Below are 144,179 nucleotides of genomic sequence, written 5' to 3'. Positions count from 1 at the left end.
GCTTTTACTGCCTGGCAACAATTTTGCAGTGGGTGCACTTGGTTTGAGCTTGGCGGCGCGCCGGTTGGTTCGCAATTTCTCCACATCCTATTTCGCTTTTACAAGGTTTGTGGACTTGGGGACATATTATGCACATTTGTCTGGCCACAAGAGCTTGTGGTGCTTTCAAAGTTGCTATTATTCAGCCTCTTAGTGGTCTCTGATCAATTTCCACAATGCCTGCTTGTCAAGGGACAACAATATAAAAATGTATTTTGTGTGCTGTAGATCTGTTACGTTTATGTTCCAGAGACACACATATTTTATAAAAAAAAAAAAAGGAATGACGTCCATAGGACAGCGAGAAAACTGCTGATGCATTTTTTTAAATTATGCAGCGAGTATGTGATTGATTGGTGACTGATTAACTGAGCAAGTATTTTGGATGCATTAAGAAAACACCACACACATTCCACTTCCATCTTCTCGCAACACCAGATCGGAGTTTGCAATCTCTTTGGCAAGATAGCCATACAGCTGACGTTCCAGTACAGTCTACCTAGCAGCCTGACTGACACGCGACCCACGTGACAACACAGCGATGCTGGTTTTATGCCGCCTTCACGCACTCGTCGGAAACTCTGAAGTGTCCGAATTGCTAACTGGTTGAACGCGGCACGTGTATAACTACAACCAGTTAGCAAGTTGGACATTTCATAGTTTTCTAGTTCCGACTAGCACTTGAATGCATCATTAGCAAGAGTACGGTCTACCCCGGTCTATCGACAGAATCCTGTGACGGGATCATCAACTGCGCAGCAGTGAGGGGATTCGATTAATGCCTAGGGCGAACCGGGTTAACGTTGACTGCATCCGGTTTGGAAACTTGCTGCCTCCCTGGCGCGAGCCAGGTGCCCGATTTTGGCCGACGGCGATGTCGGCTCAAAACAAAAGTGATGTAGGTTAAGCACGCATAATGAGTAACGAGTAGGATTCTGTTTTCACTTTTGTAAAACATATATATATCTGCCTTCCCAATGAAAACTAGTTTGAAAATTAGAGAATATATTTTTTGGAAACGAGATGTATATTTCTGAACGATGCATCAGTTAGTTACTTTAAGGAGTAGTTCTCTCTCTGTGGGTCTAACCCCAAGAAGTTCTGGAAAATGGTTAAAGACCTGGAGAATAAACCCTCCTCACAGCTGCCCATGTCCCTTAATGTTGATGATGTGGTTGTTACTGACAAGAAGCACATGGCTGAGCTCTTTAATCACCATCATGATGACAGGATTCCAACATTTCTTCATTTCCCACCCCTTCTAATGCGACTATCCCAGATGATTCTCTCTCTTTTTCCCATGCCCTGACCTGGTTTGCTAACTACCTCTCTCAAAGAGCGCAGTGAATAAAGTCAGAACATCTGCTGTCTCAGCCACTGCCTTTCACCAAGGGAGTACCCCAAAACTCGATCCTAGGCCCCACATTCTTCTCAATTTACATCAACAACATAGCTCAGGCAGTAGGAAGCTCACTCATCCATTTATATGCAGATGATACAGTCTTATACTAAGCTGGCCCCTCCCCAAATGTTGTGTTAAATGCTCTACAACAAAGCTTGCTTAGTGTCCAACAAGCTTTCTCTACCCTTAACCTTGTTCTGAACAATCCCAAAACAAAGGTAATGTGGTTTGGTAAGAAGAATGCCCCTCTCCCCATAGGTGTGATTACTACCTTTGAGGGTTTAGAGCTTGAGGTAGTCACCTCATACAAGTACTTGGGAGTATGGCTAGATGGTACACTGTCCTTCTCTCAGCACATATCAAAGCTTCCGGCTGAAGATAAATCTAGACTTGGTTTCCTCTATCTTAATCGCTCCTCTTTTTACTCCAGCTGCCAAACTAACCCTGATTCATTTATAGATCGGCGGGTAAGGGTGCTCTCGAGCGGCTAGATGTTCTTTACCATTCGGCCATCAGATTTGCCACCAATGCTCCTTATAGGACACATCACTGCACTCTATAATCCTCTGTAAACTGGTCGTCACTGTATACCCGTCACAAGACCCACTGGTTGATGCTTATTTATAAAACCCTCTTAGGCCTCAATCCCCCTTATCTGAGATATATACTGCAGCCGTCATCCTCCACATACAACACCTGTTCTGCCGGTCACATTCTGTTAACGGTCCCCAAAGCACACACATCTCTGGGTCACTGCAGCTAGCGACTGGAACGAGCTGCAACAAACACTCAAACTGGACAGTTTTATCTCAATGTCTTCATTCAAAGACTCAATCATGGACACTCTTACTGACAGTTGTGGCTGCTTTGCGTGATTTATTGTCGTCTCTACCTTCTTGCCCTTTGTGCTGTTGTCTGTAATGTTTGTAACATTTTTTGTGTTGCTACCATGCTGTGTTGTCATGTGTTACTGCCTTGCTATTTTGTTGTCTTAGGTCTCTCTTTATGTAGTGTTGTGTTATCTCTCTTGTCGTGATGTGTGTTTTGTCCTTATATTTATATTTTATTTATATTTTATTTTTAATCCCAGCCCTAGTCCCTGCAGGAGGCCTTTTGGTAGGCTGCCATTGGGCGTCATTGTAAATAAGAATTTGTTCTTAACTGACTTGCCTAGTTAAATAAAGGTTAAATAAAAAAATAAAAATGAAATCATGCTGCCTTTGAAAACGACCGAGCGGCGTAGAAGTTCGCTCCTCCCGTTCACTTCAGGTATGAACGGGTGTCACGGGCCATACTCCCTGTCTGTTTAGCCCGGTGCGGGTTCAATTAATCAAACTCCCTCAGGAACGAAGCGAAGTACATTTGACTCCGGCGAATCAGACCCCGAGTGTGAAAAACAGGGTGGGGGCAGAGATAGACCTTCGGGCGGACTGCACTGGTTCAGTGCGTATCCTAGGAACATGGCCGATGGTTAATGCTGGTGCTTAACCAGATGAGACATTCAAAACTGTTTTGTTACATGAGAAGGTACAAGAAAAGGAGTTCAAACTTGGCAAGGTGGTTAGCTAGCTACCGACCGTCGATCGAGCAGAGGGGGTGTTACTGTCTGGAGAAAAGGAAAACAACATGGCGGCCTTGGAGCTCGAATGGATCCCAGAGACACTGTACAACACTGCTATATCAGCAGTGGTGGACAATTACAGTCGATCGCGAAGAGATATTCGTTCCCTCCCTGAAAATATTCAATTTGATGTGTATTACAAGGTACGTTTTTAGTCTAGTTTGCTAACTAACGTTATACAATGTGATGTCCCCGAGGTTATTCGTTTTAGCTAGCCAGTTAACGTTACACCTAACGTTGTAAACTCTTTGCAAAGCAAATCAGCTGATTAACTTGCTTGCAAGCTATCCTGCTTAAAAGGTTAACAACAATATACTCCATTTAGCAGACGCTTTTATCCAGAGCGACTTGCAGTCATGCGTGTATACATTTTTACATGTGGGTGGTCCCAGGAATCGAACCCACTATCCTGGCGTTGCAAACACCAAAGTTGGGGAACGGTGGTATCTTAATAAGGGGGAGGAGGAAAAAACGTTTTTAAAATTGAGGCTTCGTCATAATGTAAGTGTTTTATTATTCATTTATTTATTATGGTAAGCTGAAAAACAATGAAAATGTAGTTTTTTCCCTCTGTTTAAGGAAGGGGAGGAGTGGACCAGGTCTCCAGTTCGAATCCTGCCTCGGCCAGAAATAACATTTCTAAACAACCACCAAAAGTGTTAATTTCTTTGTCACATTGGCCAATATAAGAGTTAATGGAAGGACTATGGTAGTACAATCGTTATGTATAAGTGTTCAAATGAGGTTGGTTTATTATGTACTGTACTCCCGCAACCTTGTTTATGCAATTAGTATCTTAAATGATCAGTTATCTGTTGCAGTTTCTTGTGGACTGCATATTACCTGATGTATTTATAAATACATTACATCTATGAACATTTACTCAGAGCCATGTATTTTAGTTATTTGAAGTGAATAACGATTGACCTACAATCAAAAGTAATTAAAATAATTGGTTGAAATATAGAAACATGTTTATTACTGACAAATGTGAGATGTCACACACACACACAGGCCCTAGGGACCCAAGGTAATGAGTGGGTATGGCACTGCCTGATTCTGAGTGAATGACACAACCGGATCCAAACAAAAGACAACATCCATGCAAACAGAGGGGGGAAAAAACTCAATCTAAAAGATCTAGGGCTCGATTTAATCAGATTAGCGTCAACACCCGCATAGTGGTTGTTTTGGCGGTATCGGAGGTGAAACTGTATTAGAGCTGTCACATTCACAAGCAGAACCTTGTTACCTTAATCACCTACACTGCCATTGAATGCAACAAATCCCATGCAGCCGCGTTAGAAACACTGAAATACGTGAAGTTCTATTGTAGGCTATAGGCCCTACTCCTGACTAGACTGATGGGCTTTAAATCCCCCCATCCAAATTAACATAAATTATGCAATAGCCTACACTTTCTACCGCTGTTTTGAACTTCTAATGCGGTAATGATAATAAAGAAGGGAGTAGTTTGTGACACATGAGCAACATTGGGTTAATTCTTGATCTGATTGAATCAAGCCCCTGGTTGTAGAAAGCCCCTGGTTGTAGAAATAAGATGTAAAAAATGTAAAAAAATATATAAAAAGGACTAGAGTACAGCAGAGTCTAATATGGAAACTATTGATGTGTTGCCACTTCTCAAACAATCAGGTTTTTTGGTGGAGTTGGTTGGCACCAGACTGGGCTGTGGGTGAAGCAGGCCAGGTACTGGTGGCAGCAGGCTTGGCGCCGGAGGAAGCAGGTTGGACTGTAGTGGGAGCAGCCTGGGTGGGGCAGGGAGCAGAGAAATCATCAGTGGTGGTGGTGGTGGTGTCATCCAGAAGACTACCAACTGTGCATAGTTCTCAAAATCAGTCTCCAAGTCGGGGAGGGTCCATGTCCAATCCCAGTTTGCCTGAGCAGGCAGTCCACACCAATCAGCTCTCCTGAAAATGAAAAAAGCAAGACAAGACAAATGTAATATTACTCACAATATCTTCATCATATCAATACACTGATGCACAGTTTTGTTTCTGCCATGTTTTAATGTACAGTGAGGAGAACAAGTATTTCATAACCTGCAAAATCGGCAGTGTTTCTTACTTACAAAGCATGTAGAGGTCTAATTTTTATGATAGGTACACTTCAACTGTGAGAGACGGAATCTAAAACAAAAATCCAGAAAATCACCTTGTATGGTTTAAGTAATTAATTTGCATTTTATTGCATGACATAAGTATTTGATACATCAGAAAAGCAGAACTTAATATTTGGTACAGAAACCTTTGTTTGCAATTACAGAGATCATACGTTTCCTGTAGTTCTTGACCAGGTTTGCACACACTGCAGCAGGGATTTTGGCCCGCTCCTCCATACAGACCTTCTCTAGATCCTTCAGGTTTCGGGGCTGTCGCTGGGCAATACGGACTTTCAGCTCCCTCCAAAGATTTTTTATTGGGTTCAGGTCTGGAGACTGGCTTGGCCACGCCAGGACCTTGAGATGCTTCTTACGGAGCCACTCCTTAGTTGCCCTGGCTGTGTGTTTCGGGTCGTTGTCATGCTGGAAAACCCAGCCATGACCCATCTTCAATGCTCTTACTTAGGGAAGGAGGTTGTTGGCCAAGATCTCGCGATACATGGCCCCATCCATCCTCCCCTCAATACGGTGCAGTCGTCCTGTCCCCTTTGCAGAAAAGCATCCCCAAAGAATGATGTTTCCACCTCCATGCTTCACGGTTGGAATGGTGTTCTTGGGGTTGTACTCATCCTTCTTCTTCCTCCAAACACGGTGAGTGGAGTTTAGACCAAAAGCTCTATTTTTGTCTCATCAGACCACATGACCTTCTCCCATTCCTCCTCTGGATCATCCAGATGGTCATTGGCAAACTTCAGACGGGCCTGGACATGCGCTGGCTTGAGCAGGGGGACCTTGCGTGCGCTGCAGGATTTTAATCCATGACGGCGTAGTGTGTTACTAATGTTTTTTTTTTATACTGTGGTCCCAGCTCTCTTCAGGTCATTGACCAGGTCCTGCCGTGTAGTTCTGGGCTGATCCCTCACCTTCCTCATGATCATTGATGCCCCACGAGGTGAGATCTTGCATGGAGCCCCAGACCGAGGGTGATTGACCGTCATCTTGAACTTCTTCCATTTTCTAATAATTGCATCAACAGTTGTTGCCTTCTCACCAAGCTGCTTGCCTATTGTCCTGTAGCCCATCCCAGCCTTGTGCAGGTCTACAATTTTATCCCTGATGTCCTTACACAGCTCTCTGGTCTTGGCCATTGTGGAGAGGTTGGAGTCTGTTTGATTGAGTGTGTGGACAGGTGTCTTTTATACAGGTAACGAGTTAAAACAGGTGCAGTTAATACAGGTAATGAGTGGAGAACAGGAGGGCTTCTTAGCCTGTTAGGGACAGACGTTCCGCTAGCGGAACGCCTCACCAAAATACAATGGTATAGCGTGGCGCGAAATACAAATACCTCAAATATGCTATAACTTCAATTTCTCAAACATATGACTATTTTACACCATTTTAAAGACAAGACTCTCCTTTATCTAACCACATTGTCCGATTTCAAAAAGGCTTTACAGCGAAAGCAAAACATTAGATTATGTCAGGAGAGTACCCTCCCAAAAATAATCACAGCCATTTTCAAAGCAAGCATATATGTCACAAAAACCAAAACCACAGCTAAATGCAGCACTAACCTTTGATGATCTTCATCAGATGACACTCCTAGGACATTATGTTATACAATACATGCATGTTTTGTTCAATCAAGTTCATATTTGTATCAAAAACTAGCTTTTTACATTAGCATGTGATGTTCAGAACTAGCATACCCACCGCAAACTTCCGGTGAATTTACTAAATTACTCACGATAAACGTTGACAAAAAAATATAACAATTATTTTAAGAATTATAGATACAGAACTCCTTTATGCAATCGCGGTGTCAGATTTTAAAATAGCTTTTCGGTGAAAGCACATTTTGCAATATTCTGAGTAGATGGCCCGGCCATCACGGCTAGCTAATTTGACACCCACCAAGTTTGGCCCTCACCAAACTCAGATTTACTATAAGAAAAATTGGATTACCTTTGCTGTTCTTCGTCAGAATGCACTCCCAGGACTTCTACTTCAACAACAAATGTTGTTTTGGTTCAAAATAATCCATAGTTATATCCAAATAGCTCCATTTTGTTCGTGCGTTCAGGTCAGTATCCGAAGGGTGACGCGTGGGCGCATTTCGTGACAAAAAATGTCAAAATATTCAATTACCGTACTTCGAAGCATGTCAAACGCTGTTTAAAATCAATTTTTATGCTATTTTTCTCGTAAAATAGCGATAATATTCCAACCGGGCGACTTTATACTCATTCATATACTGAAAGAAAAACATGGAGTCGTCTCGTGCACGCGCACTCCATTGTCATTGTTCCCTGCCTAACCACTCACAAAAACTCCTGCTTTTTTTCGCCCAGAGACTGCAGAGACGTCATTCCGCTTTCTGGCGCCTTCCTAGAGCCAATGGAAGCCTTAGAAAATGTCACGTTACAGCAGAGATGCTGTATTTTCGATAGAGATGCCACAGAAGGAGAACAACTTGTCAGACAGGGCACTTCCTGTATAGAATCTTCTCAGGTTTTGGCCTGCCATATGAGTTTTGTTATACTCATAGACATCATTCAAACAGTTTTAGAAACTTTAGAGTGTTTTCTATCCAAATCTACTAATTATGTGCATATTCTAGTTTCTGGGCAGGAGTAGTAACCAGATTAAATCGGGTATGTTTTTTTATCCGGCCGTGAAAATACTGCCCCCTATCCCAAACAGGTTCAAGAAAAACTAACAGGTCTGTGAGAGCTGGAATTCTTACTGGTTGGTAGGTGATCAAATACTTATTGGATTCCGTCTCTCACAGTTGAAGTGTACCTATGATAAAAATTACAGACCTCTACATGCTTTGTAAGTAGGAAACACTGCCGATTTTGCAGGTTATCAAATACTTGTTCTCCCCACTGTATGTCATGATATTTGTTAAGAAATTACAGTTTGGTATGTCTTAGAGGCTATAGCAGAGGAGAGCACTTAAGGCGTCGGCATGCTTCAGTTCGGCTGGCGGCTAGCCTAACCGACCAAGTATGCTTGCGTACTCCCTTAAAAGACCTTCGCTTGAAAAAGTGGTACTGTTTGTCCATTTTGAGATGCTGTAGCCAATATACACTTCCTCAAAATAGTCATTTAATTTGGACTTTTTGGACAAGGAGACCTTAGTCGTGCAATTTTACATCTAACTAAAATGTTTGGTGCAGTATTTCTCAATGAAATAATGTGCATGAAAACGAGTCGTCTCTTGTTGAATGACAGACTACTGAAGAATCCCTACAGTTGGCCTCGGCTACCAACTTCGGCTTGCCTCAAGAAAAATAGTGTGCTCGACCAACCTTAAAAATTGAAAAATGAATGGCACAATCTTGTCATAATATATGCACAATCTATTCAAAATGCATGAGGGCGCCTTTTACAGAGGCTCTAGCAGAGAGCTCAGTGCCCTGAGAGACAGCAGAGGCAGTGGTGGTCTTCACACAGGCTGTAGCAGGGCTGGGGAGAAAGAGGAAAAAGTATAAGATTTATGAAAATGATTTGAGCGTAAACTGTTAAAAACAAATATGTAATCAAACAAGCTCTTGACAGGTTAAGCTATAGCTGGCACGATACACTGAAAATGATCACCGACATACCGATCACTTATCGCAGGCATTTGGCTGATATCGTTCATTATGTGAATTGGCCTACATTATAGAAATGTGAAGCTTGAAATTATATAAGTTTGCTAATATGGGTGATTTTGTTATTGGGACAATTTTGTCTTTATCGCCCAGCTCAAGATTAAGCTACACTGAGTGGACAAAACATTAAGAACACCTTCATAATATTGAGTTGCACCACCTTTTGCCCTAAGAACAGCCTCAAAAGTCAGGGCATGGACTACAAGGTGTTAAGTGTTCCACAGGGATGCTGGCCCGTGTTTCTCATGATCTTTTCAAATTGGCTGGATGTCAAGAATGGTGGACCATTCTTGATACATACCGGAAACTGTTGAGCGTAAAAAACCCAGCAGCGTTTTACTTCTTGACAAACTCAAACAGGTGCGCCTCACCTACTACCATACCCTGTTCAAAGGTACTTCAATCTTTTGTCTGCCCATTCACACTCTGAGTGGCACACACACACAATCTGTCTCAATGCTTAAAAATCCTTCCTTAACCTGTCTCCTTCCCTTCATCTACACTGATTTGAATTGGATTTAATAGGTTACATCAATACGGGATCATAGCTTTCACCTGGTCAGTCTGTCATGGAAAGAGCAGGTGTTCTTAATGTTTGTACACTCAGTGTATATCATTTTTACCCAAACAGGCTTCTTAGGCACATCATGCTGAAATTATAAAGGAAATAAATGTATATGAATACTGACAATACGGTCATGTGAGATTTAAAACATGACAATAGTTTTTCTCCATGTTTTGATGAATGTTAGTTCTAGGTGTTAGTTCTTGAAGGACCACGGTACATGATGTAGTACGTACAAGGCCACTCGCAGACAGCGGTTTGGGGCACTTGCAGACGTTGTGTATGGGCGGGGACACTCAAAGGCTGGTCCAAGGGTGGGGGCACTCACAGAGGCCGTAGACAACTTGGCTAGGCTACAGACGTTAGTGTCTGTTTAAATAAAATATATATATTTTAGTTACATATCAAGGTTATTGAAGGTTGTACTGTTATAAAAACCAATCAAATTTTATTGGTCACACGCACGTATTTAGCAGATGTTATTGCGGGTGTAGCGAAATGCTTGTACTTCTAGTTCCAACAGTGCAGTAGTATCTAACAAGTAATATCTAATAAATTCACAATGTATACCCAATACACACAAATCTACATAAAGGAATGGAATAAGAATATATAAATATGTGGACGAGCAATGTCAGTAGCATAGACTAAGATACAGTGGAATAGAGTACAGTATATACATATGAGATGAGTAATACAAAATATGTAAACATTATTAAAGTGGCCAATGATTTCAAGTCGGTGTATGTAGGCAGCAGCCTCTCTGTGCTAGTGATGGCTATTTAACAGTCCGATGGCCTTGAGATAGAAGCTGTTTTTCAGTCTCTCGGTCCCAGCTTTGATGCACCTGTACTGACCTCTCCTTCTGGATGATAGCAGGATGAACAGGCAGTGGCTCAGGTGGTTGTTGTCCTTAATGATCTGTTTTGCTTTCCTGTGACATTGGGTGCTGTAGGTGTCCTGGAAGGCAGGTAGTTTCAATACTAACTAAGAGTTTGACAGGTTAGCCTGCATATTTTTTTATTTACCTCAGCAGCCTTCCTTGCAGAGTTAATGTTTGGTCTTGCTGCAGACACATGCGAGCCCCCAAACCTTTGCTTATTGAACTGCAAAAGAGAGAGAGAAACCTAATGGACACAATGATCAAAGAAGGAAACCAAGTCACCTGTCAAAAGGATGTTCTGTCATGGCAGCAGAGCCATAGTAGTTGGGAAAAAATATGACAAAAAATGTAATATTTACCATTGACAACAAGTTCAATGCGGTCCTCAATGGAGGAGTCTGAACAGCTGATACAGACGCTGGGGGTGCTGTAGGTGTTGGCCCAGCAGGTTCACTGGAGAGACCTGTTTAAAATATAGGCGGGACATTACTAGAGTATGGTACCTCATTTCAATTAATCAGGAAAGTGAATACATGTTTTAGCCTGTAAGCTTTATTAATTCCCCCCCGGGCTGCTGGTGACTACACCATCTCACAGCACTCTCAAGCAGCACACCCCACAACCCATCCCCCAAACAACGGAAACCGTGAGTCAAGGGGTGATGAACTCTGGGTCTCTCTGGAACTTTCATTAACCTGTTGTGATTGGTTGATAAGATCACAGCTTGGGGCTTTGACACTGTGCGTACTCTTTGTTAGAGTATGCAAGGACAATTTGATGGCCAAATATTATAATAAATTTGCTGTTCATTAGTAGTAAAGGCTTACATTTAATGACCGGTATTTCTAGTACTGTATATACAAAAGTATGTCAACACCCCTTCAAATGAGTGGATTTAGCTATTTCAGCCATACCCATCACTGACAGGTATTTCTAGTACTGTATATACAAAAGTATGTCAACACCCCTTCAAATGAGTGGATTTAGCTATTTCAGCCATACCCATCACTGACAGGTGTATAAAATCAAACACCCAGCCATGCAATCTCCATAGACAAACATTGGCAGTAGAATGGCCTTACTGAAGATGTGTCAACGTCATAGGATGCCACCTTTCCAACAAGTCAGTTCATCAAATTTCTGCCTTGCTAGAGCTGCTCCGGTCAACTGTAAGTGCTGTCATTGTGAAGTGGAAACATCTAGCAGCATCAACAGCTCAGCAGCGAAGTGGTAGGCCACACAAGCTCACAGAATGGGACCGCTGAAGTGCGTAGCACGTAAAAATCCCCTGTCCTCGGTTGCAGCACTCATGACCGAGTTCCAAACTGTCTCTGGATGCAACATCGGCACAAGAACTGTTCGTCGGGAGCTGCATGAAATTGGTTTCAGTGGCCAAGCAGCCGCACACAAGCCGAAGATCACCATGCGCAATGCCAAGTGTCTGCTGGAGTGGTGTAAAGCTCGCCGACATTGAACTCTGGAGCAGACGAAACGCATTTTCTGGAGTGATGAGACACGCTGCACCATCTGGCATTCTGACAGACCAATCTGGGTTTGGCAGATGCCAGTAGAACGCTACCTGCCCCATTGCGTAGTGCCAACTGTAAAGTTTGAAGGAGGAATAATGGTCTGGGGCTGTTTTTCATGGTTCGGGCTAAGCCCCTTAGTTCCAGTGAAGGGAAATCTTAACGCTACAGCATACAATGACATTCTAGATGAGTCTGTGCTTCCAACTTTGTGGCAACAGTTTGGGGAAGGCCCTTTCCGGTTTCAGCATGCACCTGTGCACAAAGCGAGGTCCATACAGAAATGGTTTGTCGATCGGTGTGGAGGAACTTGACTAGCCTGCGCAGAGCCCTGTCCTCAACCCCATCAAACACCTTTGGGATGAATTGGAATGCCAACTGTGAGCCAGGCCTAATCGCCCAACATCAGCGGCCAACCTCACTAATGCTATTGTGGCTGATGGAAGCAAGTCCCCAACATCTAGTGGAAAGCCTTCTCAGAAGAGTGGAGGCTGTTATAGCAGCAAAGAGGGGACAACTCCGTATTAATGCCCATGAATTTGGAATGAGATGTTCAACGAGCAGGTGTCCACATACTTTTGGTCATGGAGTGTAAAACAGTATGTTTTCTAGATGAACACACAGTTCAAATGTCACAGGCCTATGCATGTTTTGCCATTTAACTCTTGTCATAATACATACCTTCTGGAAGAGGTCATACCACTTCTGCCTCGGAGCTGGCCTGTTGCCTGCATTGGCAGGCCAAACCCCTGTGGTGGCAAATGTCCGCAAGCAGGACATTCACTTATAGGGCTTATGGGTCTTTTTAGGCATCTGAAACCAACAGGATGAATGTATCACACTACCACAAGAACAATTAGCAAGACATAGCAAACCTAATGTGAACTAGGCTAATGCAGTCAGCCTAAAATAATACTGTGTTATTGGAAAACAAGTCCGTATTCAAGCAAGTAGGCTCATCATTGCAAATTTGTAAGCTAGGCTATATCATGGACTGACTGATTTTAACATTTTTTTTAATAAACCATTACATAGATGTGGAAGTTACATTCGCTAAAGCTGTTTATAACTAGAGGTTTGTCCCCTGGATATCAAAGCATTATCTAACTTAGCTGGCATAATATAGCTAGCTAGTCAAAAGAAAGTCAGGTGACACTGACAGCTCCCCCCATTGAAAGTGAATGCTACTGTAACGTTACCAAATGATATGTGACCATACTGTAAGCTGTTTGTTGGCTAACTAGCCATGTATAAACTTAGCTAGCTGAAAATAATTTACCGGAATGGGCAATAACCTTGTTAACGTTAGCAGATCGCATGATATTTTAGCTCTCACTAACTTTGACAGTTCTCTTACCTATGAAAACAAATGTTAGAGCTACTGTAATGTTACTGTACTGTTATCATGCTAGCTAGCCAGGCAGCTAAGCTAACCACTTTCCACAGGGTGATGAAAGTGCACTGTGATCTTGATGCTCCTTTACGATAAATATTGAATGTCTTATTCTGGTGACATGATGCTCGATACTTGACTGCTGTTTTGACAAATAAATAAAAAATATTCTCGCTCTTATCCATAATAATGTCATGTAATCTAGCCTACCCACACAGCCTAACTGCACTGTATCTGTGAGCTGTTGGCTAGAGCGTATTTGCCAAGACCAGAGTAGGGACATTTGCTATTTAACGCAACTTTTTTTGTGACTAAACTATCGGTTGAGTTGAAAATGTAAGTGTACACAAAAATGTGTTTCCATATTTCGGAAACGCCACTGCTGTGAAAATGCGCACATTTTCTTTATGCAGATTTTAGAATATTTGCATGAAAATCTTTGACCAGTTGGATGGAAACCTAGCTTCTGACACTCCTGTCCCTTTTTTGCTATCCTAACTTTGTCTTAATTTTTCCCCAGCTGTACCAGCAGGGTCGGCTCTGCCAGTTGGGAGGGGAGTTCTGTGAGCTGGAGGTGTTTGCCAAAGTTCTAAGGGCATCTGACAAAAGGTACTTTGCGTGTGTGTGTGTGTGTGTGTGTGTGTGTGTGTGTGTGTTATATAGTAATCTGACTTCATGTGAAGCAAAAGGGATCTGATGAGTCTCGAGCCAACTTTGAATGTCATTGTCACACATTTTGACAAATAAGCCTTTATGCTGTGGATCTCGTATGTTTGTATCATGTCGTCATGCCCAGTCTTTGTGTGTGTGTGCCTCCAGACATCTCCTGCACCATTGCTTCCAGGCCCTGATGGATCATGGGGTGAAAGTGGCTTCTGTCCTGGCCAACTCCTTCAGCCGCCGCTGCTCCTACATTGCAGAGTCTGATGCCCATGTGAAGGAGAAGGCCATTCAGTTTGGCTTTGTTTTAGGTAGGCACCCACACAACTTTCCTACCCTTTCTTTTAGAGGTCGACCGATTATGATTTTTCAACGCCGATGCCGATTATTGGAGGGCCAAAAAAAGCCGATGCCGATTTGTATTTATTTATTTGTAATAATGACAATTACAACAATACTGAATGAACACTTATTTTAACTTAATATAATACATCAATAAAATCAATTTAGCCTCAAATAAATAATGAAATATGTTCAATTTGGTTTAAATAATGCCAAAACAAAGTGTTGGAAAAGAAAGTAAAAGTGCAATATGTGCCATGTAAAAAAGCTAACATTTAAGTTCCTTGCTCAGAACATGAGAACATATGAAAGCTGGTGGTTCCTTTTAACTATGAGTCTTCAATATTCCCAGGTAAGAAGTTTTAGGTTGTAGTTATAGGAATTATAGGACTATTTCTCTCTATACGATTTGTATTTCATATACCTTTGACTATTGGATGTTCTTATAGGCACTTTAGTATTGCCAGTGTAACAGTATAGCTTCCGTCCCTCTCCTCGCTCCTACCTGGGCTCAAACCAGGAACACATCGACAACAGCCACCCTCGAAGCAGCGTTACCATGCAGAGCAAGGGGAACAACTTCTCCAAGTCTCAGAGCGAGTGACGTTTGAAACGCTATTAGCGCGCACCCCGCTAACTAGCTAGCCATTTCACATCGGTTACACCAGCCTAATCTCGGGAGTTGATAGGCTTGAAGTCATAAACAGCTCAATGCTTGAAGCATTGCGAAGAGCTGCTGGAAAACGCACGAAAGTGCTGTTTGAATGAATGCTTGCGAGCCTGCTGGTGCCTACCATCGCTCAGTCAGACTGCTCTATCAAATCATAGATTTAATTATAACATAATAACACACAGAAATACGAGCCTTTGGTCATTAAAATGGTCGAATCCGGAAACTATCATTTCGAAAAAAAACGTTTATTCTTTCAGTGAAATACGGAACCGTTCCGTATTTTATCTAACGGATGGCATTGCTGTTACATTGTACAACCTTCAATGTTATGTCATAATTAATTACGGCCTTTGTTAGAAATAAATGGACTTCACACAGTTCGCAATGAGCCAGGCGGCCCAAACTGCTGCATATACCCTGACTGCTTGCACGGAACGCAAGAGAAGTGACACAGTTTCCCTAGTTATAAGAAATTCATGATAGCAGGCAATATTAACTAAATATGCAGGTTTAAAAATATATACTTGTCTATTGATTTTAAGAAAGGCATTAGGTACATTGGTGCAACGACAGTGCTTTTGTTCGCAAATGCGCTTGTTAAATCATCACCCGTTTCTCGAAGTAGGCTGTGATTCAATGAGAAATTAACAGGTACCGCATCGATTATATGTAATCAGGACACGCTAGATAAACTAGTAATATCATCAACCATGTGTAGTTAACTAGTGATTATGTTAAGATTGATTGTTTTTTATAAGATAAGTTTAATGCTAGCTAGCAACTTACCTTGGCTTCTTGCTGCCCTCGCGTAACAGGTAGTTAGCCTGCCACACAGGCTCCTCGTGGAGTGCAATCTAAGGCAGGTGGTTAGAGCATTGGACTAGTAACCGGAAGGTTGCAAAAACGAATCCCCGAGCTGACATGGTAAAAATCTGTCGTTCTGCCCCTGAACAAGGCAGTTAACCCACCGTTCCTAGGCCGTCATTGAAATTAAGAATGTGTTCTTAACTGACTTGCCTAGTTAAATAAAGGTGTGTATATATATATATATATATATATAAATAAATAAATCGGTGTCCAAAAATACCGATTTCCGATTGTTATGAAAATTTGAAATCGGCCCTAATTAATCGGCCATTCCAATTAATCAGTCGACCTCTACTTTCTTTACCATTTTGTGTCTGATTGTACTAATGTTGACCCTGTCCTGTAGGTGGCTTTCTGTCTGATGCAGGCTGGTATGGTGATGCAGAGAAGGTGTTTCTGTCGTGTCTGCAGCTGTGCACACTGCATGACGAGGTGCTTCACTGGTACCGTGCTGTGGAGTGCTGTGTCAGGTCAGTGGGTCACAGAGCGTTAGTATATTCGGCTCCAATTCTAGTTCTATGGCTGGTTACTCTTAGTCTGTATTTTTCCACAAAAGCTTACCAGACTCACTTATTTCTCTTAGGTTGCTTCATGTCCGGAATGGCAACTGCAAGTACCATCTTGGTGAAGAGACTGTCAAGTTGGCCCAGTTGTATATGGACAAATTGGCCAAACATGGTCATCAGGCCAACAAAGCTGCGCTCTATGGAGAGCTGTGTGCGCTGCTCTTTGCTAAGAGCCACTATGATGAGGTATGTTGCCTGGTAAAGATATATCAATTGGTTCTGTCAGATTTTTTTGATGTTCTGTTTTTTTATGTAGATTTTATCACTGATATTGTCTTTTGCAGGCCTACAGGTGGTGCATAGAGGCAATGAAAGAAATCACTGTGGGTTTGCCTGTTAAAGTTGTGGTAGATGTCCTGAGGCAGGCCTCCAAGGTACGAGTGTTCCATTTTCCTGTGTAATAGACATGTCTATGAATGTATAAATAAATACTTTTTGAGATGTCCCCATACTATTGTCACATGAGTCACTGCAGTACTCTGTTAGTCATAGATGCTGCTTCGGACTGTAGTTAGTAGGGATGTAACGATTCACCGATACGCATTGGTCCCAGATACAAGTGCTTTGGTCTGTGGACCCCGAACCGATCCAAATTTAGCATACATTGGTCAGAAAATCGATTCAAACGTTACGAATTGCGTTCACAAGTTTTTTTTTTTTTTTTGCTGGTTCACTAACATTTATTACATGAATTCTACCTTCTGAAAAATACAGTGCTTTCAGAAAGTATTCAGACCCCTTGACTTTTTCCAAATGTTGTTGTTAGATCCTGATTTTTAAAATTGATTTAAATTCACACAAATAAATTGACTGGCCTACACACAATACCCCATAAAGTCAAAGTGGAATTATGTTTATTTATTTTTTTACAAATTAATTAAAAATGAAAAGCTGAAATGTCTTTAGTAAATAAGTATTCAATCCCTTTGTTATGGCAACCTCACACAACCCCACACATATACAGTGAGGGGAAAAAAGTATTTGACCCCCTGCTGATTTTTGTACGTTTGCCCACTGACAAAGAAATGATCGGTCTATAATTTTAATGGTAGGTTTATTTGAACAGTGAGAGACAGAATAACAACAACAAAAAATCCAGAAAAACGCATGTCAAAAATGTTATAAATTGATTTGCATTTTAATGAGGGAAATAAGTATTTGACCCCCTCTCAATCAAAGATTTCTGGCTCCCAGGTGTCCTTTATACAGGTAACGAACTGAGATTAGGAGCACACTCTTAAAGGGAGTGCTCCTAATATCAGCTTGTTACCTGTATAAAAGACACCTGTCCACAGAAGCAATCAATCAATCAGATTCCAAACTCTCCACCATGGCCAAGACCAAAGAGCTCTCCAAGGATGTCAGGGACAAGATTGTAGACCTACACAAGGCTGGAATGGGCTACAAGACCATCGCCAAGCAGCTTGGTGAGAAGGTGACAACAGTTGGTGCGATTATTCGCAAATGGAAGAAACACAAAAGAACTCAATCTCCCTCGGCCTGGGGCTCCATGCAAGATCTCACCTCGTGGAGTTGCAATGATCATGAAAACGGTGAGGAATCAGCCCAGAACTACACGGGAGGATCTTGTCAATGATCTCAAGGCAGCTGGGACCATAGTCACCAAGAAAACAATTGGTAACACACTACGCCGTGAAGGACTGAAATCCTGCAGCGCCTGCTCAAGAAAGCACATATACATGCCCGTCTGAAGTTTGCCAATGAACATCTGAATGATTCAGAGGACAACTGGGTGAAAGTGTTGTGGTCAGATGAGACCAAAATGGAGCTCTTTGGCATCAACTCAACTCGTCGTGTTTGGAGGAGGAGGAATGCTGCCTATGACCCCAACACCACCATCCCCACCGTCAACCATGGAGGTGGAAACATTATGCTTTGGGGGTGTTTTTCTGCTAAGGGGACAGGACAACTTCACCGCATCAAAGGGACGATGGACGGGGCCATGTACCGTGAAATCTTGGGTGAGAACCTCCTTCCCTCAGCCAGGGCATTGAAAAATGGGTCGTGGATGGGTATTCCAGCATGACAATGACCCAAAACACACGGTCAAGGCAACAAAGGAGTGGCTCAAGAAGAAGCACATTAGAGAGATTGAAATAAGGTCCTGGAGTGGCCTAGCCAATCTCCAGACCTTAATCCCATAGAACATCTGTGGAGGGAGCTGAAGGTTCGAGTTGCCAAACGTCAGCCTCAACCTTAATAACTTGGAGAAGATCTGCAAAAAGGAGTGGGACAAAATCCTTCCTGAGATGTGTGCAAACCTGGTGGCCAACTACAAGAAACGTCTGACCTCTGTGATTGCCAACAAGGGTTTTGCCACCAAGTACTAAGTCATGTTTTGCAGAGGGGTCAAATACTTATTTCCCTCATTAAAATGCTAATCAATTTATAACATTTTTGACATGTGTTTTTCTGGATTTTTTTGTTGTTGTTATTCTGTCTCTCACTGTTCAAATAAACCTACTATTAAAGTGATAGACTGATCATTTCTTTGTCAGTGGGCAAACGTACAAAATCAGCAGGGGATCAAATACTTTTTTCCCTCACTGTACAATTATATGTAAGGCCCGTCATTCGAGCACTGAATGTCAACCACAAAGACCAGGGAGCTTTTCCAATGCCTCGCAAAGAAGGGTACCTATAGGTAGAAGTGTAAAAAAATATATATATAAAATACATTTCAGACATTGAGTATCCCTTTGAGCATGGTCGAGTTTTTCATTATGGATGGTGTGTCAATACACCCAGTCACTACAAAGATACAGGCATCCTTCTTAACTCAGTTGACGGAGAGGAACGAAACCACTCAGGGATTTCACCATGAGGCCAATGGTGACTTTTTTTAATGGTTGTGATAGGAGAAAATTGAGGATGAATCAACAACATTGTAGTTCCTCCACAATACTAACCTAAATGAGAGAGTGAAAAGAAGGAAGCCTGTACAAAATAAAAATATTCCAAAACATGTATCCAGTTTGCAACAAGGCACTAAAGTAATACTGCAACTGTGGCAAATTTGTCCTTAATACAAAGTATTATGTTTTTGTGGCTAATACAACACATTGCTAAGTACCGCTCTCCATATTTTCAAGCATAGTGGTGGCTGCATCTCATGTTATGGGTATGCTTGTCATTGTTAAGGGCTAGGGAGTTTTTCAGGATAAAAAATAAAACGACTGGCGCTAAGCACATGCAAAATCCTAGAGGAAATCCTGGTTGTCTGCTTTCCACCAGACACAGGGAGGTTAAAACACCTTTCAGCAGGACAATGACCTAAAACACAAGGCCAAATCTAATCAAGTTACTTATCAAGAAGAAAGTGAATTTTGTGGCCAAGTTATAGTTTTGATTTAAATCTACTTAAATGGTTGTCTAGCAATGATCAACAACAAATTTGATGGAGCTTGAAGATTTTTTTTAAATAATAATGGACAAATGTTGCACCATCCATGTGTGGAACGCTCTGAGAGACTTAACCAGAAAGACTCGCAGCTGTAATCACTGATAAAGGTGCTTCTACAAAGTATCAACTCGAGGGCGTGAATACTTATGTAAATGAGATTTATGTATTTCATTTAAAATTTGCCATGATTTCTAAAAACATGTTTTCACTTTCATTATGCGGTATTGTGTGTAGATGGGCAAGAATCTATTTAATCCATTTTGAATTCAGGCTGTAAAGCAACCAAATGTGTAACAAGTCAAGGGGTATGAATACTTTCTAAAAGGCACTGTACCTCATCTTCTGTGACAACCGATGCGTCCTCTCCTTCAGTGTCGAACTGCATGTAACTGTGTTGACAGTCATTGATCTACATGTCATTTTGCATGCAGAACAACCCCAGGCAATAACCGTAGACTAGTCAAACTGCGCACTGTACCCAGCTTGGCGTGCTGACCTTGCACATCTGCGCAGCACCTTCAGTATTCCAATGCTAAAATGGCATTCGTGATATTAAGCTTTATTTGTTGAGTGCATTCGGAAAGTATTCGGACCCCTTCACTTTTTCCACATTTTGTTACATTACAGTCTTATTCTAAAATGGATTACGTTCATTATTTTCCTCGTCAATCTACACACAGTACCCCATAATGACAAGGCAAAAACAGGTTTTTAGTCATTTTTTTATTATTATTATAAAAATAAAAAACACTTCATTTACATAAGTATTCACACCCCTTTCTATGCGACTTGAAATTGAGCTCGGGTGCATCCTGTTTTCATTGATCATCCTTGAGATGTTTCTAGAACTTGATTGGAGTCCACCTGTGGTAAATTCAATTGATTGGACATGATTTGGAAAGGCACACACCTGTCTATTGTCCGTAGGATTCCGAAACAGGATTGTGTCGGTACAGATCTGAGGAAGGATACCAAAACATTTCTGCAGCATTGAAGGTCCCCAAGAACACAGTGGCCTCCAACCTTCTTAAATGGAAGAAGTTTGGAACCACCAAGACTCTACCTAGAGCTGGCTGCCCGGCCAAACTGAGCAATCGGGGGAGTAGGGCCTTGGTCAGGGAGGTAACCAAGAACCCAATGGTCAAAGCTCCAGAGTTCCTCTGTGGAGATGGGAGATCCTTCCAGAAGGACAACCATCTCTGAAGCACTCCACCAATCAGGCCTTTATGGTAGAGTGGCCAGACAGAAGCCACTTCTCAGTAAAAGGCACATGACAGCCCGCTTGGAGTTATCCAAAAGGCTCCTAAAGGACTCTCAGACCATGAGAAACAAGATTCTCTGGTCTGATGTAACCAAGATTGAACTCTTTGGCCTGAATGTCAAGCATCACCTCTGGAGGAAACCAGGCATGAATGTTTATGCAACAAATGTTAGTGTATCGCATCTATTCATTTTCTAATTAAACCAAATCTTACCGAATCAGTTCAAACTAAAATGTATGGTTCCTGTAGCGTATCAGAGCCCATGTACTGTATCTCGATACGTATCGAATCGTCTGGGAAAGATGCACATCCCTAGTAGTTGGATCTTAGTGTGGTTTCATGCCTTTGTGTTTGGACCAACAGGCCTGTGTGGTAAAGAGGGAGTTCAGTAAGGCAGAGCAGCTGATAAAGCATGCTGTTTTCCTGGCACGGTAAGTTAGGTTCACCACACTTTTTGTTTGTGTGTTGTAGTCCTTGTCCCTGTCTCCTTCAGTAATTTCTGTTTCCTTATCGTTTCTGCAGTGAGCATTTTGGACACAAGCATCCCAAATATTCAGACACTCTCCTTGATTATGGGTTTTATTTGCTGAATGTGGATAACATCTGCCAATCAGTTGCAATATACCAGGTGAGTGAGTCAGTCTGTGATGTTGATAGACAGCAGAGAGGGTGTATCAGATGTGTGATATTGAAACTGTGTTAATATTCCAGACGGCTCTAGATATCCGGCAGTCAGTTTTCGGGGGAAAGAATATCCATGTGGCCACAGCACACGAGGACCTGGCATACTCCTCCTATGTCCATCTGTACAGCTCTGGAAAATTTGACAACGCGCTGTGAGTAATCAACCAGGGGTACTAGGACCCCTGGGGGTACTTGGCCTATCCACAGGGGGTATTTGAAGACTCATGAGACCATAGCTGGTAAAATGGACGTGAGGGGTTACTTCTAGTGAACTCCAGGCAGAGCAAAATTCAGTTGGTGGTACAGTAACCGAGAAAGGTTGAGAACCACTGCTGTAAGGTACTTGTTGTCCATTTGATGTTATGTATGTACTTTTAGTCTCTCTTGTATTTGGAAGTTCATGCAGGGCCATTGCAGTTTCCCTCCCAAAAGTGATGTTCCTGCCTTATTCTGTTTCCTAGGAAATGTTTGTGCTTTAGCTACTGTGTCACAGAGTTAAATCTGTTTCTCTGCTGTGCCCCATGGGTATGTTGTGTAAAGATTCCACGCAGAGAGGGCCATAGACATCATCACTCACATTCTTCCAGAGGATCATCTGCTGCTGGCCTCCTCCAAAAGAGTCAAAGGTAAAACGGCTTTCACAACCATCTGTTTATTCCTGTCCCACGTTGTCCGTGATGGGCACGATGATGTCTGTGATTCTCAACTGCTGCCGAGTCAATTACTGAAGAGGAGTTGTTTTTATTTTGGAGGAGAGGTCCGTGTTATTTGGATTAGATCAGTTGACACCTTTTTCATTTTTAATTTCCTGACTAACTTGAGGTGTACGTCTGACTCTGTACCTCTTCTGACTGCTGTGCTGCTCACTCAGCTCTGATCCTGGAGGAGATTGCTATTGACTGCCACAACAAGGAAACAGAGGAGAGGCTGCTCCAGGATGCCCATGACCTCCACCTCTCCTCCCTCCAGCTGGCCAAGAAAGCCTTCGGGGAGTTTAATGTTCAGACAGCGAAACACTATGGCAACCTGGGCCGCCTCTACCAATCCATGAGGAAGTTCAAGGTCAGAATCAGATCATCCCTCCCTTCCAACCCCTGAGACAAGTGTCTGTAGAAAGCATGCAGAAGGTGACCTGTGACACACTTTCATCATAAACAGCCATCCAAATGTTCACCAGAGTGTTTACGAACCCTGTGACCCACTTTTGGAGCAGGAATTTGCTCTCTAAGTAGGCTAAAATGTCATAGGCTCTGGGGTTAAATGGTAGCTGAAAAGCTGTATACAGACCCCAAGGCTGTGGATGACGGAGGTCTCATCTGTTTTTGTTTTTCAGGAGGCAGAGGAGATGCACATCAAGGCCATCCAGATCAAGGAGCAGCTTCTGGGTCAGGAGGACTATGAGGTGGCTCTGTCTGTGGGCCACCTAGCCTCTCTCTACAACTACGACATGAACCAGTATGAAGATGCTGAGAGGCTCTACCTGCGCTCCATCGCTATCGGTCAGTCACTAGGCTAGATGGGGTCTATTTTACCGTTGTACTCTTCTTTTGTAATCTATTCTATATTCTTACCAGTATGTGTGTTTTTTCCCCTGCAGGTAAGAAGCTGTTTGGCGAGGGCTACAGTGGACTGGAATACGACTACAGGGGCCTAATTAAACTGTACAACTCTGTGGGGAACTATGAGAAAGTCTTTGAGTACCACAATATTTTATCCAATTGGAACCGGCTGAGGGACCGGCAGTTTGCTGTGGCTGATGCCCTGGAGGACGTCAACACCAGCCCCCAGGCCACAGAGGAGGTGGTGCAGTCCTTCCTACTGTCACAGAACCATGGGGCCGGCCCACCTGCTTAGGCTTCCTACACAGACACATGCACACACATGCCCACACGCAGATAGAAACGCTAAGGTGTTCACAGCTCGCTTAAATCTATTGAACACACCCTCTCTCCACATCAAGTTACAGGGTTGGCCTTGCAATGGGCCACCTGGCTTTAGGGAAATGCACTATGGCCTGTGGAATGCATCTGATCAAGTCTTTTTGTTGTTCTCCTGTGATCAACCCTGCAGAGAACATTTGATGGGAGGAATCACTTGCTATACACTTTGCATTACCTAACACCGCTTTCATCACTGTCAGTCTTCTGTTAGAGGAATTGAGATCAGGGGGGGGGAAGAAAACAATGAGAGCATAGTGTTTTATAGAATAGTACATGGGTTTTGTTTTCTGCTTCATTTTTGGTCAGAGCTTGCCCTTTATTGACCATTGATGTCCCCTGTAAGCATGGATTCAGCACCTCTTGGCTTTTTGCTTTGGTCAATTATAAAGAGCCAGAGGGACTTTTTCTGGGTGCAATCCTTCTGTTATTGTGCTAATGTCATAAGGGAGTTTACAACACCTTTCATCCATGGACCAAATCTTTAGTTCTATTTCTTTTTGGAACACCTGTTTCTGCCTCACTCTAAAGACATTGGTGCAGTCCTTCATGCATGCGCTTAAAGGTTGTCTGTGATTTGATGAATTTGAAATGCACCAGCATGTGTTTTGAATTGGACCACAATTGTGCTCAATAGATTCGTTGGACCACTGACTAACGGAATATTTGAAAGTGTACGTTAGAGTACCTTTGCGGAATTAAAATGCCAAGTATTTATAGGGAATTTCATGAAGCTAAACCAAAAACAAGTCAGCTAAAACCTGCTGTTGAGATGACTCCCTCCCTGTCTTCCAGTGCAAATGCTCAGACTGAGACCTTCAAAACACACCGTTAACAATAGAATAGGTCTCGTGTTTTCATTTTAGAATGAAGATAGTAAAGGTAGTAGTGCTAGTGAAGGATTACCTAGTGTGAAGTAATAATGTACCCTATTTTGTATGGACTAGGTAAATAGAAATTATTGCCTTGCTTTTGAACATGCACGTCTGTCTCGTGGCTGTTAATTTTACATGTGCTGTTATAGTCCAACTGAAGTCCAAGCCTTAGCCTTAAAGGACGATCAGCCCAAGGTGCTCTTGCTCTGGTTATTAGCATGCTTGCTTTCCATATGCCGACACAGGACAGAGACAGGAAGGTCACGTTTGACCTGACATACACTACATGGCCAAAATGATGTGGACATCCCTTCAAATTAGTGGATTTGGCTATTTCAGCTACACCCGTGCTGACAGGTGTAAAAAAATCAAGGACACAGCCATGCAATCTCTAAGGACAAACAATGGCAGTAGAATGGCTCATATTGAAAAGCTCTGTGACTTTCAATGTGGCATCATCGTAGGATGCCACCTTTCCAACAAGTCAGTTTGTCAAATGTATGCCCTTGCTATAGCTGCTATGGTCAACTGTAAGTGCTATTATTGTGAAGTGGAAACGTCTAGGGGCAACAATGGCTCAGCTGCGAAGTGGTTGGCCACACAAGCTCACAGAACAGGAGTGTAGGGTGTAGCGCATAAAAATCCTCTCCTTGGTTGCAACGCTCTCTACTGAGTTCCAAACTGCCTCTGGAAGCAACGTCCGCACAAGAGCTGTTTGTCGGGAGCTTCATCAAATGACGCTTCATGAAATGGGTTTCCATGGCCGAGCAGCTGCACATAAGCCTAAGATCACCATGCGCAAATGCCAAGCGTCGGCTGGCATGGTGTAAAGCTCGCCGCCATTGGATTCTGGAGCAGTGGAAACGCGTTCTCTGGATTGATGAATCATGCTTCAGCATCTGGCAGTCCGACGGACAAATCTGTGTTTGGGGGATGCCAGGAGAACACTACCTGCACCCAATGAATAGTGCCAACTGTAAAGTTTGGTGGAGGAGGAATAATGAACTGGGGCTGTTTTTTATGGTTCGTGCTAGGCCCCTTAGTTCCAGTGAAGGGAAATCTTAACGCTACAGAATACAATGACATTCTAGATGATTATGTGCTTCCAACTTTGTGGCAACAGTTTGGGGAAGGCCCTTTCTTGTTTCAGCATGCCCCTGTCCACAAAGCGAGGACTTTACAGAAATGGTTTGTCGATCGGTGTGGAAGAACTTGACTGGCCTGCGCAGAGCCCTGACCGCAACCCCATCGAACACCTTTTGGGATTAATTGGAACGTCAACTGCTAGCCAGGCCTAATCGCCCAACATCAGTGCCCGACCTCACTAATGCTCTTGTGGCTGCTGGAAGTAAGTCCCCGCAGCAATGTTCCAACATCTAGTGGAAAGCCTTCCCAGAAGAGTGGAGGCTGTGATGGCAGCAAAGGGGGACCAACTCCATATTAATGCCCATGAATTTGGAACGAGATGTTCGAACAGATGTCTACATACTTTTGGTCATGTATTGTCTCTTCAAGCGAAGACTGATCATGTTGTCCTCAAATCAAGGACACCCAGTCCTTCTGAGGGAAGACCGCCAGCACTGTTTGTCAGCCAGCTTTACTCAACAGCTTTGTTGTGAAAAGTATTGCACCATGGGTGATGAATTAGGATGAACCGAGTTGAAGCTTTGAGACAGAAGGTGACAGGGAAGGCTGTTCTGAGGCAGATCAAGGGAGAGACATAGTATTTTAAAATCTGAACAGGTGAAGCAAATGGACATACTCAAATTTCAACCCTTTTACCCCCCAAGTGCTTTGCCTGTGTACATCTGAAAATAAAACATTTTAGATTTAGGAAATTGGATGTTCAAAAAAGTGATCCACCTCCTTGTAAACTGGGGTGGCTGGTATATGGTTGTCTTTATGTCCCTAGTTTTGTTTACAAGGCTTTAATTGTTTCTGGTGAATGTTACTGTTTGGGTCTGAATATCTAATGGTATTTGTGATTGCTGCAGACATGAATTTGGGGCTGAGCCCCCCTGTCCTTTACATCTGTCAGTGTCAGCAAGACTGCTATAAGATTCATTGAAGACGTCTCTGGAACAAGGCATAGCCCTCAATCAGGAGTTTCATCTTTGTATGTTATAGGTGGAACATCTATTGAGAGTTGATCACTTCTAGACACGTTTTCCACTGAAACTGGAGCAAATGCAGCCCATGTAGCTTTTTTATTTAATTTTTATTACGTGCTGTCTATATCCTCACATGCATTGCAAGGCGCCAGCCTTTTGTAAAGCACATTTATTTCCACACTAACATTTTAACCGTTGCTCACTCTGAAACTCCCATGTAAATAGAAGATTGTCTAATTCTAGAAGTATAACTATGGGCAAGTTTCACAGACCTACATTGAGCCCACTCTTGGACTAAATTGTACTTTTAACCAAGACTATGACGACTGTTAAGGCTAAACTTCATTTTAAAAGGTTTGCATCAGAAACTACCCTGTATTTCATCCATAGTTAAACAATGTTCTTGAAATTTTAAGGTCTTTATTATCGAAAGGTAATTTGGCCAACTCCTGGAATCATTTAATCTTGGTCTGTGAAACTGGCCCTAAATGTGTTTAAGAGGTTACACACACACAAACACATTTTGAGTTTAGGTATGACTCTGAGAGAAGTATTTGCAGAAATAGATTGCAGATATTCCATACATGCTGTATCAGAGTTTTTAAAGAACTGTGGTGTGCATTAATCTTTTGAGATATTGTATTTATTGTATACTGCGTGAAGTGCTGCCTGCTGCATAGGTGTGGATACAGTCCTCTAGTAAGAGTGGGCTTTAGTGGTTGTTCATCATGACATCCATGGCTACCCAGAAAGGTAAGAGGAAATTGGTGGAATGTGTGTACTGAGAAAATGTAAATCATTTTCATTTTATGTACTGCCTTTTGCAGTACCCCTAAATTTGAACAGATGGCAACAGTGACAGACAGATGGCAACAGGTCAGCCCATTATTCTGTCATAGGATGGGATCTTTAAATGAAATTGCACAAACAATATGAAATGAAAGGACTTTAAGTAATCTCCTTTTGTTTCATATCAACACTACTGTGTTTTTGTACATTTTTTCATTAACATTTTACAAAGCTCTGAAAAGATGAAGGAATATTGACATGTCTGAATTAAAAAGACACATGTAAACGTCGACATCATTAGTGCCACAGTGCGCTTTTTTATGGATAGATGAACGTTATTTGGCTTGTGTAACGCAATGCACCACCATTAAATGATATTAAACTTGTTTGTACATTATGAATCTGTGTCGGTTATTCTTTGGCAATAACACAAACTTACTAAAGTCCGTAAGTCTTGAATATGTTAACTTGCTGAAATAATTCAAGGGCTTTGATGAACTGCATCCAGATGCAGCCCCGTAGCAGCCTGTAACAAAAACTAGCCTGTCACTAAACCAATACTATCGCCATCTACTGGCCGTGGTTAATCCCTACCACGTGAACTTTTTTTTCGGTCCTTGTTTTCCGGGATCCTTGGGACATCCCCACCCCATTTAAATTGAAAGGTAAAATGGTAATTTTCCTTTATAATAATCCTTTCCTAGCTTCCTTTCCTACTTTATTAGCATCCTTTCATCCTTTCCTAACTTAGGGAAGGAAACTATGTCCCTTTACTTAGCTCCTTTCCTTCTTACCTAGCTCCCTTCTTCCTTTCCTAACTACTGGCCGTGGCACTAATAGAACAATGAGCCAGATGTTTAATCGGATTTATAGATCTGAAGTATCCTGCTGGCGTTTCCACTCACCACCAAATATGGTGATGAGAGGAAGCCCAGTGGTCGGCAGTGAGAGAAGATGGAGCGAGATGGATTTTGGCTGAATTTCTGCTCATTTTCTCATCGATGAAACATTTGATTTAAACACAGTTTTCTGTTCCCAAAACGAACATTTGCTGCCAACAGAGTTGACTAAGTTTTGTACACCTTACAATATGCAAAAGTAAAAAATTATATATATATATATATATATATATATATAAAAGGATGTTCAGAATCAGTGCAAGGGCGAATTGAGTTATTGCACATGCGCACTTCACAGAGTAGGCGCTCCCTAATGGAAATATAAAAATACTTGCTAGATTTGGAACTGTCCAGACCTGTAAGAACGAGCCAATAGCCTCTCACCAGCTGCTCGTTTTGCCAACTATGAAAGACAGAAAGGAAAGGGACGAGGAAGAGAGGAAAGGGTTCTAGGAAAGAAAATGAGGAAATTAAAGGAAAGAGAAAAGGAAGCAAGCAAAGGGAGCTAGGAAAGGAGGAAAGGAGCTAGGAAAATAAAGGAGATAAAGAAAGGGAGATTGGGAAGGAAGCGAGGAAATGGGGGTAGGGGAGAATAGGAAGCCAGGGAAGGAGGAAAGGAAGCTAGGAAAAGAAAGGAGATAGGAAAGGAGGTAGGGAAAGAAAGGAATCTAGGAAAGAAGCTAGGAAAGGAGGAAAAGAAGGGAGCTAGGAAAGGACAAAAGGAAAGGGAGAGTGGAAAGGACAAAAGGAAAGGGAGCAAGGAAAGGAATCTAGGAAAGAAAATGATGGCAGAAAGGGAAGAAAGAAAAGGAACAAGGAAAGGGAGCTAGGAAAGGTGGAAATTAGCTAGGAAAAGAGATAAGGAAAGGGAACTAGGGATGGAGTTGAGGAAAGGAAGCTAGGAAAGGAGGAAAGGAAGCTAGGAAAGAAAAGGAAGCTAGGAAAGGAGGAAAAGAAAGGGAACCAGGAAAGGAAATGGAGCGAGGAAAGGAATCTAAGAAATAAAAGGAGGAAAGAAAATGAACAAGGAAATGAAGCAAGCAAAGGTAAAAAGGAACTAGGAAAGGAGGAAAGGAAGCTAGGAAATGAAAGTAATTTAGGAAAGGAGGAAAAGAAAAGGAGCTAGGAAAGGAGGAAAGGACAGGGAGAGAGAAAATGAGGAAAGGAAAGGAAGAAGGAAAGGAAGCTAGGACAAGGGAGCTAGGAAAGTAAAAAATGAACTAGGAAAGATAAGGAAAGGGAGATTTGGAAGGAGGAGAAGAAGCTAGGAAAGGAAAGGAAGAAAGGAATTTCAAGAACGAAAAGGAGGCGTTTACATGTATGTGGTTGAGATTAACTATGACCAGTAGAGAGGAAAGGAAGAAGAAAATTAAGTTAGGAAAGGAAGCTAAGAAATGAGGAAAGGAATCTAGGAAAGAAAAGTTCACATCTATCTGGTAGGGATTAACCACGGCCAGTAGATGGGTATTGGTTTAGTGACAGGCTTGTTTTATGGTGTTTTCAAGACAAATGGGAACTCGAAAATAACCGAGGTCAAATCATGAAGTCGGTGATCTTCAGGTCGGAGCTTTAGAAATATCGTTTTTTCCCCGAGTACCTAGCGGTCTTGAAAGCACTGATTTGGTTATCCGAGGTCCCAGTTGTTTTGAACACCGCAATAGTCACTGCCTGCTGCGGGGCTGCAGCTGGATACTATTGGCCTTGACAGATGATCACGTGACTTAGTCGAAGAGGCATCGGCAAAGCTTCGGTATACGCAAGGCTAGCTAGACATTATTAGATAGTTTTGACCGCAGTGTACAAGCTAGTTAAACGAACAAAGCAGTTGCTAGCTGCCTTTTATATTTGTAAGGCTGCTGCTATGAAATGAGGAAAACATGGGAGCCAAAGAGTCAAGGATAGGTTTCCTTTCGTATGATGAGGCTATCAACAGAGGTAAACATAATTGACAATTTGCTAACCTTGGCTAGCTAGCTGTCAACATTAGCGTTAGATTCATTAGCTAGCAGGCTAACTTAGCTTAGGCTAGCTCTGTTGGATGGGTAATACGTTGCTAACCTTACTAGCTAGCTAACGTTAGGGCAGGCAATTAACTAGCTAACGTTAGTGGACTAAGGTTTAATTCAAATGGGTAGCTAGTACTGCTAGCTCCAGGCTAGCATTAACGGTAATAAGACGCAGTACTGCGGTTAGCTAGTTTATATACTATTCTTTTTTTTTGTACCCTAAAAATGTACGTTACAGTACTGCCTTCGGGATCAGGATGGGTTGATGATGACATAGGTATTGGGGAGAGGCCAACGACCGGAAAATAAGGCCTAGAGCTACTAGTAGTTAGCAATCTACAGTAACTGTCAGTGCCCTGTCATCTAGAAGTGCATGAATGACACCACCAAGTAGCAGCTGCACTGAGAGGCTAACGCTAGCTGTTTGTTGACATTGTCAATTTTACCCGTTTTCTCTCCAATTTCGTGGTATCCAATTGGTAGTTAAAGTCTTGTCTCGTCGCTGCAACTCCAGTATGGACTCGGGAGAGGCGAAGGTCGAGAGCCGTGCGTCCCCAGAAACGCAACCAAACCGATGGTACTGGGCCAATTGGGTCTCCCGGTCGCGGCCGGCTACGACAGAGCCTGGACTCGAACCCAGAATCTCTAGTGGCACAGCTAGCACTGCGATACATGGTCAATTTAATAACGTTTTTTTGCATACGTTTACTGGCAAGAGTCATATTCAACTGGTGTTGGGCGTTAATTATTAAGTCTGTTATTCTGCGCTCTGGCACACTCGGACAAAAGTGCTTTTAAATCGGAATATTTGTATTTATTAGGGATCCCCGACTCTTCCTGGGGTCCAAGGCACTTACATATAAAACAGTACATCATATAACATAATTACACCACTACATATCTATAATACCACCATGCAACAATATTACAATGTACGTGTGTGTAGAGTGCATAGATAGCCAGAGTGAATTTATCAACAAACCCTGTGTCTTTATGGTGCTCTTAAGTTTTCAATTTATCATATTCATGGTATGGTATGTTATGATATTCAGGCCTAGCCTAAAGCTGGAACAGCAACTGTGCAATCAGGGACCTGTAAGGCCATCTTTTAAATGTTTTTATTTGTATTTAGTCAGTTAAGAAATAATTCTTATTTACAATGATGGCCTACCCCTGCCAAACCCTACCCCGGACGACACTGGGTCAATTGTGCGCCGCCCTATGGGACTCCCAATCAGTTGTGATACAACCCAGGATCAAACCAGGGTCTGTAGTGATGCCTCTAGCACTGAGATGCATGCCTTAGACCGAGGCGCCACTCTAGAGCCCTATCGGTAGTTAGAGCTGACAGAGCTAACTAGTAGTAGCTAAACTGACGATGATGGTGTATGTGTGTGTCTGACAGTATTGTATCGTTGACATTGTCTGTCTGGTGCTGTGCCAATGTTTAATTTTATCGTATTCATGATGATAAAAAAAAAAGTTTTAAGTAAGAATAGGCATTGGTCTGAAGATGAAAAAGAAAGGAAATTCACATGAGCACCACAATGTCTATTCCACCCATGTTTTCCAGCACACTGCTTTGACCTACTACAATAGCTATGTTGGTATTGTGCTTCAAATTACGTATGAGTAGGCAGGTTGCTTAGAATTCAAACCTTCTCAAACAGCCTAATTCGAACTCTTAGAGGAGGTGCTTCCACAATAATGTGATTTGTACTGCATACAAGGTAAAGTATTGGATTCTTCACACACCACAGTATGACATTATCCCGTTACGCTACTTTTTCATACTTTTAAAATTAAATGAATGCAAGCTTTGGTTTTATACTTACAATACCATCAGGCTTGATTGAGCTGTTTTTTCTTGTAGTAATGTGGTGCCAGCCTGTATTTCCTTAAACCTTTATTTTAGCAAAACATGTAATCATAATAACATCCTTTTTTTGGTCAGTAGTTGCCCATCATAACAGAAAGTGGTGGTGTGTTGGACACAGTAGCTCAGATAGATAGAGCCTGTCTGCATTCCTGATTTCTGTAACTGTTAGCTTACCTCGGCAATATTGAATTAAGCTCAGAATCACTTATGTTTCTTTCAAACATGGTTCTGTTTTATCAATTGCTGTGCTGATCAATGGAAAGTTCATTACCTCTGTCAAATAATATGTAGCTTCAAGTTATGTACTTCTTTTTGCAATAAATATGGTGAAGCATCAACAATACGCATTTATAGTAGGCCTACATCTAAAAATACATACAGACAAATTTATTTAGATTAACAAGGCAGTTAACCCACTGTTCCCCAGTAGGCTGTCATTGTAAATAGGAATTTGTTTTTAAATGACTTGCCTAGTTAAATAACAAAAAAATATATATACAGTACCAGTCAAAAGTCTGGACACCTACTCATTCCAGGGTTTTTCTTTATTTATACTATTTTCTACATTGTAGAATAATAGTGAAGACATCAAAATTCTGAAATAACACAGATTCTTCAAAGGAGACCCCCTTTGCCTTGATGACAGCGTTGCACACTCTTGGTATTCTCTCAACTAGCTTCATGCGGTAGTTTTCTAGAATGCATTTCAATTTACAGGTATACCTTGTTAAGTTAATTTTTGGAATTTCTTTCCTTCTTATTGTGTTAGAGTCAATCAGTGGTGTTGTGACAAGGTCGGGGTGGTATACAGAAGATAGCCCTATTTGGTGAAAGACCAAGTCCATATTATGGCAAGAACAGTACAAATAAGCAAAGAGAAAAAACTGTCCATCATTACTATAAGACATGAAGGTCAGTCAATCTGGAAAATTTCAAGGACTTTGAAGGTTTCTTCAAGTGCAGTCGCAAAAACCATCAAGCGCTATGATGAAACTGTCTCTCACCACAGGAAAGGAAGACCCAGAGTTACCTCTGCTGCAGAGCCTCAGAAATTGCAGCCCAAATAAATGCTCACAGAATTCAAATAACAGATACATGTCAACATGTAAACATCAACTGTTCAGGGGAGACTGTGTGACTCAGGCCTTCATGGTCGAATTGCTGCAAAGAAACCCACGATTAAAGGACACCAATAATAAGAAGAGACTTGCTTGGGCCAAGAAACACGTGCAATGGACATTAGACTGGTGGAAATATGTCCTTTGGTCTGATGAGTCCAAATTTGAGATTTTTGGTTCCAACCGCCGTGTCTTTGTGAGACGATGAGTAGGTGAAAGGATGATCTCCGCATGTGTGGTTCCCACCGTGAAGCATGGAGGAGGTGTGATGGTGTGGGTGTGCCTTCCTGGTGCCACTGTCTAACTTATTTAGAATTCAAGGCACACTTAACCAGCATGACTACCACAGCATTCTGCATCGATACGCCATCCCATCTGGTTTGCGCTTAGTGGGACTATGATTTGTTTTTCAACAGGACAATGACCCAACACACCTCCAGGCTGTGTAAGGGCTATTTGACCAAGAAGGAGAGCGATGGAGTGTTGCATCAGATGACCTGGCCTCCTCAATCACATGACCTCAACCCAATTGAGAGGGTTTGGGATGAGTTGGGCCCACAGAGTGAAGGAAAAGCAGCCAACAAGTGCTCAGCATATGTTGGAACTCCTTCAAGTGTTATTTCATAGTTTTGATGCCTTTACTATTATTTTACAATTTGGAAAATAGTACAAATAAAAACCCTTGAATGAGTACGTGTGTAAACCTTTGACTCGTACTGTGTGTATGTATATATTTTTTTACGGTTATGTTATTTTCATGACAGTCTTCGTCCATAACCATCGGTTATTAGTAATTTTGCCATTTCCTTTGGGTCGCAGAGATGCATCTTCCTACAATTATTGATAAGTTACTGTGCCTAAAATTAACACCTGCCAAATGCGAGTAGATTTTGGCATTGATGGGTCAGATGTCTATTTCACCAGCCACGTTGACGGGTGGTCAGGGCTTCACCTGCAGTCAATAAGTCAAGTATGAGCACATTTTATAGCTAAATTAATGCAGCAGTAGCTGTTTTCAAAGTGTTTGTCATTTTGTTTCGTAGCTGGTAGCAAATCTCACACAAATGCTAATCCTATGATATATATCCCACCTTGTGCAACGTGCAGCAACACTGCCTGGCTGGGGAGCTGTGCGCACTGATTGATGGGCTGAAGGTTCATTTTTAGAAGCGCTGTGCACATGCATAAAAGTGGGTCTAATTTACTCAAGTACTAAAGTGAGACTTTGTTAATGTGTTTCTTGGTTATTTACCTTTGTTTTGTTCACAAGAAAGATTGTTTTTCAATGTTTGCTTCAAGTGCTAGCGAAGACGCACCGGCTACTATTTTATTTAACCTTACTAGGCAAGTAAGTTATGAAATTGTTATTTACAGTGACGACCTACTCCTTGTTCAGTGGCAGAAAGGCAGATTTTTATCTTGTCAGCTTGGGGATGTGATCTAAAAACCTTTCGGTTACTGGCCGAAACGCTCTAACCACTAGGCTACCTGCCACCCCTAGTCAGATTGTTTATATAATAGGCACACTGTCACTGAGGGCTTGAGTGACCTGCCCTTGTTGCCATGGGAACCTCTCAAAAAATGAAATAAAATATATCAATATACCACATCACTTTTTACTAGTAATACATTTATTGTGTAAGAAACATTACAAAGCATGCTCATCTTTTTTTGGGTGGGGTTGTGTGTAATTATGTCCCCAAAAATATTTTGGCTGATGAAAAATCTGTTTGTTTTAGGCCCTGATTTTAGTTATGATGGTTGCTATTGTAATACAATTTAACAGCCATGGTGGTTGTGGGTTGGGGTAAAGGAGTTAAGCAGATAGCCTTTGCTTGTATTGGTGACCATGGTTTGATGCTCTGCCATAACCATAGTCCGTGTTTCATTTACAGAAAAGCGATAAAAATGTCTAAACACTTACGGTTTCTCTATCCCTCCCAGTCACTGATGTGGAGCTCCAGCGTCTGAAGGATGCCTTCCGCAGGACCAGTGGCCTGTCCTGTTATATGAGCCAGCAGTGCTTCCTCAGGGAGGTGCTGGGAGACGTCGTACCACCCAGGGTTGCTGAGGTGAGCCTATTTCAACCGATAGATGGCCCCAGTCTGATGGGAGGGATTGTAGCCTATTGTGCTCTTCCGATGTTAGTTCACATTAGCAGCAAACGGGCTTTACTCTTCCTAACAGCTTTTGGAATGTGGTCCTGCAAGTCAGAGCATGTGATGATTGGGATTCGCCCTTTTTCTTCATAATTTCACTTATGCTTGACAGTGAAATTATGTCGAGCATAACTTTTGCCCTCAGAACAGCTTCATTTCATCGGGGCATGGACTCTACAAGGTGTCAAGCGTTCCACAGGGATGCTGGCCCATGTTGACTCCAATGCTTCCCACAGGTGTCAAGTTGGCTGCATGTCCTTTGGGTGGTGGACCATTCTTGATACACATGGGAAACTGTTGACCAGGAAAACTCCAGCATCGTTGCAGTTCTTGAAACAAACCAGTGCACCTGGCACCTATTTACAGACCCCCTTCAAAGGCACTTAAATCAGGCTCTGAATGGCACACATACACAATCCATGTCTCAATTGTCTTAAGGCTTAAAAATCCTTTACCCTATATCCTCCCCTTCATCTGTACTTATTTAAGTGGATTTAATGTGACATCAATAAGGGATCATAGTTTTCACCTGGATTCACCTTGTCAGTCTGTTATGCAAAGAGCAGGTGTTCTTAATGTTTTGTACACTCAGTGTATGTCTAATCAGTAGTCAAATTTTGGTTACCCAAGTGACTAACAGGTTTTTTTTTTATGTAAATGGTATGTTATAGAAGGGTCCAGACACATTTTGTTGTTGCAATTTCCCTTGTTTTTGAGAAACTTACCCCAACCAGTAATTCAATTCCAAATTCTCGTTGTGCAGTATGGGGGCTCAAAAAACAAATGCTCCAAAGACACACAAATACATCCTTTTAAAAACTGAAACGCTCTCAGTATAGTGACACAGGTCTTTAGATGTTGTACACATGGAAATGGTCAATCCGAACTTTATCCGTATCATTTTATTCCATTTTGTGCACATCGAGCTGTTTCCCCTATCTAACATTATCCGTGTAGTCTACTGTTAGGATAGATGGCGAGGTATTGCTCTTGTCACAACAACATTGACTATAACGTTGCAGATAAAATTCTGAATGACTCTTTCACGTGTGCAACATCTAAAGACCTGCATCACTATACTGAGAGCTTTTTCGTTTCTAAAAGGACATATTTGGGTGTTTTTGGAGCCTTTGTTCATGTTTTTTTTCTGAACCCCTGTACTGCACAACAAGGATGAGGAAGTGAATCGCTGGTTGGAGTAAGTTTCTCAAACAAGGGAAGCTGCAAAAGAAGTGTCTGTACCCTTCTATAACATGCCATTTACATAAAATAATTGCATTTTGGTTGTGAAAAAACTACATTCTCCTTTTTAAAGCTCTAATTAATCTTCACCTTTTGCATTTGCAATGGAGAAAATGTTAAAAAGAAAATAGATTTCTACAACAGCGCTCACTCTCCAAAAAACAACAACCTGTCAAAGAAAGTAGGTCAGGACTGGGCATGAATGAGTTGACATGTTTACCTGAACTCAACCCAGCTCCCTTCCCCTGTCTCTAGGTGATATACAGCTCATTCGGCGGGACCCCTAAAGGCCTGCACTTCAACAACCTCATTGTTGGGCTGGTTCTCTTGACTAGAGGACGTGATGAGGAAAAAGCTAAATGTGAGTGTTGTAAGGCAGACTTATGAAACCACTACAGATGTTTGTGTTGACCATGTAATTTCAAGAATAATCATAGAATAATATAAATAATTTAATAGGATCTCTGTTAGAATAATATTTAAACTAAGTTTAAACAAATGGACCATCTTCACACTTTGTTTTTAGAGTGGAATGCAATTTATTTTCTTAAAAATATCTTCTGTGATTCATCCCTTTGTAAATATCACGTGACTGAGTTGCATAACAGGCTAAGCTTCTTTTGTGGCTCTCCTTCAGACATTTTCAGTCTGTTTGCCAGCGATTCGGGCAATCATGCAACGCGAGAGGACATGGAAGGCATGCTGCAGACCATGGATGGAGAGATCCCACTTTCTCTCAGGAAGTGTTTCTCAGAGGTCCGCTCGTATGCCTTAGTTGATTGAATATGTACTTTACTGTTTTAAACAACTTTTGACAGCCATGTTTTCACATATGACCTCCAGGGTGGGTGCAAATCTGTTATTACCATTCAGTGGCCCGTTACTTATTAGGCTACATTTTTGTTCTGTTACCAGGTCTATTTTTATCTGCAACATCTGTTCACTACAATAATGCCACATCCTAATCTATCCTCATGCCTTATCTAATTGTAAACTGCTGACAGGACTTAGCACCCCTAGGCTTTCTTACCTGTTTAACCAAGAGCACAGGGCTGCTAATGCTACTAAACACAGAAAGATAATTGCACCTTTTGTTATTTTCTCAGGGTGAGAAGGTAAATTATGAGAAATTTAAGAGCTGGCTCCTGCAGAACAAGGATGCTTTCACCTTCTCCCGCTGGCTCCTGTCCAGTGGAGTGTGTGTCACACTGACAGACGATAGTGACACACCCACCTTCTACCAGACCTTGGCTGGAGTAACACACTGTGAGTGACGCTCATCCTGATCCTTTGGGAGATATACTAAACAATAGCCTAGGCTAAGGGTCCGATATGATCACTAGTTTTGTCATGCCACTTATTGATTTTTCTCTTGCAGTAGAGGAATCGGATATCATTGACCTGGAGAAGAGATACTGGCTGCTGAAAGCTCAGTCTCGGACCGGCCGATTTGACCTGGAAACCTTTGTCCCGTTAGTTTCTCCCCCTATTCATGCATCCCTAAGTGAAGGTAAGAGCATACATAGGATTGATTTATTGGATACTTATTTTGAAGGCAGTCGTTACTACTTCCATCTTCAACGTTTCTCTTTGTGTCCAGGTTTGTTTCATGCCTTTGATGAAAACAGGGACAATCACATAGATTTCAAGGAAATCTCGTGTGGCCTATCTGCTTGCTGCAGAGGGCCTTTGGCAGAGAGACAGAAGTGTAAGTGGATACACAAGCATTAAGCTGTTTGTCATTTCTTCATTACGTTAGCTATGTTTCTATTAACTTGTCCAGTGTTTTTTTTTACAGTTAGAAAATAGATACGAGAATTGCCTGCTACAGTGCGTTTCTATTACACTATCTTGTGTCGATTCGAAACAGCTGGACGTAGTGACGTCACACCTAGGGCTGTTATGGTGATGTGACTTATGGGGACACCGGTAGTCACGTAATTAGGCTTCTCCAAGCTCTGATGCTGCCGATGGTCATTAGTAGCCTACTAAACTTGCTAACTGCCTGGTACTCAGCACTCTATTGTTCCTGTAATCACTCGCGCAAATGTAATCGAAAATCAAATCAATTTTATTTGTCACATACACATGGTTAGCAGATGTTAATGCGAGTGTAGCGAAATGCTTGTACTTCTAGTTCTGAACATGCAGTAATATCTAACAAGTAATCTAACCTAACAATTTCACAACAACTACCTTATACACACAAGTGTAAAGGAATGAATAAGAATATGTACATAAAAATATATGAATGAGTGATGGCCGAACGGCATAGGCAAGATGCAGTAGATGGTATAGAGTACAGTATATACATATGAGATGAGTAATGTAGGGTATGTAAACATTATATAAAGTGGCATTGTTTAAAGTGGCTAGTAATACATTTATTACATTATTAAAATGGCTACATTTGAGTCAGTATGTTGGCAGCAGCCACTCAATGTTAGTGATGGCTGTTTAATCAAACACTTCATGAGTGCCTATGAGCTCATGTTGGGCAACATTTCTATAGGCTATGCAATTGCGTGAGAAAACAGAGGATCCCATCATATTTCTATAGGCTAGACCTACTATATTTATTTCTCAACTATTAAGCACATTGCTTCGCTACAGCAGGAGTAGAGCCTACCTGCTGGCATGAAAATTAATATATGTAAAGACAACATTAAATTAAGAATAGTTTGATAGGCTAATATTGTCACCCATCACTTGTGATTGATGCCCAGCTTGTGCAAGAAACAGTGCATATCTTTTTTTTGCGACTTTTTCAAATCATAGTCCCACACCTCATGTATCCTAACCTATAGGCCTATATGTTTTGAGAAGGTTTGTATCACAGCTAAAGAGGCCAAATAACATCTTTAAAATGAACCACATTAATCTGCTTTATAACCGGTGTAGAGCCTAACTGGCATACAGTGCATTCGGAATGTATTCAGACCCTCTGACTTTTTCCACATTTTGTTATGTTACAGCCTTATTCTAAAATTGATTAAATTGTATTTTATCCTCACCAATCTACACACAATACCTCATAATGACAAAGCAAAAACTGTTTTTTAGAAAATATGACATTTACATAAGTATTCAGACCCTTTGCTCAGTACTTTGTTGAAACACATTTGGGAACGATTACAGCCTCTAGTCTTGGGTATGACGCCACATGCTTGGCACATATGCATTTGGGGAGTTTCTTCCTCTCAAGTTCTGTCAGTTTGGCTGGGGAGTGTCGCTGCACAGCTATATTCAGGTCTTTCCAGAGAGGTTCGATCGGATTCAAGTCCGGGCTCTGGCTGGGCCACTCAAGGACATTCAGAGACTTGTCCCAAAGCCACTCCTGCGTTGTCTTGGCTGTGTGCTTAGGGTTGTTGTCCTGTTAGAAGGTGAACCTTCTGAGGTCCTGAGCACTTTGGAGTAGGTTTTCATCAAAGATCTCTCTGTACTTTGCTCTGTTCATCTTCCCCTCGATCCTGACTAGTCTCCCAGTCCCTGCCGCTGAAAAACATCCCCACAGCATGATACTGGCACCACCATGCTTCACCGTAGGGATTGTGCCAGGTTTCCTCCAGACGTGACGCTTGGCATTAAGGCCAAAGAGTTCAATCTTGGTTTCATCAGACCAGAGAATCTTGTTTCTCATGGTCTGAGAGTCTTTAGGTGCCTTTTAGCAAACTCCAAGCAGGCTGTTATGTGCTTTTTACTGAGAAGTGGCTTCCGTCTGGCCACTGTACTATAAAGGTCTGATTGGTGGAGTGCTGCAGAGATGGTTGTCCATCTGGATGGTTCTCCCATCTCCACAGAGGAACTCTGGAGCTCTGTCAGAGTGACCATCAGGTTCTTGGTCCTGACCAAGGCCCTTCTCCCCCGATTGCTCAGTTTGGCTGAGCGGCCAGCTCTAGGCAGATGAGTCTTGGTTCTTCCGTTTAAGAATGATGGAGGCCACTGTGTTCTTGGGGACCTTCAATGCAGCAGAAATGTTTTGGTACCATTCTCCAGATCTGTGCCTTGACACAATCCTGTTTCGGAGCTCTACGGACGTCTCCTTCGACCTCATGGTATGTTTTTTTTTGCTTAGAAATGCACTGTCAACTGTGGGACCTTACCTAGACAGGTGTGTGACTTTCCAAATCATGTCCAATCAAGTGAATTTACCACAGGTGGACTCCAATCAAGTTGTAAAAACATCTCAAGGATAATCAATGAAAACAGGATGCACCTGAGCTCAATTTCAGGTCTCATAGCAAAGGGTCTGAACACTTATGTAAATTAGGTATTTATGTTTCTTTTTAATACATTTGCAACAATTTCTAAAAACCTGTTTTCGCTTTGTCATTATGGAGTATTGTGTGTAGATTGCTGAGGAAAAATAATATTGAATCAGTTTTAGAATAAGGCTGTAGCGTAACAAAATGTAGAAAAAGTCAAGGGGTCTGAATACTTTCCAAATGCTTGTGAGATTCAAGTTTGGGCAAGATAATTTTCACCATAAAAATGCCCTGTTATAATAAAGCATTACATGAATAATCGCATTTGCCATCACTTGTTTACATTCATGCTTATAGCCTACTGCGGGTGTGCGCATTGCTGTGCTTATGTGAAGGAATAGCCTAATAGTTGATCAACATTTTAAGCTAAACGGTCAGCCTCATTGTTTTTTGATACTAGTGGTTGTATTAATTTGGGGAGCTGTCGCATCCCACTACTGTCGCAGAGATATGTTTGGAATATTTATTTATTGCACAGAAGGACAAGTTGACCAATAGAATAGGTCAGCTTTTGTACTTTGGGGGATAGCAGATTGACATAGGCTTGTGCTTTTGCTATCCGTTAGGGCTACTCATATTATTGGCTGATGAAAAGTAGTGAACAGTTCTAACATCTTCAATATGCGACACAGTTGCGTCCCAGATGTGTCTGTCTTCATTCATTTGTAGCCTACTTCTTAGGTAAAATTCCTGTCAGAAGGACACAATCACGTGATGGCATTGGCTACATCTGAGAGAGCCATGTGACTGAGTGGTGCTTCAGAGCACGGCAGTCGGCAGAAGGGAATTATAATTAGCCTATTATACTCAGCCCAAGGGCACAATGGCTGTACAATGATTGGATTTTTTTAAGGGGCATGAAGGCCACACAAGGGGGATGCTGCCGGGACATTCGAGGCCTGGAGAGAATATTATCAAGTGCTTGTCAAATTGTGAATGAGAGACTGAAGTGTGTGCAGCGTAGAACTTTTTTCAAATCATCATTAGTCCCATCATGTAGCCTTACAATGTATTAAACATCAAAACATATAGCCCAACATTTGTATAATAACTAAAGTTGCATAAATAACTCTAAATTAAGCATATAGGAGGACCAGTTTCTTTAACTGCTCAACACAGAATAGCCACATGCACTTCCTATGAAATATCCTTTATTTTATTAAGCTATGTTCAATTGTATTCTTCATACTGTCAAATATATATATATTTTAATTATGCCATGGAATTCTAAGCAAATATTGCCTGCTAAATGAACTAGTGTTGCCTACAGCCATATGGCATAGTTTTATCAAGGCCTAACATAAGGACAACGCAAAGTATATGCTATTCTGTTCTTCTGAAATAGACTATGATGGTGGAGGCTATATTAAATGGATTTATTAGACTTTTTAAAATGTAGATGTGACAAAGGTCCGCATCAGTGTCTTGTTGGTTATGCTTAGAAGTCAGGACATGCTAAACGTGTTTATGCTAATTAATTGTCAATTACCGTGAGACCGGCAGTTATTTGCTTGACAATCACCAGCTGACAAAATTTAATGACTGCCACAGCCCTAGTCACACCTAAAATAAAAACTTTGTTTCTCAAAAAACTACAGTATTGAATAAAAATTAAGTGTTTCCATTACCCATTTAGGCAAATTGCGCATTAATAAATTGTTGACTGCCTGCCTGTATACCCTCCCACCTGTCTGTATGTCTCAGGTAGCCTGCGAAAGCCAGCATGGATAGAATGCGCTAATTGATGAGTATTTGCCATATTGTAATAATTCCCACGTGACAACATATAGCCACGGTCCGTAACATGGTGACACTTGCATTCCTGTAGATCTGAAATAATTCAGCCAACAAGAAAAGCAAGGCGAAGGAATTCAGGCATTATTGAAAGTCAGGACAATCCTTGTCCTGCAATGAAACATAATTTTTATAGATGTTGCAAGCAGTAGGCATTAGAATTAATTGTGGAGCGGCGTTTTATAGTTGTGTGATTTAAATTATGTGTCCCGCATACCTTAAATTATTCAGCAATCGTAATTTATTCTAAAAACACAGTTTTCATCATTTGTCGCAAATAAAGTTTGACAAAATCGAACTTCTAAAAATGTTGAAATTTCTCATATCGGTCAGTTCCATTACATATGGCGTAAGGATTTTGTTTACGACATTGCTTTTGTCGAATAAACCTGGGTTAATGGAAACCTGCCTATTGACAGTTTCAATGTGGGACTTTCGCCTTGTTTCTTCTCCCCAGTCTGTTTCAAAGTGTTTGATGTTGACCACGATGGGCTTCTGTCTCGGGAGGAAATCACAGAAATGGTTGGGGCATTACTGGAGGTGTGGAAAGACAATCGCACAGACCCTCTACCTGTAAGTAACATTTGGCCATACTGGACATATGATGGACATAATGTAGAAAATGATAACTGTTGTAGTGTTTGTAGTTTGTTTGTTTTAACCTGTCCCATAACTACTGAGTTCTTACCTTACACTGCCTCTGTCCCCTTAGGAAACGCACAGTAATGTCCATGCCATTGTGGAAGACATCCTGAAGGAGCATGACACCACTAAGGTATTACCTTACTGCCTGCATTGCTTTGAATTCTTACATATTTCTTCAATTTTGTCAGAAGATGTTGAAACTGGAATTTTGTTTTGTTTTTAAGAAAGGGCATTTGACCCTGGAGGATTACCAAATATGGAGTGTGATGAGTGCACTTGCCAATGAGTTCCTCAACCTGTTGTTTCAGGTAAGAGCCAGCCATTGTGTTTCTACTTTGGTCATTATTATGTGCTGTGTGTGCATTTCTGCTGGATCACCAGTCTTCTGCTCTCCTGTTGGTCCCTAGGTGTGCCATATTGTCCTGGGGCTGCGGCCTGCCTCGTGTGAAGAGGAGGGAAAGATAATCAGGTGTGTGTGTCACCATGTCATTGTCCTCTCCTGCTGTCATACACATGCCCCTCATCAATCAATCTACCACTCACAAACTCATTGACTTGTGTCTGCAGGGGCTGGTTGGAGAGAGAGAGCAGACACGGCCTCCAGCCAGGAGACTACTGGTTCCTCATAGCAGTGCCGTGGTGGCAGCAGTGGAGGGACTATGTCAAATATGTAAGCAAGGCTTTTTCGCTGCTTGACACCATGATCATCTGTTTCTCATAATGTGCCCACTCTACAGTATAATTTCTTTGCTGTTGTGGTTGTTGGCGCCTCGTCCAGGACAACACGCATATCGTGGTGGAACAGCCGTCAGTGTTTGGCACTGGGAGGAGTGGTGTAGGGGCCCAGACGCAGGCCAGGGCAGAGCAGGGCCCAGAGGGGGAGAGCATGGCCAGCTCCCACAGCTCCCCAGAGGAGAAGTTCTCAGACAACATCTCCAGTGCATCAGAGGCCTCTGAGACAACCAGTGGCAGTGAGTGGCTAAGAATTCTCAGCATTGCATTTAGCAAAACAGTTGGATACTAGTATAGCTTAAGGAAATATTCCATTTAGTTAACTATTGCATACCTGAGAGTGAGTCTTCCATTGAATGTCACTGAAAACAATTAATTTGCTCTCTTTAGGTCTTCTACCCCTGGGCTCGACTCCTACGGATATTTGCTTTGCCCGGCAGCATGAGACCCCAGATGCAGACAACCAGTGCTTCCTGGGAGCTGATGTGAACATGGCGGTTCTAAGACCTGGGGCCATCGACAACCAGCCCCTGGTCATGTCGGAGCCCTTAAAGGTATGGTAGACACCACCACCACCAACAACACTGGAAGTATGTTCTTATTCCTCAAACTGACATTGCCATATTGTTTCAGTTTTAAACCTGTCCCTCTTGAACTGTTCACCCAGGCTCCCACATTGACCATGGAGGGGGGCCTACTGAGGCGCTCCCCATCCCTGATTCTAAGCAGGGACTTTGAGGTTGTGCCAGAGCCGGTGTGGAGGGCACTCTACCATTGGTACGGAGCCAACCTGAGTCTCCCCAGGCCGGTATGTACAGTTTAACTTGTGGATTTTCCATTTACTGTTATTAATCCTGATATTGTGTTAACCTCACATTCCTGTCCCCTCTCCTCTTCTCCTGTGGGCATTCCCAGGTGATCAGAAACACCAAGACAGACTGTGCTGAGTTAGAGCTGTTCCCCCGACACCTGCTCTTCCTGAGGCAGCAGCAGCCCCCCGCCCGCACCCCCCAGAACAACGTCTGGGTCAATATGGGTAAGAGCTCCCTGCATGTGTCTCCAGCACCTCTCCAAAGGAGGGACAAGAGTAGCACAACGGCCTAGTGACTTTCTGCTCCAAGAGTGTGGCAGGGTCAGTGCCACACTGTGTCTATTTTTACATACATGTTGTAATCTGATTATCTGACAGTCAGACTGTTTGTCTGAAGCGTGTCTGATTAGATCATACTCTACATTCAACTCATTTCAAAAAGTTGTACTATTTTTGCATTTCTTTAATTCTAGAATAGTTTGTCCTATTGAATAATAGTTCCCGCGTGTGCAGCTTGTGAGATCAGCTCTCTATTCTCTCTCCACACAACCAATACATCTTTTTTTTTGTGTGTCCTTTACGTAGACGTCACAAGACTGGTGGCAGCACCGGGTCACATTAATCTCAGTCATGTGAGATCACTTCTGTGTGGGGAAGTGGGTGCTCACTATGCATACACCCTTTTTTTCTGTGACACTCAGGGCAATATCCTAAGATGTGCACAATCCACTGACGTCATTCATGATCTCAAGTTGGGCCTCAATGAATGGCAGAGCCTTTGGCCACAGCAAAATATTCTGGAAATGAGCTACCACAAGCGTTTAGTTTTCCATCTATGAACAGTAATCAATGGTGTCTCCCGGTCCATCCCCAGGTAATGTCCCCTCTCCTAGTGCCCCCTTAAAACGTGTGCTGGTCTACACGGGCTGTTTTAGTAGGGTGGGCACCATCAAAGACATCCATGAGTACCTGGCCCAGAGACTCCGCATCAAGGAGGAAGACATGCGCCTGTGGCTCTTTAACAATGAGGTGGGGACACAGAAGGTTGACCCATCATCAACATACACTACACACGCACAGTGAACACTCAAGCTCCGATACACACACAAATGCACTCCACATTTTATTCATATTTTTACAGTTCAATCTCCGATATCTTTCAAAACAATGTATTCCACAGAATTATCTGACCCTTCTTGATGATGAAGACCATTCCCTGGAGGGGTTGAAGATCCCAGATGAGCAGTACATGGTTATAGAAGGTATGTATCATAATGAATCTCTGTGTTAAATGGATTCATCATGTATTGTCAGGATGAGTAGATGAAGATTTCTTTGTGTTCATTAGTAAGGAGCAAGGACATGAGCTGGCCTGAGGAGATGTCCTTCATCGCTAACAACAACAGGATGAACAGACACAATGGTAAGACCATTACTGCATACAGCTACACCAATTGTACTATTATTGTGTAATCGTTATTGGGTCAGTCCACCTCAAAAAGCACAAGAAAGAGGATTTTGACCCCCACCATCTCAATTTCTATAGTTGGAAAAGGATAAGATTAGCATTCCTGAAACATTATTTTGTTGAAATATAATTTGATCTCTGAGAAATTAAGCTAATTGATTGCACCCAAATTGGCCATTTTTAATTTATAGTATTCATATACCGAACATCTGATTTTGGACCATAATTCTTCCTAACAATGAGTAAGACATGAGGAATTCAATACAATGATCAACAGCCACCTACAAGCAACATAGGGATAGCCCTCAGAGAACTTCCATTTGTTGGACTATTCAAAGAGAATTGGGTTGAAGCATTTGGTTGCTACGAGAAGGACAAACTGAATTGCTTTCACTGGCTTAATGATTTATTTTCACCATGAGCAAAAGCTATTGATTTTCTACCCAAAATTGCAAAGAACATTTTGTGATCCATTTAATAAACACAAGACACCAGAAAATGTGTTGTTGGGTACTATATTAATTGAATATATTATGTATATCCTATACATTTAAAATGGCCAATTTAGGTGCAATCAATTTCTCAGAGATGAAATTATATGTTAACAAAAATAATGTTGCAGGAATGCTAATCTTAGCTCCCGAGTGTTGCAGCGGTCTTAGGCACTGCATCTCAGTGCTAGAGGCGTCACTACAGACCTTGGTTCGATTCCAGGCTGTATCACAACCGGCCGTGATTGGGAGTCCCATAGGGCGGCGCACAATTGGCCCAGCGTCGTCCGGGTTTGGCCGGGGTACGCCGTCATTGTAAATAACAATTTGTTCTTAACTGACTTGCCTAGTTAAATGAAAATACAAATAAAAATCTGTTTCTAACTTTAGAAACAATTTCAGAATAGTCTGTGATGGTGGGTGTCATGGCTTGCTGAATTGACATGGAATGAATCTATTAAGAATTTAACACAAACTGAGCTGATAAGTACTTTGATATATTATAGATAAGCCTGTCAGACAATACTCGTTTTGCTTTCACTCAACATTAAAGGGGTCGTACTGACTGTTGTAGAAGCTTTTGATGGTTAAATAGCCTCTTCAGACTGTTGCCTCCTCCTGTTCACAGTCCCTACTGAGAAAGGTGCGACTGGACTGAGCAACCTTGGCAACACGTGCTTCATGAACTCCAGTATCCAGTGTGTGAGCAACACTAAGCCTCTCACAGACTACTTCACCTCAGGAAACCACCTCTATGAGCTCAACAGGTATGTGTGCATTATCTTAGATTTACACGAATGCATTCTTATTATAAAATTATGTATTTTTATTATACATGCTTATCATATACTTTGGGCAAAATGTTGGTTAAATAAACTCACAGCAAGCAGAGATGAGTGTGAAAGTTAATTTTTTATTTTTACTGTTTCTCTTCATAACAGGACCAATCCCATTGGGATGCGCGGTCACATGGCCAAATGCTATGGCGATCTGGTACAGGAGTTGTGGAGCGGAACACAAAAGAACTTGGCCCCTCTGAAACTCAGAGTACGTCCACAAACAAGGCTTCAACTGACCCCCCCCCCCCCCCCAATAACACTAGAGTTTACCAACCTAAAAAGTACAGTCTTTAAACCTAAAAAAAACAGTCAAATGGTTGTCTTTTTCCCTTCTGTTCTTGTCTCTCCCCTGTCTCTTCCGTCAGTGGACGATAGCGAAGTACGCCCCGCGCTTCAATGGCTTCCAGCAGCAGGACTCCCAGGAGCTGCTGGCATTCCTGCTGGACGGCCTTCACGAGGACCTGAACCGCGTTCACGAGAAACCCTATGTAGAGCTGAAGGACAGCGACGGGCGGCCAGACTGGGAGGTGGCTTCTGAGGTCAGAGTTCATAGACACTTTTCTTATTTTCATAGTGGAGCAATGGGTGAATTACCTTGTGTAACTGTAGAGTGTAAATTTGTGGGTGTAATATTAGCTTTCTGTGCCATCTTGAACTGCTAGAAGTTGTCTGGTGTGAGGATGTGGTGTTGTGTTCCCCCAGGCGTGGGAGAATCACTTGAGGAGGAACCGCTCCATCGTGGTGGATCTGTTCCATGGCCAGCTCAGGTCACAGGTCAAGTGCAAGACCTGTGGCCATGTCAGTGCACGCTTCGACCCCTTCAACTTCCTCTCTCTCCCCCTACCCATGGATAACTCCATGCACTTAGAGATCATAGGTGAGCCTTATAATGCAGTGTATACATGACTACAGTTCAACATCCAGAAAATATTTCCCGAAACATCATAGATTACCATCATATTGGAGATATTTGTCTCAGCAAGTCTGTCGCCTGTCCACCCTTTCCTGTGCAAGCCTCAGAGCTTTACAATAACAGTGTGGTTTTGAATAGAAAGCTCCTTTTGTTCCTGTTTTCTTGTGAGAGAAAGTATATTGGATCCCATGCCTCTGCAACACTTTTCTCTTTGTTTCCTCTGTCTAGTCATTAAGCTGGATGGGTCATGCCCAGTGCGGTATGGGCTCCGGCTCAATGCGGATGAGAAGTACACAGGCCTGAAGAGACTCCTGAGTGAACTCTGCTGCCTTAACCCTGAGCAGATCCTCCTGGCTGAAGTCCATGCCTCTAACATCAAGGTAGAGCCATCACCAGCCATCATCTGTCCTCATCACTGTCCATCCAACCATCACTCTGTTCATATGCACATAGACTAGTGAATGTCTGTCTACCCAATTTTTAGAATTTTCCACTGGACAACCAGAAAGTGCGTCGGGCGGTGAGCGGCTTTCTATGTGCGTTTGAGATCCCGGTGTCAGGCGTATCCACGTCTGTGGTGTCCTCCCCCACGCAAACAGATGGTGATGGTATACCGATTTGGTTCTTCTGTTTATCAGTGGTTTCTTCTCTTTTCAAAGACACTTTTTCGAAAAGTTATTCAATCATAGCCTTTGTTATATAAGGCTCTTTTTAAAAGCAATCATTGAGAAGTGATGAAAGGGATTTAGAATGCAAAGTAGCAACCAAGAACGTTTTAGAATTTCAAGAAATGCAAAGGTTTTAGATAACAGATGGAAAGGTAGATACTTTGACACTGAACAATAAAACAAAGCTAAATGACCATCACAGTAGCTGTCAACTTTTCAAGCTGTTTGTTCTTCATGTCATCTCCAGAAGCTCCAGCGCTAGCGAATGGGAATGCTGCCAAGGTAACTGAGAGTAACTCTCTGAAACTAGGAATGATCCCCAAGGGCATGCCCAGCACTGTAGTGCCCTGTGTCACAGAGGGCAGCCTTGCCAATGGTCTCCCCAACGGCCATGTGATGCCCCCTCTGGACAGCCCCTTCGCTGGGTACATCATCGCCATCCATAGGAAGATGGTGAGAACTGCAGGATGGGCTAAAGATGGAGACAAGATTATCAGTGCATCAAGATTAGTCAAAGTCTATATAATGCTCACTTCTAAACTGTTGTTTTTGTTTGTTTTGTAGATGCGGGCAGAGTTATACTTCCTGTCCAGTCAGAAAAACCGACCCAGTCTGTTTGGGATGCCGTTGATCGTGCCGTGTACAGTCCACACCAGGACCAGGGACCTGTATGACGCTGTTTGGACCCAGGTGTCCCGCTTGGCCAGTCCCTTACCCCCTCAGGAGGCCAGCAACCACGCCCAGGACTGGTCAGTCTCTCCAGACCCAGGTGGCTTTGCAATGCAGTTTTATCTTAATGGCACAGGTGTGTGATGCTGTGTGTTTTTGTTTGTTGTGAACACACAGTGATGACAGCATGGGCTACCAGTATCCCTTCACCCTACGCGTGGTGCAGAGAGATGGCAACTCCTGCGCCTGGTGTCCGTGGTACAGGTAATTGTCTGCCCTCACAGTACAACATATCACAATATGGTTGAAGATGGAGAAGGTGTTAATTGATACCCTCTGTTGGTGTCCCCCACAGGTTCTGCAGAGGCTGCACAGTGGAGTGTAACGATGACAGGGCTGCTGTGGGGAATGCCTTCATGGCTGTGGACTGGGACCCCACTGCTCTACACCTCCGTTACCAGACCTCTCAGGAGAGGGTAAGAGAGACATGAGGCTGGGGATAAACACAGCAGTGGGACCCTAGAGGTCATATCAATATATATATTCTAGGGATGTAATGATTTTCTTTTTTTATGTTTACCTTTATTTAACTAGGCAAGTCAGTTAAGGACAAATTCTTATTTTCAATGACGGCCTAGGGGCAGAATGACAGATTTTTACCTTGTCAGCTCGGGGATTTGATCTTGCAACCTTCCGGTTACTAGTCCAACGCTCTAACCACTAGGCTACCTGATTCACCAATATGCGTCGGTCCCCAGTCCAAATGTTTAAGATATGAGTGCATCGGTCCGCAGGACCATAAACTGATCCAATGTAGCATGCATCGGTCAGAAAATCTATTCAAATGTTACGAATCACAGGTCAAATAACATTTTCTTTTTCTTACCTTCTGAAAATACCCAATCTTTTGTGACAACTGATGCGTCCTCTCTCCTTCAGTATTGAACTAAGCATGTAACTGTGTTAAGTCATTGATCTACAAGTCATTTTGCATGCAGAACAACCCCAGGCAATAACTGTAGGCTAGTCAAAATGCGCACTGTGCCCAGCTTCACTCGTAGACCAACAAGAGGAAGACCTATTCCTGATCTGGCACATCTGCGTGTCACCTTCAGCATTTATATGTTTGTAAAATGGCTTGTGCAATATTAGGCTTTATTAGTTGAGCGACAACCAATGTAATTTGCTAGGTTATTCTTATCAAATGCGCTGTTGAAAATTGTTTTTCCCGGAGTAAAAGTAGCCTAAGCTACTGCCAGGGAGACTATGCTCATCTGGCTATAGGAAGGCTACATGCTGATCGGGACTTACATTAGATTTTATTTCAGTTGTTCAGGTTCACCATCAGCAGTAGTTTTGCTTGAAGCAATCAGTATGTATTGGGAGTCCCATAGGGTGGCGCACAATTGGCCCAGGTTTGGCCGGGGTAGGCCGTCATTGTAAATAACAATTTGTTCTTAACTGGCTTGCCTAGTTAAATAAAGGTTGAATAAAAATAAATGTATTGTCATTTTTAGATATTCAGGGTAAAGTTGATAATTTCATAACGAGGACAGCAATCACTTTTGCTACCCGCATGGTCGAAGCGGGAGAAGAGAAGTTCACTCCGAGTCTGTCAACTTCCAAACAGTCTAAACCATTCGATTATGAGATAGAGGTGAAATCCAAAGTTGTACTATATATTAATTGGTTATGTCATAGAAAATGTAAGATAAATATTGATACATTACTAGCTCTATAACACTTTTATTCTGCAAAAATGACCTTAATTAGTGGTTGATGCTGATTTCAGATCATAAGTGGGGGGGAACAATAAGCATTGCTCCCCGTAACTGATAGTGGGGTAGCAGATGCCCAGTTTCCCTTACGGCTCAGGTCAGGTGCCTATATACACCATAGACCAGCTGTATTCAAACTTTTTCAGCGGGGAACACATTCTTTTCTGGCACAACCTTAAAATCTGTATAATTGTTTTTATTTTCACAACAACAAATAACCTTCAGTTCATTTTAAGAGAACCAATACATACATTTACTATAAAATTACATTTTTCAAATGATCTTTCTCACTAACGTTTGTATATTGTCCCATAAAATAACCTGTACTTTTAATTTTTGTCCCTCCCCCCACCCCCAAATTTTTTTTTTAATTTGCCGACCCAATGGCAATTCCACCGATCGCAACCCCAACATTAAATACCATTGCCATAGACACATACATTTATATATATACACACACAGAGACACACACACAGAGACAGACAGACGTCAGCTCAGAGAGGCCCATCAGCAGCAGATTTTAATGAATGTGAATGTGTTTATGCAACAAATGTTAGTGTATCGCATCGATTCGTTGCTCTAATCAAACCGAATTGTTTCAAACTAAAATGCATCGTTTCTGTATTGGGAGCCCATGCATCGAACCGTCCTGAAAAGGAAAGATGCACATGCCTAATTTATTCCGTATCTAATGGAAAAACGACATAGACTAAGTAATGTGTGTGTCCTGTAGATCGTGGAGGAGCACCCCAGTGTGGAACAGAGTCGCAGGGCCCAGGCAGAGCCCATCAGTCTGGACAGCTGTCTGCAGGCCTTTACCAGTGAGGAAGAGCTGGGAGAGGATGAGCTCTACTACTGCTCCAAGTGCAAGACCCACCGCCTGGCCACCAAGAAACTTGACCTGTGGAGGCTGCCGCCCATCCTGGTCAGATATACAGCTCATTCCATCTGCATTAACTCCCCAGTCCTCTCCCTATTCATCTTAGTGTCTATTGGCAACAGTTGAAACCTATGCAAAGAGAAAGAAAGAAACCCCCAATCCAACAGTTTGAATGCCATGTCTGAATTACAAGACTGCACAGGACATCACCCACTCTAAAACGCTTATATTCTGTCCATTTGAATTACAGATTATTCATTTAAAACGTTTCCAGTTTATGAATGGGCGGTGGATCAAATCACAGAAGATTGTAAGGTTTCCCAGGGAGACATTTGATCCCAGTGCTTTCCTGACCCCGAGAGATGCAGACCAAAGCCAACAGAGCTGGAGGGACGGGCTAGGGGAGGAGCTACACGACACAGAGGGAGGAGTACCAAAATCTGGGGGTGGAGACACTGTCTGTAACCCCACCCTGACTCTCAACAATGGGAAAGGTTTGTAAAGAGTCTTGACTGGGGTTTCAGATGTAGCTGTCACATCCCACTTATTCCTTTAGAGGCTGGTGTTCATCTATGAATGTATGTTCTATTTTCAGAGTCTCTGTGCTCAGGGAGGATGGCCAGCACTCCCCTCAGCAGAGATGTCAGCCCCAACTGCAGCCCACAGAGTGAGGGCAGGAGGCAGGGCCGTGGACGGGTGTTGCCCCTGGAAAGCAGGTACCAGCTATCCCTCAGTAAAGAGAGTCTGGACAGTGGCAGGGAGAGCCCCATGGAGCTCGAGGCCAGCGGGGTGGGGATGGGGAGCAGGGGAGAGGGCCTCAGCGACTCTACCTCTGGAGAGGACACGGCCAGGGACTGTGACAACACAACGTCTGTGTCTGAGCTGGAGAGCAATGGCTACACCGAGGACAGCATAGATCTGGAGGCCTCCCAGGACCAAAGAGACAAAATCTGCTTGGACCCAATGTACAACTTGTATGCAATTTCAGTAAGTATTAAATATTAGTTTTTCTCTGTAAGGATATTGCTTTTATAACCTGAAGACACAGGAGTGCAAAGTGACTATCTACCACCTGAAATATCCTCTTAACCACCAATCACTTTTGTGTCTGCAGTGCCATTCAGGGATCCTCGGAGGAGGCCACTATGTGACATATGCCAAAAACCCAAATGAAAAGTGGTACTGTTACAACGACAGTAGCTGTAAAGTAAGTGAAGTCATGAGTTTGAAATGCTGTTTTTGGAATACAATCTCTGGAATGTGATGCATTGTCCATTTGTCATCTATAACTCAGTTATTTGAAGTTCACAAGTATAAACCAAGCCGCCCTGTGTTTTCTGTGTTCAGGAGTTGCGGTCAGAGGAGATTGATGCAGACTCTGCCTATATCCTGTTCTACGAGCAGCAGGGAGTGGATTATTCTCTGTTCATGCCCAAAACTGACGGCAAAAAGATGGCAGACACAACTAGCATGGACGAGGACTTTGAGTCTGATTATAAGAAGTACTGTGTTCTTCAGTAATGAACTGTTGATGTGTCAATGTGCTGCTGGTCCATCGACATGCTTGTGCTAGAAAACCACCTTACTATTTGAATCTGAAATCTCTCAGGTTGAGATGAGCTGAACCTTAGAAATCATCCCTGGTGGTTAGAAGTGGACCACAAACCATTTTTACACCACCTCTTCTTAGTGGATAGACATTTTTTTTCAAGCAATGGTACTCAAGTTATTTCGCGCTAGCGATGTCAAACAAAATGGAGGGCTGTGTATTGGTTTGTTTCAGCATCAACACCTTGTCGGAGGGTGACCATGCTTAGGCCCATGGTGCTGGTCCTAGGCCAGATGTGACAAGTGTGTGTGTGTGTGTTTGTTTGTAAACCAATGCCAGTGGCAATATGTGTAGACACTAGACACATTTGATTGGTATTCTCTGTAGTTAAAGATGTTATAATACAATTGATCTAGTGAAATGTAACTGAAACACCCCCCCCCCCTCATTGAAATCTACAAAAAATTATTGCAGTAGAAGCAAGTGTTCACTACCTCATCAAACCCTGCTTTGGACAGTAGTCAAATCCATAGTCACAATTCTAAAATGTCTCTTTAGAAAATACCCTTTTTTGTTGTCCTCAAATGTAAAGGAGTCAGATTCCAGACCGATAGGCCTGGATTAAATTCAGTGTTGCTGAACTACATTCATGTATTTGCATTGCAATGTATCTCTGTCTTTGGTGTTCATTATGCCAGGTCTGCTAAGAACAAAGCCTCAGACCCCTTACCTATCTGAGACAATCTTCCTGTAGCGTCTGCTTGTCCCATTCTGTGTGCAGGTCCATTCCAACAACATATCAGTCTGTGCCATTACAACATTGTGATGTTATCACATCAACAGTTGACTTTCATTATAGTAACTACCAGTAGGCCATGTCATGCTTTATTATTGTGCCCAATTTAACACAATTCTTTATGCAAGTAATGAGATCACAACTTCAAAGAGCATAAGTTGTGGATAATGTTGTATCTTTCTGAATGCCATAGGTATGATGTATTTGATTTAGGCAGAGGGACATTTCTTACAGTTTTGAGTGGTTGCACCTTACCGTTATGCGACAAGTGAATAGGTAGCTTTTCCCCTAGGCGCTTCGGAAAACATGTATTTATTGTAGCTATGTTGACATGCACTATGTGAAACATTGTCACAAGGAGTTCAATGAATCTAATCATATGAAGACACAAAAATCTAACTGTTTAGGCCCTGAGCTATATCTGTTACAATCCACAGCTCTCATTTCTGCTCTGTCTTTAAAGGCTTGTTGAGGTGTATGCTTTTATTTGGTTAATCAATTACTGATTATAACATCTGCACAGAAACCCACCCACTCTACCTGATGTATGATGGTAGTACGGTAAGCATTCTGATGTCTTTCATTTTTTTACATTTTTAACCTTAGCTAACTGCTGCGGTGGTCATTTTCAGTATTGTCCCTCTGAAAACCTTGATACAGTGATTACTACTGAATGTTTTTTATTTGTCTATTTAGTTGTAATGTTTTCTTTTGATTTATTATTAATTTAATGTACTTTTCTAAAATGTTTAGTCTAAATTTACTTTGCACTGACCCTTGTTGAAAAATGAACATGTACTGTACATAAATACTTTTGGAAAAAGGATGTATTGGAATATGAACTGTAAAGATCTGTCTTGTATATGGAGTGACTAGTTTATCTAACTATTAAAGCAGGCAGCCAATAAAATACACAGCTTTTGTGTCCCTTTTCATGTACAGTCTTATTAGGATGGTTAACATGAGCAATTGGATGGAATGTACATTTTTATATTGGTCATAACTTAATAACAATGTCCAGCAGCCTAGGTAAAGCTAGACAAAATATTCTCTGGGCCACATACTTTCGATAATCACAGCTCAAATAACTGTCGGGAGAAAATACATTTTAGTACTATTTCTGAAAACAAAGGAAACCACAAAGAGGCCATGTCACTTCCACCTCCCTTACAGCCTAGAACTGAGGGCTTTGTCAATCTATGCTCAAACCTTTTTACTGTTAGAGAAAGTAAGCTTTGTGCATCAGAACACAGCATGAAAATGCCTCCCACCCATAGCACTATCTTACACACACTTCCCTTAATAACCATTAATCATATTGGGGTCCAATATGGTCATGTTTCATTTGAAATGGTTAGTGGTCAGTCGTAAAATGTTAACCAACTGCTGTTGTCACCCAAAAACTCATACGAGTACATGAATATAGAATGAATTGAAAGCTTAATTGATCAAGCGAGACATAGTGACACTGATGACAAAGCCGCTCCTTCCTGTGAGTGAGGGACTACAGGAAGCCACATAAAGTGAGGTGAAGAACGTAAGTGGTCATCTCAGTGGTTGCAATAGAAAATATTTCACATGAATTTGGACAGAAGTTGCTTGAATATCTTACCAGCTTGGGCACTGTGGGCGAGGTGTTCTCTCTTTCTCCATACAATTTAAATGTGTTTAACTTTGAAAAAAGGCATAGCTCTTTGCCTACTTTAGAAACCTTTCAATGTAATTTGTTTCATACCATTTCATATTTTTGCTCTTAAGTCCTCAGAAGAAGGCAACATACACACTCAACAGAAAAATGTCATATCGGAATGCAACAAGTAATCACACAGAAACATCCCTCATCAGGAATGCAAATATAACAAATGATCTTGGTAATAAATTCTCAGATCCTATTGTAGGTGAGTCGTGTAATCATATGTAATGTGAGATGGAAAGCTTACTGTTGACAGTTTCTCAAGCTCTGATGTAACTGGTGAATATGTATTTTCTCAGGAGGTGGCAGATTAAACGGGATGTTCTACATTCTAATCAGTATTTCTGGGTTTACTGTCACCATTGTCATTTTAATGGCAATTCTGTGGATGAGGAAGTAAGCTTACACCACTTGTAAAGCTATCAAACATTTGTACCTTTCCTAAATACAGTATCGGCAGTAGATGTGACTGTTCCATACTGGATGCAAGTTTACTACACCAAATACAGCTGATAACATACAGTACCAGTCGAAAGTTTGGACACGCCTACTCATTCCAGGGTTTTTCATAATTTTTTTACTATTTTCTACATTGTAGAATAATAGTGAAGACATAAAAACTATGAAATAACACATATGGAATCATGTAACCAAAAAAGTGTTAAATCAATCAATATTTTGTATTTTAGATTCTTCAAAGTAGCCACCCTTTGCCTTGATGACAGCTTTGCACACGCTTGGCATTCTCTTAACCAGCTTCATCTGGAATGCTTTTCCAACAGTCTTGAAGGAGTTCCCACATATGCTGAGCACTTGTTGACTGCTTTTCCTTCACTGTGGTCCAACTCATCCCAAACCATCTCAATTGGGTTGAGGTCGAGTGATTGTGGATGTCAGGTCATCTGATGCAACACTTCATCACTCTCCTTCTTGAAATGTTCCTGATTGACTGACCTTCATGCCTTAAAGTAATGATGGAGTGTTGTTTCTCTTTGCTTATTTGAGCTGTTCTTGCCATAATATGGACTTGGTATTTTACCAAATAGGGCTATCTTCTGTATACCACCCCTACCTTGTCACAACACAACTGATTGGCTCAAACACATTAAAAAGGAAAGAAATTCCACAAATTAACTTTTAACAAGGCACACCTGTTAATTGAAATGCATTCCAGGTGACTAACTCATGAACCTGGTTGAGAGAATGCCAAGAGTGTGCAACGCTGTCATCAAGGCAAAGGGTGGCTACTTTGAAGAATCTCAAATATTTTTGTGGTTTGTTTAACCTAAATGTATTTTCACCAAAAATGACAGACCCAAATCTAACTGCCTGTAGCTCAGGCCCTGAAGCAAGGATATGCATATTCTTGGTACCATTTGAAAGGAAACACTTTGAAGTTTGTGGAAATGTGAAAGGAATGTAGGAGAATATAACACAATAGATCTGGTAAAAGATAATACAAAGAAAAAAAACAATAGTTATTATGTATTTTTTTTGTACCATCATCTTTGAAATGCAAGAGAAAGGCCATAATGTATTATTCCAGCCCAGGTGCAATTTGGATTTTGTCCACCAGATGGCAGCAGTGTATGTGCAACGTTTTAGACTGATCCAATGAACCAATGTATTTCTGTTCAAGATTTTGTATCAAGACTTCCAAAATGTGCCCAATTTGTTTATTAATAACTTTTCATGTTCAAAATTGTGCACTCTCCTCCAACAATAGCATGGTATTCTTTCACTGTAATAGCTACTCTAAATTGGACTGTGCATTTAGACTAACAAGAATTTAAGTTTTCTGCCCATATCAGATATGTCTATGTCCTGGGAAATTTTCTTGTCACTTACAACCTCATGCTAAGCGCATCAGCCTATGTTAGCTCAACCGTCCCGTGGACGGAACATCGATCCCGAAAAAGTAAACTTTTTTGGTTACTACGTGATTCCATGTGTTATTTCATAGTTTTGATGTCTTCACTATTATTCTACAATGTAGAAAATAGTAAAAATAAAGAAAAACTCTGGAACGAGTATGTGTGTCCACACTTTTGACTGGTAATGTATAATACTACTAACATGCTTCATATCCTTTCCAGGTATCGCACTTTGATTCACACCATTCGAGAGCTGCAGGGTGTTGAGGGTCTATTGGGCAGAGCTCCTCCATCTAACCCCACAGATAGAAGTCCCCTAACCTTGAGGAAGTGTTTGGGGGGTGAGACTAGAAGCCATCCCACACGAGAGCTTGTCTCTGTCACTCTGGGACAGGAGTCACAGGACACCAGCTTAACCACTCCCCTTGAAAGGCAGACAACCAACTCTGCTTCTAGGACTCTCTGGAGACCACGGCAAACTGTAAACTTACTGTGGAGAAAAAGCAACAGTGTAAAAAAAACATTCTCATATTTGAATTTAGCTGTGAAATGGTGTAACAGTGTGGACTTCATTTCCCAGGGTTCCTGCTTCAACACGTCTTTGCTAGGTCTACAGCATATCATCAAAGCAGGGCGGGAAGGGGTGTACTACAAGGCTAAGATGATACGTGGCACCTGCAAGGGCCACTTCATTGTCACCTGCAAGACTATCAAAGAGGGTTAGGACACATCCATCAAGCTCACTAACACATTCATCATCAATACCAAAAAGACAATGCACTTTAATCATTACAATAATATCAATCACAGAATAATGCCCTCCAACCCTCACCATCTGTAGGGGCTACTCACAGGAGAGTAGCCAGAGAGGTGAGCATCATGAGGAAGCTGGGTACCCACAAGAACGTGCTGCAGCTGCTAGACTGGAACATCACACAGGGTAAGAGTCACATACTACACGCTTCAAAAATATAAACGCAACATGTAAAGTGTTGGTCCCATGTTTCATGAGCTGAAATAAAAGATCCTAGACATCTTCCGTACTCACAAAACCCTTATTTCTCTCAAATGTTGGGCACAAATTGGGCACAAATTTTGAATATGTGGACAACTACAAATACCTAGGTGTCTGGTTAGACTGTAAACTCTCCTTCCAGACTCACATCAAACATCTCCAATCCAAAGTTAAATCTAGAATTGGCTTCCTATTTCGCAACAAAGCATTCACTCATGCTGCCAAACATACCCTCGTAAAACTGACCATCCTACCGATCCTTGACTTCGGCGATGTCATTTACAAAATAGCCTCCAATACCCTACTTAATAAACTGGATGCAGTCTATCACAGTGCCATCCTTTTTGTCACCAAAGCTCCATATACTACCCACCACTGCAACCTGTACGCTCTCGTTGGCTGGCCCTCGCTTCATACACGTCGCCAAACCCACTGGCTCCAGGTCATCTACAAGACCCTGCTAGGTAAAGTCCCCCCTTACCTCCGCTCACTCACCCCCAAAGCCAATTCCTCCTTTGGCCGTCTCTCTTTCCAGTTCTCTGCTGCCAATGACTGGAACGAACTACAAAAATCTCTGAAACTGGAAACACTTATCTCCCTCACTAGCTTTAAGCACCAGCTGTCAGAGCAGCTCACAGATCACTGCACCTGTACATAGCCCATCTATAATTTAGCCCAAACAACTACTCCTTCCCCTACTGTAATTATTTATTTTGCTCCTTTGCACCCCATTATTTCTATTTCTACTTTGCACTTTCTTCCACTACAAATCTACCATTCCAGTGTCTTACTTGCTATATTGTATTTACTTTGCCACCATGACATTTTTTGCCTTTACCTCCCTTATCTCACCTCATTTGCTCACATTGTATATAGACTTATTTTTCTACTGTATGTTTGTTTTACTCCATGTGTAACTCTGTGTTGTTGTATGTGTCGAACTGCTTTGCTTTATCTTGGCCAGGTCACAATTGTAAATGAGAACTTGTTCTCAACTTGCCTACCTGGTTAAATAAAGGTAAAATAAAAAATAAAATAAAAATTAGTTTACATCCCTGTTAGTGAGCATTTCTACTTTGCCGAGATAATCCATCCACCTGACAGGTGTAGCATATCAAGAAGCTGATTAAAAAGCATGATCATTACACAGGTGCACCTTGTGCTGGGGACAATAAATGGCCACTCTAAAATGTGACTTCTGAAGGTAATTGGTTGCACCAAATCTTATTTAGGGGCTTCAATTCTTTTCACTTTTTTTTAAACAAGTTATTTTTTTCCTTTCACTTCACCAATTTGGACTATTTTGTGTAGGTCTATTACATGAAATCCAAATAAAAACCATTTAAATTACAGGTTGTAAAGCAACAAAATAGTAAAAACGCCAAGGGGGCTGAATGAATACTTTTGCAAGGCACTGTATGAACTGCAACTCAGTAAAATCTTAGAAATTGTTGCATGTTGAGTTTATATTTTTGTTCAGTATTGTTTATTTAGCATTGATTGTTTCTGCATCTTGTCCCATGGTAAAAAGTGGAAAGGTGGTTTTGTGTGTATTTTATTTCCCTTTCCTCCAGCTCCTTACATGCTGATCCTAGAGTCGGTGAGCAGTGGGACACTGCGCAGTTTCCTTCAAGTGAATCAAGACCAACTGAGCAGGGACAGTCAACTGCAAAATCTCTTCACCACAGCAGCATATCACATTGCCCATGCCATGAGACACCTGTGCTCTAAAATGGTACATTAAAATAATTCTAAATATCCATCAACAATGTCATATATTAAAAAACAATTCCTGTGGTCACCACACATACATATTTGACTACAGTCCCCATCAATTCTGTTCCACAATTGTTCATACTACAGGTGGTGCACTGTGACCTAGCCCTGAGGAACATTATGGTGAACCATTTTCCCAAAGAGGTGAAGCTGGCAGAGTTTGGACTGGCCCAAGACCTGACTCACAAAAGGAGCCATCGCAGCAGCTGCAAAGGGAACCACATGGTGAGGAGGACTGTACTGAAGTCACCCAGACATTGTGACCAGAGCATAAAGCTACCTCTAACTTGGCTGTTCTTTGTGCTTCGGTTCACAGCAAAGTGTGCCCCTGCGTTGGTATCCCCCAGAGTACTTCAGAAACAACTACTACAGCTTCAAAGGGGATGTCTGGGCATTTGGCATTGTGCTGTGGGAGATGCAAACATTTGGTAAGATGGAAAGAGCACCTGAGATGAACTGAATAAAATGTATTCACTAATGTATTAATAATGAGTCATTAATGATTCATCTTAATCTTAGGGACCTTACCATATCCTAACCTGGAAGCTCCAGAGTTGGTGGTGCGCTACGTCTGCTCTGGACAAAGGAACTCAGTACCAGAGACATGTAGGCCAGAGATGTGAGAAATGGTCCCCTTTCTGGTTAATTTTTAATGTAATATTTCCAGGAATATCGACTGCTCTTGTCTATTTGCATGATACTGGTGTGCTAGTAAATTGACCCCTTTACTTCTAGACTGCAGATGATTAGGGACTGTTGGCTGGAGCCCAACACCCAAAGGCCCTCCTTCAACGACATAGTCAGAGACCTGGAGAACATCCTGGAGGATGATGAAGTAAGTGTGGCTTCTTCAGTTAGCATTCCTTCTGCATCTCATATCCTTCTCTGTGGATTCAAATTATTTAAGAGGCAATCTGGGCATGCAACATTTTACCTTTTCAGGCAGTTCCTTGTTTTTGTATATTGTCTGCACTGCAGGATTACGTCAAAATGGACAACGGAGTCCTAATGGCCAATATTGAATTTGGCGACCAAGGTCAAATCTAACCCACTCACCTTCACGAAGACTAAATATGTGTAAGTTACTTCAAGTAGCATAACATGTTTGGATGTGCATGTTTGCAAAACCTGTTTTTTTCCTTTACTTAAGGTAGTAGGCAGTGGTGTAAAGTACTTAAGTAAAAATACTTTAAGTGCTACTTAAGTCGTTTTTTGGGGTATCTGTACTTTACTTGACTATTTATATTTTTGACAACTTTTACTTTTATTCCACAACATGCCTAAAGAAAATAATGTACTTTTTACTCCTTACATTTTCCCTGTAACCCAAAAGTACTCATTACATGAGGAAAATTGTCTAATTCACGCACTTATCAAGAGAACATCCCTGGTCATCCCTACATCCCTGGTCCCTACTCACTAAACACAAATACTTTGTTTCGAAATTATGAGTGTTGGAGTGTGCCCATGGCTTCCGTAAATTTTAAAAACAAGAAAATCATGTTGTCTGGTTTGCTTAATATAAGACATTTTAAATTATTTATACTTCTACTTTTGATACTTAAGTACATTTAATACCAAATACTTTTAGACTTTTACTCAAGTAGTATTTTACTGGGTGACTTTCACATTTACTTGAGTCATTTTCTTTTAAGATATCTTTACTTTTACTCAAGTATGAAAATTGGGTACTTTTTCCACCACTGGTAGTAGGTCTACCACAATGAAACGATATAGAATAATGCATCCTAAAAGGCCTACAGATCCCCTCAGGTACAAATAATAAGAACATTATTCACGTGATACAGTATCTAACTGGTGCACAGGATTTGGTTCCAATGCAACATTTTCATTGTGTGTGTTAGAAAAGCTGTACATGTCATTAAATAGGCTACAATTGTTACTGATTTTGATATTCTTTAAGTCAATTTATGTGTAGTGTAGGCCAGGACTCAGGTTTTTGTCCAGGGGTTCATGAAAGAATTAGGGTTAGGCCTACTAAGATTTATGGATTTGAAATAAAGGGGAGTAGCAAGTTAGCCAGCTAAGTTCTTGAAAAAAGACACCACAAACACTGCTAGACAGTCTAGAGACACAGTCCCATGCCTATCTTTGGCAGCAGTGGGTAGTAACGCTCTACAAGTAACATGTACTTAATTAAAGCTGCAACATGTACCTTTTTGGGTGACCCAACAAAAAATCACATAGAAATGTGAGTTATAGATCTGTCATTCTATTTGAAAGCAAGTCTAAGAATGATATGTCTAAGAAGCGGTAGATCTGTTCTTTGTGAGCTATTTCTATGCTTCCCATTTTTTACTTTAGTTTTTATGTCTTTTATTTTTGGTTTTGTACACCAGTTTCAAACAGTTGAAAATACAATATTTTTGGTTATGGGAAAAAATATTTCACACTGGTTCAGATGATACAATGATTCTCTAAACTAAACTTGTTTGTTTTGTCACATAAAATTCAATTAGGCAAACTATTAGAATTTTAGCAACCAGTAAATGGGAGAGCGATTTCTGCATAGTGCATCTTTAAGCACATTTTCCCCTTACAAAAAACACTGCAGTTTTGAAATTGCAGTAAAAGTGCAGCAACTGCAGTCGACTTGTGGTTTTTTGGACGCAGTAATTTCAGAATAACTGCAGTGTACTGCAGTTGAACTGCTGTTAAACTGCACTGAGACTGCAATCTTTTTATGTAAGGGTTGGTGTCACTAGTACTTTTCTAGTTACTCTGTGGGCTGTACTTGAAGTAGCATGTTCCCGGGAGGGACGTTATGTTCACTGTCAACAACTGGTGCTGGTCATAGTGCTGGCAGGCTGAAATAATAAATGAATGTCAAATCAATTACACTAAGTTGTTGTTCTTTCTGTTTGCTGTTACAGTTTACCATATGGTATAACAATTACCAAACAAAATTTGTTAGTAGGCAATTCTGCCACTTTATAACCAGTTATTATGCTGTTATTAGCACTGCTGATTTGCAAAAAAATTGTTGCCCTTTTTTTGTTAGTCTTACTGCACGATTTCTTGTTTTTGTCATTTTTAAGCTTCTGTATTGCCCTCTAGAGCATACTACGATTCCTATGGGTGCATTTCGTCTCCCATGATGCAATGCTCCGCCTAGTTAGCCTGCAGTTAGCTTAGCTAGCTGGCTATCAAGCCCAGATTAAGCTTAGTCTAAATATATTGCTTACAGTATGTCATAAATTATGAGTACATTTCACATTACTTTCGGGTTGTAAAGATATGATAGTGCTTGCATTATGCTGCAATACACTCAAAAATAATTTACATTTAGAGTCTAACTAGCTACGCTAACCATAACACAGAGTTATTGTATCTAGTTAGTATGCTAGCTAGCCCGACTGCTACATCAGAAACAATAGTGTTTGCAACAATAACAGGAGAGTTTCATCTATAGAACTAATAAAAAGTGTGAAGTTTACAAGTAATCCAATACAACAAGGCACTACAAATTCGGTTGAGAATGCTGTTCATTGACTACAACTCAGCGTTCAACACCATAGTGCCCACAAAGCTCACCACTAAACTAAGGACCCCGGGACTAAACACCTCCCTCTGCAACTAGACCCTGGACTTCCTGAAGGGCCGCCCCCAGGTGGTAAGTGTAGGCAACTACACATTTGCCACGCTTATCCCAACACTGGGGCCCCTCAGGGGTGCATGCTTAGTTTCCTCCTGTACTCCCTGTTCACCCATGACTGCGTGCCAAGCACAACTCCAACACCATCATTAAGTTTGCTGACGACACAACAGTGGTAGGCCTGATCACCGACAATGATGAGACAGCCTATAGGGAGGAGGTCAGAGACCTGGCAGTGTGATGCCAGGACAACATCTCTCTCAATGTGAGTAAGACAAAGGAGCTGATCGTGGACTACAGGAAAAGGAGGGTTGAAAAGGCCCCCATTAACATCAACGGGACTGAAGTGGAGCGGGTCGAGAGTTTCAAGTTCCTTGGTGTCCACTTCACCAACAAGCTATCATTGTCCAAACACCCCAAGACAGTTGTGAAGAGGGCACGACAACACCTTTTTCCCCCTCAGGAGACTGAAAAGATTTGGCATGGGTCCCCAGATCCTCAAAAAGTTCTACAGCTGCACCATCGAGAGCATCCTGACCGGTTGCATCACCACCTGGTATGGCAACTGCTCGGCATTGCACCGTAAGGCACTACAGAGGGTAGTGTCTACGTTCCAGTACATCACTGGGGCCAAACTTCCTGCCATCCAGGACCTCTATACCAGGCAGGGTCAGAGGAAGGCCCAAAAAATTGTCAAAGACTTCAGTCACCCAGTTTACAGATATTATTAGACAAAGACAGCCTGAGCAACAAATTGCAGGTAGTTCCATTATAATCACAACTACAGACAGGTTATTATAAATCACTGAAAATGACTGTCCATAATTTAAAGTCACCTCATGGATCGTAATTCAAAAACGTCACAGAGAAGCAATTTCCGGTTTTGTTCATCACTAAACAGTTAATAGACATGAAATCATAAAATTACACTAAAACAGTGTTGGACATCACTAAATGCTTCCTAATAACCAACCAAATGTTAAAAGGGGCTGACTTGTCCTTTAAGTAGTTTTCTGACCAGATACTTCTTTACGCTTACGAGTAGTTTCTTAAGAGGGCTACTTTTACTTGAGTAAATTACAATCTAAATAACAGATTTTCAGTTCTCTACCCACCTCTGATCTTTGGCTTGTCTGACTATGTTATAAGATCAGCTTTAAAATGGTTTCCATATCAGCAAAGGTTTAAATGTAGGAGGGTAACGCTGATCCTAGGTCTGCATTGTCAGTGGCCTGCAGCTGCGCTACGGATAATTTCGAATCTACGGAATGACGTTCATGAGTGACGTGGTTTGCTGCTACGGTTCACAAAATTGGTTTCGTTCCACGACGTCTTCAATGTTGCAAACCATTACATGTATCTATTTACCACTGAAATAAAGGTGTGGAAAATACAATTTAGGGTAAGTTACCATGTCGCTGGCACCCAAGACAAGGGTGTATTTATAATTGGAGAATGATAGTGCTACGAGAGTCACAACTAACGTACTAGCTACTGTAGCTAGCTAACAAACAGCTCGCTAGTAACTCGAGCTAACTAGGTAATGTGATGCATTTGACGGCTTCTAGGCTATTATACAAAATATAATTATATAGCTAGCTAATATGTGTGCCATACGTGGTTTAATTTAAGTATTGATAGCCTTTTTCCCTTCAATTTTGGCAGCTTTAGCTAGCTAGCAAACTAGGCAGCTAAGTTAGGTTAGTTAGCTAACAAACAAACATTCCAAACATTGTTTGTTATGTAGGGCAAACTAGCTCGCAAGATGACATGTCCTCTGTCCCTCATTTGTTTTGTGCATAGTAGCATCTAACTTACTTACAGGCTTGCAACGAGCTAGACATGCAGTGGGCCTTTACGAGCTAACGTCAACTAGCTTAACATGTAACGTTAGTGTGGGCTTTTACCTAACTTTAGCTAATCTATAGTTTGTGTTGCTTGCACAGCCTTGGAGTCCAAATGGGAGGAGCTGAAATCACTGCATGCCAAGCTTTGCTAGTAGTTAACGGGTTGCAATCATATTCATGCTACATTTTAGAAATCAGATGAGACTCAAATTAGATCTATTTAATGCAGACCATTTAAACACTGATAAATGAACTCTCTCCATACAGTTGTGTATGCTGTCGTAGACAAACACCCTTGTTAATCTTTTGGCCTGATTTTCTGTTTCCTCCACGTCCCAACAGTGGCTCTAAGCTCTCTGCCATGTCTTTGGAGAAGACCTCCGACCTGGCCAATGAGAACACATGCTTGCCGTCCTCGCTGACCCTTGACCTCCGCTCCCCACATAGTGCTCTGCTTGATTCTGACCTGAGCAAGAAGGCCAAAGGCACCACCACCTCCACCAAGAAGCGCCACAACTATGCCACATCCACACCTTTGGACCTGCTGAATGGCACCATGGGTAGCAATTGCATCGATGAGGAAGAGTCCAGTCAACAGAGAGAGGAGGAGAGGGTCCGGAACCAGGAGAACGAGCAGGGACAGCACTGCACCGGGACCAATGCCAAGTGGCTCAAGGAGGGTCAGAATCAACTTCGCAAAGTGGCAGAGAGGCAGCAGGACCAGAATATAAATTCTGACCAGGATTTGAATCACAACGAGAGCCCAGATGGAAACCCCAACCATAACTCTTTAGTGATGGACCAGCAGGAGGAAGACAGTGAGCAGAACCCCTCTTCTAAGACCCTGAGGTCCCTCTGCTCTGACCTGAATGAGCCTCTGCTGATTGACACCTTAGAGACCCCTCATGGGAAGGAGGAAGAGAAAGAAGAGAAAGAGGACAGGGATGAGGAAGAGTCTCTACTACTTCCAACAGGTGGAGAGGGGGACACAGACTCGTCTGAGGCGCAAAGTAGCAGTGAGTCTCAGAGATATGACAGTGGAGAAGTGAAGGACACATGCCTGCTGTTTCAGGGCAGAAACGCAGCACCCAGTGATGAGGACTCCAGTTGCATGTCACTGTCTCAGGGCAGCACAGCCAACAGCACGCCAGACAGTGACCCAGGTAAGAGGGGCAACAAAATGTCTTAACGATGGATGCGCTTTGAATGTAGGTTTGTGTTTAAGATTCGCATTTTGTTTTTGTAATAAACAGGAAGTGGGACACAATCCAATTGTTTTCTGGGTTATCTTCTTATATTTATCTCACCGTTCCTCCTTGTTGTATAGAGTCTTACTGGGACCGCAGTGCGTTTGAGACGGACACAGACCTGCCTGCGGGGTGGATGCGGGTCAGAGACGAGTCGGGTACCTACTACTGGCACATTCCCACAGGCACCACCCAGTGGGAGCCCCCCTCTCCCCTAGAGGAGGGAGAAGCCCCAGAAAGACCCTCCAGTACCTCCCCTGCCATCACACCCAACGTGGAGCCACAGGTGAGAGCTAGAGGATAGAGCAATGGGCCTTGTTGCCTTTTGTTGAGGACATTGTTCTTGCCATTTGATAGAAGACTACATTGTTCCACATACTGCATCAGGACTGAAGAAAAAATTGTCTGAGCAAGTGGATTGTACGTGCATTGACTCATCTGCCGGTACTCAATGCCTGCCTGTGCCGCACAGTCATTGTATTTCCATTAAGCACCCACTGCTAGTGCAAACTGATTTAGTTTTCTAATTGGTCCTTGTCTTTTTTTAAATATATTTTCAGTTGATGTGGAATAGTCTCACCCAGTCCCGCCCCAACAGGTTTAATGATGAGGAGTTCTGGAAGGTAAGGGCCAACTACTTGAAACAAGCCCAACATCAATGCAGTTTGAAATCCTTTACCTAAACATTGAACATTAAGATGTTCAATGTTTAAGTATCAACTGCTTACTATTTACTATATCAAATGTAGAAATATGATTGATGATTATTGACTACTTACTGTTGTTTTAAATTCAGGAGGAAGATGCCATGGCTGATCAGACCCTAAAGGATTTTGAAGGAGCCACATTGCGTTATGCCTCTATCAACCTCAAGTGAGTCTCCCACACCCCCACCCCCACCATGTATGGTGTCTGTTATCATTAGACGCTCCTGACTTGTGTAGATGACAACTAACTGATAGTCTGATTCCTTTCACCTCCTAGCTGCTCACAATCTGAAGAAAAGGAAAAGATGAACTCACTCATCAATGACCCGGAGGCTAAGGTATGTACTCTCACACATGGACATAACCATTATTCCACTCCAATCCCACACATATTTTTCTCTCTGTCAACATTCAACCTAAGGTCAGTCGCTCTTTCTCTGTCCTCATGTCTTTGTGTGGCTTTATTAATAAGTGCATCGACAACATCGTCCCCAAAGTCACTGTACAGTGCATTCGGAAAGTATTCAGACCCCTTGAACTTTTCCATATTTTGTTACGTTACAGCTTTATTCTAAAATGTATAAAATAAAAATCCTAATCAATCTACACACTACCCCATAATAACAAAGCAAATACAGGTTTCTAGAAACATTTGCAAATACCTTATAATACCTCAAAAAATACCTTACGTACATAAGTATTCAGACCCTTTGCTATGAAACTCGAAATTGAGCTCAGGTGCATCCTGTTCCCATTGATCATCCTTGAGATGTTTATACAACTTTATTGGAGTCAACTGTGGTAAATTCAATTGATTGGACATTATTTGGAAAGGCACACACCTGTCTATATAAGGTCCCACAGTTGACGGTGCATGAGCAAAAACCAAGCCATGAGGTTGAAGGACTTGTCCGTTGAGTGCCGAGACAGGATTGTGTCGAGGCACAGATCTGGGGAAGGGTACCAAAACATTCTGTCAGCATTGAAAGTCCCCAAGAACACAGTGGCCTCCATCATTCTTAAATGGAAGACATTTGGAACCACCAAGACTCTTCCTAGAGCTGTCAGCCCGGCCAAACTGAGCAATCGGGGGAGAAGGGCCTTGTTCAGTGAGGTGACCCAAGAACCCGATGGTCAGAGTTCCTATGTGGAGATGGGAGAACCTTCCAGAAGGACAACCATCTCTGCAGCAATCAGGCCTTTATGGTAGAGTGGCCAGACAAAAGACACTCCTAAGTAAAAGGTACATGACAGCCCGCTTGGAATTTGCCAAAAGGCAAAGACTCTCAGACCATGAGAAACAAGATAATCTGGTCTGATGAAACTAAGATTGAACTCTTTGGCCTGAGTGTCAAGCGTCATGTCTGGAGGAAACCTGGCACCATCCCTACGGTGAATCATGCTGTGGGGACTAGGAGACTAGTCAGGATCGAAGGAAAGATGAACGGAGCAAAGTACAGAGAGATCCTTGATGAAAACCTGCTCCAGAGCACTCAGGACCTCCAACTGAGGCAAAGGTTCACCTTCCAACAGGACAACGACCCTAAGCACACAGCCAAGACCACGCAGGAGTGGCTTCGGGACAAGTCTCTGAATGTCCATTAGTCGCCCAGCCAGAGCCCGGACTTGAACCCGATCGAACATCTCTGGAGAGACCTGAAAATAGCTGTGCAGCGACGCTGCCCATCCAACCTGACAGAGCTTGAGAGGATCTGCAGAGAAGAATGGGATAAACTCCCCAAATACAGGTGTGCCAAGCTTGTAGTGTCATACCCAAGAAGACTTGAGGCTGTAATTGCTGCCAAGGGTGCTTCAACAATGTACTGAGTAAAGGGTCTGAATACTTATGTAAATGCCATATTTCAGTTTTAATTTTTAATAAATGTGCAAGCATTTCTAAAAAAACGTTTTTTTCTTTGTCATTATGGGGTATTGTGTGTAGATTTAGAATAGTGCTGTAACGTAACAAAATGTTGAAAAAGTAAAGGGGTCTGAATTCTTTCCAAATTCACCTCATCCCAACCAGAAGCCATGGATTACAGGCAACATCTGCACTGAGCTAAAGGCTAGAACTGCCACTTTCAAGGAGCTGGACACTAATCGGGACACTTAAAAGAAATCCCACTACGCCCTCCGATGAGCCATCAAACAGGAAAAGCATCAATACAGGGCAAAGAATGAATCCTGCTACGCCGGCTTTGACGCTTGTCAGATGTGGCAGGGCTTGCTAACTATCACGAATTACAATGGGAAACCCAGCCATGAGCTGCCCAGTGATGTGACCCTACCAGGAGAGCTAAATGCCTTCTATTCTTGCTTCGAGGCAAGCCACACTGAACCATGCATGAGAGCACCAGCTGTTCCGGGCGACTGTGTGATCTCGTTCTCCAAAGCCGACGTGAGTAAGACCTTTAAACAGGTCAACATTCACAAGGCCGCAGGGCCAGACGGATTACCAGGATGCGTACTCGGAGCATGCACTGACCAGCTGGCAAGTGTCTTCACTGACATTTTCAACCTCTCCCTGAACCAGTCTGTAATACCTACATGTTTCAAGCAGAGCACCATAGTTTTTGTGCCTAAGAAAGCCAAGGTAATTTGTCTCAATGACTATCGCCCCGTAGCACTCAAATCTAGCCATGAAATGTTTTGAAAGGCTGGTCATGGCTCACATCAATGCCTTCACCCCAGACACCCTGAACCCACTCCAGTTCGCATACCGCCCCAACAGGGTCACAGATGACATAATCGCTATTGCACTCCACACTGCCCTCTCCCACCTGGACAAGGGGAACACCTATGTGAGAATGCTGCTCATTGACTATTGCTCGGCGTTAAACACCATAGTGCCGTCCAAGGTCATCACTAAGCTCAGTACCCTGGGACTGAACACCTCCCTCTGCAACTGGATCCTGGACTTCCTGACAGGCCGCACCCCCGGTGGTGTAGATGGGCAACAACACATTAGCCACGCTGACCCACAACATGGTGTGGGCCCTCGGGTGCGTGCATCGTCCCCTCCTGTACTCCTTTTTCACCCACGACTCTGCCCGCGAACGACTCCAACACCATCATTAAGTTTGCTGACGACATGACTGTCGTAGGCCTGATCACCAACGACGATGAGACGGCCTATAAGGAGGTCAGTGACTTGGCAGTGTGGTGCCAGGATAACAACCTCTCCTTTTAACGTCAGCAAGACACAGGAGCTGATCATGGACTACAGGAAACGGCGGGCCGAGCTCGCCCCCATCCACATCGATGGGGCTGTAGTGGAGCGGGTCGAGGGCTTCAAGTTCCTTGGTGTCCACGTCATTAAGGAATTCACATGGTCCACACACCACCACAGTTGTGAAGAAGGCACGATAATGCCTCTTTTCCTTCAGGAGACTGAAAACCAACAGGACCCTGAAAAGCTTCTACCTCCAAGCAATAAGACTGCTACGTAGTTAGTTCAGGAAACGATTTGGTTATCTGCATTGACCCTTTTTGCACTAACTCTTTTGACTCATGCACACACACTGGACTCTACCCACACACTCACCTACACTGACACTCCTACATACACTCACACATAACACATACACACAGGCATAGTGTCGCGAAACACACACAATCCTCACAGAAGCTGCTACTACTGTTTATATGTCATGTTGCCTAGTCACTTTACCCCTACCTATATGTACATATCTACCTCAATTACCTCGTACCCCTGCACATCGACTCTGTACTGGTACCCTGTGTATGTAGCCAAGTTACCGTTACACATTATGTATTTATTCCACGTGTTTTTATTTTTGCATTGTTGGTAAGCATTTCACTGTTAGTCTTCACCTGTTTGTGAAGCATGTGACAAATAAACATTTATTTGAATAGGTTTTTGCAGTCCGGTCACTGGGCTGGGTGGAGATATCAGAGGAGGAGATGGCTCCAGGGAAGAGCAGTGTGGCTGTCAACAACTGCATCAGACAGCTCTCCTACCACAAACACAACCTGCACGACACGGCTGGGATCTGGGGAGAGGTCAGAGAATGGCTTGTGTGTGGGAATATAACCTCATAATGTCGGTAGAACAATGTTTAGAGAAATGTTGTGTAATGTTTCCACACAGGGAAAAGACATGCTCCTTGTTCTGGAGAATGAAATCTTGAACCTGATAGATCCGTTGGGCCAGACTCTGCTGCACACCCAGCCTATCGTCAGCATCCGAGTGTGGGGAGTGGGCCGGGACAACGGCAGGCCAGTCCCCTGCTACTCTAACTATTCATTTTTATTTTATTAATATAATCTACAAATATCAGTTTTTGCCAGTTTGCTATAGGAAATGTTTCTTATTTTAGTTTTATTTTCCTGGCTTTTAACTGAATCTCGAGTTGCCTTTTTGTGAATCCTGCTTTGTTTTCTGTTGAAATGATTTGGTGTTTTCTCTCTAACCTGCTGCGCTTGGGCACACAGGGAGAGGTAGTGTATTGTTGTAACCACCATCTTCCGTCACGTAGGTTGTGGTTGTCATAGTTACAACATTGGCTTGTCAGTTGATTCCACACCCCCATCCCATAATGCTTGATGTTTCTCACTCACACCCATGACTTTCGATTAGTTTCTCTGTGAAAGTAGCACCTATACACTGTACAAAACATTAAGAACGCCTTCCTAATATTGTCCAGCAGCATTGCAGTTCTTGACACAAATCGGTGCGCCTGGCACATACTAATATATCATGTTCAAAGGCACTTTAAATCTTTGGTCTTGCCCATTCACCCTCTGAATGGCACACATACACAATCCATATCTCAAGGCTTTAAAAATCATTTTTTAACCTGTCTCCTCCCCTTCATGTACACTTACTGAAGTGGATTGAACAAGTGAAATCAGTAAGCGATCATAGCATTCACCTGGTCAGTCTATCATGGAAAGAGCAGGTGTTCTTAATGTTTGTACACTCAAGTGTAGACTAGCCATCAATAATAGTCAGACTATGTTAAGTGTTCTCTGTCATAATTGTGGTTACATTTGTTCATTGTATTTTTGAAAACTTACACTGTTAGGTTGATAGTTCTCTTGAGTAGAGACTGAACAATATTCGTCAAAGATCCTGATCAGTATTGACTGATTTCAGCATTGTCCATTGCATCAGCTTCATTTGTCATGATCAGCCTTTATAACAGCCTCTTTCTCTGGTGATACCTCTTTGTGTTTGTGCTAACTTTAGGGACTTTGCCTACGTGGCGAGAGACAAACTGACTCATGTTCTGAAGTGCCATGTGTTCAGGTGTGACACACCTGCTAAGAACATTGCCACGAGCATGCATGACATCTGCTCTAAGGTAAGCCCATCTGCTTTGGTGCACTGCCCCATACTCTGGTCTCCACATTTAACTTTTTTCACATGACTTTGAAACTGTGGTTCAGGGGTGGATGTTTGTCCTCATTTTTTCAAATGTTGAATTTAAGGCTAAACTGTCTTTCCTTATCTGTAGATAATGGCCCAGAGAAAGTCATCCAAGTCCTCTCTGAACAGACTCAACATAGACCCCTCTAAACTGGCAGACATTCCTTTCCAGGGTAAAACACTGGCACTTTTACTATGACTATTAGGGATGCAACGGTACAGTGAGCCCACGGTTCGGTATGTATCACGGTTTGTGGGCCACGGTTTCAGTGTCTTTATATTTAAGAAAAGTGTGTGCTTGTATGACTCTCATACAGAGGATGAGTTTACAACACGTAGCTCTTCATCTCCCAATCCAGTACATAGTCAACTGTCACAGTGAGGTAGCTTTGAGTTGCTCTGGAGGTCCAACTATCAGTGGAGAGAGCTAGATGGGGTATCTGTGTCAATATGATGTTTCATCGAGTTTGGGAATTACTTTGCTGTTGAAATGTGTGCAGGAGGGGACATTGTAACGCAGTGAATTTTTTTCCATCAGGTGACAAAGTACTGAGTCAGCAACCACCGAATAGGGCTGCAAATCTTTGGCTATGAATACTCCCACTGCTTTCGTTATTTCTTTGTTTTTCTGAATTTGTCGCAAATTGTTGTTAGAAGGCAGCAGCGGGAGAATGTGGTGTTTTCGCTAACGGGTGGACTCCTTGCTCCACCTGCAAGGGATACTGCAGGGTGATGGCCACGTAAATTACACATCATGTTAGAAGTGTTTCCACACGAGTCGCCGAGTGGCAAAGCAATGCTTGCAGACTGTACTTTGTTTACGGTCTTCTTACCCTCGTCATCGTATTGAACGCTGCATCCAAAATGTTCCCACACAGCGGATTTGAAAGACAGCGGTGCTTATTCAAATTTGCATCTCTCTGTCTCCCTGGCGCTCGCCATTGTCACGTTGGAGCTGAGAGAATATTTATTTTTAGTTTCCCCTCTCTTCATGGGGCCCCTTTAGGGAGGTTTTCTACTGAGATGTCATTGCAAATTGTCCATTGGTTGTTTAATTAAGGGGAGGGGGTTGCGGTCACTGCGGTTGCCACATTTTGAGACATTGCTGTGGAGTAAAGTTTGTCAGCCCTCGGGAGCCCCCTACAGGCCACAAGCTGCGCGTTTGGTTCTGTGGATTTGAATGTACCACGTGCGTGTAGTCTGCAGCGCAATAAGCACGTTTTGGAAATTATAGGAAAATGACAGGCATACCATAATTCCGTGGTTCACGTGTGCGTATTGAATTTTAGGGGGCATACCGAACGGTTCGATAACGTACTGTTGCAATCCTAATGACTATATACTTTATGTATAATCTGAAACCAAATGCATCTATGGGCTCCTTCAGGTCCTTTGTATGGTTTTTAGCATGAGGTATTCTGTCTCTCTCACTCTGCTCTATTCTCCCTTCAGAATTCCCTGCACCAAAGAATGAGCTAGTCCAGCGCTTCCAGGTATGTTACCTGGGTAACGTGCCAGTGGCCAAACCCGTAGGTAAGGAACGCTTTGGTAAGGAATGCTTTTTCTTCTCTTTCCTAGCTGTTGTGTATCTTGTGGTGTTTTGATCTATGTTTCAGGGAAACTTCTCGGCCACTGCCTGTATTTAACATTCCACTTGTCCTCCTGTATGTTGGTACTGTGTTTAAATGAATGCTAACTTTCTACTAAGTTCGGTTTCACTCAATGAAATGCATTCAATACACATTTACTTAGTTGAATGTCTCAAATTATTGCACGTATTCTACTAATTCCTCCTACAGATTGTGATACTGATTTCTTACTGTGTGAAGTCTCAACTTAAATGAGCTATCCTCTTGTTATGGATATTGAGCTTTTAACTCTTGGTTTTCAGTGAATTATGAACAAACACATTTCTTGTAATTCTTTTCTTCCATTTTTCTAATATTCTCAGGTATTGAGTGTACTCAGACAGATGTACAGTGCATTTGGAAAGTATTCAGACCCCTTGACTTTTTCCATGTTTTGTTACGTTAGTCTTATTCAAAAATGTATTCGTTTTTTCCCCCTCATTAATATACACACAGTACCCCATAATGAGAAGGCAAACACATGTTTTTAGAAATGTTAGCAAATGTATATATAAAAAAAAAAAAACATTTACATAAATATTCAGACCCTTTACTCAGTACTTTGTTGAAGCACATTTGGCAGCGATTACAGCCTCGAGTCTTCTTTGGTATGATGCTACAAGCTTGGCACACCTGTATTTGGGGAGTTTCTTCCATTCTTCTCAGCAGATCCTCTCAAGCTCTGTCAGGTTGGATGGGGAGCGTCGCTGCACAGCTATCAGTTCAAGTATAGGCTCTGGTTGGGCCACTCAAGGACATTCAGATACTTGTCCCGAAGCCACTCATGTGTTGTCTTGGCTGTGTTCTTTGGGTCGTTGTCCTGTTGGAAGGTGAACCTGCTTCCCAGTCTGAGGTTCTTAATCCCTTGGAGCAGGTTTATATCAAGGATCTTTCTGTACTTTGCTCCGTTCATCTTTCCCTCGATCCTGACGAGTCTCCCAGTCCCTGCCGCTGAAAAACATCCCTACAGCATAATGCTGCCTCAGCCATCCTTCATTGTAAGGATGGTGCCAGGTTTCCTCCAGATGTGGCGTTTGGCATTCAGGCCAAAGAGTTAAATCTTGGTTTCATCAGACCAGAGAATCTTGTTTCTCCTGGTCTGAGAGTCCTTTAGGTGTCTTTTGGCAAAATCTAAGCTGGCTGTCATGTGCCTTTTACTTAAGAGTGGCTTCCTGGGGCGGCAGTGGTTAGCGTTGGGCCAGTAACCGAAAGGTTGCTGGATCGAATCATCGACCTGACAAGGTAAAAATCTGTCATTCTGCCTCTGAGCAAGGCAGTTAACCCACAGTTCCCTGGGCGCCAAAGACGTGGATTCCAATTAAGGCAGCCCCCCACACCTCTCTGATTCAGAGGGGTTGGGTTAAATGCGGAAGACACATTTCAGTTGAAGGCATTCAGTTGTACAACTGACTAGGTATCCCCTTTTCCCTTTCCCCGTCTGAACACTGTACCATAAAGGCCTGATTGGTGGAATGTAGCAGAGATGGTTGTCCTTCTGGAAGGTTCTCCCATCTCCACAGAGGAACTCTGGAGCTTTGACCATCGGGTTCTTGGTCACCTCCCTGAACAAGGCCGCCCTCCCCCCGATTGCTCAGTTTGGCCGTGGGGCCAGCTCTAGGAAGATTCTTGGTGGTTCCAAACTTCTTCCATTTAAGAATGATGGAGGCCACTGTGTTCTTGGGGACCTTCAATGCGGCAAAACATTTTTGGTACCCTTTCCTCAGATCTGTGCCTCGATACAATCCTGTCTCGGAGCTTTACGGACAATTCCTTCGACCTCATGGCTTGATTTTTGCTCTGACATGCACTGCCAACTGTGGGACTTTATATAGACAGATGTGTGCCTTTCCAAATCATGTCCAATCAATTGAATTTACCGCAGGTGGACTCCCAAGTTGTAGAAACATCTCAAGGATGATCAATGAAAACATGATGCACCTGAAATCAAATTAGTCTCATATCGAAGGGTCTGAATACTTATGCAAATAAGGTATTTCTGTTTTATTTATATTTATATATTTGCACAAAAATCTAAAAACCTGTTTTCGCTTTGTCATTATTGGGTATTGTGTGTAGAGTGATGAGGATTCAATCCATTTTAGAAAAAGGCTCTAATGTAACAATGTTGAAAAAGGGAATGGGTCTGGATACTTTCCGAATGCACTGGTTGTTATTCCTATCCAGGTATGGACCTAGTTAACGTTGCCCTCGACACAGCAATGAATTCCAAAGACAAGGAAGAGTGGACGTCAGTTACTGTGAACGTGGCTTCAGCCACACTTACCATAATCACTGCTGAGGTGAGCACACACATAGATGGTCGCACTCAAATGTACACGCACAATCTCTCTATATATATTTTTTAATGTCTTTCGAATTTGAAGGTCTGAGGTTGTTTAAGTTTCTGTGGGAATAGAACCGAAGGTGTCCTGTTGTGTTTCAGACAGAGGAGGTTCTGTCAGAGTGCCGGGTGCGGTTCCTGTCCTTCATGGGCGTGGGGAAGGACGTCCACACCTTTGCCTTCATCATGGCCGAAGGCCCCGGGGACTTCATCTGCCACATGTTCTGGTGTGAGCCCAACGCAGCCAGCCTCAGTGAGGCCGTGCAGGCCGCCTGCATGGTGAGTGCAATGTTTCCATCAGCCAGTAATTGCTGGCTTTTGTCCGATACAAATGAATTGTCCGGCAGAAAATATCTTGTTGAAAATCAATATCCTCTATAAATCACACAGGCTGTTCATGGAGCTTGGTTCAGGTTGTCTTTCGATTGCATCATCTCTCTACTCTGCCTGTCTGTTTTGAGCTCACACTCTCGCTAGTAAACTTTCAACATTGTATCAGCTGAGCTCTGCCCGCAAAGATTCAAGCGCCATTGAGTTTGTGACAGCTGTGTGCAGACAGGAGAGAAGTGTTCCGCTATTTTATGTTTTGCTAGATATCCCTATAAGAAAACGTACGGAAATGTCATAGAAGTGCAGCATGGAGGAGTATTTAGATGAAGTCATTTTGCTTCCCTCTAATCTAATGCTTGGTTGTGTAGTTAGCTTAAAAATGTCCCAAACAAAGTCAACTAGCTAGCTTGATTTGCAAACTAGCTACTGTACCAAGGATGGAGGCACAGACAAGTGGAAAAATAGATTGACACTGAAACAGAGAATATTTACAAGCCAGGTGGACAGAAACGTGCATTGTGCAAGTAGCCAATGTTGACTTGGTAGGCTATCATTCCTCCTTGCATAATTATTGTAGTCACTTCCATGTGATGTCAGTGGATCGGCAGTGTGTAGTCCTGAAAAAGCATTACCCTACAAATTACTGCATTCGGATGGGTTCTTATTTGATATGCCAACTTTTTCAGAAACACTGGGTGAGTCGTTCTTCTCCATATGAGGAGTTTGCAGGGATTGGACTGTTTTACGAAGAGAAAATAGTAAACATACACAGCCTTGTTGCACCATATATTTTGAATCCCAAGTTTATATTTCGAATGAGATTTGGTGCTAATGTTGTGTGCCTGTTGACAGCTGCGCTACCAGAAGTGTCTGGACGCCAGGCCGCCCAGTACCAGCTCCTGCCTGCCAGGCCCGCCGGCTGACTCCGTGGCACGCCGTGTGGGCTCAAGTGTCAAGAAGGGAGTTCAGAGCCTGCTGGGCAGCTTCAAGAGGTCTGGATCCCAGACGCCCTGAGAGGTGCCAACTAACCCACTACACACCACTCCACCCCCAGGCCAAGCCCACCATGATAGCCATGGTTCTCCTCACTCCTCCACTGCCTCTCTATCACCCCCATTCTGAGGTGTTATGGTAGAACCTGCTTCCCTTCTCATGGGCAGTGTGGGCTGCCTGTTGGGTTGGGGTACCTGTAAACCTAGCGCTGCTCACAGCTGCTCCATGCGTAACGCTTCCTTCACTTCACCCTTGGTTGGACAAGTAGGCCATCTTTTCCTTCACTTGTTTGTTTAATCTGTGAATTATTAAAGGTGCAGAAGTTATCTCAATATCAAATAATTTCTGGGTAAGAATAAAGTACCTTACTGTGATATGTTTTCAGTTAAAATAGTCAAACAAACAAAAATAGCTTTTTAGCAAAGAGCAATTTGTCAAGAATTTATCTATGACTGTCAGGGAATGGTCTGAGGTGGGGACTGAAAATGATATTTTATAGGAAGAGATGTTTGGAACTCTTTCTTATTGGTCTGTTAAGAGGAAACTGCTGGACTCTAGGACAGTGGTTTGAATGACAGCAAGAGTTGGTTAAACTTGGTCTAGTTTACAAAGTAACAACACTAATTATGCTTAGGAAAACGGTTCCGTTCTGTAACATTGTCTCTATTTGTTTTGCAGAACAAATATAGTATATTATTTGTGAAAAATAGAAATGGAAGATGTGCAATTGAATTGTGAATGTGGTTGAGCTCATGCCATGTGCTTGTGGCACTATCATGTTGGTTTTCATTTCAAAATGGATATAGACTTGAAAGAAATTAGAAACAGTGGCATGAGAAGTCTACATAAAATGCAGCATGGTGAATAAGTGTTGAGCTGGAAGCACTAAAACATGCTAGCTAGCTAGCTAGCTAATATAATATTTGGCAAATAAATATTTTGGATATATATAGTTTGTATAGTACATTTGTTGTCTTGCCGTTTTGTTTTAAGTCCCCTCTTCCTTCTGGGGGAGCTGGTAAACCAGCAAGTGCATTATCTTTATTTTATAGCAGCATTTTTATTTGTATGTGTATTGCAAATTGCAGTAAAATGTGTATAGTTCAACTCCTCAAATCTAAAATGGAGATGGCATACTTTTAGAGCATGACTCAAGTTTTAGTGAAACCTCTCAAGTCTCAAAGAAAGCTTAGGCTATCTGTTACTGCACTCCAAGTGGACAGTATGTTGGAGGAAGATGGAAGCTTTCTGATGACACAGCTAAAAGAATTGTGTGTTTTATGGTGGTCCTCATTGTGCACATTGTGTGGAAATGGACCTGAAGTTGATTTTATCATCCTTTTTTTAATGATCAGATGTTAGTCTGTTGTGTAACCACATTCTTTTATCTGTTTAACCATTTTTTTTTTTTATACACGTGTTAATTGTTTTCCTATACTCCATTCTGTATGTCTAAACATGTTTTGTGTGTTTAATTTAGCTACATCTGAGCAGTGACAGAGCTATTTATACCTACCCCCTTGTCCTTTCAAACTGTTTATAAGATCTGACAACTTTTATGCCTCCTAATTAATTGGGTCTAAGGGATGAAACACTATCGTTGTGATAGACATGTCACTGAACTTGACAGCGTCTGTCAGTAACTCAGTCATTTAACTCCCACTTCCTTTTTTAATTTGTTTTTAAGCTCCTGACTGCCCTCTGCTGGGTTTAAGAATAGTTATTTTTCATTAGCAGTGTGTCTGACAACACAACAGGAGCGCTAACAAGCCTGATGCATTTTGTTGTGCAAAGATTGTAATACGGAAAGTATTTTTTACCCACAAACAGTGTTTGTCTATGAAAGAGTCAGACTGAAGTATGTGTGGAAGTTTCCTCCTTAGCGTGCAGTATGTGTAAATCATATGAACACTTCGCTGCATATAAACACATCTTTAAAATAAACTATCCCATAGTTGACTGATGAGAGCATAGTCTTCCCTTTTTGTTTTTGAAAGCAGTTGGTTAAAAATACTTTCTTTTTTTATGAAATTATTATATTTTTCTAAGTGTGTGTGTGTGTGTGTGTGTGTAACATATCTGTGAGATGGAGATGCCTTTTTAGCCTCAGTTCCTACCACTATGTGGTCACTGGTGCAGCAGTGTTTCCAAATCTATATCGCCATACTAGTTATCCCCCCTTCACTTTATTGCGCCACATTTCTCCAGCTCATCTGTTTTGGACAGCAATTTGACCAGACAAGAAGCCATAGGTTAGGCTTTGGCCTGGCTTTAGTTGCTCGCTCACTCTTAAGTACTGACTAATAAAAACATAGATACGTGTATGTACAATGTAGTTTTTTTTAGAAGACAGTTTTTTTTTTTGTAACTGAATTTGTGCGGTTTTCATCACTCCTATAATTTTTACTCCTTACTCTACACACTAAGTACTCTACACTACTTACTGTAACTGTCAGATGTTGGTTGCATTGTACAAACAGAGCTTCCTGGTGTTAGTATATCATTTATTTTTAATTCACACTGTAATATTGCACCATGCTTTGAGGCCTCAAAAATACTTTCAAGAATTTGTGCATGTTGTGGCTTTAGATGTGACTGTACATTTCACATGTCAAATGTTTTCCCTTCCATTTCAATAGTGACTGTCACTACACATGTCCCTAATCCACTTATTGCTCACCCGTTTCTTTTGTTTTGCTGAGAAAGCGGTTATAACCCATTTTATATATTCACTCCAGTGTAGATGTCAACCGGTGGGCGCACTTTGCATGGCTGTTATATAAGGACTGACCCTAGCTTCTCAGAACAGGGGAGAACAGAGGGTCCTCAGTGTGTTTTCAGCTCTGCAAGGACAAATATAGGCCACGATGGGAAGTTGAGTACTGGTATACGTTTGCCCTACTAACAAAAACCCCATCGGATTGTCAATGTAGATTCCTTGTTGTAATGCTCAAGATATTTAGGTTGCTTTGGTGATGTTCAAGGTTAAATATTTGTCTTAAGGATTAATCATTGCAATAAAAATGAGTAATACATGCTTTTCTTTAACTTAAGATAAATTATTGAATGATTACATGTGTTGAAGTTAAGAAACAGACTTTGATCCAAATGTACCGCAACACTAATATAATAGGGCTGTGATCATGTCCTCTGTCATAGGCCATGGAAAATATATAGGTTCAGTTTTTAACAAACGTGAACTTTTATATATCTGCCTTTTTGTTTGTTTCAGATGTGTTCAGTGTGTTAACCGTTCGATGTGAGGTATTTATTAAGGAAACCTTACAGTGAAGTGATACCTTTTGTTCACACTCCTGTATGTCAGCCATGTGTATTTTTTTAGGTTCTGTTTTCTGAAGAATGTAAATGAGGTGTGTGTGTGTGTATACAGTACCAATTAAAAGTTTGTACACCTACTCATTCAAGCATTCTTTATTTTTACTATTTTCTACATTGTAGAATAATAGTGAGACATCAGAACTATGAAATAACACATGGAATCATGTAGTAACAAATGATAGTCCCACTAAGCGCAAACCAGATGGGATGGCATATCGCTGCAGAATGCTGTGGTAGCCATGCTGGTTAAGTGTGCCTTGAATTCTAAGTAAATCACAGTGTCACCTTGTGTTTCTTGGCCCAAGCAAGTCTCTTCATCTTATTGGTGTCCTTTAGTAGTGGTTTCTTTGCAGCAATTTGACCATGAAGGCCTGATTCATGCAGTCTCCTCTGAACAGTTGATGTTGAGATGTCTGTTACTTGAACTTTGTGAATCCTTTTTGAGCTGAAATTTCGGAGGCTGGTAACTCTAATAAACCTATCTTCTGCAGCAGAGGTAACTCTTGGTCTTCCTTTCCTGTGGCGGTCCTCATGGGAGCCAGTTACGTCATAGCCCTTGATGGTTTTTGCAACTGCACTTGAAGAAATGTTCAAAGTTCTTGAAGTTTTCCAGATTGACCATGTCTTAAAGTAATGATGCTCTGTCATTTATCTTGGCTTATTTGAGCTGTTCTTGCCATAATATGGACTTGGTCTTTTACCAAATAGGGCAATCTTTTGTATACTACCCCTACCTTGTCACAACACAACTGATTAAGAAGGAAATAATTTGTGGAATTTAACTTTTAGCAAGGCACACCTTCTTAATTGAATTGCACTCCAGGTGACTACCTCATGAAGCTGGTTGAGAGAGTGCCAAAGCTGTCATCAAGGCAAAGGGTGGCAATTTGAAGAAACTCAAATATAAAATATATTTTGATTTATTTAACACTTTTGGTTACTACTTGATTCCATATGTGTTGTTTCATAGTTTTGATGTCTTCTATTATTCTACAATATAGAACATAGGAAAAATAAAGAAAAATCCTTGAATGAGTAGGTGTGTCCAAACTTTTGACTGGTGCTGTATACATATACATGTATATTGATTTTGTGTCACAGGACAAAATAAAAAGTGGAACTGTATTGTTTTGTGGGCCATTGTGGTGTTTGCTGAATAACACTGTGAGTAGCTACTTACACATCACCTCATGTTCACGATGTACTCCAGGAATGGTTCAAAAACGAATTAATGCAGTTAATGCATACACACACAGTTCACAATGAGTTACTTGGATATGTTTATTTTATCAATGTGAGTGCCACTGTTCAAAAGACTGAACTGTATTGAGAATAATTGTCATGCCCTTGGTTAGCTCAGTTTACAGCTGAAATGAAGACTTGCGAACATGAATATTTATGAGGCTGTGTCAATAAAACAAAGCCAACACCATCTACAATTATTTCAACGTTTTATTCCCCCTTCTCCACTTTGCCTGCTGTTAATATCCTAAATGAGTTACACACACACAGCAAGGGGTAAATATATTCACATGTAAATATACTGTGTTCCAGTTGACACAGTCAGTGGATTACCAGTTCCATATTCTCCCGTCCCTGTATTTGCTTTCATCCCGTTTCCCTAATCGTCACAGACGTTGGGTTCCCCAGCAGTGCTTCTGTTGATTTTCACTATGCCGTCTCCTTTCTTGGTCCAAACTACGCTGTTGTCTCACAGAACTTTGTCATCATAGAGTATTACTTTAGATGCAGCTGATAGGCCTACATCTCCCCTGTTTGAAATGAAGAAAAAAGGCTGTTTATATACTCTGCCTGTATTCACAAGGTGCTAATCATGATTTAATGTAATTCAGCTTTTTAAGACTAATCACAGTCATTATTTCCATAATTTTCTCCTATATTCGGAGGTTTGTTTAAACAATGAATGAGCCCACTGGGCACACAACGTCATTTCAATGTGGAGAATTTGGTAATATTTGGTAGATACGTTGATCAATGAGATTCCAAACTATTTCACCCACTCAAAAAGAGAGCCAAAAGTCTGTCGAATTCCTAATGTGTTATCGCTATGCTTTCAACCATCTAAAAGCACAACCAAATTCCAATGGAAAATCAATGTCTGATTTTTGGTTTAGTTGTCACCTAAATGTGTTATCACTGTGCTTTCAACCATTTAAAAACACATCAAAATTCAAATGGGAAAACGATGTCATATATATTGTTTATTTATATAACAACTTAATGTGTTATCACTGTACACAACCAAATGACCTGGATTGCAGTTGATATTACATTAAAGTACATGGCGCAAGTGATCAATGCCGTTTGAGATTCTGTGCAGATTATTATAGCAATTGTGAAGATTTCCACAGACCTGGGACCCTGAACATGCACACTTTCTATGATTACATAAGAAGACGTATTGTTACAGTAACATCAAAATGTGGCCATGGATGTGTTACTCATTTCAAGATTGAATAAATACTCTTACATTCGTTTGTAAAATAGCCTTAATCAACATCTTGGGGATGGGTGTCCCTAAACCGGGACGGTTGTTGCTAACGTGCACTAATGTGACTAGAATGACGTTGTATACGACAGCCAACTTTCCGGGACATAGACATGTCTTATATGGGCAAAAAGCTTAAATTCGTGGTAATCTAACTGCAGTGTTCAATTAACAGTAACTGTTACAGTGAAAAAAATGCCATGCTATTTTTTGAGGAGAGTGCACAACAACAAACTTTAATCATGTCAACTGGTTTGATACATTCACTTCTGAAGGTAAATAATAGAATTACATTCAGTAATCTTGCTCTGATTTGTCATCCTGAGGGTCCCAGAAATAAAATGTAGCATAGTTTTGTTTGATAAAATCAATTTTTATGTTAAAATGTAGGAACTGGGGTCTACAGTTTGACCCCACTGCTGTCTCTGGCTCCACACCCACTCACCCCGCCCGGCCCGGGCCATCTAGATGTGTGAAAGTTAGTGTATAAGCATGTATGACATTCCTGGTAGTGTGTAAACTTTTTTTTGTTGTTGTACCATATCATTTTTGTATGTTCTCTAGTTATGTACTTGACCAATTCGGCACATTTGTGAAAACTCCTGGCAGACTTGATCCAAAATACTGTGCTGTAATGTAATTCTTCACTGGATCAGTCTGAAACTTTGCACACACACTGCTGTCATCTGGTGGCCAAAATTAAATCACACCTAGACTCCTATCTGAAAGTATGGCCTTTCTCTTGCATTTCAAAGATGATGGAACCAAATTAAATAAAAATACGGTTTTTTTTTTTGTATGATCTTTTACCAGATCTAATGCGTTATATTCTCCTACATTAATTTCACATTTCCACAAACTTTAAAGTGTTTCCTTTCAAATGGTATCAATAATTTGCATATCCTTGCTTCAGGTCCTGAGCTACAGGCAGTTAGATTTGGGTATTTTATTTTAGGTGAAAATTGAAAAAAAGGGTATGATCCTTAAGAGGTTTTTAAAGGGAAACTCCGCCACTTTTCAACCTCATATGTATTCTCTTCAGCACCAAACCAGTGTCTACATATGTGAAAAGGGTGCATGTCTATGTTTTGTATAAAGCATAATGTTAAGTTCTACCCGATGACATCAAAAGTTAAAACATTTTAAAAACAGTGATTTTCAAACACTAACCACGTTTCCATCCACATTTTTTATGCAAGTTAAAAAAAATGTATCACAACAGCTGTGATTTAAACGTGTATTTTATGTATAATTTTTTTCAACGCGGACATATAATATGTTCGTTCTATGTGGTGGAATCTTTTTGTGTCTGTAAAATGAATTATGCGAGAAATGGAGGTCTAAATGCCTTAATGCGCAAATATTGATTTAACAGCCATTATATCGAAGTAAGCCTGGAGTCAAGCTACGACCTGGGAAACCATGCAGTTTATTAGGCTACAAACTTCACAGGGTGGTGAAAGTGCACGGCGCTCTTGATGCTCCTTTCCAATATATATTGAGGGTCTTATTCTGGTGACATGATGATCAATGCTTGACTGCCATTTGACAAATAAAAATATTCTCAGTCATCCATAATAATCTCATTATGTAGACTAGCTACCCGCACAGATTCTGCAAGCTGTTGGCTAAGACCAGAGTAGGCACATTTTGCTTTTTAATTATTTCTTTTTTTATTTAACCTTTAACTAGGCAAGTTAGTTAAGAACAAATTCTTACTTACAATGACGGCCTACCCAGGCCAAACCTAGACTACGCTGAGCCAATTGTGCGCCGCTCTATGCATCCGTTTTTGTGACGAAACTATTGGTAGAATTGAAAATGCGATGGAAACACATTGAACTTTAGATTTTTATTCAGTACAATACTTACGCGATACGTCATCACACACTGATTATTATACGTATATTTTATATCAGCTGATGATGATTTATTGTCAAAACTGGGGGATGCTGCCTGCCTATGAGAGCCAGGGGGAACAGAGGCCCATCGTACAGCCAAGAGGAGAAATCGAGTACACATGAGGTGCAACCTTCATAGCACTGAATCATTTCTCAATTGGATCAGATAAGGACATTTTGTTCACACCTGGATAAGGAACAAGTTCCATTTCTGCTGCCTTTGTCACAGAATGAACGTTCCCTAAAATACTGTGTTGCGGTGAAATTGTAAGGCAGTAATTCCAATCACTATGGCCTATCAAAGACGTTTGTTTTTGACCCTCCACTATGCAGTCACACTCCTTATATTGTCTGTGGTTCAGATGTTTATGGTCATTAGACTTAAATGATCTCTTCTGTGACGATTAAAGATTCAATGGGGCTTCATTAATCACATTTTAGCTGCTGGCAATTAGAGCTTTCTGCCACACACGCAGAGGCTGGAGTCCCATGTGGTCAGCTGAACACTATACTTTCATCTTGCCCTGTGATGTCACAGGAAAGCATTATTTAGGACCTTATATTTTTTTTTTACCACAGGTCATAGACTGGTTTGGTGCTGGAGATAATGAATATGGCTATTTACTGTCTTACAAAAGTAATATTGAATTAGGTTTGGTTGACAACCCAACCAAATATCAACATTTAAAGGAGATGTATCTACTGCTTGGATAAAAATAAATACAAATGATTGTCACATACACCAGATAGATGCAGTGAAATGTGTTATGTTTTACAGGGCCAGCCATAGCAGTACGGCTCCCCTGCAACAAATTAGCTTTATGTGCCTTGCTCAAGTTCATATCGACAGAATTTTCACCTTGTCGGCTTGGGTATTTAAACCAGCGACCTTTCTGTTACCGTCCCAATGCTCTAATCTCTGAGCCACTGGCTAAATCCTATTTTATTTTTTTGTACTTTTATTTTTGGTTGAGATGGAGACGTGAATCCAACATATAATTTGTTAACAATTTAATCGGCTATTTACCTTATTGCAAAAGTGATCTTGAATTGTTTAGTTGTCAACGCAACCAAATTTCAACATTTGAAGGAGACGTTTCTGCTGCTTGGATAGCTCTAATGTATTTTCCACGAAGATTCCAAGTCACAATACGTTGACAAATTACATTGAAACAACGTTGATTTAACTAGTTTGTTCCCAGTGGGAGAAGTCTTTTGGAGGATAGCTTTGTGTCTCCAAGGTGGTGTGGTGTTTGCAACCTTTCGGTTACTAGTCCAACGCCAACGGCCGCTCTAACCACTAGGCTACCCTGCCGGCTTGGTAACATCGTGAAACTAAGTAGCAGGATCATTGGTACGAACATAACTAACCATTCTGATCTGTATCAGACATGAGTCATACTTAAGGCTTAATCCATTCTGAGGGACTCCCAGCATCCCCCCTCGGAGCGCAGATACAGGCTGCCTAAGTTTTAAACAAAACTCTCCTTCATGCTAGCTGCTATCAGGTTTCTCAATAAGCTGTAGCTAGTACTGTACTGTTAGGTATTGATGACTGTTCATGCATGGTTTAAGGGTCTACTACCTGTGTACATATTGCTGTATATATAGTTTTTGTGTATATTTATTGTCATGGGTCCACAGTGTTTTTAATAAGTGCTGCAAAATGAATTGCCCCCAGTGATAATAAAGACTACTCTACTGAATGAGAAGGACGATATAGTCAGGACCCACATTCACAAAGTACTGTCTCTCTATTCAAACTGCACCACATGTCAGCACAAATGAGTCATTAGACGTTTTAGAAATGTTACTCAGAGGTAAAATTACATGCAATTAAAACAGTTGGATTGTCTTGTAATTATTCCAGGAGGGCTTATAACAGGCATGCGTGAAATATGTTATCAAGCGAGGCTAGATTGATATTCACCAAATGAATGTCATTAATGTATGCTAATTTAATTGTGTGGATTAGCTCGAAATGTTAATTATGCAAATGAGTTAATTAAATATATTGGTTCAGGGAATGGGACGCTCTCTGACCTTTTCAAGTATCTTCCAGTCCAATAAAATACTCATTATCCTACCTATCTCTCAAATTCACTTTTCCACAATTCACATTTTCAAAATATAGTTTTTCTTTTATTCATCTCCAAATGCACCAAAAAGGAAATGCAAGTGGTTTATGCTGCTGCTGAGCAGTGCTCATGCTGATATTATTAATCTAGGGGGATTCTAAACAGGAAATTCACATGTTGATGTTAGCTTCTGTCAGAGCACAGCAGGGAAGCATCCCAGTAAGGCTTGGTAATCCTTTAAATAGGATGTGCTCTCACAGAGACTGACTGTCAGCACAATGAAAAGACTGCCTCACTACATCTCTAAATGAATGACGAAACACAAATTGGCGCTTCTTTGCGTTTTTATTTTCACTTTAGCTGCCACTTGCCTCAAAGCCCATGTATTCATTCATTCACCCAGGCTGTCAGAATCACCACGGTGACAGAATGCATGAATAATAATTTCCCCATTTCACCTCAGCCATTAAGAGGATGAGAGTTGCCAGATACTTCTAATATCTTTATGCAAAGCATCTGTCTGTTGTTTAAAGGGGCAATCTGCAGTTGCTACATTCTTTTTTGGACTAAATTTATGATATGTACCCATTTCATTCTTGAAGAGTATATCTTATAAATACCGCATAAGCTTAGTTTAACTGTTGTACGCTATCAGAACTCAAAATATAAGCTTGTTTTACTCCAGTGTTTGAAAACAATGTAAATGTAAACAAACACTGGATAGCCTCAACACAGTTAAAACTATAATCATGGATGGTCAACCCTTGCATCCATAGCTCTGTCTATAAATTAAAGAGTGGTTACATTTCTTCATCCCCATCCCGAAAAAGTGGCATGGAGTACACTTTGTTATTTTTTCAACTAAAGATTGTCCCTTAGCAAGCTCTTTGTTCCAAGACAATATATTTCCTCCTCCATTTTCTAACCTGTCCTCTTTCGTCCAGCAGATACCTTAAATAAAGGTTAAATAAAAAAATTCAAATACCTTTCAAAAGCCTTTGATTACACTGGTGAGCCCTGCCATGGCTGTGGGGATGATGAAGCTGGTGTGTGAATGGTTCTTTTTGTCCTGGGGTTAATGGTGACGTGAGAGAGATGGGGAAAGGGGGAGGTGAAGCAGGACCTAGCCAGCACAGATCACTGGCTTCAGAGGGTGTTCTGCTGGCCTGCTAGGCCTTCCATGGGCAGTAATCACTGGGAATGACGAGATGACATGTCCAAGGTGTTCCATAACACCAGAGAAATGGCTAACTCGTCATTACCTCCTTTCTCCATCATATCTCAGTTTTACCCAGCTACCGCTTTTTTTCTCTAAGTTATTTCTGCCTTGTGTTTTCTCTGTGGATTTGAAGCCTTGGAGTAATGGACGATATACAGAGAATGTAGTGTGTGTGTGTACTGTAAATGTTGTTTGTGTTTTTTGTTGTTGTGTGGCCTGCCTGCGTATGTGTGGTTCTGGCAGCAGTGAGATATGGCCCCCAGCTCTCTGCTGTGAAGCAGTCACTCCTGGAGGATGCCTCTAATTGCTTATAAATGTGTGAGTTTAATAAAACGTTGAGAATCAGCTAATGATGATTTATTGTCAAAACTGGGGGATGCTGCCTGCCTATGAGAGCCAGGGGGAACAGAGGCCCATCATACAGCCAAGAGGAGAAATCGAGTACACATGAACACACAATGAGTCTGTTTTCAGCACGCAGTCGAAGCACTGAGGTTGTAACCTTCGTAGTACTGAATCATTTCTCAACTGGATCAGATACGGACATTTTGTTCACACCTGGATAAGGAACAAGTTCCATTTCTGTTGCCTTTGTCACCGAATGAACGCGTATATACTAAGGAATCACGTTCCCTAAAATACTGTGTTGCGGTGAAATTGTAAGGCAGTAATTCAAATCACTATGGAATATCAAAGACGTGTTAAATTTTGACCCTCTACTATGCAGTCACACTCCTTGTATTACCTGTGGTTCAGATGTTTATGCTCATAGACTCATTAGAATTAAATTATCTCTTCTGTGATGATTAAAGATTCAATGGGGCTTCATTAATCACCTTGTAGCTGCTGGCAATTAGAGCTTCTGCCACACACGCAAACAGACACAGACACACACAGACTGGAGTCCCATGCGAGCAACTGCACACTATAGAGGTGGAGAGATGGAGAGAAAAAATTAAAAAGTATGACAACTGATGAAATATATAGCTTTGCCTGTTAGAGGATTGTAGGCGCCCCATATCTCACCTGCACAGCATCATCAGCCATTCTGATTCAGGACCAATCTATCCACATGAGTGATGGTTCTGTTCAAATACTGTAGAATGGGGTGTTTTGGAGTTTACCTGTGCCCTCACCTTCAACCCGTTCAGCACTCAATCCCATGCATATGTTGCCAGTTCCTCAGTTTATAAGAGAGCTAATTCATTTCCATTTTTGCTGACATAAAATATTCAATATTTTAGATCCTTTTAGACAAGAGACGATTTGGCCTGTGTGATCCGAGTTCTACATGTAGCAATAGCAAAGACGGCTTTAAACTCTCATGAAAGGAAATACTCCTTTACTTGCTCCACTATTTTAGTTTAGAACAATGTTACGTTGCTCTGTAATTTTAACATGAGGCCCTTTGATCCACTAGGAGCTGAAAGGAATACAGTATGTCAAGTAAGCCCAAGTCCTCTCATTCCCTTAGTAACGTGCCCATCTACTCATTCATGTAGATACTTCATACCTATCCCTGAACCTGTGAAATCATTTTCATGGCAGCCAGATCCTGTAACGTCAAATCCAATGTGAATGGATGCTAAACTAAGGAGATATGACTCTCTACTGTGAATGTATACTCCACCGGGTGTTGCGTGGGTAGGCTACTCCTCAGGGTTGGCGAGGGTTAGTGGCTATTTATGAATACTACCATCCCCAGTTGAGTCTGTGAAATGATACTCTCGGGAGAAAAAAAATGACAGATTAGAAAAGATTAAAAGTAGTTTATGGTTTAAATACCGTAATGGGCTCTAGTTCCATGTTATCGGAGAAGCAGCAGCTTTGCCATATTGAAAGGCTTGTCAAAATGGATGCTGAGAGTTCCACTTGAATGAGCTTGAGTATGAGCAGGCTCTGTGAGTGGCATTGGTCATCCCCTTATGACTAAATGACCTGAGCTCATCGACCAAGCTTAAAAGCCTGAACGTAGAGTGTCATGGTAATCTATTTGAGGATGTTGTTTACCTGTAAACCCCTCTCAATTGTACTCATTCTAAGCACATACACGCACACACAGCCACACACAGCCACACACAGTCAACACAGTCACACACAGCCACACACAGTCACACTTGCACCCACACACATTCATCAGACACCAGAAGAGGGCAATCATGAGCCTTATCTCGCTTCTCTCCTCCTTTGTCAGTCCAGACTGTCTGGACGTACCTGATCCTGACAGACTATTTTACAAATGGATTGATTATATATGCTTGAGACCCACTAAAGGAAGAATAGTGTATGTTTTACAGGGCTCAGTTCCTATGTATGTAATGCATTATCCTCACCATAGATGTTGGCTCTCTATTTGGTGTGTCAGAGGCAAATGCCAGATCACCGTCTCTCTCACACTTAATCAATAAATCTATCTTGATTAGTCAACTGTCTACCTCAGGGAGGTGGAGGTCTATTTGCTATCACAATGGCATTAGTGAACATGATCTCTCTGCTCACGTGCTTTTCTACTGTCTTGTTGTTTTTAACACAGTCGGGACATGGTGCAGCTGAGCTCCAGTATGTGGCCCAACCCAGACTTGACCGGTGGGAGGAGAGGGGGACCCCGCTGGAGGGGACTGGGGCAGTGTGTGAACACACTAATCCCTGTAGCGGATGTGGAGACACACAGGGCCTGTGCAGCCAGCTGGTCCAGCAGATGTTGAGAGTAGATGGTAGCTGGTGTCATCCACACACGTGCACGGGGCGTCAGTCAGTGTGCTTTGGTGCACGTTTATTTCTGTGCAAATGCAGTCTTTGTGAGCATTCCATGTGACCTATGTTGATGGGTAATGTCTGTGCATGGCAAGAGAAGGAATGGGTGGTAGAGCTGGAGAGAAACTTGCATGTAAATATGGGACCATGCCTATGTTCCCTCAGCCCTATGTTCCCTCAGCCCTATGTTCCCTCAGCCCTATGTTTCTTTTACTTGAGTAGATGCTGAGATTCATTTTTTTTTATCTCAGAAAATGCAATTCTGCTTTAATATTGACAAAAGGTCAAGGTCATAATGATTAAACATATTATTCAGCAGGACCCATATACACTGAGTACACAAAACATTAAGGACACCTGCTCTTTCCATGACATAGAATGACCAGGTGAGTCCTGGTGAAAGCTATGATCCTATATTGATGTCACTTGTTAAATCCACTTCAGTTAGTGTAGATGAAGGGGAGGATACATGGATTGTGTATGTGTGCCATTCAGAGATTGTGTATCAAGAATTTTCCACCACCCAAAGGACATCCAGCCAACTTGATACAAATGTGGGAAGCATTGTAGTCAACATGGGCCAGCATCCCTGTGGAACATTTTCAACACCTTATAGAGTCCATACCCCGACTAATTGAGGCTGTGCTGAGGGCAAAAGGGGACTAGGAAGGTGTCCTTAATGTTTTGTACACTCAGCGCATATCCTTGCATATTTGTGTAGATATTGAAATAATCAGCATTTTGTACCTTGGCACAATAAGCATTTGAGCCAATTTTGATTGAAATTGTTTCAGTGTGTATTGAGGGAACATAGCAGGGCTGAGGGAACATACTGCTGAGCAAACGTAGGGATGGGGGAACATAGGGCTGATGGAACTTAGGGCTGAGGGAACTTAGTGCTCAGGGAACATAGCAGGGATGAGGAAGCATAGCAGGGCTGAGGGAACATAGGGCTGAGGGAACATATGAGCTGAGGGAACATAGGGTTGAGGGAGCATATGAGCTGAGGGAACATACGAGCTGAGGGAACATAGGGATGAGGGAACATAGGGCTGAGGGAACATAGAGCTCAGGGAACATAGGGCTGAGGGAACATACGAGCTGAGGGAACATAGGGCTGAGGGAACATACGAGCTGAGGGAACATACGAGCTGAGGGAACATACGAGCTGAGGGAACATACGAGCTGAGGGAACATACGAGCTGAGGGAACATAGGGCTGAGGGAACATACGAGCTGAGGGAACATACGAGCTGAGGGAACATAGGGATGAGGGAACATAGGGCTGAGGGAACATAGGAAATATATGCTGCGGACCCCATTAATAACTACATGGTTTACAGAGCAGAGGTGACTACATGTAAACAGAACTATATTGCACTGACCTTTATTTGCATTTCAGTATTCTCAGCATGCCAGGCTAGCTTGGAGCATGTATGCTGGAACTCTCCTTTGTCCACATTTTGAAATACAGAAAGAGTAAGAGAGGTAATTGCTACAGGGGTTGACTGAGCCTGTGTGCCATTAAAAATCACATAGTGAAAGAGGAGAAAAAACATGGCTCTCTAAGCTCCTCTGGATCAAAGAAAGACCATCACATGGCTTGTTAGAACCACACATGTAACCATCCGCACATAACCTCCTGTACAGTGGCTTGCGAAGGTATTCACCACCCTTGGCATTTTTCTTATTTTGTTGCCTTACAACCTGGAATTAAAATAGATTTTTGGGGGGTTTGTATCATTTGATTTACACAACATGCCTACCACTTTGAAGATGTAAAAAAAAATCATTGTGAAACAAACAAAGAAATAAAACAAAAAAAATGAAAACTTCTATTCACCCCCCCAAAGTCAATACTTTGTAGAGCCAGCTTTTGCAGCAATTACAGCTGCAGGTCTCTTGGGGTATGTCTCTATAAGCTTGGCACATCTAGCCACTGGGAGTTTTGCCCATTCTTCAAGGCAAAATTGCTCCAGCTCCTGCAAGTTGGATGGGTTCCACTGGTATACAGCAATCTTTAAGTCCTACCACAGATTCTCAATTGGATTGAGGTTTGGGCTTTGACTAGGCCATTCCAAGACATTTAAATGTCTCCCCTTAAACCACTTGAGTGTTGCTTTAGCAGTTTGCTTAGGGTCATTTTCCTGCTGGAAGGTGAACCTCCGCCCCAGTCTCAAATCTCTGGAAGACTGAAACAGGTTTCCCTCAAGAATTTCCCTGTATTTAGCATCATCCATCATTCCTTCAATTCTGACCAGTTTCCCAGTCCCTGCCGATGAAAACATCCCCACAGCATGATGCTGCCACCACCATGTTTCACTGTGGGGATGATGTTCTCGGGGTGATGAGTTTGCTCGAGACATAGCATTTTCCTTGATGGCCAAAAAGCTACATTTTTGTCTCATCTGACCAGAGTACCTTCTTCCATATATTTGGGGAGTCTCCCACATGCCTTTTGGCGAACACCAAATGTGTTTGCTTATTTTTTTCTTTAAGCAATGTTTTTTTTCTGGACACTCTTCCATAAAGCCCTGCTCTGTGGAGTGTACGGCTTAAAGTGGTCCTAATGACAGATACTCCAATGTCCGCTGTGGAGCTTTGCAGCTCCTTCAGGGTTATCTTTGGTCTCTTTGTTGCCTCTCTGATTAATGCCCTTCTTGCCTGGTCCGTGCGTTTTGGTGGGTGGCCCTCTCTTGGCAGGTTGGTTGTGGTGCCATATTCTTTCCATTTTTTAATAATGGATTTAATGGTGCTCTGTGGGATGTTAAAAGTTTCTGATATTTTTTTAATATCCCAACCCTGATCTGTACTTCTCCGCAACTTTGTCCCTGACCTGTTTGGAGAGATCCTTGGTCTTCATGGTGCCGCTTGCTTGGTGGTGCCCCTTGCTTAGTGTTGTTGCAGACTCTGGGGCCTTTCAGAACAGGTGTATATATACTGAGATCATGTGACAGATCATGTGACACTTAGATTGCACACAGGTGGACTTATTTAACTAATTATGTGACTTCCGAAGGTAATTGGTTGCACCATATCTTATTTAGGGGCTTCATAGTAAAGGGGGTGAATACATATGCACGCACCACTTTTCCATTTTGAATTTTTTAGAATTTTGAAACAAGTAATGTTTTTCATTTCACTTCACCAATTTGGACTATTTTGTGTATGTCCATTACATGAAATCCAAATAAAACTCAATTTAAATTACAGGTTGTAATATAACAAATTAGGAAAAACGCCAGGTGGGATGAATACTTTTGCAAGGCATTGTACGTAAACACGCACACATACACACAGTCTTGTACAACTAACCTTGTGGGGACACCCAATTTAGTCCCAATCAAAATCCTATTTTCCCTAACCTTACCCTTAACCCTGGGGTGGCAAGTAGCCTAGTGGTTAGAGCGTTGGACTAGTAACTGAAAGGTTGCAAGATTGAATCACCGAGCTGACAAGGTAAAAATCTGTCGTTCTGCTCCTGAACAAGGCAGTTAATCCACTGTTCCTAGGCCGTCATTGAAAGTAAGAATTTGTTCTTAACTGACTTGCCTTGTTAAATAAAGGTAAAATAACTAACCTAACTCAAGCTATTAACCGTAAAACTAACACTAATTCTAATCTTAACCCTAAACCCACTAGAAATAGCATTTGACCTTGTGGGGACTAACAAAATTTCGCCAGTTGGTCAAATTTTGTTTGTTTACTATTCTTGTATACATAGTTAAACATGTCCACACACACACACACACACACACAGACACATACACACTGCATAGCTTCACCTTCACTCACCACACAAGAATAAACAGTCCCAAGCAGACTCATTATGTACTCCTACACTCTCCTTTAAGGTGGAGTATTAGTGAATTCAGTCATTAAAAATGTTTATTTTGATATCTTTCATACATTGCCCAAAAACCTTAAACATAGCCTACATATGCTCTAGGGCCTCTTTCCACTAGATTGGCAGCTCAATACCTCAGACTTTCTGAAGTGTTGGGTCAATAATGTTTTTACACAGTTTTAAGCATCGATTGCTGCCTGCGAGAGATTTAATTGTCTCTGTGAGTATGCGTTGGGTGAGATGAATAGCATGTTGGCCTATTGAACAAGGGGAAAAAGTCAGCCCATCACAATGCAGAATCAATGGCAAATGGAGTCATTTGTAATTGATCTCATTGACTAATTGGTTGTGCTCCAATTACACTGATGATGTTTCACGGTTAAGTGAACGTGGGATTCTGTATAGGGTGGGGTCTCTGGGAATAACTAATGATCCCTGCGCTTATAGTGTTTTCTTTTCACAGCATGTGGTAGCTTTGTGGCCACTCAATAGAAAAACATACTTCATCCATGTTAAAACTATGTATCATTTGTATTGTGGAAAATAAGTTAGTAAAAGGGGGCTGGTATGATTTCTTACAGTTGGCCCAATGCACCAACTCCTGTGGTGATATTGACATAATAAGCAGGTGGAGTCAGTGTTGAATAATGCTTCACTGTAGTCTCTATTTATGCCCCAAAGCCTCTCTCCCATCTCTCCTCCACTATGGCCCCCACTGGGCTCACAGCCCTTCCCCTCCCCCAGCCTCTCCTCCAATCACACGCTCCGCAGCCCAGCGCAGGACTGTGGGGGTGCGTAGAGGGGAGAGGAGAAGATTTATGGTTGAAATTAAATATGGAGACGCACATCACAAGAGCAGAGGTGAGGGGGATTAGCAGTGTGGAGAACTGTGGAGGTGTAGGACTGCCATACCTCATGAATCCTAATGCTGGCTCACTTATGAATCACTGGTCTAAAGGGGAGAGGAATTACAATTCTGGATGAATGATTTAACAAAAAATCTCTACTCCAACCTGTTAGAGAAGTGCACCAAACCTGCCAGGAGGGTTTATGAAGTTTAGAAATTAGTATGTTATGGGTTTAACTGTAGAAGTTAACTTTTAAAAGGATATTGCAACATAAAAGCATAGCAAATTACATTGATACTGTTATGTTTGTGTTTTCATAACGAAGTCTGTTTGTGAAGTTGACAGAAGGGGCTGTGCACCGGAAATCACACATCTCTTTGTCATCAAGCAGACAGGTCACGCTCATCAGAGCTAAACCTTGGCGATTCATCTCCTCTGTCTGATCATTGCTATTCTATTCTACTATCATTACCTCTCATCTCCATCATCTGTCTCATCTGCCATATGCAAATGCTGCCAGATATTTACTGCTTGGTTTCCCAAAAACCATTGATGAATGGTTCGCCCAAACAAAGGCATTCCCATAGAAAGGGAACAACATTTAAGGAGACAAAAAGGAGACGACATCTGAGTGTCAATCCTTTATCCTTTCAGATGGCTCCGTGAGCCCTGCAGCGTGACTGGAGCTAGATATTCAACAGGCCAGGTGTGGGGGAATGAAGCCAACGTTTGTTTATGTTTGTTTATACCTCCAGACGGCCAGACGTTTTGTCTGGCTGTCATGCCTTCAGCCGTTCAATCCCAGGATGTTATCAGTGCTTGGTGCTAACGAGGCCGTCTGCCTGTTCTGTCTGGCTCCCCATAGGTAAAGGTCAGGCCCAGAGCAGAGACCTGTCCTTTCTTTCACTACATCCACACACAGCTCTCCGCTCCAACCAACCACGGGCCTCCCAAACACTGTCTAGCACCCTGAATAGACACAGCAGCATTCTAATCTACTCCTGCTGATTGACACTATTCATTTCTGTATTGTTGCTGTTGATTGTCAATCAGCTGCATCATATTTTCTTATTCTCTCTCTCTTTTCCCCTCTGTCATCACAACATCCTTGTGAAGCAGAACCATAATAAATGACAGAGGAGAATAGGAGGGGATAAGAGATGGCTGCTGAGAGCGTATCGACCATTTGACGGGTGTTTTGTTGGGGTGTTCACGAGGGATGCTTCCTCACTCCTCGAGGGGGTAAATTAAGAGCCAGTCTCTATGCATGAGTAAGTATGAGTTTGGCTTCCCAGAGGCCCACTCTGCTGTGGAGGACTGTGCCTGCCTGCCTGCATGAGGGACTGCAAGTGGAACGATGGGGAGGGTCTGCTTACAGTAGCTCACATGCCACCCAAGAGAGGGAGGGTTGTGCCAGGCAACCACATTGATTGACAGTTACTAGCTTGTGGTGATCTACCCTGACACTGCATCAGTAACGGGAGGGCGTGTGCTAAAGACAGCTTGAAATAGAGGATGTAATATTAGAAAGTGATGTCAGAGCCTTGTGAATGATCTCTAACACAAAGAAGCTTGTGCAGTGGTTATATACACCCAAAGCTACCAAAGTGCATGTGCGTGTGTGTTTGTGTGCTCAGTGTCTTCCCAGCTGTGTGTATGATCTTTCCGTTAGGCAGCTCCTTCATGCCACTGCACTATCCAGCACAGAAGCTGACAGGCATGCAGGTCAATAACATGGTTCAATAATGCAGGGAGAGAAGCTCTAACACACGTTGGAGACAGAGAGTTTAGTACCTCCAAAAGATCGGGCATTTCTCTGAAATCCCCAATGGCTGAATGGAAAGTGAGATTCAAAGCAGCACCTGTGAAGAGTGTGACATAGCTCATATTGTCACAGAGGAGATGCGGCACGGCACAGAGCAGAGGCAGGTTAGACGCCTGTGGTCTATCACTGTCTGTGTCAAGTTATTGAGTGTTAGCTGTCTGTCATTCTCTGTCTCATGTCAAGGAGGAACTCACAGAGGACTATTCGATAGCTGAGCCTCAACAAATTGCCTAGTGAATAATGTATCTATCAATATCACTAATCCATACTAAAGAAACTTAGTGGAAAGTGAATATGTTATATTATCTAAGGATTTATTGGCAACAGGATTGCTTGGTGGTAATGTATATCTTATTTAGCACATATTTCAATTATCCAGAGGAACAGGGAGGGATGGGGTCATTATAGCTGCATTTGATAGGGTCAGGTAAAGTATATTGACTGCACAATCGCACTGTAGATGAATGATTTGGTAGGGTTCTTAGCACCAGTGGTGGAAAAGTCGTGACAAGTAAAGATACCTTAATAGAAAATTACTCAAGTAAAAGTGAAAGTCACCTGATAAAATACTAAAATACTAGTCTAAAAGTATTTGGTTTTAAATATACTTAAGTATCAAAAGTGAATGTAATTGCTAAAATATATTTAAGTATCAAAATTGAATGTAATTGCTAAAATATATTTAAGTATCTAAAGTGAATGTAATTGCTAAAATATATTTAAGTATCAAAAGTAATAATATACCTAATTTCACATTCCTTATTTTAAGAAAACCTGATGGCACAATTAAAAAAAAAAAAACATTTACGGATAGCGAGGGGCACACTCCAACACTCGGACATAATTTACAAATCGAGCATTTGTGGCAGTAGGCATGACCAGGGATGTTCTCTTGATAAATGCGTGAATTGGACCATTTTACTGTCCTGCCAAGCATTCAAAATGTAGTAAGTATTTTAGGGAAAATGTATAGAGTAAAAAGTACATTATTTTCTTTAGGAATGTAGTGCAGTAAAAATAGTCAAAAATATAAATAGTAAAGTAAAGATACCCCAAAAACTACTTAAGTAGTACTTTAAAGTATTTTTACTTAAGTACATTAAACCACCCCCTAAGTATTGTATTTTTGGTACATAACGCTGTACAGTATATGCAGTGAATGTCCTAAGAGAGTTTTTTGGCTCAGTTAAAAGTCATGTTAGGTGTGAGGGATTCACCTGCAGATCTGTCTGAGGAAAAGCCCCTATTCTGTAATGGACTGTGTACTTCATTTTTATCTCATGCTCAGCTAAATCCTCAGTGTTGAGCAGAGCAGTGTAATCATAAAGCTTTGGAGCTTAGAGGACTGGCTGAACACTTATTTCTCCAGCTGCTGGTTGGGCCTTTCATTAAGTACTGGACATCCTGTAATTTATCCTCTCTCAATAGCCACGGTAACTCTCAAAAACTGGCTTTAGATGCCAACAAACCCTAAGTCAACAAGTCTACCCAGCATAGTTGTTTGAAACAGACACAAACACTGCAAAAATGTTGAATTTGTCTCTTTCCTCCAACATTTAGGAGTTGAGATCAAATAGTTTTACCATTTAGAAAAAAACACTTTATATATCTAGTCCCCACATTTGAAGATGTCACAAGTATTTGGACACATTTCACTTATAGTGTATTAAAGTAGACAAAAGTTGAGTATTGCGTCCCATATTCCTATCACACAATGACTACATCAAGATGTCACTCAAACTTGTTGGATGCATTTGCAGCTTGTTTTGGTTGATTTGGATTATGTTTTGTCCAATCGGAAGTGAATAGTGAATAATGTGTTGTGCCATTTTGGAATCAGTTGTATTGTAAGTAAGAATATTTGTGAACACTTCTACATGAATGTGGATGCTACCGTGATTATGAATAACCATTCATGAATTGGGATCGATGATGAGTGAGAAAGTTGCAGAGTGACAAATTTCATACCCCTCCAAAAAGGTTAGCGTGCTTTCTTGTAGCCTTTGTAACATTCTCACTCATTGTTATTCATGATTCATTCATGATTTTTCTTAATCGTGGAATTATCAGGATTGATTTAGAAGTGTACTGAAATATCTTATTACTCACTTAGAAAGAAAATTACTCCAGTCATCATTCAGTTCCTATTGGGCAAAACAAAACTAAATTCCTACCAAAATGCAAATGCATCCTATGAGTTTGTTGAATCACAAGCTTGATGTAGTCATTGTGCCTAGCGCTTAGCGAACTGAATTATGAATATGGAACCAAATACTAAACTTTTGACTACTTTGGAACACTATAAGTGAAATATGTACAAATAATTGTCATCTTCAAATGGGGGCACTAGATAGATAAAGTGCTTTCATTTCTAAAAGGGAAATCAGATATGCATGACAATACCCTCAAACAAAAGTCACTTCGTATGAAACAATTGATCTCAAATCCAAAATGCTGGAGTATAGAGACACATTTAAAAATGTTGCATCACTGTCGGTAAAGGTAAAGCTCCGCCTTATCTCAGCTCACTGGTCACCATAACAACACCCACCCGTAGCACGCGCTCCAGCAGGTATATCTCACTGGTCATCCCCAAAGCCAACACCTGCTTTGGCCGCCTTTCCTTCCAGTTCTCTGCTGCCAATGACTGGAATGAATTGCAAAAATCGCTGAAGTTGGCGACATATCTCCCTCACTAACTTTAAGCATCAGCTATCTGAGCAGCTTACCGATCGCTCTAGCTGTACACAGCCCATCCAACTACCTACCTCATCCCCATATTGTTTTTATTCACTTTATTTTGCTCTTTTGCACACCAGTATTTTTACTTGCACATCATCATCTGTACACCTATCACTCCAGTGTTAATTTGCTAAATTGCAATTACTTCGCTACTATGGCCTATTTATTGCCTTACCTTCTTACTCCATATGCACACACTGTATATAGATTTTTCTATTGTGTTATTGACTGTACTTTTGTTTATCCCACGTGTAACTCTGTGTTGTTGTTTTATGTTGCACTGCTTTGCTTTATCTTGGCCAGGACGCAGTTGTAAATGAGAACTTGTTCTCAACTGGCCAACCTGGTTAAATAAAGGTGAAAAAGAAAAAAAAAGTTTTTTAAATAAACTGTCCAAATACGTGACTAGGGGAGTGTACCTTACTTTATAGTCAAGTTCACATACAGTACAGGCACTCATAAACTAAGCAATCTCTTTGTGTTGAAACAAAGTTGAATCATCTTTGCTTAGAAAGAAGAGTTCAGATACAGATGACTTTGATGATAGTGCAGTTGTGAGGTCAACAGGAAGTGCATGGTCAGGCTTGGCTGATGAATCTCCACGGTCATTATTTTGGAATGCAGCACATCACAACAGGGGTTGACTATTTCTGAAGCCCATACGGTGAGACATTGACAGTCTGCATCCATACAGGGTGGTCCTGAGTTGTGCTGAGTTAGGTCTGGAATCTCTGACCTAATCTAATAGAAACCGTAAATAGTGTTAGCCAAAAGACAGTTTCCGCTGACATCGCAAGTCAGGTCTTTTAACTTCTACTCTGACCTTGTTGAAGGATTCACGTGTTTGACGGGTGCATGTCTGTCTCTGTGTGTGTGTCAGGGTTGGGCTCAATCAAGAATTGTATTGACAATGCCTCAAATTCCAATTGAATTCTTGAATTTGAATTGAATTTGAATTTAAGTAGTAAACAGGATACATAATTGCAAATTGAATAAAAGGAAATAGACTTGAATTCAGTAAAATTCAAATGCCTATACAAAAATACAGTCGGTTCCAAAATTATTGACACCCTTGATGAAGATGAGCAAAAATTACTATGTAAAATAATTCAAATACTGAGCTATATTGTATGCTAAAAATAATTGGGAAATGATTTTATACTAATAAAATTGCTCAGAGAAAGAGGTTTTGTTTAACAAGTAATACTTTTTTTCTCAAAAAGGTAGGGGTCCAAATTATTGACCGCCTGTTTTCAATACCTCACCTTGCGAGGATAAAGGCACTGAACATTTTTATAAAGTGTTTTATGAGATTGGAGAACACATTGGGAGGGATCTTAGACCATTCCTCCATACAGAATCTTTCCAGATCCCTGATATCCTTCGTCTGTGTTTATGGACTGCCCTCTTCAATTCAAACCACAGGTTTTCAATGGGTTTCCAAAGACTGAGATGGCCATTGAAAAATGTTGATTTTATGGCCAATTAACCATTACTTTGTGGATTGTGATGTGTGCTTGGGGTTATTGTCTTACTGGAAGATCCACTTGCGGCCAAGTTTCAGCCTTCTGGCAGAGGCAACCAGGTTTTTGGCAAAATCTTTTCCTTGTACTGGGTAAAGTTCATGATGCTGTTGACCTTAACAAGGGCCCCAGGACCAGTGGAAGCAGTCAGTATGGAACAATGGTCTAAGATCGTTCTCGGGGTGTCTCATAAAACATTTTAGAAATAGGTTCAGTGCCATTATCCTTGCAATGGGAAGTATTGAAAGTATTGAAAACAGCGGTGTCAATAATTTTGACCCCTACCGTTTTGAGAAAAAGTATTACTTGTTAAACAAAACCTCTTTCACTGAGAAATTGTACAGTATTAGTATAAAATAATATAATTTTCGCTCATCTTTATCAAGGGTGTCAATAATTTCGGACCCCACATCTTGCACATAAAACATGAGACATGTCGTTATATACATATACAGGACAAACTCTTAAAATGAATGGGGGGGGACAAACACACACAGACATGGACACAGAGAGTAATAGCTAATTGAGTGTGTGCAGTGGTACCGTTATAGAGCGGGAGCATGGCTTTGCAGATAGCTTGATAGGTAGAATCAGAGTGGATGTGGCCTGATGGGATGTGACACTTTGCTGAATGGGAGGATGTGAAGGTCAGTGTCTGGGATGAATGACTCCTCATCCCACATGGGAACAGCACCTAGACCTCTACCAGTGCCACCTGCCATGGAGGCTGTAACAGAGATTTCAAATCAAAGTTTATTTGTTGCTTACACAGATTAGCAGATGTTAAAGCAGGTGCAGCGAAAATGCTTGTTTTTAGTTTCAGCAGTGCAGTAAGTGTCTAACAGTACAAGACTAAAACAAAAATAATCCCACCTCACAAAAAAAGAAGGGAAAAAGAAGAAAATAAGAAATATTACAATGAGAAATGTCAGTGTCCGGAATATAAATATAGGATCTCGCTAGCAATAAACATTATGTAAACATGATTAAAGTGGCCAGTGTTCAATGACTCTATAGACACTGAGTATACAAAACATGAAGCTCTTTCCATGACATTGTCACGATTCCCACCGACGGTGGCGCCCCCTCCTGCTCGGGTGGCGCTCGGCGGTCGTCGTCACCGGCCTATTAGCTGCCACTGATTCCCTTTTTGTTTTTCCCGTGTGTGATTGTGTGCACCTGTTCTGAGTGGGGGTGATTAGCGGGGCTATTTATATTAGCTGGTCCGCCTTTTCTTTGTGCGGGATTGCGTTTATCTGTTGTATGCTTGTGTACACGCTGGTTGTATTTTTGCGCCGACTGTGTAATTCCCCCTGTGTTTGGGGCACTTTGTTTTGTGTGCGCTCTCATCACTGTTTGGGGTGGCTTGTGTTTTTCGCCATTTGGCCTATTAAAAGCCACTACCCTGTATTCGCTGCTTCCTGCGTTTGATTCCTCACCCACGACGCCCGAGCATTACAGACATAGCTTTCACCTGGTCAGTCTATGTTCCCTTACTGATGTCAATTGTTAAATCCACTTCAATCAGTGTTAATGAAGGGGAGGAGACAGGTTAAAGAAGGATTTTTAAGCCTTGAGACAATTGAGACATGGATTGTGTGTGTGTGTGTGTGTGCCATTCAGAGCCTGAATGGGCAAGACAAAAGGTTTAAGTGTCTTTGAACCTGGTATGGTAGTAGGTGCCAGGCACACCGGTTTGTTTCAAGAAATGCAACTCTGTTGGGTTTTTCACACTCAACAGTTTCCTGTGTGTATCAAGAATGGTCCACCACCCAAAGTTTGTGAGGGTCTTAGGAGCCAAGCCAAATTTCTCTCCTGAGGTTGAAGAGGCGCTGTTGTTTCTTCTTCACAACGGTGTTGGTGTGGAGGGACCATTTCAGGTCCTCAGTGATGTGCACGCAGAGGAACTTGAATCTTTTGACCCTCTCAATTGAAACCCTGTCGATGTGGATGGGGGTGTGCACTCTCTTCTGTTTCCTGTAGTCCATGATCAGCTCCTTCATTTTGTTGACAGAGGTTATTTTCCTTGCACCACTCCGCCAGGGCTCTGTTGTGGAAATTCTTACCCAGGGACACGCGAAGTCAATCTTAAATGAATCATTGTTTATTATCAGCACGCTGGAGAGGTTCCAACAAACTTGATGTACCATAGTCTGTCAGGAGCTCTACTGGGGCAGTCCCAACTATGCCTATACAATGTAGTTTACAGAGATGTTACATAGGCATAGTTCATAGGGTTGGTTCAGGCATGTGTCTGGCACCATCTCCTATCTTAACTTAAAAAACGTATTCTGGCCATTCTGCCAAATAGTCTATAGAAGGAGATCATGATGTCCCCGCCTCATATCTTCACCAGGCACAGACAGGAACCAAAGACAAGATGGACAAAGTAACATTTTCTTTAGAGCTCTCACATCCTCCCTGTAGTCCAAACAAAGGATCCAGGTCAGGGAAGTCAAATTTCTGGTTGAATTTCTGGTGAGTGACTGCCGATCTAATGTCCAAATGGTTTTTTTTCCGGTTGTAGGAAATAATACTAGAAACGTTTGGGCAGACTTGACACAACATTTTGAACAGAAATGCAATGGTTCATTGGATCAGTCTAAAACTTTGCACATACACTGCTGCCATCTAGTGGCCAAAATCTAAATTGTGGCTAAGCTGGAATAATACATTGTGGCCTTTCTCTTGCATTTCATTGGTTAACAATTGATCTACCTATTTAGGAGTCTTATGTCTTGGGGTAGAAGCTGTTCAGGGTCCTGTTGGTTCCAGACTTGGTGCATTGGTACCGTTTGACGTGCGATTGCAGAGAGAATAGTTTTTGACTTGGTTTGAGTCTTCGACCATTTTTAGGACCTTCCTCTGACACCGCCTGGTATAGAGGTCCTGGATGGCAGGGAGTTCGGCCCCCTTTTTGAGGATCTGAGGGCCCATGCCAAATCTTTTCACATGTAGAACTGAGGAGAGGAAACATACTGATTATCAAGGACTGTAGTAATTGGTTGCTATGTTGGAATAGTTTACCTTTTTAGCCATTGTAGCACAGTAACTCTGCTCAGGGTTGTAGTGAGAGATGGATCCAAAAGTTCATCTCATGTTATTTTGCCAGTGGCTGCCAAATGTGGATCTCTGAGAAACATAGAAAATGCACTGGTCTTCATTTCTTCTTCACCTGCAGAGAGGATACAATACAGTGCCCCTGCTGAGACTGGCTCACTGTAGGTTGACTTTTCCTTTGACCTTTTACCTAACATGGAAAGGCAGATAGAGTTTCTCAGTTAGTTTCTGAACTATCCAGGGAGAAAAGCCAAACAGCAATCTTTATCTCACTTCTTGACTCTCTTCATTGACTGTGAGGATCATGAGGATTCTCTCAGAGAGCCTGTGAATTGTGTGGCCCTGACACTCAGAGAGGTAGAGGTAAGGGTTTCTGCTTGGCCCTGGTCAAGGGAGTTGAAGGAGTGGATTTGAGACTAATTTCATGGTGAGAGCGTGCTAGTTGTCTCTGTCATATAACATTTCTGTGCCACGCAAACTAACACTGTCGGGATGAGAATCAATTCAGGTGGGAAGGTTGGTACAAATCCTATTCCTTTGTAAAGTCTCCCCTTTGGTAACCTCTACGTTCAGCATGGAATGCTCCTGTCCAGTGTATACTGTCAGTCCACCTGATCAGTGACCAAGTGAAAGACGTCTGCTCTAAGGAGGGAGTCCTCTGTATGAAATGGAGCTAGATAGGTCACCCTGAGTAAGGGCATCTGCTAGGCTAATAAATAGAGTGGGGAAATGCAATTATAAATGGTTGTGTTGGCTGACTTCCAAGTCTGTAAAACGTACTGCCTTGTGCCACTAACATTGATCAGGTGCTCTCTCTCCATGTCTTTTTAATGTTCTTTAACGCTCTGATACAGGGCTCAGCTCTATAAGTCGAGCTTTAGAGGCTATTTTCTTTTTTCTTTATCTTTATCCAAGGCAATCTTAATCAATATTGACCTTTATAGATAATATATTTCAGATACACATCCTTATAAGGGAAATACAGTAATTATTGGGACAGTGAAGAATTTTTTATTCTTTGAGCTGTGTCCTCCAGCACTTTGGATTTGAAATGATACAATGAAATGAGGTTGAAGTGAAGACTGCCAGCTTTAATTTGAGGGTATTTTTATCCATTGTTTCTAAACACTTCTACATTAATGTGGAGTGTACCATGATTATGAATAGTCCTGAATGAATCATGAATAATGATGAGTGAGGAAGTTACAGACGCACAATTATCATATCCCCAGAAATGCTAACCTCCCCTGTTATTGTAATGGTTAGAGGTTAGCATGTCTTGGGGGTATGATATTTGTGCATCTGTAACTTTCTCACTCATCATTATTCACGATTCATTCAGGACTATCTGAAATCATGGTAGCATCCACATTAATGTAGAAGAGTTTATAAACATATTATATTCTTATTTACAATGAAAGGGACTCCAAAATGACATTATTTACCATACATTTCTATTGGGAATAAAATAATCGGAAACACAACCAAAACAAACAGTAAATGCATTCAACAAGTTTGTAGAGTCATAAGCTTGGTGTAGTCATTGCGTGCTGTGAATGTGGGACCAAATACTACACTTTTTACTACTTTAATACACATATATTGTAAGTGAATTTGTCCCAATGCTTTTGTTGCCCTAAAATGGGGGGCAAAAAGTGCTGTAATTTCTAAACGATTCACCCGTTATAGAGGAAAATACCCTCAAATTAAAGCTGACAGTCTGCACTTTAACCTCATAGTCATTGTTTGATTTCAAATACAAACCTTTGAAGTATAGAGCCAAAATAAGAAAAAATGCTTCACTGTCACAATAATTACAGCTGGCACTGTATATTACACTGTCTTCTCTTGATTCAACGAACCCAATTTATGTTAGTTATTGGAGTAGGCCTCAAGCATCAATACTAGCTTCCTCATAAAAATGTGATTCATGCAAAAATGTGGCTGTTCCACTCCAATAAGCTGAATCATATTAAGCTACTTCAGCGAAAACATTGAAGCCTTTCAGGGGGGATTATTATCACATACTTCAAAATATATGTTTTTTTATTCACGTTTCCCTTCTGATTAATTGATGATATTAGATACCAGACATGAAAGTAGACTTAAGAAAACTTCACAATTGAATATCATAGTTTGCTGCAGAATGAAAGCCTCTTGGATTTATTTTGGTTGAAGGATAAGACTGAATATCTTATTGTGTCAATTAATTTCACTCACATTTACCACAATCCACCAAGGAAATGTAAGTGTCAAAATGTCTTATTATTAGTTCAAATAATGAGTAATAATGAGTAATGCAGTAATTGTGATAACTTGGGATTGTGATAACTACTGAAACAATACAGTTGTGAATGATGCAGATAGATACAATGCATACATTACAGTACACTATTGAATGAACAAAAGACATAAGAAGCAAGTTAAGAAACAAATATAACAACAGTAATTTCAAGATAATTACAATCTTGATAATGGCTTGATAAGAAACACTTTAGCAGAACAACAAGAAGAAATATGGCATATTGATTATTGACACAATGATGGCCTCATTTCCACAGAATTGGGAAGATAATAACAGACCTCAAACTTGAGGAAATACTGTGTGTGTCTGTATGTATCTGTGTGCACACGCTGTATGTGTATGTGTCTGCATCTCTACCTGTCTTTATTGTTGTTTTAGGCCTATGTATAAATTCCGTTCGTACAGTGCATTCAGAATGTATTCAGACCCGTTGCCTTTTACCACATTTTGTTACATTACAGCCTTATTCTAAAATGTATTAAATAGTTTATCCCCCTCATCAATCCACACACAATACCCCATAATGACAAAGCAAAAACTGTTTTTTTGAAATGTAAAAAACAGAAATATCACATTTACATAAGTATTCAGACCTTTTACTCAATACTTTGTTGAAGCACCTTTAGCAGTAATTACAGCCTTGAGTCTTCTTGGGTATTTTAGGTTGGATGAGGAGCGTCACTGCACAGTTGTTTTCAGGTCTCTCCAGAGATGTTAGATCGGGTTCAAGTCCGGGTTCTGGCTGGGGCACTCAAGGACATTCAGAGACTTGTCCTGAAGCCACTCCTGCACTGTCTTGGCTGTGTGCTTAGGGTCATTGTCCTGTTGGAAGATGAACCTTCACCCCAGTCTGAGGTCCTGAGTGCTCTTGAGCAGGTTTTCATCAAGGATCTCTCTGTACTTTGCTCCGTTCATCTTTCCCTCGATCCTGACTAGTCTCCCAGGCCCTGCTGCTGAAAAACATCCCCACACCACCATGCTTCACTGTAGGGATGGTGTCAGGTTTCCTCCAGACATGACACTTGGCATTCAGGCCAAAGAGTTCCATCTTGCTTTCATCAGACCAGAGAATCTTGTTTCTCATGGTCTGAGAGTCTTTAGTTGCCTTTTGGCAAACTCCAAGCCGGCTGTCATGTGCCTTTTACTGAGGAGTGGCTTCTGTGTGGTCACTCTACCATAAAGGCCTGATTGGTGGAGGGCTGCAGCGATGGTTGTCCTTCTGGAAGGTTCTCACTGTCACACCCTGATCTGTTTCACCTGTCCTTGTGATTGTCTCCACCCCCTCCAGGTGTCGCTTATTTTCCCCAGTGTATTTATCCCTGTGTTTCCTGTCTCTCTGTGCCAGTTCGTCTTGTATGTTTCCAAGTCAACCAACGGTTTTCCCGTTCTCCTGCTTTTTGCATTCTCCTTTTTCTAGTCCTCCCGGTTTTGACCCTTGCCTGTTTCTGGACTTTGCACCCGCCTGCCTGACCATTCTGCCTCCCTTGACCATGAGCCTGTCTGCCACTCTGTACCTCCTGGACTCTGATCTGGTTTTGACCTTTTTGCCTGTCCACAACCATTCTCTTGCCTAACCCTTTGAATGAATAAACATTGTAAGACTCCAACCATCTGCCTCCTGTGTCTGCAATTGGGTCTCGCCTTGTGCCTTGATACTCACATCTCCACAGAGAAACTCTGGACCTCTGTCAGAGTAACCATCGGGTTCTTGGTCACCTCCCTGACCAAGGCCCTTCTCTCCGATTGCTCAGTTTGGCCGGGTGGCCAGCTCTAGGTAGAGTCTTGGTGGTTCCAAACTTCCATTTAAGAATGATGGAGGCCACTGTGTTCTTGGGGACTTTCAATGCTGCAGAAATTGTTTGGTGCCCTTCCCAGGATCTGTACTTAGACACAATATTGTCTCTGAGCTATACGGACAATTCCTTCGACCCTTATGGCTTGGTTTTTGCTCCGACATACACTGTCAAATGTGGACCCTTATATAGCCTTTCCAAATTATGTCCAATCAATTGAATTTACCACAGCTGGACTGTGGTAAAAACATCTGTGGTAGAAACATCTCAAGGATGATCAGGATGCACTTGAGCCCAATTTTGTGTCTCATAGCAGCGTCTGTAACGTAACAAAATGTGGATAAAGTCAAGGGGTCTGAATAGTTTCCGAACGCACTGTATGGTTGTGTGTGCCTTCTCCTTTGTACTGGCCAACAATAGAATACATTCTTAGACAGCAAAAATGAGGTAGAACACAAGCACGAACATTAAAAGAAGTGACCTGTGACCCCAAGCTTATGTTGACCGTGCAGTTGTAAGTGGGTTAGTGCTATCTGGAATACTTGTGATGTCCTAAACCCTAACCTTAACCCCTACCCTAACTGTGACCTAACCCTAAACTTTTGAAATGTCAACTTCAATGGGGTGACGTCAGAGTTGGGACGTCACTCCCAAGGAAGCCGTTTAGACTTTTCAATTGTAAGTGGGGAGACACCTGCTGTGTTCCTAATGTTTTGTACACTCGGTGTACATCAATAAAAGAGTAAAATCCAATGTCAGAAATAAGAAAAGGGGGATTTATTGACAAACAACATTTAAAAACAATTTTAATCATTGAAATCCAGTGCTTAAAGGGTAAGAAGCATGAGTTTTTACTCATGTTGTCAAAACATGTCGTTAAAAACTTGGTAACTTAGTTGTAGCCACGGTGGGGTTACCTTTAACTCCAAAAGAAGTTATGTTTAGTTTTTTTTTTATATTTATGAACTTATTTTTGGATATCTTCGTAGCTACCCACAATGCACTATTTTCAATGCCATATGGAAAACCGGTGCTACCTTGCTAGCTCCAGCTGGATAACATTAGCCACTAGCCATGCTAGCATGTCATTACATTCAAGACAAAGTGTTGGCATTGGTGAGCTACTATTTACATCAAAGAAGAAGAAACCATATAAATGAATGTGAAAAACTGTATCTCCTCTTCTCCTGTGTTTGGTAGTGGTAGTCACGCAAGCGTTGTAGTATTTTTCCATTGTCCGTAACTAGTGCAGTAATACCCACATAATGGAGTAATACCCACAAGGATGGGGTTACGACTCAAGAAGATAGTAGCTTTGAAGTGGGACCGGTTTGTCCTGTTGAAGTATGTCTAGTGTATTCGGTGCTCATTTCAACCCGGAGGACTTCCTGGAGGACTTTAACGGCTTAGTATAACCGGTGGAAGGCAGGATTCGGAATGAGACTCCGACTGGAATCAGGCGCTGTGCCTAGAGTGAATGTGAAACCTGAAACCTCTGTTTCCTGCCGACTTACTGGTACATTGAGAGTGTCAGTAGTGATGGAGACAAACCGGGTAAATTCAATGTGGGTTTACCTCACTATATCGCTATTGGATTAGCTGACTCTCCCTCGGCTGATGAAACGGCATCTACCTCTTAAAACCTGTTATGGACAGACGTTCCGCTAGCGGGACACCTCGCCAACAGCCAATGGAAGGGTGCGAAATACAAAACAACAAAAATCTCATAATTCTAATTTCTCAAACAATCAACTATTTTACACCATTTTAAAGATAAACTTCTCGTTAATCCAACCACATTGTCTGATTTCAAAAAGGCTTTACGGCGAAAGCATAACATTAGATTATGTTAGGACATCACCTTGACAAGAAAAACCACACAGCCATTTTCCAAGCAAGGAGAGGCATCACAAAAACCAGAAATACAGCTAAAATGAATCACTAACCTTTGACGATCTTCATCAGATGACACACCCAGGACTCAATGTTACACAATACATGTATGTTTTGTTTGATAAAGTTCATATTTATATCCAAAAAACCCATTTTACATTGGCGCGTGATGTTCAGAAAATGTATTGCCTCCAAAACCTCTGGTGAATGAGCACATCAATTTACAAAAATGCTCATCATAAACGTTGATAAAATTTACAACCGTTATTGAAAGAATTATAGGTACACTTCTCCTTAATGCAACCGCTGTGTCAGATTTCAAAATAGCTTTACGGCGAAATCACATTGTTCAATATTCTGAGTACAGAGCTTAGCCATCAAAGCAAGCTATACAGTTACCAGCCAAGTTCTGGAGTCAACAAAACTCAGAAATAGTATTATAAATCTTCACTTACCTTTGCTGATCTTTGTCGGAATGCACTCACAGGACTCCCACTTCCACAAGAAATGTTTGTTTTGTTTGATAAACTCCATATTTATGTCCAAATACCTTCTTTTGTTTGCGCGTTCAGATCACTATCCAAAGGCAAAATGCGTGAGCGCAAAACCAGAGACGAAAAGTCAAAATTTTCCATTACCGTTCGTAGAAACATGTCAAACGATGTTTACAATCAATCAACAATCAATCCTTAGGGTCTTTTTAACATAAATATTCGATAATATTCCAACCGGACAATAGCGTATTCATTACATAGGAAAAAGAAGGAACGGCGCCTACGTGACCGCGCAGTAAACAACTCATAGGTCTCAGGAAGTCCACTGGTTGAATGGGCTCTTATTCTCTCCACAGTAACACTAGAAGCATGACTGTTGACATCTAGTGGAAGCAGTAGGAAGTGCAAAATGACCACACAGACACTGTAGTTTGGATAGGCAATCACTTGAAAAACTACAAGCCTCAGATTTCCCACTTCCTGGTTGGATTTTTCTCAGGTTTTTGCCTGCCATATGAGTTCTGTTATACTCACAGACATCATTCAAACAGTTTTAGAAACGTCAGAGTGTTTTCTATCCAAATCTAATAATATGCAAATATTTGACTCTGGGCCCGAGTAGCAAGCAGTTTACTCTGGGCATGCTTTTCATCCGAACGTGAAAATACTGCCCCCTATCCCAAGGCCTCTCCTTGGCTCTTCTTTGGTAGCTAACTAAGCCATCAATCGGTAATTCTCCGCTCTCTACTCTTTATAACTGCAGTTTTTTTGTGTGTTCTGTGGGTTCCTGTCTGTGCTAGACTAGTTCTCTGGCTTACTATTTAGCTCTGTTGACTGTGATAGTTGGCTATCTAGGCTAGTTAGCTGGCTAGGCTACCTAGCAGGCTAAAATAACTAACTTCAGCTAGCTGGCTTGCTGGCTGAGATAACTGCATATACCGGTAACATAATTTGATTACTGGTTAGAGGGCGTTATGTATTTCCAAAACGTTGGTTTACTTTAATATAGCTGTAAGCTAGGTGTTGATAGCAACTGGCTAACTCATGCAGTGCTATTGAAATAATTTTCCAATCGTTTAGTTCTGAACATATTTTTTTTGCTTTGTTCAGTTCAACTGTTTTCTGACCAGAAAAATTAAGTTCTGAACCGGTGTTTTATTTTAATTTTTTACATTTAGCTCAACATTAAATTACTTAAACAATCATGCAGTGTGGATAGAGCAGCTTGCTATGGAGCGGGCAAGCTATAGCACAGTGAGTTGTTTACATGCGTGATGGAAAGATGGCGTGAGATGCTACTGAAATTTTGCTGTTGGGGGAGAGCGAGAGAGGGTGGAGGAGGAGGCTTGGCTTGAAGCGCTGGGGATCTTGTGATGACATGCATTATTTGAATTAGGCTCACAGTATTATACCTACAGAGGACCGGCTTCTATGCAGGAACTTTGAATGTCTTTTAACTTCAGAGTTGGTTTAATGTTGGACCAGAGAAGCTAGCTAGCTAACAAGCTTGTGTGTGCAGAGCCGCACCAGAATTAAAAACACTTCCAATGTGAAATGTGATAAATATAGTATCCCTAACTAGCATTGAAAAATGTAATCCATTCTTCTCTAATTTAAAATCTCTCTCCTTATCTTCTTGAAGCTTGAAACATCAGTAGACTACAGCTATACTTCGGAGGGGATAGGGCAGGTAGCCTAGACGCACACACACTGGAAAAGATTTTCAGCTGGCAAGCAGAAGCTGGAAGAAGTTTCTGGTTGACAGAGGGAGGAATTGAGTAGGCACTTTGTTGCGTTTTTTTTGTGGGACTTTAAAGAAATGCCCGTAAAATAACATTATTAAACTGTTCCCATGCTTTTAAAATAACAGTTCTGTTCCGGAAGAGTATAGATCACTTTCGTTCCGGGTTCTGATTCTGTTCTTTGAAAAATATTGTTATTTTCCGGATTCCGGTTCCGACCCCTGGTGCTAACGTACGTTAGCAAGCTAGTTGGCTAGTAACCTTGTAAGCTGATATGGAACCACAAATTCATAAAGTATTTTCTTGTAAGTTGGTTGAACATTTTATTGAAACCAGTCGTCATGAATGCAAATTTTGGGGTTTAATTTGAAGTTATACATTTTAAGTTATTTCTGTTGAAGTTTACATAATAGGGAATAGGCTGGCTTGCCAGGTCTTCCATATTACATCACATCCTGCAAAAAAAAAATTCAGACATGACTTTCGGAATTCTGATCGGTTTTATGTAATAACTCGAAAAATTGAAAAGTGAGATGTAACTGCATTTGGACTTTTGATGCATCTACTAATGCAAATCCATATTTTACAATTGCTTAAGTTTATGCTACCTACTCTTTAAGGCTGCATTCATGACATGTCAGCACTGGGAAAACTCAAAGTTAGAAAGATGATACCCCAGTTTGTTTCCTACTTGGAAAGTATCAGAATAAACCAATAGGAAGCTTTACGCAAATAGCTCTTACGCTACTTGCAACTTAGGAAGTTCTCACGAGGACATGAAAGCCTAGTAATTTGAACTGAAATAGAATCCTTTTGCATATGTTATAAAATTCACACAAAGAAAATACAATCGGAAAGTTCTGACTTGGAAAGTTTTTGTATAAAGATGATACCCCACTTTCCCAAGTATCAGAATAAACCAATAGGAAGCTCTACGCAAATAACCTACGTTACTTTCAGCTCTTTTTCTTTTAGATCTAAACCTTCATGTTGAGCATCCAACATTTTGTTTACATCATGCTGTCATACAACTATCAGATCTGCTATCATGAAATGGTCAAGGCCAAAGTGCAGAGAAACTGAATGAATTGGGAACCAACAACCCTCTGCCATAAAGTCTGTGTGCGTTTGTGTTAGCAGTAAACTGTTTTGTAAGAGTAAGATTGATGACCACACTTCAATGTCTGTGAGTGTGGCACTAAATCTGGTACCCAATTTATACTTACCTGTGGCCTCTTCTTGTTTCTAGTGCTGCCACATTTCATCAACACAGCGGGGAATATTCTCCTCACCAAAGATCTCAACACTGGGAATCGACTCAATGTTGCAATTGCAACATCAACTACATACTTACAGTACCTGACTAACTAGCCATTTAAAATGGTTTTTATTATTGTTACTGTAGTGTGCACACATTCATTTTTCACAGGTGTCCCTCATCCTTTCAATTATTATTATTTTTTTTTTAAGTTTCTTTTTTATATATATCTGAACGTGGTCCAATTTGTACGACACAGAGCAGCTTATAGCATCGTCAAAATAGAAATAAAAACAAAGTACATCTGTGCTCCCATTTGCCTTTGTTTCTTTGAACGGTTAGCTTGTAAAATTTTAAACTCACCATGTGATATAAGCACATTAATAACTGTTTTATAATACCTCAAATGAATGTCACTTTATTTAAGGTGTCTGTGCACATATGACATGGTTATGATGCCCATCGTTCCATTCAATGTAATAATGCGACACAGAGGTTGGTAAATTGATAGCACCCTGTTATAACATCTGGTATGTAGACTTATGTATCATGTAATAACATATGACATAAGTTGTAATGCAGACTCTGAAGTGGCAGCTCTTATTAACAGTTGACAATAGAACATATGACCACAGGAAGAAAGTCAGCCATAACACCCATTATAACTACACTGAACAAAAATATAAATGCAACAAGTGCCATGTTTCATGTGCTGAAATAAACAATTCCAGAAATCTTCCATAAGCACAAAAAAGTTTAGCAGGTGTTATAGCGGTGCAGCGAAATCCTCATGTTAGTAGCTCCTAACAATGCAGTCAAATGTCAAACAGCTAAAATGTAAAGAAAAATACAAAAAGTAAAGGCAAGAAATCAAGAACGGTGTGACAAATCCAATTAACAACCCAAATAGCACTGTAGCAGTATCAAAATGCAGTCTGTACATCGGGCGAATTTACACAAGCTAAACTAAGAGGAACCCTTTGGAATTACCTGGATTTCAGCATACATTGGTCATAAAATTTGATCTGATCTTCATCTAAGTCACGACAATAGACACACACAGTCTGCTTAAACTAATAACACACAAACAATTATCTGTTTTCATGTCTTTACTGAATAAACCATGTAAACATTCACAGTGCAGGGTGGGAAAAGTATGTGAACCCTTGAATTTAATAACTGGTTGACCCTCCTTTGGCAGCAATAACCTCAACCAAACGTTTCTGTAGTTGGTATCAGACCAGCACAACGGTCAGGAGGAATTTTGGACCATTCCTCTTTACAAAACTTTTTCAGTTCAGCAATATTATTGGGATGTCTGGTGTGAACCGCTCTCAAGGTCATGCCATAGCATCTCAAATTGTTCCGGAACTCCAATTTGAGCAGCAGCAGCTGAAAAATGAGCTCCTACAAATATTGAAATTTACATGGTTTTTACATTACATTACAACATTACATTTAAGTCATTTAGCAGACGCTCTTATCCAGAGCGACTTACAAAATGGTGCATTCACCTTATGATATCCAGTGGAACAACCACTTTACAATAGTGCATCTAAATCTTTTAGGGGGGGGGTTAGAAGGATTACTTTATCCTATCCTAGGTATTCCTTAAAGAGGTGGGGTTTCAGCAGGTGTCTCCGGAAGGTGGTGATTGACTCCGCTGTCCTGGCGTCGTGAGGGAGCTTGTTCCACCATTGGGGTGCCAGAGCAGCGAACAGTTTTGACTGGGCTGAGCGGGAACTGTGCTTCCTCAGAGGTAGGGGGGCCAGCAGGCCAGTGGTGGATGAACGCAGTGCCCTTGTTTGGGTGTAGGGCCTGATCAGAGCCTGAAGGTATGGAGGTGCCGTTCCCTTCACAGCTCCGTAGGCAATCACCATGGTCTTGTAGCGGATGCGAGCTTCAACTGGAAGCCAGTGGAGAGAGCGGAGGAGCGGGGTGACGTGAGAGAACTTGGGAAGGTTGAACACCAGACGGGCTGCGGCGTTCTGGATGAGTTGTAGGGGTTTAATGGCACAGGCAGGGAGCCCAGCCAACAGCGAGTTGCAGTAATCCAGACGGGAGATGACAAGTGCCTGGATTAGGACCTGCGCCGCTTCCTGTGTGAGGCAGGGTCGTACTCTGCGAATGTTGTAGAGCATGAACCTACAGGATCGGGTCACCGCCTTGATGTTAGTGGAGAACGACAGGGTGTTGTCCAGGATCACGCCAAGGTTCTTAGCACTCTGGGAGGAGGACACAAGGGAGTTGTCAACCGTGATGGCGAGATCATGGAAGGGGCAGTCCTTCCCCGGGAGGAAGAGCAGCTCAGTCTTGCCGAGGTTCAGCTTGAGCTGGTGATCCGTCATCCACACTGATATGTCTGACAGACATGCAGAGATGCGATTCGCCGCCTGGTTATCAGAAGGGGGAAAGGAGAAGATTAATTGTGTGTCGTCTGCATAGCAATGATAGGAGAGACCATGTGAGGATATGACAGAGCCAAGTGACTTGGTGTATAGCGAGAATAGGAGAGGGCCTAGAACAGAGCCCTGGGGGACACCAGTGGTGAGAGCGCATGGTGCGGAGACAGATTCTCGCCACGCCACCTGGTAGGAGCGACCTGTCAGGTAGGATGCAATCCAAGCGTGGGCCGCGCCGGAGATGCCCAACTCGGAGAGGGTGGAGAGGAGGATCTGATGGTTCACAGTATCAAAGGCAGCAGATAGGTCTAGAAGGATGAGAGCAGAGGAGAGAGTGAAGTACATCGGAAAAAAGCAAAAGAAAACTGCAAGACTCAATAGGAGAAAAAACAAGCAACAAACAAAGAAGATAGGCTTTTGAAAAATAACTATTTTTCATAAAATCGTAGTTATCTTAGCTAGCTGAATTGTTTACCAGTTGCTAAGCAGTTGCTAGGGACTCTTTTGGAAGAAGCTAGCTAGCTAACGAAGAACAACAAAGAATATCTAGTTAACAGAAGAAAAGAAAGAGAAAATCAGGACAGAAGAAAAAGCATATCAAAGTGAAACAGTTCTCTAAAGACACAAGAGACAATAATACAAGAAACAACACTTCTGTAGCTTGTCAACTATGTGTCTGTCTATCCCTGTTCTCTCCTCTCTGCACAGGCCATACAAACGCTTCACACCGCGTGGCCGCTGCCACTCTAACCTGGTGGTCCCAGCGCGCACGACCCACGTGGAGTTCCAGGTCTCCGGCAGCCTCTGGAACTGCCGGTCTGCAGCCAACAAGGCTGAGTTCATCTCAGCCTATGCTACCCTCCAGTCCCTAGACTTCCTGGCGCTGACGGAAACATGGATTACCACAGATAACACTGCTACTCCTACTGCTCTCTCTTCGTCTGCCCACGTGTTCTCGCATACCCCTAGAGCATCGAGCCAGCGGGGTGGTGGCACTGGAATCCTCATCTCTCCCAAGTGGACATTCTCTCTTTCTCCCCTGACCCATCTGTCTATCTCCTCATTTGAATTCCATGCTGTCACAGTTACCAGCCCTTTCAAGCTTAACATCCTTATCATTTATCGCCTTCCAGGTTCCCTTGGAGAGTTCATCAATGAGCTTGACGCCTTGATAAGTTCCTTTCCTGAGGATGGCTCACCTCTCACAGTTCTGGGTGACTTTAACCTCCCCACGTCTACCTTTGACTCATTCCTCTCTGCCTCCTTCTTTCCACTCCTCTCCTCTTTTGACCTCACCCTCTCACCTTCCCCCCCTACTCACAAGGCAGGCAATACACTTGACCTCATCTTTACTAGATGCTGTTCTTCCACTAATCTCATTGCAACTCCCCTCCAAATCTCCGACCACTACCTTGTATCCTTTTCCCTCTTGCTCTCATCCAACACTTCTCACTCTGCCCCTACTCGGATGGTATTGCGCCGTCCCAACCTTCGCTCTCTCTCTCCCGCTACTCTCTCCTCTTCCATCCTATCATCTCTTCCCTCTGCTCAAACCTTCTCCAACCTATCTCCTGATTCTGCCTCCTCAACCCTCCTCTCCTCCCTTTCTGCATCCTTTGATTTTTCCTTTGATTTTCTCTGTCCCCTATCCTCCAAACGACACCGCTGGTCCTGCTCACACTGCCCTACCCTGTGCTTTGACCTCTTTCTCCCCTCTCTCTCCAGATGAAATCTCGCGTCTTGTGACGGCCGGCCGCCCAACAACCTGCCCACTTGACCCTATCCCCTCCTCTCTTCTCCAGACCATTTCCGGAGACCTTCTCCCCTTCCTCACCTCGCTCATCAACTCATCCTTGACCGCTGGCTACGTCCCTTCCGTCTTCAAGAGAGCGAGAGTTGCACCCCTTCTGAAAAAACCTACACTCGATCCCTCCGATGTCAACAACTACAGACCAGTATCCCTTCTTTCTTTTCTCTCCAAAACTCTTGAACGTGCCGTCCTTGGCCAGCTCTCCTGCCATCTCTCTCAGAATTACCTTCTTGATCCTAATCTGTCAGGTTTCAAGACTGGGCATTCAACTGAGACTGCGCTTCTCTGTGTCACGGAGGCTCTCCGCACTGCTAAAGCTAACTCTCTCTCCTCTGCTCTCATCCTCCTAGACCTATCTGCTGCCTTTGATACTGTGAACCATCAGATCCTCCTCTCCACCCTCTCCGAGTTGGGCATCTCCGGCGCGGCCCACGCTTGGATTGCGTCCTACCTGACAGGTCGCTCCTACCAGGTGGCGTGGCGAGAATCTGTCTCCGCAACATGCGCTCTCACCACTGGTGTCCCCCAGGGCTCTGTTCTAGGCCCTCTCCTATTCTCGCTATACACCAAGTCACTTGGCTCTGTCATATCCTCACATGGTCTCTCCTATCATTGCTATGCAGACGACACACAATTAATCTTCTCCTTTCCCCTTCTGATAACCAGGCGGCGAATCGCATCTCTGCATGTCTGTCAGACATATCAGTGTGGATGACGGATCACCACCTCAAGCTGAACCTCGGCAAGACGGAGCTGCTCTTCCTCCCGGGGAAGGACTGCCCGTTCCATGATCTCGCCATCACGGTTGACAACTCCCTTGTGTCCTCCTCCCAGAGTGCTAAGAACCTTGGCGTGATCCTGGACAACACCCTGTCGTTCTCCACTAACATCAAGGTGGTGACCCGATCCTGTAGGTTCATGCTCTACAACATTCGCAGAGTACGACCCTGCCTCACACAGGAAGCGGCGCAGGTCCTAATCCAGGCACTTGTCATCTCCCGTCTGGATTACTGCAACTCGCTGTTGGCTGGGCTCCCTGCCTGTGCCATTAAACCCCTACAACTCATCCAGAACGCCGCAGCCCGTCTGGTGTTCAACCTTCCCAAGTTCTCTCACGTCACCCCGCTCCTCCGCTCTCTCCACTGGCTTCCAGCTGAAGCTCGCATCCGCTACAAGACCATGGTGATTGCCTACGGAGCTGTGAAGGGAACAGCACCTCCATACCTTCAGGCTCTGATCAGGCCCTACACCCAAACAAGGGCACTGCGTTCATCCACCTCTGGCCTGCTGGCCCCCCTACCTCTGAGGAAGCACAGTTCCCGCTCAGCCCAGTCAAAACTGTTCGCTGCTCTGGCACCCCAATGGTGGAACAAGCTCCCTCACGACGTCAGGACAGCGGAGTCAATCACCACCTTCCGGAGACACCTGAAACCCCACCTCTTTAAGGAATACCTAGGATAGGATAAAGTAATCCTTCTAACCCCCCCCCTTAAAAGATTTAGATGCACTATTGTAAAGTGGTTGTTCCACTGGATATCATAAGGTGAATGCACCAATTTGTAAGTCGCTCTGGATAAGAGCGTCTGCTAAATGACTTAAATGTAAAATGTAATGTAATGTAAATGGGTTGAGGTCAGGACTCTGACTCGGCCACTCCAGAAGGCGTATTTTCTTCTGTTGAAGCCATTCTGTTGTTGATTTACTTCTGTGTTTTGGGTCGTTGTCCTGTTACATCACCCAACTTCTGTTGAGCTTCAATTGGCGGACATATAGCCTTACATTCTCCTACAAAATGTCTTGATAAACATGGGAATTCATTTTTCTGTCGATGATAGCAAGCTGTCCAGGCCCTGAGGCAGCAAAGCAGCCCCAAACCATGATGCTCCCCCCACCATATTTTACAGTTGGGATGAGGTTTTGATGTTGGTGTGCTGTCCCTTTTTTTCTCCACACATAGTGTTGTGTTCCTTCCAAACAACTCAACTTTAGTTTAATCTGTTCTTTTGCAAACTTCAGATGTGCAGCAATGTTTTTTTTGGACAGCAGTGGCTTCTTCTGTGGTGTCCTCCCATGAACACCATTCTTGTTTAGTGTTTTATGTATTGTAGACTCATCAACAGAGATGTTAGCATGTTCCAGAGATTTCTGTAAGTCTTTAGCTGACACAATTGGATTCCTCTAAACCTCATTGAGCATTCTGCGTTGTGCTCTTGCAGTCATCTTTGCTGGTCAGCCACTCATAGGGAGAGTAGCAACAGTGCTGAACTTTCTCCATTTATAGACAATTTGTCTTACTGTGGACTGATGAACATCAAGGCTTTTAGAGATACTTTTGTAACCCTTTCCAGCTTTATGCAAGTCAACAATTCTTAATCTTAGGTCTTAGGTCTTCTGAGATCTTTTTTGAGGCATGGTTCACATCAGGCAATGCTTCATGTGAATAGCAAACTCACATTTTGTGAGTTTTTTTATATTGCAGGGCAGCTCTAACCAACATCTCCAATCTTGTCTCATTGATTGAACTCCGGGTAAGCTGAGTCCTGACTCCAATTAGCCTTTGGAGAAGTCATTAGCTTAGGGGTTCACATACTTTTTCCAACCTATACTGTGAATGTTTAAATGTATTCAATATAGACAAGAAAAATACAATAATTGTTGTGTTATTAGTTTAAGCACACTGTGTGTGCCTATTGTTGTGACTTAGAGGAAGATCAGATCACATTTTTTGACCAATTTATGTAGAAATCCTGGTAATTCCAAAGGGTTCACCATATTTTTTCTTGCAACTGTACAGCAGTAGATATATATATGATTTAGTCCTATTCTTTAACTTAGATTTTTGGTTGAGATGGAGACGAATCCAACATATCAATTTTGAATTTGTAGACAAACTAGAATTAAAGCCAGACTAAGTGTCATGTTCGTCGTATGGAGTGGACCAAAACGCAGCGGGAATGTAAGTGCTCATCTTCTTCTTTATTTATAAAGAAACGTGATACAAAACACTTAAACAAAACAACGACGAAAAAACAGTCTCGTGAGGACAAAATGACTATACAGAGAAACAACTTCCCACAAATCCCAAGACAAAAACACCTCTATTAAATAGGACCTTCAATTAGAGGCAACGAGGAACAGCTGCCTCCAATTGAAGGTCAACCCAATAAACTACGCATAGAAATAGAACAAATAGAACGAACATATAAATACACTAACTGTCACAGGATCCAACGAAAGTGGCGCCCCTCCTCGGTCGGGCGGCGCTCGGCGGTCGTCGTCGCCGGCCTACTAGCTGCCACCGATCGTTGTTTCTGTGTCTTTTAGTTTTGTCTGTCTGTTCCGCACCTGTTTTGTGTCTGTCATTAGTGGGGGCTTATTTAATGTGTGTTTTCAGTTGGGGTATTGTCCACTCAGGATGGTGGGACGTATTTTTATACGTTGTGTTTCCGACAGTTTTGTCAAAAGATTTACCGGGCTGCGCCCCTTGCCTTTTGTGCCATGGAATATATACCTTTTTGTGTTTTATGGGAATGTGTTTTTCCCAGGCAAACTTTGTGTAGCGCCCTGTGCTTTACGGCCTTTGTGTGTGTCATTTCATTAAAAGACACTCACCTCCAGCACCTCTGTCTCCTGCATCTGATTCCGCCTCTATACCAGTCCAAATCAGTCGTGACACTAACATAGAACATAAACCAAAACACCCCGAAACACCCTAAACAAACACACCCTGCCACGCCCTGACCAAACTATAATAACAAACAACCCCTTTTACTGGTCAGGAAGTGACACTTAGTCAATGGTACAGATGGAACTATCCAAGCAGAGTGCTAAAGTACGGTCATATTTTATTTGCTCTATTAAACCTACCCTTTGGAATGACTTCTACAGCATCAGTGAATCTATTTAGTTTTTAACAATCATTATCACGATAGCACATTGGTAATAGTCAGTGATAATTATCATAGCTAACAGGGCTGGGCTGTAAAACCTTGGATGGGAGACCAAGGGGTGGTAACTGTAGATGTAGATCAGTTCACTGGTAGGAGGTGCTGCCTAGCCTATTTTTTTCTTCTTCTTATAGTGGATATAACGTAGAACATCTGACATTGTTTTAAGGTACAAGTTTAACACATTGTCTATGTTGAAATTTGGTAACCATAATGACAATCATGTGGTTGAAATGTCACCCTCAAAACAACAGTTGATGATTTTTTTCTAATATTTTCCACATAAATTTCACGTCACAATACGTTGACAAATTACATTGAAACAACGCTGATTCAACCAGTTTGTGCCCAGTAGGATGTGTGTGTCTCTGCATTTCTGCATGGCTTTATTGTTGGTGTTTTGTAGGCCTATGTGTATATACGTATGGTTGTGTGTGTCTTCTCCTTTGAACTGGCCAAAAATAGCAGACATTTTTAGGGAGCAGAAATGAGGTAGAGGATGCCTCCATCATGTCGCCCCTTCTTTCTGCACTCTTTTATTCCCCAATAAATCATTATCCAGTCCAAACACACACACAGACTAGAGCCTCTAACATCCAGTGACTTCAAAGCCTGCAGGAGCGCCCCATTCTTCCCATAGAAATGGCTGTAGCTCTGTGCAGACAGAGGACTGGCGTTAGGAGGCAGGGAGGGTGCACCATTATTCCTGCTGCCTTCCAACACTCAGCCATTGTGATGTACCTGTACAAAGACCTTTGCTTCACAGAAGATAAGACAACTGGTCAAGAATTCCATTCAGTGTTTCAGTTACCATTCCCATTCGGAACAATATCTGATTCATCTACATTTGATTCAATTAGAAGAATCGGAGATGCTAATGTCAAGCAACAGTTATTGATTCACACGTGGGAGCAGACTGGGTAGAAACAACAGTTACATATTTCTGGATTAATGCAAAATGTCACTCCATAAACTAATTGAATGATGGGATCTTCGGGTGTCTCATTTTGACCAACTCACAAGACAGTTACAAGCAATAGAATATAATTATGGTTCAATAGTTTATGGAGTGACGTTTTGCATTAATCTGGCTATCAAGGCACATGGCGAGACCCAAATGCAGACACGAGCCAGATGATTGGAGTCTCACAATGTTTATTAATTCAAAGGGGTAGGCAAGAGAATGGTCGTGGACAGGCAAAAAGGTCAAAACCAGATCAGAGTCCAGGAGGTACAGAGTGGCAGACAGGCTCGTGGTCAAGGCAGGCAGAATGGTCAGGCAGGCGCTATAAAGTCCAGAAACAGGCATTGGTCAAAACCAGGATGACTAGAAAAAGGAGAATGCAAAAAGCAGGACAACGGGAAAACTGCTGGTTGACTTGGAAACATACAAGATGAACTGGCACAGAGAGACAGGAAACACAGGGATAAATACACTGGGGAAAATAAGCGACAACTGGAGGGGGTGGAGACAATAACAGGAACAGGTGAAACAGATCAGGGCGTGACACTGGCAATATGTAACTGTTGTTTCTACCCAATCTGCTCCCACATGTGAATCAGTACCTGTTTATTATATTGCTTGTTGATGGTGTAACTGTATTGTGAGTTTGTCAAAATGAGACACCCATCTCGTTGTGATGGACCAAACGATGCCTCTCAGAAATCCCAGGGGTGTAGGGAATAAGTCTTGCCTGCTCCTCTGACTTCTTATTGTCATGGATTCGCTAATCATTTGCATCCAAAACAATTTCATACAGTGCAAGCTGAACTTCAAGTGCATGCCGATCATAATCAGAGAGGCGATGAATCACCTATGTACTTAATTAAGTTGAGGAACAACAGCATATCCTCCATTCTCTTTTCTTCTGGCTATTGTCACAGTAGCACCAAAAGGTGTTTGGCTCAGATGAACTTTGACACTGTGAAGGTCAGGGAGGTAACAGCCAGCTCAATGTGTTTTTAATGGTCTCATGTAGTTAGTTAATGAGCTTTGTATTAAAGCCAAAGAGGCACAGAGAGCATCCAAGAGGCCTCCAATTAATGATGTTGTTGTTTGGTTATCTAAAGGAGATACTCATCAATACCAACCTTAATTCATCAACAAGAAAGCATGAACATAAAATAGTACACTACACTCATCAAGTTCATTACTATTTAGGAAAAACAAAGGATATGGTAATAGCACACAATAGAGAGAAAGAGAGAGTGAGATAGATAGATAGATAAGTAGATTAATTTGAATACCTTGATGGATGGATGGATGGATAGAGGGATGGACAGAGAGACATGATGGATGAATGGTTTGACAGATGAAAACAAAGAGTTATAGAGTGATGGATGGGGTGATGGTAAAAATGGAGAGATAGTTAGATAAATAAGATACTGTAAGAGTGATGGATATCCATGGTTATGGCAGTGACATTACCGGAGGTGGAGAAGCAGGGGCAGGTGGTCCACAAGCAAACGGTTGTATTTCACTTCTCTGTGTTTGGTAATGATGAAACACGACTACGTAGGCCACACAGACAATGGCTGTACATTGGTATCATCCAATAACACACACTAGATGTCAGGTATTTGAGTTTGCACTGCTTGTGGATGTAAAGCACATTGAATATAGTGGTTCTCTAGTCTAGGCAGCAGAATAATGTCAATGAGCCTCTGCATACGAAGCCTGGGTGGTTAGATCCAATTCCAGGCTAGGTTAGCTGAAGGGGGGGGGGACGACGACTCCGCAGTCTACACCCTGGTACAAGGTAGACTTAGCTAAGCTTGTCCGTCAGTTCTCTGGTCTCGCCTTGCTTTCACTCAATACCACTACGTCGCTGCCTGATGGTATGTATGGATTTCTGTCTGTTCGTCCATCCACTTTGAATGCTAATGTATTCACAGCTATGAAATCGCTTGTCTGTAATGCACGTATCTTTTTGTTGGCTGCAGTGGTAACCCTTTTTCAGCCTGTAGGTCCTGTGGCGGTGGACTATGGGAAAAGTCTGTGTGTCATAGGTGTGTTGGTAGGAGAGCACAGAGCTTAGGCACAATAGATGAAGCTGAGCATTCATAGTACATGGTGTAGCAGTGGCTACAGATGAGAGTAATACTGTAGTGTGTTGGTTGAAGCTGTCTAAATCACTGTAATTGGTTGGATGAGTCCGGCTCTGTCTCTACGTGTGCCTGACTTAGTCGTCAACACAGTTGGTATTCATGCCACCCAGTGGGCTGTGTACTTATTCAGGAAATACATTTGAATAAATCTCCAATAGATCACAACTCCCTCAAAGTCTCCGGCTGAGACGCACGCAGCAGCAATCTCCAGAGCCTCCACTTCCAACAGGGCCAGGAAATTATTTCTCCTCACTTTTTGTTGAGAAAATATATAATAAGCTCCTTGAGACGGGAGATCTCACATTCCGTAAAATATTATCTCCCGAAAGACAAACATGCCCTGGGTGCTTTTGAATTGGTTATGTTCAGTATTTTTGAACTGTCATTGTTGTTCAGTTATACTAGTGCTAAGAATGACTCAAGGTTTAACCTTTTGCCATACAGACAGAGAACCCTCCCCTCTACTCTCCACTGTTGCCCTCCCTTTAGTCATTAGTCTTAAACCTGATTCCAGGGAGTTTGGTTCGTTGAAAACAGACAGAAATCGATGAGTTTGTCACCTGAGTGATATCCTATGGAGAGCATGTGGAATGGTCTGGCTGTGCTGCAGGTGCAGAGCTATGTCTGAGAGGAATAATCCCACAAGAACAATATGGGTGCTTTGTTCAGAGTTAACTCTGTAACACTGATATGACTCTGTCACTGCTGCCCTATATACATACATAGACATGGAATCACTGGCCGCTTTAATAATGGAACACTAGTCACTTTAATAATGTTTACGTACTGCTTTACTCATCTCATATGCATATACTGTATTCTATTCTACTGTATTTTAGTCAATGCCTCTCCGACATTGCTCATCCTAATATGTATATATTTCTTTATTCCATTCTTTTACTTTTAGATTTGTGTGTATTGTTGTGAGTTGTTAGATACTACTGTGATGTTGGAGCTGGGAACACAAGCATTTCGCTACACCGCAATAACATCTGCTAAATAATATGTGTATGTGACCAATAACATGATTTGATTTGATTTTATATGAAGGTTTAGAGTGCATAATGGATACAGTAGGGATATACAGTATAAAAACACTTAACAGTGTACTTACTCCTGCATACAAGCTTCCACACAGAAACACACATATACGCAAACATGCATGTACTTGATTTTTGATCTGTTAAAGGTTATGCCTCTCTCTACTCTAGAGCTTCCATGTATAGTAGTTGCTAATGAGAGTCTGTTCTGTGACACCACAGCTCTCCTGATCTATTTCCCCACCTGACCTCTGACCTGACCTCTCCAAAAAGGTAATCAGCTCCCCGATGGAGGATGTGCCTTAAGAGGCTTTCCTCCAAGACACCCATTGATCAGACACACATGAATCACTCTGTGTGTGGAGGAACACACCCTTCCTATGGTAAACCCATCATATGTTTTTTTTATGAGAGGGGAGGTTGACCTTTAAGCTGAGCAATTTGTTAAAAGCATTTGACACACAAATTCAGGAAACAAGGGGGAACACAAAAATGGACCGACAGATAAACGGAGTGATGTCGAGTTGGCGGCAGGGAGTGAATGGAGCTGGTGGTGTGTGTGTGTGAGAGACAGATAGCACGAAGATACAGAGATCGAAAGAAAGAGCTTGTGTGAGGAAGATGTGCATTTGGCTTGAGAGGGTGGGGGTGGTAGGACCATTAAACAATATTAACCCCATCAAAGCTAACTGAGTGTGTTTAAAGGTCTTTGGGAAGCATTGTTCCATGTTAACGATCTGTTAAGCAATGATGTTGTGACGATGGGGATGGTGAGAGGGTGCGGTCCTGGAGCACTTCTTCATCCCCCTCATGGTTTTAATTAACCTCTAAAAGTCTAAAGGGGAGGGGTGTTCTACTAACATATGGAATTGTTTTTAAGAAGGACATACGATGGATCATTTAGCTATTTGTATTTATTTTTATATGATAAAATATAGAATTTGGTCTTTACTACTATAGCCCACTGAAACACATTGAATAACACATTGATAAATGGAAAACAGACAATCAAAAAAATTATCATAAGGAATAAGGTCCTATATCTAGCCTCTTTTTTTTAGCACAAAACTACCTCCATACTTCCATTCATTTTTTATACCGGTACTGGGTTACCTTCAGTTGTGGGGGTTGTAGAGGAAAACAGAGAGGGGCTCCCCTTTCCATAGTGGGGTCATATTAGTTTGTTGCCCAAAAGGTTTGGACGCTACAGATAGAAGTTGGCACATCGGCAGTACTGACTTCAGACGAGTCCTGTGGGGCTTGTTGGGGTTGTAGAGCAAAACATAGAACACCATCGTGTTGGTGAGTCTCATATTTCCATAGAGTGGTCAGATTACTTAGTAGACCAAACCATTCGGACGCTACAGACGTTTTCGTGAGAAGACGGATTTTCAGGATTCCTCCTGGTCTGACAAACAGCGCTGTAGCCCTGCACTTTCCACCACAGATGCGGAAGGACTACATAGGTGGATGCGATGGATTGAGTAGCAGCCCATGCAAAAAACAGATATCTCTAGCTTAAACTGATGGATTTCCATGGGAATGTTGTTATTATGTTAATTCGATTGACTCATGGGTGTCAGGAGATTTTAAGGATGACCACACTGGATCCTCTGTGTTTTCCCACCTAACGACCCCTCATTTTACATGATTTAACCTCATGAATAACAAACACATTCCCTCATTACTGGCATATAAATTCATACAGTGCACACTTGCATTTTGTCTTATCTTGATTATTGTCCAGCTATGTGGTCAAGTGCTGCTAAGAAAGACCTAGTTCAGCTGCAACTGTCCCAAAACAGAGCGGCACTTCTTGCTCTTCATTGTAATCAGAGGGCTAATATAAATACTATGCATGTCAGTCTCTCTTGGCTAAGAGTTGAGGAGAGACTGACTGCATCACTTCTTCTTTTTATAAGAAACATGAATGTGTTAAAAATCCAAAATTGTTTGCATGGTCAACTTACGCAAAGCTCTGACACACACAGTTACCCCACCAGACATGCCACCAGGGGTCTTTTCACAGTTCCCAAATCCAGAAAAATGTAAGAAAGCGTACAGTATTATATAAAGCCATTATTGCATGGAACTCCCTTCCATCTCATATTGCTCAAATAAACAGCAAGGTTGCTTCTCTGTGATGTCTTAAGTTCACAATTGAATGAGAAAATACAGTACACTTCACCACAAAGACAGGCAATTATCCTGTCAGACAGCTGTCCACCAGTGTATTTGTTACTTTACTGTACTCATGGTCTGAGATAACAGGACAGCTACACAGACATTTCAGTAGACACTCTTTTCCAGAGCAACCACACAGTGAGTGCATACATTTTCATACTAGTCCCCTGTGGGAATTGAACCCACAATCCAGGTGTTGCAAGTGCTATGCTCTACCAACTGAGCTATATGGGACCCAGTATGTTAGTTGTTGTGACATACAGTTCAGTGTAACACAACCTGGTCTCAGTATTTAACACTCCAAGGAGCCCATGGCTTTCTCTGGTGCAGTTCCACACTGTTATTTTTGGAGATTAGCTCAGCCCCTCTTTCATGTGCTAGTGCAGGTTTGATCTGGGCCCAGATCTGCTCCTTTTGAAGTGGAAATATGGGGGCCATACCTGGCTAGCTTTCTCACTGAGTAAATTGACTTCCTTTAGCAGAGACACTGACTGATCTCCCTCTCTCTCCCGTGCCTGTGTTCACCACTGATTGATAACGAGTCGCTGTATAAAATATGTAGAACTGGCCGATAAGATCAAGGGGTCATATCTCCAGCAGGTCACCAAGGAGATTTGCACCTATCAGAGTCTCAGAATATTGATTGAGGGAAGCAGGAAGTTAAATTGTCTAAAGAAAATTGTGTATTTGTATGGAAAGAGGAATCAGAAAGGCAAATATCACACAATCCAGGTCAGATTACATAAATGTGAATTACTGAATATGAAACTGTGTATGTGCATGCATGTGTACGTGCACACTTATATGTAGCCTTGCCACTTGTCCGAGGATCTCTGTTGTTTTATCCTGTTTGATTTGATGCTTCATCACTGGACTAATGCACAAGGCAGCTCATCCCTGTGTCCTCTAACTCAAATGTCAATTACACAGTGACTCTGATATGAGGTTCAATTTAACAGCTTCAAACTAATGGCCATCTCCGCCTCGCTCTATCTCTGCCTCCTCATTCCCGCTCTCTCACTTTTATTCATACTAATGTGATATTATCAGGTATAAGAGGGATTTGAGGATAATATCACCGGACATCCTTTGTAAGAGCTTTACAAAAAATGTGAAAAATGTTTATAGCCAATTTGACTATACCTTCTCTGTAGAGTAATTGGTTGAAAATGACGTATAAACTGAAAGGCTACACTGACTGGATATGTTTGACCATCCAAGTATAATAACAATAAGTATTTACATGCTCCGATCAATCCACACTCTCTGGTAAGAGACAGAGAAAGACGGCCAGGCCAAAGGGGGGTCTCCTGGGACTCCCTGGTCAGATTATGACAGTGTCTCCCCAGGGTACCCAGAAGACATTACACCACACTGAGGTGACAGGACTAGTGTTCAGACTCAAAACACATCAACTCTCACCTCCTACAAACACAGGGGGTTTGGGTGAATGGCCAAAGAGTGGCAGTGATGGGAACCCACTACAATTAGCTACTGCCCTCCACTGTATCTAACAATAGTATGTCTAGTCATTTCCATACTGGCTGGTAGGTTCAGCATCTCTCACGGCTGTGTTGCTCTTATCACCCACATCTCCAGTCCGTCATGACTATTAGTCTGAGTGTGAATGAGGAGAGTAATTACATTAAGATGTGTATGTAACAAAAGAATGCAGAATGTAATTATGCTATTCATTCCAAATCTCCTCCATTTCAGTACTTTGCATTATTGTGGGCCCCTTTCTCTCTCATACTGTACCTTCATATCTCCAGATTTGCAGTAGCAGCCCCCCTCTCCAGTAGGGACTATCTCGCCTCTCTCTGTTCCTCCACTCCTCAACAGGCTGTGACCCATGTCTCTCCTGCTCCGCAGTGAAACCATGATGCAATATTAACGAGCCTGGAGAGAGAGAGCGTTTTGTTTCAATCCTCCTCCTTTAGAATAGAAACACATTGAATAAAACTCCTCAGAGTATTAGCATTTTAATGATCATTTGCAGCTTTTATTATTTTTCATTTGTGGCTGTGACAGGTTAAGTGAAAAATCTTGGTGTGGCGGCACAGCGTTCCTTTGCTGGTGTGGCAACCAGGGAATGATATAGGAACAGCATGGTTGTTGTCATGTAACGTGTTTACTGAATGTAGAGCAGCGCACAACATTATATACGTATTCAAGGATTAGATTACAAAGTCCCCCATGTGATTGTGTTTAGATTTAGATTTAGCCAGAGTTTGATTAGCTTGAGGAATGAAAGAAGCAGAGACTGCCATGCACACCGATGGACGGATAGAGTATGATAATCGTTTGTCACTGTGAATATTAAAAACAGGAGGAAAAAAATGTACTGATCATTTTTAAATGACATCAAAACACTATACATACCAATGAGCACATTCATGGATGAATAGTGAATCCCTTGTATTTTACTCAGAGATGGACATATTACCCATGGCACAGTACATATAACTTGTGGCATTGAGATCAGGCATATCAACTAACAAAATAATGTCTCCAATCCCACCTCACTAACATCCCAGACACACCACAAACAGACTTTGGTTGGGTAGAAGAAGAGTCAAATCATAACTGCAAATTATCTGCCTCCAAATTGTCGAAGAGGCTATTCATTATAATAGGGATGAGTTCATAATACGTTTTTTTTTTTCTCAGACAAATGAAAAACCGAGAATGCAGTAATGAAAGAGAGGATGAGAGAGAAAGATGGGAGTGGAGAAGGAGAAGAAAATGTTCATTACTTCACCCGTATCGCAATAGCTCTTGGGTATAACTGCTAAATTACAGGAGTGTTCTTTTCCACCTATTTCCCCTGGGGATTGTGGGTATTGATAAGGAAATCCTGATAATCAGAGCAGAGCAGAGAGGAAAGGGAGAAAAGAGTAGAAGAAATAGCAATCAGCCTCTGTAGAATTACACATTTATCTCACAAACAGAGCAGCACTCTAAGAACCACAAACCTTTTTTTTTACTCTTGCCAAGGACGGTTAAATATTGTCTTTCCAAAAGGTTATTGACATTTTCTTGTGTGCCACCTCTCTGGAATCATTGCTATGGAATAATTGAAACTGCTATTTCCACAATAGGGAAAAACGTTCAAGCACAGACTCTCTACTTGTTTCTGTTTTCCCCCAGTTTTCATCCACTCTGTTCTCCCTTTTTATGTGCTGTTTATCTGTTGCCAATTGTCAGTGTTGGATCTCTCTGGGGGCAGCAGGCTATCACATGCCATGGTTTTCCCACAGACCCCTCTCATGCTCTTTTTTCTCCATGTTCACTGACACCCTCCTGTGGAGTGTTTGACATGCCCGGACCCCCAACGGCCTCAGCTTCAGTGACTGAAGCCACTCTCTCTCCTCCCCACTCTCCCCTCTCCTCCCCTCTCCCTAACTCTCACATCTCCCGCCATCAAAGACAGGCATCTCAGTAGTGGAGCACTCCCTGACCACGCCGAGCCTTTCACACAGACCACCAGTAAAATAGGCCCCGAAGCTCCTGTCGGGCACTGGGTCTGGCTGGCTACTGGTAAGTCACTGTAGAATAGGATAATAATGCAGAACGAAAAGAGAGAGGCATATTGCCTGAGAGTGGCAATGGTTGTCTGTGAAAGTTCTCGATACAGTACACGTGGATATCAAGTCAGGATTCAGCCATAATCAGACCATAGTGGGACTATCCTTCAATGGTAGACCTGGCTCAAAGTATGTCGTTGTTGCTAGTAATATCAGAATCATAACAATTATCAATTCGATTATTTGCCAATCAACAAATGGCTGCCTGAAATTATAACATTCCAATATCTCGGAGAGAGTAATTTGATCCAGATGACCTCAGAACAAATTGGTCTCGATAGCAGGACTAGAACAATTCAGCACCTACAGGTTTGATAGAACAGGACATTCTATCTTGTCTAGAAGATTATTGCCATTGTAAATACTCTAAAGAGCCAAAGACCATGGACATTTTTGTCCTCAAACTATAAAACAACCCACTGGGCACAGACATCAGTTCAACATTTATTTTTTATTTACATTTGGTTGAGTTGTCAACTAACGTGAAACCAACAAAATATGTCACCTTGTCATTGGATTTAGGTTAAAAGTTGGGTGAAAAAAAGGTGAAATTCCCATATGTTAACGACTCTGCAAGTCCAAAAAGTTTTTCAAGTTGATTCAACGTCATTACATACTTTTTTTTTGTTCAAATTATGTGGAAACAACGTTGATTCAACCAGTTTTTGCCTAGTGGGAAGGTTGCAACTGATTCAGTAGATACTTCAGCTAGAATTTTACACTTTCAATTCCATAGAATGCGCACTCCAAAATAGTTTGACAAATAGGTTGTCCAAGGTCTTTGCAGGCCTACCATTGAAACCCGAAGAAGCTACAGTGATGCCGAAACGTTGGTGATTTACCCAATACATTACTCTGAGTTTATATACAGTATAGAGTGTGCGACTCTTTATTTTTTATAGCTTATAGTATATTCGCCGTTAGTCAGCACCTCTACATAAAATCATTTTCTCTGGGTGTGCGCCAGCTCATGTTTTTTATCTGCCATTGAAACCTGACATAAAATACCGATCTGTTCTTTTGGTAAATGTACGAGTACGCACATGCTCACAGGGGATATATTCAGTAGATGTCTGTAGTGTTGTTCTATTTCCGCCTCCTCTCCTGTTCTCCATTCTTCTTTTTCTGACCTTGACCTGTTCTCTCCATCCATATTCCCTCTCTCCTTCAGTTGGGGGATACTTTGAGAAGCACAATACAGCCCTGACCCCCTATCTTCACAAACCTCCTCAGAGAGGCTCATGGGAAGTGAGATGAGCTTTCATCTCGGAGGAGAAAAACAGAAATAGCTATGGAGGAGAACTCTGCCCCCCCCAGGCTGTGTGTCCCCCAGGAGTCAAACCCAGAGTGAGTTTATTACTCTCCTCTCTAACTTTCTAACTGGGTTTGTTTGCTGAACAGCCTTCCTGGGCATTGCATGGGGCTGTCAGATGAAGACCCTTGCCGAAAGGGGAAAGGGTGCACTAGCAAAGAGAAGTGAGTGAACACAGTTAGCATCATCAGTACATGGGCAGACAGATGTTGTCATAACAGAAAGACAGTCCAGTTTCGGGTTTGTGTATACGATACAAAAAAGCAGACATGATAAACCTGTATCTATCTTTGCTAAGTCTTACTTTTTACCCTCCTTTTCCAATACACGTTTCACACAAACAACATGCAATGTTTTACTTAAACAGCATTCACATTTGGATGTGTATAAACTGAAATAAATAAATGTGAGTTTGTTCTTAATCAAGCTCATTTCCAGCCCTGTGATGCAGCGGTTGATGAGCGGAGTGGGCTGTATAATCGCTACAGTATTGAACTTTCCCTGTCTTCTTCCCTCTGTTTGTCTGTCTGTTCTCCCAGGAGAGGCTGAATAGGGGAGAGGTATATTGATTTAAATGGGAGGGGGTGAGGCCTGTCTGTGTGCAGATAAATTCAGCCAGCTTAAAGGTGACCATCAATGCCCTTTCTCAGGCAGCCATTATAAATTGTCATCAATTACCTGTCCATAAAGCTGCAGGCCATTCTCACATTATGGAATGTGTTCTACCAGATGAACTCCACAGGGTGACTCTCTGTATGTCTCTCTACCCGGGTTGTCTGTTATTCTGGATTATTTTTCATTCTGTCCGTCTAGTAACCTGTAGAGATCTACAGTATATGAGTGTACAAAACTGAGACGGACAGACAGACAGGCAGTTGGATAGACAGATGGACATACTCCCTACAGTTAGACTGGGGCCTCTCTAAAGCCACTGGACTGCTTCTCTGTGTTGAGGGGGATAAGTACTGCAGCTGCTCTGGGTCAAGAGCAGACCCAAACCCCAGACAGACAGGTCTATTGTCTCACATCTATTGTCACAGACAGACTGCCACTGGAAAACACTCCCAAACGGCACACCTGTCTGTCATTACTGTCACGTGCAACACCACTGAATGGTTGAGTAGAATAGGTTAAGAAAGAAAATCCACCTCACCACACACTACATAGCCATTAAACCATTGAGAACCATTATACTAACACTAGAGCGCTATGAAAGCTAATTCTATGATTGTAGCACTAGGACAATAACAGGGACGCACACAGATTTGGAGGGATTGTCAAGAGGTTAGAATAAAACACAGGAGAGTATGACCCTAATTATCATATGTGCACACCCAGGCACAAAACCAATGTGGAAAAACAGTGACATGGATTTTTTTTTTTAAATCTATAGATCTGCCCAGAGCTTTGTGGTTATAGGAAGAGGTGGGAGTCAGATCCGTCAGATACTAAAGGCTGGAATAACCTGCAGCACTGATTATGGGAGAGAGGGGAGAAACGCTGTTGCACTGCAGTTACAGTATCTGGGTTTTGTGTTATACACCATGTTTCTCTGTAAAAGATAATACATGTGTTTATCTACTCTTTGTGTACGTGCTACGTGTGTCTATGTCCATGTGAATGTATGATGATGCTTATTATGCGTTATGGTTGAACCAAAAGATGACATGTAACAGAAATGTAATGAAATTGGAAACAATTAAATATATAAGTGAAATGAAATTAAACAATAATGTATGTTGATGCTAATCTTATGCTAATGCTAATGATAACAATAGCCTAATATATTCAATATGCTGTAAACTACAGGCTTTAAACAGTTTCACTCAATTCATTCTAATCAACCAAATAATTATGACACACACTAATTACACTGTTGGTCTACATAACCTGGTTCAAACATTCACGACATTACCCTGAAGAACGCACAGTGATGCCGAAACATTGGTGTTTTACCCAACACTCTCTTTGTTTTTATAGCTTACAGTTTATTCACCGTTAGTCAGCACCTCTACACTAAATAATTTTCTCTGGGTGTGCACCAGCTCATGTTTTTATACTCAACAAAATTATAAATGCAACCTTTAAAGAGTTGATCCCATGATTCACGAGCTGAAATAAAAGATCCCAGACATTTTCCATATGCTCAAAAGCTTATTTCTCTCAAATATTTTACACAAATGTGTTTACATCCATATTAGTGAGAAATTCTCCTTTGCCAAGATAATCCATCCACCTGACAGATGTGGCATATCAAGAATCTGATTAAACAGCATGATCATTACACAGGTGCACCTTGTGCTTGTGACAATAAAAGGCCACTCTGAAATGCACACATCACAATGCCACAGATGTCTCAAGTCTTGACAGAGTTATAAGACAGAGTTATAAGAGTTATAAGGCTGTTCAGCAAACAAACCCGCCTCCAACGTTGTTTTAGAGAATTTAGCAGTACGTTCAACTGGCCTCACAACTGCAGACCATGTGTAGCCACACCAGCCCAGGACCTCCACATCCAGCTTCTTCACCTGCGGGATCATCTAAGACCTGCAACCCGGACAGCTGAGGAAACTGGGTTTGCACAACTGAAGAATTTCTGCACAAACTGTCAGAAACTGTCTCAGGGAAGCTCATCTCATCGTCCTCACCAGGGTCTTGACCTGACTGCAGTTTGGCATTGTGACTGACTTCAGTGGGGAAATCCTTCAACGGCCACTGGCATGCTCGAGAAGTGTGCTCTTCATGGATATACCCCGGTTCCAACTGTACCAGGCAGATGGCAGATAGTGTGCATGGCGTTGTGTGGGTGAGTGGTTTGCTGATGTCAACATTGTAAACAGAGTGCCCCATGGTGTCGGTGGGGTTATGGTATGGGTAGGCATAAGCAATGGACACCGAACACAACTGCATTTTGTCGATGTCAGTTTGAATGCATAGAGATACCGGGATGAGATCCTGAGGCCCATTGTCATGCCATTCATGATGCACGTCCCTGTGTCGCAAGGATCTGTACACAATTCCTGGAAGCTGAAAATGTCCCAGTTGTTCCATACTCACCAGCAGATGCTATTGGTCACATACACGTGGTGAGCAGACGCTATTGCGAGTGTAGCAAAATGCTTATGCTTCTAGATCTGATAGTGCAGCAGTATCTAACAGCTAATATCTAACAACTCCACAACAAAACCTAATACACACAATCTAGTAAAGGAATGGGATGAGAACATATAAGTTTAAAATAAAATATATGGATGAGCAGTGACAGGGCGGCTAAGATGCATTATATATTAAAGAATAGATAGTGAAGGATACAGTATACTGTATATAACCTCAGCAAAAAAAGAAACGTCCTCTCACTGTCAACTGTGTTTATTTTCAGCAAACTTAACATGTGTAAATAATTGTATGAACATAAGAACATTCAACAACTGAGACATAAACTGAACAAGTTCCACAGAAATGTGACTAACAGAAATGGAATAATGTGTCTCTGAACAAAGGGACGGTGAAAATCAAAAGTAACAGTCAGTTTCTGGTGTGGCCACCAGCTGCATTAAGTACTGCAGTGCATCTCCTCCTCATGGACTGCACCAGATTTGCCAATTCTTGCTATGAGATGTTACCCCACTCTTCCACCAAGGCACCTGCAAGTTCCCAGACATTTCTGGGGGGAATGGCCCTAGCCCTCACACTCCGATCAGACAGGTCCCAGATGTGCTCAACGGGATTGAGATCCGGGCTCTTCGTTGGCCATGGCAGAACACTGACATTACTGTCTTGCAGGAAATCACGCATAGAACGAACAGTGTGGCTGGTGGCATTGTCATGCTGGAGGGTCAAGTCAAGATGAGCCTACAGGCAGGCTACCACATGAGGGAGGAGGATGTCTTCCCTGTAACGCACAGCGTTGAGATTGCCTGCAATGATAACAAGCTCAGTCCGATGATGCTGTGACACACCGCCCCAGACCATGACGGACCCTCCAACTCCAAATCGATCCCGTTTTAAAGTACAGGCCTCAGTGTAACACTCATTCCTTTGACTGTAAACGCGAATCCGACCATCACCCCTGGTGAGACAAAACTGCGACTCATGAGTGAAGAGCACTCTTTGCCAGTCCTGTCTTGTCCATCGATGGTGGGTTTGTGCCCATAGGCGACGTTGTTGCCGGTGAAGGCTGGTGAGGACCTGCCTTACAACAGGCCTACAAGCCCTCAGTCCAGCCTGTCTCGGCCTATTGCGGACAGTCTGAGCACTGATGGAGGTATTGTGCGTTCCTGGAGTAACTCGGGCAGTTGTTGTTGCCATCCTGTACCTGTCCTGCAGGTGTGATATTTGGATGTTCCGATCCTGTGCAGGTGTTGTTACACGTGGTCTGCCACTGCGAGGATGATCAGCTGTCCGTCCTGTCTCCCTGTAGCGCTGTCTTAGGCGTCTCACAGTACGGATATTGCAATTTATTGCCCTGGCCACATCTGCAGTCCTCATGCCTCCTTGCAGCATGCCTAAGGCACGTTCACGCAGATGAGCAGGGACCCTGGGCATTTTTCTTTTGGTGTTATTCAGAGTCAGTAGAAAGGCCTCTTTAGTGTCCAAAGTTTTCATAACTGTGACCTTAATTGCCTACCATCTGTAAGCTGTTAGTGTCTTAACAACTGTTCCACAAGTGCATGTTCATTAATTGTTTATGGTTCATTGAACAAGCATGGGAAACAGTGTTTAAACACTTTACAATGAAGATCTGTGAAGTTATTTGGATTTTTACAAATTATCTTTGAAAGACAGTGTCCTGAAAAAGGGACGTTTCTTTTTTTGCTAAGTTTTCATATGAGATGAGCAATGCGAGATGTAAACATTCTTAAAGTGGCATTATTAAAGTGACTAGTGTTCCATTTAGTAAAGTGGCCAATGATGGATGGAAGTGGGGTGAGCAGGAAGTGGCTCAGGTGGTTATTGTCCTTGATGATCTTTTTTGCCTTCCTGTGACATCGGGTGTTGTAGGTGTCCTGGAGGACAGGTAGTTTGCCCCCAGTGATGCGTTGTGCAGACCGCACCACCCTCTGGAGAACCCTACGGTTGTGGGCGGTGCAGTTGCCTTACCAGGTGGTGATACAGCCCGACAGAATGCTCTCAATTGTGCACCTGTAAAATTTTGTCAGGGTTTTAGGTGACAAGCCAAATTTCTTCAGCCTCCTGAGGTTGAGGAGGCGCTGTTGCACCTTCTTCAACACACTGTCTGTGTGCGTGGACCATTTATGTTTGTCAGTGATATGTACACGAGGAACTTAAAACGTTCCACCTTCTCCACCGCTGTCCTGTCGATGTGGATAGGGTGGTGCTCCCTTTGCTGTTTCCTGAAGTCCACAATCATCTCTTTTGTTTTTCTGACATTGAGTGAGAGGTTATTTTCTTGACACCACACCACCTCCCTGTAGGCTGTCTCGTCATTGTTGGTAATCAAGCCTGGTAATGAAATTGTTGCATGTTGTGTTTATATTTTTGTTCAGTGTACATTACTGAATGCACGCTCTCCCTGTGCAGCAACAGTGACTGTGCCTGTCGATGGGTGAAGGGTGCTTATCATCAGTGGTGTAAAGTACTTAAGTAAAAATACTTTTAAGTTCTACTTAATTAGTTTTTTTGGGTATCTGTACTTTACTTTACTATTTATATTTTTGACAACTTTTACTGTTACTCCACTACATTCCTAAAGAAAATAATGTAAGTTTTACTCCTTACATTTTCCCTGACACCCAAACGTATTCGTTACATTTTGAATGCTTAGCAGGACAGGAACATTGTCTAATTCATACACTTATCTAGAGAACATCCCTGGTCATCTCTACTGCCTCTGCTCTGGCAGACTCACTAAACAGAGAACATCCCTGGTCATCTCTACTGCCTCTGATCTGGCAGACTCACTTATCAAGAGAACATCCCTGGTCATCTCTACTGCCTCTGATCTGGCAGACTCACTAAACACAAATGCTTCGTTTGTGAATTTTGTCTGAGTGTTGAACTGTGCCCCTGGCAAACCATAAATAAAAAAAACAAGAAAATCGTGTTGTCTAGTTTGCTTAATATAAGACATTTTAAATGATTTATACTTTTACTTTTGATACTTAAGTACATTTAAAACCAAATACTTTTAGACTTTTACACAAGTAGTATTCTACTGGGTGACTTTCACTTTTACTTTTACTCAAGTATGAAAATTCTGTACTTTTTCCACCACTGCTTATCATTTCGATGGCATCAGCATCGCCCCATCCCATGTTTATAATGCAGAGGCTGGCACTCCTCTGCGTCAACTTGCCTGCCCTGTGTTTCACTCTGTCTCCTGACACCCTATCAGGGCAAGGCTTGAGCACACAATAAACCATCCACCTGCAAGACACAGCCCGACAGCCAGCTTGGCAGGCAGCATGGATGGACACAAAGTGAAATTGATGCAGTAACAAAGCTGCCTGGACTTCTCCCAGGCTCTGGTGAATGAGGCCATGAGACAACGGACGGACAGAAAGAGATAAGGGAGAAGGTAATATGGAGAGGTTGGAAGCACTGGCGTACTGGACTCTCCACGCAGCCACACGCTCTGGGGGCCCATGTGCCTATCATCAATGTCTATTGTCTATACATTTAATAAATCATTTTGATAGTAACCCTCCAAAAAGTAATGCATAATGTACTAGGAAGCTAAGTGTTTGTTTTTTGGGCTTCAGGAATGTGACTGAAAAAGTACACTCTATTTACAAAAGTATGTGGACACCCCTTCAAATTAGTGGATTCGGTTATTTCAGCCACACGTTGCTGACAGGTGTATAAAATTGAGCACACAGCCATGCAATCTCCATAGACAAACATTGGCAGTAGAATGGCCTTACTGAAGAGCTCAGTGACTTTCAATATGGCACCGTCATAGGATGGCACTGTTCCAACAAGTCAGTTTGTCAAATTTCTGCCCTGCTAGAGCTGCCGGTCAAGTGTAAGGGATGTTAATGTGAAGTGGAAACACCTAGGAGCAACAATGGCTCAGCCACAAAGTGGTAGGCCACAGAAGGGTGGCAGGTAGCCTAGTGTTTAGAGCGTTAGCAACCGAAAGGTTGCAAGATCGAATCTCTGAGCTGACAAGGTAAAGAAATCTGTCGTTCTGCCCCTGAACAAGGCAGTTAACCCACTGTTCCTCGACCGTCATTGAAAATAAGAATTTGTTCTTAACTGACTTGCCTAGTTAAATAAAAATAAACAAACACACAGAATGGGACTGGCGAGTGCTGAAGCACGTCGTGTGTAAAAATCATCTGTCCTCAGTTGCAACACTCACTACAGAGTTCCAAACTGCCTTGGGAAGCAACATCAGCATAACAACTGTTTGTTGGGAGCTTAATGAAATGGGTTTCCATGGCTGAGCAGCTGCACACAAGCTTAAGATCACCATGCGCAATGCCAAGCGTTGGCTGGAGTGGTGTAAAGCTTGCCGCCATTGGACATTGGAGCAGTTGAAACGTGTTCTCTGGAGTGATGAATCATGCTTCACCATCTGGCAGTCCAATGGATGAATCTGGGTTTGGCGAATGTCAGGAGAACCTGAACCTGACATAGTGCCAACTGTAAAGTTTGGTGGAGGAGGAATAATGGTCTGGGGCTGTTTTTCATGGTTCTGGCAAGGCACCTTAAATCCAGTGAAGGGAAATCTTAATGCTACAGCATACAATGACATTCTAGACAAGTCTGTGCTTCCAACTTTGTGGCAACAGTTTGGCCTTTCATGTTTCAGCATGACAATGTCCCCGTGCACAAAGCCAGGTCCATACATAAATGGGTTGTCGAGATCGGTGTGGAAGAACTTGACTGGCCTGCACAGAGCCCTGACCTCAACCCCATCGAAAACCTTTGGGATGAATTGGAACGCCAACTGCTAGCCAGGCCTAATCACCCAACATCAGTGCCCGACCTCACTAATGCTCTTGTGGCTGAGTGGAAGCAAGTCCCAACAGCAATGTTCCAACATCTAGTCGAAAGCCTTCCCAGAAGAATGGAGTCTGTTATAGCAGCAAACGGGGACCAACTCCATATTAATGCCCATGATTTTGGAATGAGATGTTTGACGAGCAGATGTCCACATACTTTTGGTCATATAGTATATAAGGGGATATCAGTGAACAAGCGTTGTGGTCAAGGCTACGACGGCACCAGTGCA

The 144,179-nt window shown here is 42.1% G+C and overlaps 4 protein-coding genes across 7 annotated transcripts; all 4 read left to right on the top strand.

Moving 5' to 3' along the window:
- The first annotated feature begins 2,883 nt into the window (after window positions 1-2,883).
- apbp2 (Amyloid protein-binding protein 2) lies at window positions 2,884-4,027 on the top strand. Its single transcript, NM_001140701.1, is given in 2 exon segments — window positions 2,884-3,205; window positions 3,642-4,027. Coding segments are annotated over 2 exon segments (222 nt in total). The 5' UTR covers window positions 2,884-3,067; the 3' UTR covers window positions 3,726-4,027.
- Window positions 4,028-29,954: 25,927 nt separating this feature from the next.
- LOC106603267 (ubiquitin carboxyl-terminal hydrolase 32) lies at window positions 29,955-55,938 on the top strand. The gene is made up of 34 exons (XM_014196685.2): window positions 29,955-30,234; window positions 35,247-35,374; window positions 36,959-37,064; window positions 37,341-37,459; window positions 37,810-37,969; window positions 38,082-38,213; window positions 38,304-38,411; window positions 43,220-43,335; window positions 43,475-43,537; window positions 43,632-43,715; window positions 43,815-43,876; window positions 43,975-44,077; window positions 44,186-44,378; window positions 44,530-44,693; window positions 44,807-44,947; window positions 45,055-45,175; window positions 45,825-45,979; window positions 46,131-46,212; window positions 46,299-46,373; window positions 47,538-47,676; window positions 47,851-47,956; window positions 48,114-48,287; window positions 48,451-48,625; window positions 48,890-49,041; window positions 49,146-49,269; window positions 49,577-49,782; window positions 49,894-50,078; window positions 50,176-50,262; window positions 50,354-50,474; window positions 52,510-52,701; window positions 52,907-53,150; window positions 53,252-53,643; window positions 53,771-53,863; window positions 54,004-55,938. The coding sequence occupies exons 1-34, from the start codon at window positions 30,177-30,179 to the stop codon at window positions 54,175-54,177; spliced, it is 4,734 nt and encodes a 1,577-aa protein (XP_014052160.1). The 5' UTR covers window positions 29,955-30,176; the 3' UTR covers window positions 54,178-55,938.
- Window positions 55,939-61,063: 5,125 nt separating this feature from the next.
- LOC123742353 (megakaryocyte-associated tyrosine-protein kinase-like) lies at window positions 61,064-61,819 on the top strand. The gene is made up of 3 exons (XM_045716250.1): window positions 61,064-61,318; window positions 61,447-61,584; window positions 61,676-61,819. Exons 1-3 carry the CDS (start codon window positions 61,166-61,168, stop codon window positions 61,817-61,819), a joined length of 435 nt encoding a protein of 144 aa, XP_045572206.1. The 5' UTR covers window positions 61,064-61,165.
- A 4,401-nt stretch (window positions 61,820-66,220) lies between these two features.
- LOC106603266 (amyloid beta precursor protein binding family B member 1) lies at window positions 66,221-82,876 on the top strand. Of its 4 annotated transcripts, none has more exons than XM_014196683.2 (15): window positions 66,221-66,377; window positions 67,165-67,985; window positions 68,150-68,355; window positions 68,630-68,692; window positions 68,866-68,942; window positions 69,054-69,114; window positions 72,653-72,799; window positions 72,888-73,015; window positions 73,232-73,237; window positions 73,989-74,103; window positions 74,257-74,341; window positions 75,621-75,701; window positions 77,981-78,096; window positions 78,240-78,416; window positions 79,320-82,876. In XM_014196683.2, exons 2-15 carry the CDS (start codon window positions 67,184-67,186, stop codon window positions 79,479-79,481), a joined length of 2,226 nt encoding a protein of 741 aa, XP_014052158.2. In that variant the 5' UTR covers window positions 66,221-66,377; window positions 67,165-67,183; the 3' UTR covers window positions 79,482-82,876. The 4 variants fall into 4 exon arrangements, with proteins under 4 accessions (XP_014052158.2, XP_014052155.2, XP_014052159.2 ...); XM_014196680.2 differs by having other exon boundaries at window positions 75,621-75,716; XM_014196684.2 differs by lacking the exon at window positions 73,232-73,237.
- The last annotated feature ends 61,303 nt before the right edge of the window (window positions 82,877-144,179 follow it).

This window comes from Salmo salar, chromosome ssa04, assembly GCF_905237065.1.
Source record: "Salmo salar chromosome ssa04, Ssal_v3.1, whole genome shotgun sequence".
In the NCBI taxonomy this organism is placed as follows: Eukaryota; Metazoa; Chordata; class Actinopteri; order Salmoniformes; family Salmonidae; genus Salmo; species Salmo salar.
Note: the sequence above shows the minus strand (reverse complement) of the source record. Positions and strands in the feature narration are given on the sequence as shown.

Bases quoted from the DNA above. Each gene is read 5' to 3' on its own strand.
- LOC106603267 (XM_014196685.2), top strand. From the start codon at position 30,177: ATGGGAGCCAAAGAGTCAAGGATAGGTTTCCTTTCGTATGATGAGGCT. The intron at 49,270-49,576 runs GTATACCGATTT...TGTCATCTCCAG, and splicing joins CACGCAAACAGATGGTGATG to AAGCTCCAGCGCTAGCGAAT. The intron at 50,263-50,353 runs GTAATTGTCTGC...TGTCCCCCACAG, and splicing joins GCCTGGTGTCCGTGGTACAG to GTTCTGCAGAGGCTGCACAG.
- LOC123742353 (XM_045716250.1), top strand. From the start codon at position 61,166: ATGCTGATCCTAGAGTCGGTGAGCAGTGGGACACTGCGCAGTTTCCTT. The intron at 61,319-61,446 runs GTACATTAAAAT...TTCATACTACAG, and splicing joins GACACCTGTGCTCTAAAATG to GTGGTGCACTGTGACCTAGC. The intron at 61,585-61,675 runs GTGAGGAGGACT...TTCGGTTCACAG, and splicing joins GCTGCAAAGGGAACCACATG to CAAAGTGTGCCCCTGCGTTG.
- LOC106603266 (XM_014196680.2), top strand. From the start codon at position 67,184: ATGTCTTTGGAGAAGACCTCCGACCTGGCCAATGAGAACACATGCTTG. The intron at 69,115-72,652 runs GTATGTACTCTC...TTATTTGAATAG, and splicing joins TCAATGACCCGGAGGCTAAG to GTTTTTGCAGTCCGGTCACT. The intron at 75,717-77,980 runs GTAAGGAATGCT...ATTCCTATCCAG, and splicing joins CGTAGGTAAGGAACGCTTTG to GTATGGACCTAGTTAACGTT.